A 130,834-nucleotide genomic window follows, 5' to 3' on the forward strand; every position below is an offset into this window, starting at 1 on the left:
CACACACACAATCACGCACGTACACCTGAACACACACATGATTAAATATGAATATTAAGGCCACTTTCTACAAGGCTACCACAATAGCAGTTCTTCATTTGATGCCTCTCTAAGGCATAGGCCACTGACCCCTGGATCTTTTGGGGAGCACTCACAGAGGATCTGTACCGGCTCTCTCCTGATTCCTCCAGAAACAATGCTACACTCTTGCTTACAGACCCACATCAGCACCACGGACAGCACTAGGGGGAGGTTTGACTACCTGGAGGGCTTAGGACCTGAGCGGACAGTCTTGGTGTCTGCAAACTTGAAAGGTCTCTTTCTGAGCTGCACCGTGTCCCTAGCCCCCAAGAGAATCCAAGTTGTGTTGAGTGTAGAACTGAGATGGTTAGAGCGGTCTATAGTAGACATCCGTTAGGACATCTGATTCGGAGTACGGCAAATAACAGGTACGGACGGCCACCCCCCACCCCCCAGGATCTGCGGGCATCCCCACCCTACCCACATCTGTGCATGCCCATCCTCCTGTGTACACAGGCAGACTGCCATTCCTAGCATACTGTGGCCAGCCTACCATCAGGGGGCTCCCAGCCCCAGGCTTCCTTCCCATGGTGCCCTTTGCTTCCTCCTCCAGTCAGCGAGGAGCTAAGAATTCCTGATTCCCACACGAGAGTAATGCAGGCTGGTATCATTTCTGGGGTCTTTCCATCCTGGCTCCCCATGAATATGTATAGCTAGAAATGTGCTAGCTGGGGGCTGGAGAGATGGCTCAGTGGTTAAGAGCACTCACTATTACTCCAGAGGTCCTGAGTTCAATTCCCAGCAACCCCATGATGACTCACAACATCTGCAATGAGATCTGGTGCCCTCTTCTGGCCTGTGGGCATACATGCACACAGAACACAGAATACATGTATATGTAGTATGTATACATAATAAATAAATAAATCTTTTTTAAAAAGTGCTAGCTTGGTAGTTGTTTTTCACATCTTTGATGCCAGCAATTGGGAGGTAGAGGCAGGAGGGGTCTCAGTGAGTTCAAGGCCAGCATGGTCTACAAAGCAGATTCCAGGACAGCCAGGATTGTCTTGACCACCCCACCACCACCAAAAAAAAAAAAAAAAAAAAAAAGTGCTAGTTAGATAGGGTAGAAGGGTAAGCCCTGGAAAGGAGTAAGAACCAAACTGACTGGCTTAGTAATGTGAGATCATAGGAGATCAGAACTTTCATGGAAAAAGATGTGGACCCCAAGTGTGGATCTGGTGACCTTTCCTTTGTTCCTGGGGATCCAAGAGTGGACAGGTGTTTCTATACGGAAGATGCCCCCACTCTGATGAGCGGCTGTGAACAATGCGTAGTGTTAACAGCAAGGACAGTAAGAGATTTACTTACCTTCTCATTGTGGGCCTGTGGAGATGGCTCGGTGGCTAGTTACTTTTGTCACAGGGGTGAGGATTGGAGTTTGATCTCCAGAATTCATTAAAAAAGGAGGAGGAGGCAGCCAGGCTCCATGATGCTTGTAGCCTAGTGCTGGGAAAGTAGAGGCTGTTAAATCCCTGGGGCTGGTTGACAAGCCAATCCAACCTAATCAGAAAGTTTAGGTCAATGAGAGACCCTGTCTCAAAAAGCAATCTTGAAGCTGGGCCCGTGGTAGCACACCCCTTTTATCCCAGCACTTGGAGGGACAGAGAGGCAGGCGGATCTCTGTGAGTTCAAGGCCACCCTGGTCTACGGAGCAAGTTCCGGGACACTCAGGGCTACACAGAGAAACCCTGTCTCAAAACAACAACAACACTAGAAAACAAAACCCATCTCCATCTGTCAATGGCAGTCTCCCAAGTCTCATGGCAGCACTTACCTGTTCCCAGGGCTTACTATTTGGGATGGATGGAAAGTCCTCCCATTTCTCCTTCTGTGGTGGTCTGAATAGGAATCACCCCATAGACTCATGTGTTTGAATGCTTGGTTCATAGGAGGTGTGGTCTTGTTGGAGGAAGTTTGTCACTGCGGGGGTGGGCTTGGATATCTCCCGTGCTCAACCTAGGCCTAGTGTGAGGTTCTCTTCTGCTGGCTGAGGATGCAGATGTAGAACTCTCGGCTCCTTCTCCAGCACCATGCCTGCCTGCACGTCACCATACTTCCTGCCATGAGGATAACGGACTGAACCTCTGAAACTGTAAGCCAGCCCCCAATTAAATGTTTTCCTTTATAAGAATTGCTGTGGCCATGGTGTCTCTTCATAGCAATAAAACCCTAACTAAGGCAGGTTCCCGCCACCAAAATCCTCAATGTATAGGTTGTGAAAGCCAAAATGCCGTGTCTACTATCTATGAGACCCCCCATTTCACTGATGTGAGCAGGATCTAAGTGTGGAGTAATCCTTTACTGTGTGAGTATGTGTCACTGTGATTGGCTTGATAAAGAAGCTGTCTGGCCAATAGCTGGACGAGTAGAGGTTAGGCCTGTCTTGCAGACAAAAAGAACATTGAAGAGAAGAAAGGAAGAGTCTCAGAATCTCCAGGAGAGGAGAAGATGAACTTTGCCATACTGCAAAAAGGTACGAAGCCACCTGCCAGAGCATAGATAAGAAAATAAGACGTATGGGATCATTGGAAATGTAACAGTTGGCTAGTAACAAGCCTGAGTTATTGGCTGAGCATTTATAATTAATAATGAGTCTCAGTGTGGTTGTTAGGGAACCTGGAACAGGAAAGTCTGCTTACACCTAAGGGCAAGAAACACATGGGGCTTCTGTCCTACTCGAGGGATAGCCTTAGCTACATTCTCCCTTTGTTTACCTGTTTGGTTAGAATGAGAAATGCTCTCACAGGATTCTGCCTTTGAACTCTTGATCCCAGAACTTAGTACAGCTTGGGGACCTTTGGGAGCAGGTCCTAGCTGGCTGAAGTGGGTTGCTAGAAGGCCAGTCTTGAGGGTTAAAGCTTGGTCCAACTTTCTCGTCTAATTTATGTGAACAAGTCAGGCTGTAATATCCCACTACCGTGCCTCCCTGGTGATGGTCTGTACCTTCTCCAACCATGAGGCCAAAGGGCCATAAGTTGCTTCTGTTAGGTGTTTTAGTCACAATGTAGAAAAGATTAATAATACATTGGACCCTCCTGCCCCCATCCAGTCTTAGCCAGACCTAGAAGCACGGTGACCTTTTAAATTAAATTATTTATTTTTTATAAAGATTTATTGATTATATATACAGCGTTCTGCTTGCCTGTGTCCCTGCAGGCCAGAAGAGGGCACTAGATCTCATGTGATTGCTGGGAATTGAACTCAGGACCTCCGGAGGAGCAGCCAGTGCTCTTAACCCCTGAGCCATCTCTCCAGCCCCTACATCAAATTATTTTTTTATTTTATGTGTATGGATGTTTCTTCTGCATGTATATGTATGTAGCACAAGCATGCGGTGTGCACAGAGTTCAGAAAGAGGGAGTCAGATGCCCTGGAACTGGAGTTACAGATGGCTGTGAGCCTCCATGTGGGTGCTGTCTTTACAGCCCCCTACAAGTGACCTTTTGTGTCCCCTATGGGCTAATAGTGCATCAGAGCTAGGGTCTAATAACTGTAATTCCTCTTTCCTGAGTCTCCTAGGACATTGAGAGTTGGCCTCTAGGAGAAGCGAGGTGGATGTTGACTGCTTAGGCTTTGACTGGCATCAGTAAGTCCTCCCTGTCCCCCACCCCAGAAGAGCATGTGCCATTGAAAGCATCTGTGTCTGAACCTTGCTGGGAGCTGGAAACTGGTGCTGGGAGCCTGTGTGTGTGTGTGGGGGGGGTTGTGTGGGTACCCACATTGATCTTTTTTTTCCCCAGGTACAGAACGTCACTCCATTTGGTTGCTCACAGATGACCTATCACCGTGAGAGTGTAGTGTGTGTTTGTATGTATGAATGTGTTATTTGAAATGGCCTCACACTGTAGCGCAGGCTGCCCTTCATCTCACAGTGTTCCTTCTGCCTTAGCCTCCCATTGTGGGATGGCAAACCTGAATCACCAGGCCTGATGAGAACTGCTTTGCCTCAACACTGTGCCTGCTTCCACACTTCCCGCTGGGACGGTCAGGGACTCGCCCTCTGACACTGTGAGCCCCAAATAAACTCTATACGTGTAAGCCCCAAACAGATTCTTCTATAGGTGGCCTTAGTCATGGCGTCTCTTCACAGCAGTGGAGAAGTAAACCTTGCAGTCCCTTCAGGGACAGGGTGTGGGTGGAGGTGTGTTCCGTTCTGAAGAGTCAAGGAAGAAAAGGAAGACCCTATATGTCTTACTTGAGATGCGTTTGGCCCCGCGTGGGCACATGTTCCTCCGCTAGCCACCCAGAAGCCAGGCGGATGTGCACAGCAACAGAGAAGGTATGTGGCAGAGCAGTGGTGGCGCACGCCTTTAACCCCAGCACTCGGGAGGAGGAGGGGGAGGAGGCAGGTGGGTCTCTGTGAGTTCGAGGCCAGCCTGGTCTACAGAGAGAGTTCCAGGACAGGCTTCTCCAAAGCAATACAGAGAAACCCTGTCTCTGAAAAACCAAAACCAAAACCAAACCAAACCAAACAGAAGTGGAGAGCAATAGAGGAAGACATCCAGTGTTGACCTGACCTTTGCCCTCTGTCTTGAGCTCTTTGTTACACACTTAGTATTAAACACATGCTGCATCCCTAGGTAGTGGAAAAGGAAAGTGTTTTGAGACGAGGTTCAGGCTGTGCTTAAACTCCGGTCCTGCAGCTTCAGTCTGTCAAGAGGTGAGATGCCAGCTGTAGGCTAAGATGTATTGAAGGAACTAATACTCCTTCTTTAGTTTGTGATACAGGTCCTCGCCATGTAGCCCTGGCTGGCCTGATGAGGCTGGCTATGCACACCAGGCTGGTCCCATGTGCCTCTGCCTCTGTCTGGACTGCTAGGATTAAGGGCTGATTCCACTATATCAGGGCATACCCCCCCCCACGGGACAGATCCCTCTAAGCAGTCCAGGTGGGCCTCAAACTCATACTGTGTCGACCAGGCTGACCTCATACAGGGTTTCTGCCTCTCAAGGGTTGGGATTACAGGTATGCACCACCACAGCCAATTCGTAGTGAACGTTTTCAACCAGTCTGTCCCTCCCCCAAAGTAAGAAAACTAAAAGTTTCTATGGTTCTAATGGTGGTACATTCAGGGACGCATTAAGATAACTATATCCTCACAGCTTAGGAGATGTGGAAGAGAAGGTAGCTGGGCTGGGATGGGGGAAGTGGGAGGGGTGCTGGGATGGATAGGGGTGAGGTGGGAGGGGAGTTGGGATGGGTAGGGGTGAGGTGGGAGGGGAGTTGGGATGGGTAGGGGTAAGGTGGGAGGGGAGTTGGGATGGGTAGGGGTGAGGTGGGAGGGGAGTTGGGATGGGTAGGGGTGAGGTGGGAGGGGAGTTGGGATGGGTAGGGGTGAGGTGGGAGGGGAGTTGGGATGGGTAGGGGTGAGGTGGGAGGGGAGTTGGGATGGGTAGGGGTGAGGTGGGAGGGGAGTTGGGATGGGTAGGGGTGAGGTGGGAGGGGACTTGGGATGGGTAGGGGTGAGGTGGGAGGGGAGTTGGGATGGGTAGGAGTGAGGTGGAAGGGGAGTTGGGATGGGTAGGGGTGAGGTGGGAGGGGAGTTGGGATGGGTAGGGGTGAGGTGGGAGGGGAGTTGGGAACCCTGTTCTGGAGTTCAAAGTGCAGCGCTTGCATTATGACCCCTTGAGCCTTTCTTCCTCCTCTGACTCAGGAGCACTGTCAAAGTCCCAGATGTTCCCAGGATGGAGCAATGAACTCGAGTTCTCTCCCCACCCTTCCCCTTTGTGACTCTGCCCCATAAGTGAGAGGTGGTGGGAAAATGAAAAGGTCAAACATTTACTGTGCCCCAATATGTCAGAGCAGACGACATCTGCCCTATGGCCCTGTGGCCTTCGACCCCTGCTTTTCATATTCATCAAGCCTTGTCTCCCGGTGCTGGGGAGGGGGGGAGAGAGCCTTAGTAGACAGGTGTGAGCCTCCCAGGCAGGGTGAGCCAAGATGTGCACACTCCTGTTCACAGCGGCGTTTGGAGGAACTAACTCAACGAGGTGCACAAGACCTTCAGCAGCATAGTGAGTTCAAATCTGTCCCAAGAATAAAGCAGCCAGGGGCGGTGTGGCACTCTGGGGAAACAAAACAAAACAAAACAAAACACTGAGGTCGAGGCGAGTGTAGAACTCTGAGTTCAAGGCCAGCCTGATCTACACAGCAACTTCCTGACCAGACGGAGCTATGTGGTTGGCGAGACTCTGGAATTCAGCTGGTGGTCTGCGTGGTGGTGTGCACGAGGCCCTGGGTTCCATCTCGCGCACCACATAAGCCAGAAGTCCTGGTGGGTGATTGGACCCCAGCTCTCTGGAGGTGGAGGTGGTGACAGCAGTTAAGGTCATGGAGAGTCTGAGGGTTTGAGGCCAGCCTGGGGCATATAAGGCAGGGTCCTGTGTAGCCCAGGCTGGTCTCTCTCTGACCCTTGATCTTCCTCAGTGCCGGGACGACAGGTGTGATTACACACCTTGCTTTGATCTGGAACATACCACCCTCCAGCCTCAGCTTCTTGGGCACAGTGATAACAAGTGTGCAAAACCACACCCTCTGTGGTGAGATTTTCCAGGCAGGCAACCCTCTCTCTAATTCCCCATGGCTTGTTTACAATTGGCTGTGACCATTTTTCATAGAGGAGAAATCTGAGTCACCATGGGTTGAAGTCACCCTGTTAAGGTCACGGAAAGGCCCCGTGACAAGGCGCGTATGCAAATGTGAATAGTCTGCCAGGATGGGTTACAACCCAGGACTTCCTGGTGTGGACTGCTCCTGAGCTGAAGCGAAGTGGGGGACAGGGGTGAGGCTGCTGGAGGACAGCGGGAGGGTGTGCCTGTGCTGGGGACAGAAGACAGGGTAGACACACAAAGGGTAGGGTAGGGTGTGAGGGCACGGCTCACCTGAGACCGTTGCAAAGGTCTGTGGGAGGCGGGAAGAAGAGCTTTGTGTCAGGCTTAGCTCACCATGGGACACGAGATACAGCTTCCGGTTAGTCGAGGGTGTGAGTGTGTGCGTGTAAGTATGCATGTACGTGCATATGTGTTTATGTGTGTGAAATATGTGTGCATAATGTGGGTATGCATGTACACACGTATGTGTTTATGTGTACACGTGTGCATACATGTGGGTGTGCATGTACATGCCTATGTGTTTATGTGTATACGTGTGTGAAACGTGTGTGCATACATATGGGCATATATACATATATATGCATATATATGCTTATGCGTGTATACGTGTGTGGTTATATATATGTGTGTGTGTATATGAATCTAAATGTACATGTGTGTATGTGTGTATGTATGGATGTCTGTGTCTATGCATATGTCTATGTGTATATATGTGTTTGGAATATGTATACATACATGTGGGTATATATACATGCATATATGTAAGCATATGTATGCATATGCACACATGGATGGATGTGTATACTTATGTATATGTCTACGTATACATCTGTGTGTAAATGTATGTGATTGTATGTGTGTGTATGTGTTTAAGGGAGTTTCTGATTCTGTAGTCCTGACTTGCTTGTAATGTGCAGTAATCCTGCCTAAGTTTCCCCTCTCAAGTCACCTGGTTTTGGGCTAGCTGTGATGTGTCCCATTCACCAAGAGAGGACAGTCAGATGGACAGCATTGGCTCTGTCTAGTTTGGGCCTTTTTAACTCTGTGTGGCGCATTCACACACAGCGGGAGCCGACCTCTGTTTGCCTCGGGCATTAAAGGCAACTGAGTGGAGAGGAGGCTTCTGTGGTACAAAATGGGGTGAGCTGGGCACTGAGGACTCCAGCCAGGACCACAGAGAAGATGCTTAGGATGTCTGTGCTGGGGAGATTGAGAAGATAAGGGAGGAGGGTGAGGGGCAGGGCAGGGCCAGCTGGGCTCTCAAGCTCAGTGCTCTACTTCCTCCTCCGCCCATTTCAGCGTGAGCCTCTGGCCTCACCAATGGGCTGGCAAAGGGAAACTGAAGTTTAAAGTCCAACAGGTAGAGGTTCCAGACCGAGGACTCCTGTGTTCCCTGTGCAGGATGGGACACATGGCCAGAGCTGGTGGGAACCTTGGGGTCTGGGGGAGCTTGGTGCTACTGGTAAGTTCTCTCCTGCTCAGGGCTGAGCTGGGGTCCGAGGGAGGGAGGGAGGGATAGAAAGGGCATCTACATTTCAGAGATGGGAAGGGAGGTCCCGTGGCCAGGGCCTTGAAGAGGTAGGGGATGGTCACTAACTGGAGAGGGAGGGGAGCTCCGAGTTTGGAGGAATGTGGATGAGGCTTACCATACGGGAGTTGGGATGCTGTAGTGTATGCCATGACAGTGAACATGGGATCAGGCTGCTCACACACACAGCCCAGCCCTCCTCCCTCAGACCCAGAAGCTCAGTGCCTGCCCGCCCTCCTCCACACCCAGAGACCTAAGCTGTTTCCCAACTCCCTTTGCCCACAGTCTGTCTCCAGAGTTCATATTTGTTTTCTTCTTGTCTCTCTTGGTCCATGGCTATGTATGTATGTATGTATGTATGTATGTATGTATGTATGTATGTATGTATTTTCCCCCCAAAATTGAAAGTCCTTGTGTTATCTCTTGCCCTTATCCGGGAACCAACCTTGGTTGCCGCTTTCCGGGAGCTCCAACTCTGCCATGGATGACCGTCTCTCTAAGCAAGAGCACACCCATGTTGGGTTGACCTTTAACCCTGTCCCCACATTCCTCTCCTTGTCCAAGGTTGAAGGAGAGCTGGGAGACGGAGATCAAGAGATTCTCAGCCAGTAGCACCAGCCCCACCTCCCGATTTCACCTAGCTCAGCTAATTTTTTTCCTACCTGCACCCCTCTAGGTTCTGTACGGCTGCACTGTGGCCAGGGTGGCTGGTGAGTACAACCCTACGTGCAATCATTGTCCTTGCCGAGAGGTGACACCTCTGAGTCTGATGGCCCCTGGGGGGCTGAGGACAAGTCTAGTTTCTCAACTGGCGGCATTTGTATGTGGTAGCCAGAGCCTCCTGTCAGGTGTCTTCCTCTGTAAAAAGTACCTTCTGTCTTCTTACTGTATCTTAATTTATTTATTGCTCCTATATGTATGTTTTTGTGTACTCGCTCAATGTTGATACGGCTTCATATCCCAAGTCTGGAGTTCACTATGAGGCCCAGGCTGTCTTTGAACTTATGAATTCCTCCTGCCTCAGCCTCCCAAGGTATGAGACAGTAGGCACAAAATACATAGGTTTCACACATTAAGGGCATTTGGGAACAAATAACCATCCATTCTGCTCTATTTTCAGTTCTAAGCACAGTGAGCAACCTAAGGGTGGAATCTCAGACCACCAGCTCCATCAGCTTGAGGTGGGATGTCCCTGAGGACCACCCCTCCCAGGACCTCACCTACTGGGTCCAGTGCAGTAGAGAAGGTGGTAAAATTAACACCCGGAATACAACAGTCACCAATGTCACCGTGGATGGACTGGATCCTGGCTCTTCATATGAATGTTCTGTGTGGGTGGAAAGAGATGGAGTCAACAGCTCCACAGAGACTCTAAATGCCTCCACAGGTGAGAGCAGACACTATTTCCTTTCACACCCTTCCTATCCGTTTTCTGGCCTGGACCTCATGACCCTCCACAAGAACTTCCTACATGCCTGTGATGTAGATGTGCACCATGCCACCTCCTTGACTCTTTAAAAGGATTTTATCTACTTTTATTTTATGTATCTGAGTGCATTGTCTGCCCATGTCCATCGGGACCAGATGCATGCATGGTCCTTGGAGCCAGCAGAGGGGGGAGGGTCCATTAGAAGTCAGCAGACAGTTGTGAGCTTCCCCGGGATGCTGGGAGCAGAACCTGGGTCCTCAGCAACAGCAGGGAATGCTGTTGAGCGCTGAGCCATGTCTGCAGCCTCACATCTGGTCTCTGATCCCTGTGATGGAAATGGTATGTGCTTAGAGGGTGTTTGGGAGCCGACAGAGGAAGGTCCTGAAGAAGAAAGGAAGCCACATACTCACTCTCCAGTCTGTATCAGCCAACTTAGAACAAAGGAAAAGACAGGAGAAAGATGCCATTGATCTTCATGAGAGTTTTTTGTTTTTTTCTTCATTTTGATCCTTTGAAACATGGTGTCTCTATGGAGCCCTCACTGTCCTTCAACTCTGTTTAGACTAGACTGGCTTCCAACTCACAGAGATTCACCTGCACCTCCCTCCAAGTGCTGGGATATAAGGCCAGCGCCACAAATGCCAGATTTTATGAGATTTTTGATTCTCTCATTTGTACATTTTACCCCTAATTTATAAACACAATGGTCTGAGCTTGGAGGGACTTTTTTTTTCCCATTTTCCTCCTTTCTTCTTTCCTTGAACAGTATCTTACTATGTAGACCAGTTCTGGTCCCAAATGTGTAGCAATCCTCCTGCCTCACTTCCCAAGTACTAGATTTACAGACATGAGCCACCATGCCTTGCTAGGTCTGACATTCTTAATCCGGTGTTAAAATTTTCCCACCTCTGTGCACTGACTCTCACTGGCTTCCTAGTGTCAACTGTCACATTCTAAGAGCTCAAACAGGAAAAGGAAAGTGTGCTGCCATATTGGACATTCTAGGCTTCCATTAACCCAACTTTGCTACTGGGTTCTGAAGGGATAGAAAGTTGAGGACCAGGGTCAAGACCTCATGTCCCCTTCTGAATCCATTGCAGCTCCAAACCCAGTGAGAGACCTCAAGGTGAAATCTCAGACCACCAGCTCCATCAGCCTGAGGTGGGATGTCCCTGAGGACCACCCCTCCCAGGACCTCACCTACTGGGCCCACTGCAGAAAAGAAGGTGGTAAAATTAACACCCGGAATACAACAATCACCAATGTCACCGTGGATGGACTGGATCCTGGCTCTTCATATGAATGTTCTGTGTGGGTGGAAAGAGATGGAGTCAACAGCTCTACAGAGACTCTAAATGCCTCCACAGGTGAGAGCAGACACTATTTCCTTTCACACCCCTCCTATCCGTTTTCTGGCCTGGACCTCACCACCCTCCACAAGCACTTGCTACATGCCTGTGATGTAGATGTGCACCATGCCACCTCCTTGACTCTTTAAAAGGATTTCATCTACTTTTATTTTATGTATCTGAGTGCATTGTCTGCCCATGTCCATCGGGACCAGATGCATGCATGGTCCTTGGGGCCAGCAGAGGGGGGAGGGTCCATTAGAAGTCAGCAGACAGTTGTGAGCTTCCCCGGGATGCTGGGATCAGAACCTGGGCCCTCAGCAACAGCAGGGAATGCTATTGAGCGCTGAGCCATGTCTGCAGCCTCACATCTGGTCTCTGATCCCTGTGATGGAAATGGTATGTGCTTAGAGGGTGTTTGGGAGCCGACAGAGGAAGGTCTTGAAGAAGAAAGGAAGCCACATACTCACTCTCCAGTCCGTATCAGCCAACTTAGAACAAAGGAAAAGACAGGAGAAAGATGCCATTGATCTTCATGAGAGATTCTGTCTTCTTTTTGAATTTTTGAAGGTGTCTCTGGGTAGCCATGGGTGTCCTCCAACTCTCTTTAGACTAAGCTGGCCTCCAATGACCAGGTGTCACCTGCTTCTACCTCCCGGTACTGGGATTAAGGGCCAGCACTGCCACTGTCCAGCTTCATGAGATTTTTGAAAGATCTAGAACATCTCATTTGTACATGCAACCCACATTTCTAAAAGCAAGGAGGTTGGGGTTGGTAGGACAATTTTATTATATTTTTCCTCCTTTCTTCCTTCTTTGAACATGATCTTACTATATGGTTGATGGTAGTCTCCAATGTGTAGCAATCCTCCTGCCTCTGCTTCCCCTGAACTGAATTTACAGACATGATCCACCATGCCTTGCTAGGTCTGACATTCTTAATCCGGTGATAAAAATTTCCCACCTTTGTGCACTGACTCTCACTGGCTTCCTAGTGTCAACTGTCACATTCTAAGAGCTCAAACAGCAAAAGGAAAGTGTGCTGCCATATTGGACATTCTAGGCTTCCATTAACCCAACTTTGCTACTGGGTTCTGAAGGGATAGAAAGTTGAGGACCGGAGTCAAGACCTCATGTCCCCTTCTGTCTCCATTGCAGCTCCAAAACCAGTGAGAGACCTCAGGGTGGAATCTCAGACCACCAGCTCCATCAGCCTGAGGTGGGATGTCCCTGAGGACCACCCCTCCCAGGACCTCACCTACTGGGCCCAGTGCAGTAGAGAAGGTGGTAAAATTAACACCCGGAATACAACAGTCACCAATGTCGCTGTGGATGGACTGGATCCTGGCTCTTCATATGAATGTTCTGTGTGGGTGGAAAGAGATGGAGTCAACAGCTCCACAGAGACTCTAAATGCCTCCACAGGTGAGAGCAGACACTATTTCCTTTCACACCCCTCCTATCCATTTTCTGGCCTGGACCTCACCACCCTCCACAAGCACTTGCTACATGCCTGTGATGTAGATGTGCACCATGCCACCTCCTTGACTCTTTAAAAGGATTTCATCTACTTTATTTTATGTATCTGAGTGCATTGTCTGCCCATGTGCAAGGGTACCAGATGCATGCATGGTCCTTGGGGCCAGCAGAGGGGGAGGGTCCATTAGAAGTCAGCAGACAGTTGTGAGCTACCCCGGGATGCTGGGATCAGAACCTGGGCCCTCAGCAACAGGAGGGAATGCTGTTGAGCGCTGAGCCATGTCTGCAGCCTCACATCTGGTCTCTGATCCCTGTGATGGAAATGGTATGTGCTTAGAGGGTGTTTGGGAGCCGACAGAGGAAGGTCCTGAAGAAGAAAGGAAGCCACATACTCATTCTCCAGTCTGTATCAGCCAACTTAGAACAAAGGAAAAGACAGGAGAAAGATGCCATTGATCTTCATGAGAGTTTTTGGTTTTTTTCTTCATTTTGATCCTTTGAAACATGGTGTCTCTATGGAGCCCTCACTGTCCTTCAACTCTGTTTAGACTAGACTGGCTTCCAACTCACAGAGATTCACCTGCACCTCCCTCCAAGTGCTGGGATATAAGGCCAGCGCCACAAATGCCAGATTTTATGAGATTTTTGAATCTCTCATTTGTACATTTTACCCCTAATTTATAAACACAATGGTCTGAGCTTGGAGGGACATTTTTTTCCCATTTTCCTCCTTTCTTCTTTCCTTGAACAGTATCTTACTATGTAGACCAGTTCTGGTCCCAAATGTGTAGCAATCCTCCTGCCTCACTTCCCAAGTACTAGATTTAGAGACATGAGCCACCATGCCTTGCTAGGTCTGACATTCTTAATCCGGTGATAAAATTTTCCCACCTCTGTGCACTGACTCTCACTGGCTTCCTAGTGTCAACCGTCACATTCTAAGAGCTTAAACAGCAAAAGGAAAGTGTGCTGCCATATTGGACATTCTAGGTTTCCATTAACCCAACTTTGCTACTGGGTTCTGAAGGGATAGAAAGTTGAGGACCAGGGTCAAGACCTCATGTCCCCTTCTGTCTCCATTGCAGCTCCAAACCCAGTGAGAGACCTCAGGGTGGAATCTCAGACCACCAGCTCCATCAGCCTGAGCTGGGATGTCCCTGATGACCACCCCTCGCAGGACCTCACCTACTGGGCCCAGTGCAGTAAAGAAGGTGTGGAAAGTAGGAATCCAAGCACAAGAGACACCAATGTCACCGTGGATGGACTGGATCCTGGCTCTTCATATGAATGTTCTGTGTGGGTGGAAAGAGATGGAGTCAACAGCTCCACAGAGACTCTAAATGCCTCCACAGGTGAGAGCAGACACTATTTCCTTTCACACCCTTCCTATCCGTTTTCTGGCCTGGACCTCATGACCCTCCACAAGAACTTCCTACATGCCTGTGATGTAGATGTGCACCATGCCACCTCCTTGACTCTTTAAAAGGATTTCATCTACTTTATTTTATGTATCTGAGTGCATTGTCTGCCCATGTGCAAGGGTACCAGATGCATGCATGGTCCTTGGGGCCAGCAGAGGGGGGAGGGTCCATTAGAAGTCAGCAGACAGTTGTGAGCTACCCCGGGATGCTGGGATCAGAACCTGGGCCCTCAGCAACAGGAGGGAATGCTGTTGAGCGCTGAGCCATGTCTGCAGCCTCACATCTGGTCTCTGATCCCTGTGATGGAAATGGTATGTGCTTAGAGGGTGTTTGGGAGCCGACAGAGGAAGGTCCTGAAGAAGAAAGGAAGCCACATACTCATTCTCCAGTCTGTATCAGCCAACTTAGAACAAAGGAAAAGACAGGAGAAAGATGCCATTGATCTTCATGAGAGTTTTTGGTTTTTTCTTCATTTTGATCCTTTGAAACATGGTGTCTCTATGGAGCCCTCACTGTCCTTCAACTCTGTTTAGACTAGACTGGCTTCCAACTCACAGAGATTCACCTGCACCTCCCTCCAAGTGCTGGGATATAAGGCCAGCGCCACAAATGCCAGATTTTATGAGATTTTTGAATCTCTCATTTGTACATTTTACCCCTAATTTATAAACACAATGGTCTGAGCTTGGAGGGACATTTTTTTCCCATTTTCCTCCTTTCTTCTTTCCTTGAACAGTATCTTACTATGTAGACCAGTTCTGGTCCCAAATGTGTAGCAATCCTCCTGCCTCACTTCCCAAGTACTAGATTTAGAGACATGAGCCACCATGCCTTGCTAGGTCTGACATTCTTAATCCGGTGATAAAATTTTCCCACCTCTGTGCACTGACTCTCACTGGCTTCCTAGTGTCAACCGTCACATTCTAAGAGCTTAAACAGCAAAAGGAAAGTGTGCTGCCATATTGGACATTCTAGGTTTCCATTAACCCAACTTTGCTACTGGGTTCTGAAGGGATAGAAAGTTGAGGACCAGGGTCAAGACCTCATGTCCCCTTCTGTCTCCATTGCAGCTCCAAACCCAGTGAGAGACCTCAGGGTGGAATCTCAGACCACCAGCTCCATCAGTCTGAGCTGGGATGTCCCTGATGACCACCCCTCGCAGGACCTCACCTACTGGGCCCAGTGCAGTAAAGAAGGTGTGGAAAGTAGGAATCCAAGCACAAGAGACAACAATGTCACCGTGGATGGACTGGATCCTGGCTCTTCATATGAATGTTCTGTGTGGGTGGAAAGAGATGGAGTCAACAGCTCCACAGAGACTCTAAATGCCTCCACAGGTGAGAGCAGACACTATTTCCTTTCACACCCTTCCTATCCATTTTCTGGCCTGGACCTCATGACCCTCCACAAGCACTTCCTACATGCCTGTGTTATAGCTGTGTACCATGCCACCTCCTTGACTCTTTAAAAGGATTTCATCTACTTTTATTTTATGTATCTGAGTGCATTGTCTGCCATGTCCATCAGGACCAGATGCATGCATGGTCCTTGGGGCCAGCAGAGGGGGGAGGGTCCATTAGAAGTTAGCAGACAGTTGTGAGCTACCCCGGGATGCTGGGATCAGAACCTGGGTCCTCAGCAACAGCAAGGAATGCTGTTGAGCGCTTAGCCATGTCTGCAGCCTCACATCTGGTCTCTGATCCCTGTGATGGAAATGGTATGTGCTTAGAGGGTGTTTGGGAGCCGACAGAGGAAGGTCCTGAAGAAGAAAGGGAGCCACATACTCACTCTCTAGTGTGTATCAGCCAACTTAGAACAAAGGAAAAGACAGGAGAAAGATGCTATTGATCTTCATGAGAGATTCTGTCTTCTTTTTGAATTTTTGAAGGTGTCTCTGGGTAGCCATGGGTGTCCTCCATCTCTCTTTAGACTAAGCTGGCCTCCAACGACCAGGTGTCACCTGCTTCTACCTCCTGGTACTGGGATTAAAGGCCAGGACTGCCACTGTCCAGCTTCATGTGATTTTTGTAAGATCTAGAACATCTCATTTGTACATGCAACACACATTTCTAAAAGCAAGGAGGTTGGGGTTGGTAGGACAATTTTATTATGTTTTTCCTCCTTTCTTCCTTCTTTGAACATGATCTTACTATATGGTTGATGGTAGTCTCCAATGTGTAGCAATCCCCCTGCCTCTGCTTCCCCTGAACTGAATTTACAGACATGAGCCACCATGCCTTGCTAGGTCTGACATTCTTAATCCAGTGTTAAAATTTTCCCACCTCTGTGCACTGACTCTCACTGGCTTCCTAGTGTCAACTGTCACATTCTAAGAGCTCAAACAGCAAAAGGAAAGTGTGCTGCCATATTGGACATTCTAGGTTTCCATTAACCCAACTTTGCTACTGGGTTCTGAAGGGATAGAAAGTTGAGGACCAGGGTCAAGACCTCATGTCCCCTTGTGTCTCCATTGCAGCTCCAAACCCAGTGAGAGACCTCAAGGTGAAATCTCAGACCACCAGCTCCATCAGCCTGAGGTGGGATGTCCCTGAGGGCCACCCCTCCCAGGACCTAACCTACTGGGCCCAGTGCAGTAGAGAAGGTGCGGAAAGTAGGAATCCAAGCACAAGAGACACCAATGTCACCGTGGATGGACTGGATCCTGGCTCTTTATATGAATGTTCTGTGTGGGTGGAAAGAGATGGAGTCAACAGCTCCACAGAGACTCTAAATGCCTCCACAGGTGAGAGAAGACACTATTTCCTTTCACACCCCTCCTATCCGTTTTCTGGCCTGGATCTCACCACCCTCCACCAGCACTTCCTACATGCCTGTGTTATAGCTGTGTACCATGACACCTCCTTGACCCTTTAAAAGGATTTCATCTACTTTTATTTTATGTATCTGAGTGCATTGTCTGCCCATGTCCATCAGGACCAGATGCATGCATGGTCCTTGGGGCCAGCAGAGGGGGGAGGGTCCATTAGAAGTTAGCAGATAGTTGTGAGCTACCCCGGGATGCTGGGATCAGAACCTGGGTCCTCAGCAACAGCAGGGAATGCTGTTGAGCGCTGAGCCATATCTGCAGCCTCACATCTGGTCTCTGATCCCTGTGATGGAAATGGTATGTGCTTAGAGGGTGTTTGGGAGCCGACAGAGGAAGGTCCTGAAGAAGAAAGGGAGCCACATACTCACTCTCTAGTGTGTATCAGCCAACTTAGAACAAAGGAAAAGACAGGAGAAAGATGCTATTGATCTTCATGAGAGATTCTGTCTTCTTTTTGAATTTTTGAAGGTGTCTCTGGGTAGCCATGGGTGTCCTCCATCTCTCTTTAGACTAAGCTGGCCTCCAACGACCAGGTGTCACCTGCTTCTACCTCCTGGTACTGGGATTAAAGGCCAGGACTGCCACTGTCCAGCTTCATGTGATTTTTGTAAGATCTAGAACATCTCATTTGTACATGCAACACACATTTCTAAAAGCAAGGAGGTTGGGGTTGGTAGGACAATTTTATTATGTTTTTCCTCCTTTCTTCCTTCTTTGAACATGATCTTACTATATGGTTGATGGTAGTCTCCAATGTGTAGCAATCCCCCTGCCTCTGCTTCCCCTGAACTGAATTTACAGACATGAGCCACCATGCCTTGCTAGGTCTGACATTCTTAATCCAGTGTTAAAATTTTCCCACCTCTGTGCACTGACTCTCACTGGCTTCCTAGTGTCAACTGTCACATTCTAAGAGCTCAAACAGCAAAAGGAAAGTGTGCTGCCATATTGGACATTCTAGGTTTCCATTAACCCAACTTTGCTACTGGGTTCTGAAGGGATAGAAAGTTGAGGACCAGGGTCAAGACCTCATGTCCCCTTGTGTCTCCATTGCAGCTCCAAACCCAGTGAGAGACCTCAAGGTGAAATCTCAGACCACCAGCTCCATCAGCCTGAGGTGGGATGTCCCTGAGGGCCACCCCTCCCAGGACCTAACCTACTGGGCCCACTGCAGTAGAGAAGGTTCGGAAAGTAGGAATCCAAGCACAAGAGACACCAATGTCACCGTGGATGGACTGGATCCTGGCTCTTTATATGAATGTTCTGTGTGGGTGGAAAGAGATGGAGTCAACAGCTCCACAGAGACTCTAAATGCCTCCACAGGTGAGAGAAGACACTATTTCCTTTCACACCCCTCCTATCCGTTTTCTGGCCTGGATCTCACCACCCTCCTACCAGCACTTCCTACATGCCTGTGTTATAGCTGTGTACCATGACACCTCCTTGACCCTTTAAAAGGATTTCATCTACTTTTATTTTATGTATCTGAGTGCATTGTCTGCCATGTCCATCAGGACCAGATGCATGCATGGTCCTTGGGGTCAGCAGAGGGGGGAGGGTCCATTAGAAGTTAGCAGACAGTTGTGAGCTACCCCGGGATGCTGGGATCAGAACCTGGGTCCTCAGCAACAGCAGGGAATGCTGTTGAGCGCTGAGCCATGTCTGCAGCCTCACATCTGGTCTCTGATCCCTGTGATGGAAATGGTATGTGCTTAGAGGGTGTTTGGGAGCCGACAGAGGAAGGTCCTGAAGAAGAAAGGAAGCCACATACTCACTCTCCAGTCTGTATCAGCCAACTTAGAACAAAGGAAAAGACAGGAGAAAGATGCCATTGATCTTCATGAGAGTTTTTGGTTTTTTTCTTCATTTTGATCCTTTGAAACATGGTGTCTCTATGGAGCCCTCACTGTCCTTCAACTCTGTTTAGACTAGACTGGCTTCCAACTCACAGAGATTCACCTGCACCTCTCTCCAAGTGCTGGGATATAAGGCCAGCGCCACAAATGCCAGATTTTATGAGATTTTTGATTCTCTCATTTGTACATTTTACCCCTAATTTATAAACACAATGGTCTGAGCTTGGAGGGACATTTTTTTTCCCATTTTCCTCCTTTCTTCTTTCCTTGAACAGTATCTTACTATGTAGACCAGTTCTGGTCCCAAATGTGTAGCAATCCTCCTGCCTCACTTCCCAAGTACTAGATTTACAGACATGAGCCACCATGCCTTGCTAGGTCTGACATTCTTAATCCGGTGATAAAAATTTCCCACCTTTGTGCACTGACTCTCACTGGCTTCCTAGTGTCAACTGTCACATTCTAAGAGCTCAAACAGCAAAAGGAAAGTGTGCTGCCATATTGGACATTCTAGGCTTCCATTAACCCAACTTTGCTACTGGGTTCTGAAGGGATAGAAAGTTGAGGACCGGAGTCAAGACCTCATGTCCCCTTCTGTCTCCATTGCAGCTCCAAAACCAGTGAGAGACCTCAGGGTGGAATCTCAGACCACCAGCTCCATCAGCCTGAGGTGGGATGTCCCTGAGGACCACCCCTCCCAGGACCTCACCTACTGGGCCCAGTGCAGTAGAGAAGGTGGTAAAATTAACACCCGGAATACAACAGTCACCAATGTCGCTGTGGATGGACTGGATCCTGGCTCTTCATATGAATGTTCTGTGTGGGTGGAAAGAGATGGAGTCAACAGCTCCACAGAGACTCTAAATGCCTCCACAGGTGAGAGCAGACACTATTTCCTTTCACACCCCTCCTATCCATTTTCTGGCCTGGACCTCACCACCCTCCACAAGCACTTGCTACATGCCTGTGATGTAGATGTGCACCATGCCACCTCCTTGACTCTTTAAAAGGATTTCATCTACTTTATTTTATGTATCTGAGTGCATTGTCTGCCCATGTGCAAGGGTACCAGATGCATGCATGGTCCTTGGGGCCAGCAGAGGGGGGAGGGTCCATTAGAAGTCAGCAGACAGTTGTGAGCTACCCCGGGATGCTGGGATCAGAACCTGGGCCCTCAGCAACAGGAGGGAATGCTGTTGAGCGCTGAGCCATGTCTGCAGCCTCACATCTGGTCTCTGATCCCTGTGATGGAAATGGTATGTGCTTAGAGGGTGTTTGGGAGCCGACAGAGGAAGGTCCTGAAGAAGAAAGGAAGCCACATACTCATTCTCCAGTCTGTATCAGCCAACTTAGAACAAAGGAAAAGACAGGAGAAAGATGCCATTGATCTTCATGAGAGTTTTTGGTTTTTTTCTTCATTTTGATCCTTTGAAACATGGTGTCTCTATGGAGCCCTCACTGTCCTTCAACTCTGTTTAGACTAGACTGGCTTCCAACTCACCAGAGATTCACCTGCACCTCCCTCCAAGTGCTGGGATATAAGGCCAGCACGCCACAAATGCCAGATTTTATGAGATTTTTGAAAGATCAGCTCTCATTTGTACATTTTACCCCTAATTTATAAACACAAGTGGTCTGAGCTTGGTAGGACAATTTTTTTCCCATTTTCCTCCTTTCTTCTTTCCTTGAACAGTATCTTACTATGTAGACCAGTTCTGGTCCCAAATGTGTAGCAATCCTCCTGCCTCTACTTCCCAAGTACTGGATTTAGAGACATGAGCCACCATGCCTTGCTAGGTCTGACATTCTTAATCCGGTGATAAAATTTTCCCACCTCTGTGCACTGACTCTCACTGGCTTCCTAGTGTCAACTGTCACATTCTAAGAGCTTAAACAGCAAAAGGAAAGTGTGCTGCCATATTGGACATTCTAGGTTTCCATTAACCCAACTTTGCTACTGGGTTCTGAAGGGATAGAAAGTTGAGGACCAGGGTCAAGACCTCATGTCCCCTTCTGTCTCCATTGCAGCTCCAAACCCAGTGAGAGACCTCAGGGTGGAATCTCAGACCACCAGCTCCATCAGTCTGAGCTGGGATGTCCCTGATGACCACCCCTCCCAGGACCTCACCTACTGGGCCCAGTGCAGTAAAGAAGGTGTGGAAAGTACCCGGAATCCAAGCACAAGAGACAACAATGTCACCGTGGATGGACTGGATCCTGGCTCTTCATATGAATGTTCTGTGTGGGTGGAAAGAGATGGAGTCAACAGCTCCACAGAGACTCTAAATGCCTCCACAGGTGAGAGCAGACACTATTTCCTTTCACACCCTTCCTATCCGTTTTCTGGCCTGGACCTCATGACCCTCCACAAGAACTTCCTACATGCCTGTGATGTAGATGTGCACCATGCCACCTCCTTGACTCTTTAAAAGGATTTCATCTACTCTTATTTTATGTATCTGAGTGCATTGTCTGCCCATGTCCATTGGGACCAGATGCATGCATGGTCCTTGGGGCCAGCAGATGGGGGAGGGTCCATTAGAAGTTAGCAGACAGTTTAGCTTCCCCGGGATGCTGGGAGCAGAACCTGGGTCCTCAGCAACAGCAGGGAATGCTGTTGAGCGCTGAGCCATGTCTGCAGCCTCACATCTGGTCTCTGATCCCTGTGATGGAAATGGTATGTGCTTAGAGGGTGTTTGGGAGCCGACAGAGGAAGGTCCTGAAGAAGAAAGGGAGCCACATACTCACTCTCCAGTCTGTATCAGCCAACTTAGAACAAAGGAAAAGACAGGAGAAAGATGCCATTGATCTTCATGAGAGATTCTGTCTTCTTTTTGAATTTTTGAAGGTGTCTCTGGGTAGCCATGGGTGTCCTCCATCTCTCTTTAGACTAAGCTGGCCTCCAATGACCAGGTGTCACCTGCTTCTACCTCCCGGTACTGGGATTAAGGGCCAGCACTGCCACTGTCCAGCTTCATGAGATTTTTGAAAGATCTAGAACATCTCATTTGTACATGCAACCCACATTTCTAAAAGCAAGGAGGTTGGGGTTGGTAGGACAATTTTATTATATTCTTCCTCCTTTCTTCCTTCTTTGAAAGTGATCTTACTATATGGTTGGCTGCAGTCTCCAATGTGTAGCAATCCTCCTGCCTCTGCTTCCCCTGAACTGAATTTACAGACATGAGCCACCATGCCTTGCTAGGTCTGACAATCTTAATCCATTGATAAAATTTTCCCACCTCTGTGCACTGACTCTCACTGGCTTCCTAGTGTCAACTGTCACATTCTAAGAGCTTAAACAGCAAAAGGACAGTGCGCTGCCATATTGGACATTCTAGGTTTCCATTAACCCAACTTTGCTACTGGGTTCTGAAGGGATAGAAAGTTGAGGACCAGGGTCAAGACCTCATGTCCCCTTCTGTCTCCATTGCAGCTCCAAGACCAGTGAGAGACCTCAGGCTGGAATCTCAGACCACCAGCTCCATCAGCCTGAGGTGGGATGTCCCTGAGGGCCACCTCTCCCAGGACCTCACCTACTGGGCCCAGTGCAGTAGAGAAGGTGCGGAAAGTAGGAATCCAAGCACAACAGTCACCAACGTCACCGTGGATGGACTGGATCCTGGCTCTTCATATGAATGTTCTGTGTGGGTGGAAAGAGATGGAGTCAACAGCTCCACAGAGACTCTAAATGCCTCCACAGGTGAGAGCAGACACTATTTCCGTTCACACCCTTCCTATCCATTTTCTGGCCTGGACCTCACCACCCTCCACAAGAACTTCCTACATGCCTGTGATGTAGATATGCACCATGCCACCTCCTTGACCCTTTAAAAGGATTTCATCTACTTTTATTTTATGTATCTGAGTGCATTGTCTGCCATGTCCATCAGGACCAGATGCATGCATGGTCCTTGGGGCCAGCCGAGGGGGGAGGGTCCATTAGAAGTTAGCAGACAGTTGTGAGCTACCCCGGGATGCTGGGATCAGAACCTGGGTCCTCAGCAACAGCAAGGAATGCTGTTGAGCGCTTAGCCATGTCTGCAGCCTCACATCTGGTCTCTGATCCCTGTGATGGAAATGGTATGTGCTTAGAGGGTGTTTGGGAGCCGACAGAGGAAGGTCCTGAAGAAGAAAGGGAGCCACATACTCACTCTCAAGTCTGTATCAGCCAACTTAGAACAAAGGAAAAGACAGGAGAAAGATGCCATTGATCTTCATGAGAGATTGTGTCTTCCTTTTGAAATTTTGAAGCAAGGTGTCTCCGTGTAGCTTTGGCAGTCCTCCATCTCTCTTTAGACTAAGCTGGCCTCCAATGACCAGGTGTCACCTGCTTCTACCTCCCTGTACTGGGATTAAGGGCCAGCACTGCCACTGTCCAGCTTCATGAGATTTTTGAAAGATCTAGAACATCTCATTTGTACATGCAACCCATATTTGTAAAAGCAAGGAAGTTGGGGTTGGTAGGACAATTTTATTATATTCTTCCTCCTTTCTTCCTTCTTTGAAAGTGATCTTACTATATGGTTGGCTGCAGTCTCCAATGTGTAGCAATCCTCCTGCCTCTGCTTCCCCTGAACTGAATTTACAGATATGAGCCACCATGCCTTGCTAGGTCTGACATTCTTAATCCAGTGATAAAATTTTCCCACCTCTGTGCACTGACTCTCACTGGCTTCCTAGTGTCAACTGTCACATTCTAAGAGCTCAAACAGCAAAAGGAAAGTGTGCTGCCATATTGGACATTCTAGGTTTCCATTAACCCAACTTTGCTACTCGGTTCTGAAGGGATAGAAAGTTGAGGACCAGGGTCAAGACCTCATGTCCCCTTGTGTCTCCATTGCAGCTCCAAACCCAGTGAGAGACCTCAGGGTGGAATCTCAGACCACCAGCTCCATCAGCCTGAGGTGGGATGTCCCTGAGGACCACCCCTCCCAGGACCTCACCTACTGGGCCCAGTGCAGTAAAGAAGGTGGTAAAATTAACACCCGGAATACAACAGTCACCAATGTCACCGTGGATGGACTTGATCCTGGCTCTTCATATGAATGTTCTGTGTGGGTGGAAAGAGATGGAGTCAACAGCTCCACAGAGACTCTAAATGCCTCCACAGGTGAGAGCAGACACTATTTCCTTTCACACCCCTCCTATCTGTTTTCTGGCCTGGACCTCACCACCCTCCACCAGCACTTGCTACATGCCTGTGATGTAGATGTGCACCATGCCACCTCCTTGACTCTTTAAAAGGATTTCATCTACTTTTATTTTATGTATCTGAGTGCATTGTCTGCCCATGTCCATCGGGACCAGATGCATGCATGGTCCTTGCGGCCAGCAGAGGGGGGAGGGTGCATTAGAAGTCAGCAGATAGTTGTGAGCTTCCCCGGGATGCTGGGAACAGAACCTGGGTCCTCAGCAACAGCAGGGAATGCTGTTGAGCACTGAGCCATGTCTGCAGCCTCACATCTGGTCTCTGATCCCTGTGATGGAAATGGTATGTGCTTAGAGGGTGTTTGGGAGCCGACAGAGGAAGGTCCTGAAGAAGAAAGGGAGCCACATACTCACTCTCTAGTGTGTATCAGCCAACTTAGAACAAAGGAAAAGACAGGAGAAAGATGCTATTGATCTTCATGAGAGATTCTGTCTTCTTTTTGAATTTTTGAAGGTGTCTCTGGGTAGCCATGGGTGTCCTCCATCTCTCTTTAGACTAAGCTGGCCTCCAACGACCAGGTGTCACCTGCTTCTACCTCCTGGTACTGGGATTAAAGGCCAGGACTGCCACTGTCCAGCTTCATGTGATTTTTGTAAGATCTAGAACATCTCATTTGTACATGCAACACACATTTCTAAAAGCAAGGAGGTTGGGGTTGGTAGGACAATTTTATTATGTTTTTCCTCCTTTCTTCCTTCTTTGAACATGATCTTACTATATGGTTGATGGTAGTCTCCAATGTGTAGCAATCCCCCCTGCCTCTGCTTCCCCTGAACTGAATTTACAGACATGAGCCACCATGCCTTGCTAGGTCTGACATTCTTAATCCAGTGTTAAAATTTTCCCACCTCTGTGCACTGACTCTCACTGGCTTCCTAGTGTCAACTGTCACATTCTAAGAGCTCAAACAGCAAAAGGAAAGTGTGCTGCCATATTGGACATTCTAGGTTTCCATTAACCCAACTTTGCTACTGGGTTCTGAAGGGATAGAAAGTTGAGGACCAGGGTCAAGACCTCATGTCCCCTTGTGTCTTATTGCAGCTCCAAACCCAGTGAGAGAACTCAAGGTGAAATCTCAGACCACCAGCTCCATCAGCCTGAGGTGGGATGTCCCTGAGGGCCACCCCTCCCAGGACCTAACCTACTGGGCCCACTGCAGTAGAGAAGGTTCGGAAAGTAGGAATCCAAGCACAAGAGACACCAATGTCACCGTGGATGGACTGGATCCTGGCTCTTTATATGAATGTTCTGTGTGGGTGGAAAGAGATGGAGTCAACAGCTCCACAGAGACTCTAAATGCCTCCACAGGTGAGAGCAGACACTATTTCCTTTCACACCCTTCCTATCCGTTTTCTGGCCTGGATCTCATGACCCTCCACAAGCACTTCCTACATGCCTGTGATGTAGATGTGCACCATGACACCTCCTTGACCCTTTAAAAGGATTTCATCTACTTTTATTTTATGTATCTGAGTGCATTGTCTGCCCATGTCCATCAGGACCAGATGCATGCATGGTCCTTGGGGCCAGCAGAGGGGGGAGGGTCCATTAGAAGTCAGCAGACAGTTGTGAGCTACCCCGGGATGCTGGGATCAGAACCTGGGTCCTCAGCAACAGCAGGGAATGCTGTTGAGCGCTGAGCCATGTCTGCAGCCTCACATCTGGTCTCTGATCCCTGTGATGGAAATGGTATGTGCTTAGAGGGTGTTTGGGAGCCGACAGAGGAAGGTCCTGAAGAAGAAAGGGAGCCACATACTCACTCTCCAGTCCGTATCAGCCAACTTAGAACAAAGGAAAAGACAGGAGAAAGATGCCATTGATCTTCATGAGAGTTTTTGGTTTTTTTCTTCATTTTGATCCTTTGAAACATGGTGTCTCTATGGAGCCCTGACTGTCCTTCAACTCTGTTTAGACTAGACTGGCTTCCAACTCACAGAGATTCACCTGCACCTCCCTCCAAGTGCTGGGATATAATGCCAGCGCCACAAATGCCAGATTTTATGAGATTTTTGAATCTCTCATTTGTACATTTTACCCCTAATTTATAAACACAATGGTCTGAGCTTGGAGGGACATTTTTTTCCCATTTTCCTCCTTTCTTCTTTCCTTGAACAGTATCTTACTATGTAGACCAGTTCTGGTCCCAAATGTGTAGCAATCCTCCTGCCTCACTTCCCAAGTACTAGATTTACAGACATGAGCCACCATGCCTTGCTAGGTCTGACAATCTTAATCCAGTGATCAAATTTTCCCACCTCTGTGCACTGACTCTCCCTGGCTTCCTAGTATCAACCGTCACATTCTAAAAGCTTAAACAGCAAAAGGAAAGTGTGCTGCCATATTGGACATTCTAGGTTTCCATTAACCCATCTTTGCTACTGGGTTCTGAAGGAATAGAAAGTTGAGGACCAGGGTCAAGACCTCATGTCCCTTTCTGTCTCCATTGCAGCTCCAAACCCAGTGAGAGACCTCAGGGTGAAATCTCAGACCACCAGCTCCATCAGCCTGAGGTGGGATGTCCCTGAGGACCACCCCTCTCAGGACCTCACCTACTGGGCCCACTGCAGTAGTGAAGGTGCGGAAAGTAGGAATTCAAGCACAACAGACACCAATGTCACCGTGGATGGACTGGATCCTGGCTCTTTATATGAATGTTCTGTGTGGGTGGAAAAAAATGGAGTCAACAGCTCTAGAGTGAACATCACTAACTCCACAGGTGAGAGAGGATACTCTTTTATTCTTTTTTTTCTTAAAGGGGTGTGGTGAAAGGTTAGAGGATACTGGGGCATGATCTAAGATTCAGTAGAAGTAATGGAAATCACACATCTGGATGGATAGATATATAATCATAGATACATTGATGATGAATGATATATACATATAGACATAGACAGATGTGTGATAGAAGATAGATAGGTAGGTAGATTGATAGATAGACAGGTAGACAGACAGACAGACAGATAAATAGTTAAATGTATGGGGTAATACTTGGAATTCAACGCAAGTCCTCATGCTTTCAAGGCAAGAGTGATGTTAAGTTGGCCTTGGTCTTCAAAGTGCTGGAGTACAGCCTCTCACATTCATTTTAATATAATTTTATTTTTTATTTATTTGGGTTTTTGAGACAGGGTTTCTCTGTATTGCTTTGGAACCTGTCCTGTAACTAGCTCTATAGACCAGGTTGGTCTCAAACTCACAGAGATCCACCTGCCTCTGCCTCCCGAGTGCTGGAATTAAAGGCGTGTGCCACCACCGCCCAGCTCATTTTGATTTTAAAGACAGTTGTTGGTGATGCCTGAGCATGGCTAGGAGAATTTGGGCAACGATCTAGCATACAATCCCTTTGGGACTTTAATGGAGAAGACAGGATCTGTCTTGGAGCAGTCTTGGCTCTGAGAATGAAGATTTGTTCACAGCAATTGCAACTTCTGACCTGGGCTAGTTAGGATGTAAGACGTGTGTGTGTGTGTGTGTGTGTGTGTGTGTATGAGATATCACATTTTGTTTAACAATTTGTCTATGGATGGACCTCCGGAGGGCCCTATATTTTGACTATTGTGACCAATGTAGCAGTAACCACAGATGTGACCGTATTTCTGTGGAATGCTGGCTTCAAGCCTGGGTCAGGTGTGGAGGCACAGACCTGGCATCCCAGCTCTTGGGGAGTGGAGGCAGGAGGATCATGAGTTCAGGGTCCCCTTGGCTGTGCACCAAGTTGCCAGCCAGCCTAGCCAACGTGATACCTTATAACTTGACAAAACAAAAAAGCTCTTTCAGACCTATGCCCAGGCAGGGGTGATACGTCTGAGTGGTATGGAACGTTCTAGTTTTAGTTTTCTGAGTGGTATGGAACGTTTTAGTTTTAGTTTTCTAAAGAACTTCTGTACTGGTTTCTTCAGTGGCTGAACCACTTGACACATTCTTTAACCCATCAGTTCTCCTTTCCCACTGAGCTGGGATCCTCCCCACCTCCTGATTGGGCCATGGAAACACTGTTGCAAAGGCAGGTTCCCATCATGAGGAGAGCCAAAATCGCTCCAGAGACTTGTTTCACTGATGATGTGTTTTGCCCAGACTCTGGACCCCTAACACCACAATGTTCCTCCCTCTCTCCTTCCCTTCCTTTTTTTTTTTTTTTTTTTTTTTTTTGGTGTTTTGAGACAGGGTTTCTCCGTGTAGCCCTGGCGGCCCCGGAACTCACTTTGTACCAGGCTTGCCTCAAACTCACAGAGATCCTCCTGTCTCTGCCACCACCACCCAACATTAAAATATTTCTAAAGGGAGAAAAAAAATATGAGTGGACTACAAATTACATAATGCCATCAAGTTGGGACGTCGTACATTCAGAGATACAGAATCCAAGGCATTGTGGGGGTTGTAGTCTGGGAGGACGTCAGTCTTTTGGGGACAAGAGAAGATGAAGTGTTTGAGTTTGGAGAGGAAGTGGTGGGCTGGCACCTTGTGTAGGTGGCTCAGACTGATTCCTCTTGTTCTTCTTTACTCAGTCCCCGCTGCTGTCAACAGCATCTCCTGTGTCAGCACCTCTGGAGGCTACGGGGCCTTCCTGAACTGGTCCTGCCCATCTGGAGCTTATGAGACCTTTGAGGTGGAAGTGCACAGACAGAGAAGCTCCCAGAATGGAGATTTGTGCGAGAAGGGCATGTCTGTGTCAGACCTTGGGCCAGCTCAGTCCTACACGGCCACTGTCACCACTGTCTCGAATGGACTAAAGGCCCCATCCGTCTCTGTGACCTGCTACACAGAGAGCGCAGGTGAGTAGCGTCCCACGGGCAAGTGTTCAGGTCTTGCCACGTAGGGAGGGCATGCAGTTTTGTTTTTGTTGTTACTGTGTTTTGCTTTGGTTTGATCTGTCTGCCTTTTGTTTTCGGATTTCTCTCTCTAAGGGTGTACACGTGTGTACAGGTCTTGGCTGTTGTCCATGTAGCAACCCCATTAACATTTTTAAATAACGTTTTCTTATTTATTTATTTTTCTTGGTGTGTGTGTGTGCCACATTGCACTTGTGGAGGTCAGAAAACAGATTGCAAGAGTCAATTATTTCCTTCTACCATGTGGGTCCCAGGTTTCTGACTCAGTTCCTTAGGGCTGGTGGCAAGTACCCTCACCTGGATCCATCTCACAACTCACAACTCCACATTTATGTTTTCTTTTTGAGACCTGGTCTCTCGTTGACGTGTGCTGGTTGGGCAGCTAGCTCCAGGGGTCTGTATGTCTCTACCAACCAAGACACATCATAGGGTGAAGGCTGTGGTCACCAAGCCCGATGACTTGGATTCAACCCCAGGTCCCACATTGTTGTAGGAGAAAACCAACTCCTGAAATTTACCCTCTGACCTCCACTTATGCACCCTGATGTGCGTGCATACACACAGAGAGAAAGTAGATAAATAGATATAATTCCTGGTCTGTGCCCAGGAATGAGGGTGCTGTCCAAAAGCATGGTTTTGGCCCATCTTCACTGTGGGCCTCTCAGCAAAGAGCTGGCTGAGGGCAGAGATAGCAAATCAGTAGATAAGTCCCGGGCCTTGGGTCGGCAGGATGGCTCATCAGGTAAAGGTGCATAACGCACAAGACCTGAGTTTGATCCCTGGGATCCTTGTGGTGAAAAGACTGGCTGTATAAAAAAAATTGTTCTGTGACGTCTACACACGTATGCCACGTCACATGGAACCACAAACCCGTGTCGTCACCGTCGTTATAATAATCTCTGCTCCGTTTCTCACTGCAGGGGTCATTGCGGGAGCCATCGTGGGCGTCCTCCTGTTTTTCATCCTGGTGGGTCTCCTGATTTTCTTCCTGAAGAGGAGGTGAGACTTGGAACAGGACTGGTAGGCACTTGATAGTGGGAGCCCAGCAGGGAAGATGTCTAGGACCAGATGTCTCTGGCCCTGGGCTCAGGCTGGGGATTTACATTCCCATGTCTTTCTTCCAAAAGAAAGAAGAGCCAGGAGGAGGGAGCGCATAAGCATCTGGTGTTCAGGTGAGTGAGGCCGGGAGAGCATCTGAGGTAAGGCGAGGGGCGTTTGCTGCTCACTGGATAGGTCAGAGGGCAGAACCGTGGGGGCCTCGGGATTGTGACCTCTGCAATGGGCCACAGCTCATGTATGCAGACCCTGCCTAGGGTCCATTCTCCTTTTTCTTTTTTTCCTTTAAAATTTTCATTTATTGTTCTTCAAGAATTTCATACATATATGCAATGTGATTTGATAATATTCAGCTTAATTTTAAATTTTATTTATGTATGTTGGTGGAAGTTTCTGTCCCGTAACCTGATCTCAGGTAACAACACAGAGCCTTCATATTAATTATAAATGCTCGGCCAATAGCTCAGGCTTGTTACTGGCTAACTCTTACATTTAAAATTAACCCACATCTCTTATCTGTGCTTTGCCGTGTGGCTTGATACCTTTTCTCAGTATGGCCTGCTCATCTTGCTTCTCCCTGAATCTGCTGGCTGCTCCTCTGACTCTGCCCTCTCCTTCCCAGCATCCTTAGTTTGGTTGTCCTGCCAATGCTCCCTCCCTGGCTACCCAACATCCTTAGTTTGGTTGTCCTGCCAATGCTCCCTCCCTGGCTACCTGCCAGTCCTTTATTAACCGATGAGAGTAATGCATATTTAGTGTATAGAAGGATTATCCCACAGCGCGTGTGTACCAGGGTTTTGCCTGCATGTGTGTCTGTGTGCTACTCACAGTCTTGGCCCCTGCGGAGGTCAGAAGAGAGCATCGGATCCCATTGGAACTAGAGTTACATACAGATGCTTGTGAGCAGTCGTGTGTGTGTGTGTGTGTGTGTGTGTGTGTGTGTGTGTGTGTGTACTGGGGATTGAACCTGAGTCCTCTGGAAGACCAGCCAGTATCACGTTTATTTGTGTCCACATACTATGCAGTGCAAGCAAGGAAGTCAGGGGACCTCTTGTGGGAGTTGGCTGTCTCTTTCTACATGCCGGTCTCGGGGATCAAATTCAACGTGTGTGTGTGTGTGTGTGTGTGTGTGTGTGTGTGTGTGTGTGCGTGCGTGCGTGTTCTAGCACCAGGAAGGGCTGAAAAGCAAGATAATGTAGACTGTGCTCTATGTGTGGAGCCAAAGCAAGAAGAGAGGGAGATCAAGGAATACACTAGGCAGGGCATTAAAACTAGAGGAGGGGGCTGGATGTGGTGGCGCACGCCTTTAATCCCAGCACTTGGGAGGCAGAGGCTGGTGGATCTCTGTGAGCTCCAGGCCAGCCTGGTCTACAGAGAGAGACAGACAGACAGAGAGAGAGAGAGAGAGAGAGAGAGAGAGAGAGAGAGAGAGAGAGAGAGAGAGAGAGATTGAGAATTCTGGGGCAGGCTCCAAAGATACACAGAGGAACCTTGTCTTGAAAATCCAAAAAGGGGAGGAGGAGGAGAAGCAGGAGGAGAAGGGGAAGAAGAAGTGTGTGGGGAGGAGGAGGGGGAGGAGAACAAAGATCTAAGGGGAGACAGAAGGGTTTGGGACAGTTTTAGGGTGTTCCATGATGTACCAGGAAGGTGGAAAAGAAATGCCTGCTTCCAAACAGGGCTGGCACTGGAAGCTCAAAGGTCTCGAACAAGCATAGTTTGATGAGTAAATGAGTCTATTAGAGGTTACTTATATATCACTGGATGCCTGTATTCCCGGAAAAATCACCATCACACCTGCATAGACCACCAAGCTCCTAGTTTGCAGCAGGGCTAGAGCCGGAAGGATGCAAACCTAAGCCTTGAGCGCCTCCGTGTGGGCAAATAGCAGAAGTGACTACAAGCTGCTTAAAGAAAGGCACACACAAAGCCAGACTCTGGGAGAGTTGTGCTTCCAGGTTCCCGGCAGCCTCATAAAACTCTGTCATTTTGCTTTGTGGAAGTCTCAGATAAAGAACAGATATATGACTGCAAGGTGGAGTTACTCTGGCTAGGACCGAGACCAGTCTCTGTACACGGGGCAAGGGCTCTCCCGCGGCAGACACTGGCAAGTGCCAAGACGCTGAGGTAGCCGCGCCCTGGGTGCTTAGGGAACATTGTGCATCTTTGAGATTTATGGTGTGGGCGCAGGGAAAGGTGTTAGGGAATAATGCCAGAGAGGTGGCAGGCAGAGTCTTACAGGAGAAGAAAGCAAGGATGTACTTCTGAGTGGAAAGTTTGGAGAGGGTTTTCTGTTTAAAAGAATTTTTTAAATGTGTAAGCATGTTTTGCTTGCATGTGTATATGTGCACCATGTGTGTGCAGTACCTGCAGAGGACAGAAGAGGGCATTGGGCCCAAGAACTGGAGTCCCAGATGGTTGAGTCTTTATGTGGGTGCTGGGAGTCATAGCCAGGATCTCAGCAGGAGCGGCCAGTGCTCTTAACCACTGAGCAGTTTTGACAGCCCCATCTTCTCCCTTTCAAAGGCAGAATAATATTCCCTGCATGGGTAGTCCACATTTGGTTCATCCACCCATTGACTAGTGGACACTTTGTAATCCATTAAATGTTTTAAATTACATTTATGGTGTGCGTGCATGTGGTGTGTGTGTGTGTGTGTGTAGGAGTTGGTTCTCTCTTTCCTCCACGTGAGTCCTAGATACCAAACCCAGGGAGTCAAGCTTATCTGTTAGTGACTTTGCCTGCCGAGCCATCTTGCTGGCCCTTCTCCTATTATTTTAGAGGCAAGGTTTCGTTATGTACCCCAGGCTGGCCTTGAACTCTCGGAGCCCCTCGTACCTCTGTGTCACAAACACTGGGTTTCTATCGCGTGTGACCATGCGTGGCCGCTCACGGACGCTTGTATAGCTTGCCCCTTTGTGCTGTTGTGAATGATGGTGACCCAGGGACCTTCGAGTGTCTCCTTTCTCTGGCAGATTTACTCCGACGTGGCGTTGCTGGATCAACATCATTGTAACTCTCTCTGTAGGGCCACGCTGGCCTCGAACTCGCAGAGATCTGCCTGCCTCTGCCTCCCAAACGCACGAGGCTTCTTTTGCTTTCTTATTTCATGGAGTGTGGGTGATGCCTGGATGTGAGGAGACAACCCAAGGGAGTCAGGTCTTTCTCCAGTATGTGGTTACCAAGCACCCCACTTCCTGTTAGGACCCGCTACCTGCTGAGATGGCTCCTCAGGCTCAAGGTGTTAGGAACTAGCAGCCAGCTGACCCCCATGGGCGGGACGCTCATGGCCATGTCATCCCTACCTCAGCTTTACCTGGCGCTTACCTGGCGGCCAGAGGACTCAGGTACACATGCGCAAGTCCCCTTTAAAAGCAAGTGCCCCACACCTCTCTCTCTCTTTCTCTCTCTCTCTCTCTCCTGCTTTCGGTTGGCCACCGGCTACCCCCTCTTTCTCTCCCCTCTCTCAATAAACTCCACGTGGGCGCTGAGTCTCGTGTTTGTGTTTCTTAGGCATTAGCTGCAGCAAAAGAACAACACAAGGTGCTTAAAGTTTTCATTCATTTTTTTTTTTTACCCTTCTTCCCACCACAGCTTCCCAGGGGACATCCTAGCCAAAGACTTTGCTGACCACGTCATGAAGAACGGGAAGGATAGCAACTATGGATTTGCCAGGGAGTATCAGGTGGGTGAGAGCAGAGGCCTCCAAGCTGGTGCCCACAAACCCCGGCTTTTCACTCCTTTCTGGGTTGAGCTTAAACACAGAGCCATCTCTCTAGTCCTTAACTTTACTGGTTTAGTTATTTCTATTTTATGGGTATGGGTGTTTTGTCTGCTTTATCTATGTGTACTGTGTATGTGCAATGCGTACAGAAGCCACAAGAGGGCATTGGGTCCTCTGCAACTGAGTTACAGATGGTTGTGAGAAGCCCCGTGGGTGCGGGGAATTGAACCAGAGCCCTTTTTAGGAGTAGCCAGTTCTTTTAACCTTTGAGCCATCTCTCCAGTTTCTTTCTTTCATTTATTTATTTATTTGTGGCTTTTCGAGACAGGATTTCTCTGTATAGCTTTGGAGCCTGTCCAGGAACTCACTCTGTAGACCAGGCTGGCTTTGAACTCACAGAGATCCGCCTGCCTCTGCCTCCCGAGTGCTGGGATTAAAGGTGTGCGCCACCACCACCCGACGATAGCTTGGTTTAAGCACAAGGACACCCTGACACTTTACTCAGATCTGTCTGAGGAAGCCTAAGTCCTCACAAGTGTGGGTGCTCATATACCCCAAATGTTTGTGAGTGCCACAGAGTCCCAAGATTCAATGGGTAAACAGAGTAGGGCACGTGGAGTCATGAGGGCGTAGGAGGAATCCAACACCTTGGACCTCTTCTCTGTCTCTCCCTGCCCCTAGCAATTGTCTCTGGAGGGCCAAGGCCAGCCGCAGACGACAGCATCGGCTCTGGAGAACGCATCCAAGAACCGCTACAGGAATGTGCTGCCCTGTGAGTGTCCTCTGTTAGTTACTCCCTCTGCCTCCCCATGAGGTGAGGTTGCCAGAGCTGCATTCCTATGTGCATGCTCTCTCTCTCCCTCCCTGGCATGTGCGCGTGTGTTCACGCATGCGCGTGCAGGTTTACATGGGTCTGCATATGGAGGCCAGACGTCTTCTTCAGTCAGTAGCCCCTTTTAAATATTTATTTATTTATTTGTGTGTGTGTGTGTGTGTGTGTGTGTGTGTTTTGTATACGGACGCCCACAGAGACCAGTAGTTTTGGACCAACTGGAGTTGAGTTCCAGGTGGGTGTGTGGTCCTAGCATGGGCACTGGGAACTGAACCTGGGTCCTCTGCAAGAGCAGCAGGTGCTCTTGTCCGCTAAGCCGTCTCCCCAGCACCACGGATCATTCATTTTTCACGCTATTATTTATTTATTTATGGTGGGGTTACGACAGGCATGGCGCAGCAAATTGTGGAGGTCAGAGGACAGCCAGTTCTCCCCCTCTACCGTGTGAGGACTTGAATCAAACTCAGTACGTCAGGTTTGGTGTAAAGACCTGGTGGTCTTTCCAGACAAGATTTCTCTCTGTAGCCCTGGCCATCCTGGAACTCGCTCTGTAGACCAGGCTGGCCTCGAACTCACAGAAATCTGCCTGCCTCTGCCTCCCGAGTGCTGGGACTAAAGACTCGCGACCCCACCGCCCAGCACTCACGGCTCTCCTTTCATTGCGGATGCTTCTGTGTTCTTCTAGATGACTGGTCCCGGGTGCCCCTAAAGCCCCTCCAGGATGAACCAGGCTCTACCTATATCAACGCTAGCTTCATACCTGTAAGGTGGCGGTGGTGGTGGTGGTGGGCACTCAGTGAGCCTGGACAGACAAAGAGCTGAAGGGGGCGGTGGTCGTCTGATGCCCTCCCCTTGACATGACTGTTTTCCTCAACTAGGGTCTCTGGAGCCCCAGGGAATTTATTGCAACCCAGGGTCCCCTGCCTCACACTGTGGGGGATTTCTGGCGTATGGTGTGGGAACAGCAGAGCCACACCCTGGTCATGCTAACCAACTGCATGGAGTCTGGACGGGTAAGAGGAGGTGTCTGTCCCGGTGCTAACCTTTGAGCACCGACCCTTGACCCTGCCACACCTGGACACTGACTCAGTACAGTTCCTTCTACACACCTCTGCATTTCTCCAATATAACTCCAACCGTCTTTCAACATGGCCCCATCCTCTCCACCTTCACAATGTCTGTCCATAGGTGTGTGTGGGTGGTTGAGGGGGGGGGAGGGGTCTTGGTCCGTGTTCTGCTGCTTGAGTGACGGCCACAGATGGATATTTTATAGAGAACAGAGGTCCACATGTCTTGAGCTTCTGGAGCGTGGGACGTTCAAGAGCATGATGCTGGCATCTGGAAGAGGGTCTTCCTCCTGCATGCCAGTTCCGTTCCGTTGCTCATCCTATGCCGTCATGAATATCTTCTTGAGGGCCCTACCCCGATGACTTCATCTAACCCTAGTTTAGATGATGTCATCGGATCCTACTGTCTTCCCGTAGACTTCATCTCCAGATGCGGTTCACCTAGGAATTTGGGAACGAGGCCCTCAGTGCACAAGTTTCTAGGGCAGGCACACTCAAACTATATCAAGGCTCCACAGACATTGAGACTAAGGAGTCCTCTTGGTTGGTGTGAATCTATTAGATCTGGCACCCCTGGGTCCCACTTTGTTACCAGAGCAGCAAACATGCCCTCGCCTTGACTAGGAAAAACATATGAAGAGACTGGCACTTGCTTAATATGCATGAGGCCCTAGGTGCAGTTTCCAGCACCGTATAAACCTATGAGATGGCACAAACCTACAATCCCAGTGTTGTGCCCAAATTCTGAACCCCAAAATCACCAAGAGACCCATGCTGATGCAAAAGCAAAGCGTCTTTTATTGTTTAATGAGTTAACTGCCTTAACTTGGTTCCCTTGTCTGTCTAACACAGTGCTTGGTGTGAGAAGGACCCAGAGAAGCTGAGAGGCAGGGAATTTATTGGGGAGAGCAAGGGGCGTGTCTAGGGGGTCCACAACAGTCTCAGGGCTTGGGTAACCTGTCCTGTGTTGAGTGGTCAACTGGTTGTCATGGCCAGGGCAGTTGGTATGCTGTGCAAGTCACCGTTATGCCACTTTTACCATAAAGCACATCCAGAGCCCACTGGCTAACTTCGGATTGGTTTCTTGCCACAGGAGGGTATCTGACCTGGTGACTAGGAGGTTGGCCAAGGCCAGGCAAGCACATGTTGCTGAGTCAGAGGCCTACATCTTGCTGGGTCTTTTCTGCAGCCTGTCATGGCTGCCAAAGCAGGGCACTGGGGGAGGCTCTGGCCCCTTCACCAGCACTCTGGAAGATGTAGGCAGGAGGACCAGAAGTCAAGGTCATCCTTGACTTCAAATCACTGCGGGGGAGGGGAGGGGAAGCAACAGACAAAAGGTGTTTTGTTCTCAGGGCTGGGGCGAAGGTTCAGAAGATAAAGGGTGTAACATGTAAGCACAGGGGCCAGAGCTCAGGTCCTGAGAACCTCCATAAACGCCAGGTGAGCATACTGACTCGCTTGTAATTCTAGCCCTCGGAAGGCAGAGAGATTGAGCGTTTGGACCAAGCTGGCCAGACAGTCAGTCATATCGGGCAAGCTCTGTGTTCAGAGCGAGATACTGCCTCAGCAAGTGCAATGCAGAGTGGCCAAGGGTGACTGTCCACAACAGCCTCACCATCTACATCCATATGCATGCACAGGCATATTCACTCCCACAGTGTGCCCACACAGACAGACAGACAGACACAGACACACAAGTACACACACACGCGTGTGTGCGCGCACACACACAGACACATGCATGCACACACAGACACACACGCACACGTGCGTGCACACACACACACATAGACACATGCATGCACACACAGACACACACACAGACACACACATGCACACAACGCATGCACACACATGAGCACGTGCGCGCACACACGCACACATGCATGCACACACACAGACACACACGCCCTGCTCTCTATTTTCTGACTCCCTGCCCAGGTGAAGTGTGAGCATTACTGGCCTCTGGATTCTCAGCCCTGCACTCACGGGCAGTTGCAGGTGACACTGATGAATGAAGAGGTGAAGGAGAACTGGGCAGTGAGGGACCTCCAGCTCTTCCATGTGAGTCCCTTCAACCCCACCCAGACTCCCCAAGAAGCCTCCCTGCAGTGTGCATCCCAGGGGCTCCCCCCACCCCGCCCCGCCCTGCTAGACTGTACAAACTCCTGGAGTCTCCACACTCCCCTCCCCAGCCCTCATTTCCTTCCAGGTAAAAGAGCATCAGTCTCTCTCTGTGCGCCAATTCCACTACCTGGCCTGGCCAGATCACGGAGTCCCTTACTCCCCGGACCCCTTGCTAGCTTTCCAGAAGATGCTTCGGCAGTGGTTGGACCAGAACATGGATGGAGGCCCTCCCATTGTGCACTGCAGGTGGGTACCACCCTGAAAGTCTCTCCACTGGGGAGTTCTGTCCCCTATCCCCAGGGACTCAGAATCCATCACAGACATGCATGCAGACACAAAATTAAAAGTAAAATAAAACCTTTAAAAAGCAATTAGGGGCTGGGCATGGCGGCATGCATACACCTGTAATCCAGCACTCTGGAGGCAGAGGCAGGGGGATCTCTTAAATTCTAAGCCAGCCAGGAGACAGCCAGGGCTACACAGAGAAACCCTGTTCTGAAAACCCAAAACCAAACCAACCAAACAACAGCCAACACAAAACCAATTACGTTAGGAGTTACTCCTGTGGATTTCAGCTCCAGACCTGTTTATTAGCTGCACGCCCCGGCGCTCATGACTTCCCTCCCCTTGCTCAGTTTTCGTGTGAAAAGATCCAGCAGAGTTCACAGAACATGGCCGACGGACGTAGAAAAACTCTAGTGACCGTCCTCACAGCCCTCACTTAAACTGCGGATTGTTGAGTGTCACACTTCTTGGGTGGTCCAAAACCGTAGGATCTCAGCTACGAACTCCAGAATTCCCTCTCCCCTGGTGGCCTAACCCCTGTCTTGTCCCTTGCCTAGTGCTGGTGTGGGCCGGACAGGCACCCTAATTGCCCTGGACGTCCTGCTCCGGCAGCTGCAGTGTGAGGGGCTGGTAGGTCCCTTCAGCTTCGTGAAGAAGATGAGAGAGAGCCGACCACTGATGGTGCAGACAGAGGTGAGGGGCTGTTAAGGGGATGTGGGCATGGTGCGGGGGATGAGGGACCCTTTGGGCATCATCGCTCATTTTTGTGAACCTCTCCAGGCCCAGTATGTATTTTTCCACCAGTGCATCCTGAAATCCCTCCAGAATTCAGCCTCCACCCTCAACCAAAAGGATGTAGTCTATGAGAATGTAGCTGCCATCAGAGCTCATGAGTCTGAGGTCTCAGCTACTGGGTGCTGAGCCTTATGCACAGTAATACTCAGGCTGGATATGGAGCCCAGATACCTGGACCTCCAAGAGAACTGAGGATTGGAGTCCCAGCCTCCCCAGCACACTGGAACGCCATCTCCTGTTGTCCACAGACAGGATGGGACTAATGTACTTCAACTATGAGCCCTGCGGGAGCTGGAAGCCCAAGGACAGGGTTGACAGGCAATTTCCTGTGTTTTTGAGTGGGGGTGGCTGTGCCTGGGTATGCAGGTTCTCAAAGAAATAGGCTGGAACCTGGATTCGGAAGAAAGAATTGGGGTCTGGAATTCTGCTACCTGAGGAACAAGGGCAGACAGGTACTCGCCAGTCCCCCCCCACACACACACCTTATTTCTGAAACCAAACCAGTCTCCTTGAATTGGAGGCTGAAGGAGTCCCTTTGCTTGTGGGCTCCGTGCAGCCCATGCTTGCACATTCTTTCCGTCTACGTAATTTATTTTACTATTCTCCCTAAGGTGGATATTTGTGTCTGGAGACAATACTTGGGGTAGAAGAGGGGGTTCCAGACCTTAACATGTGAACAAACATGTATGGAGAGGCTCTTGAAGAGTCCATTATATTCTACCACCTCGTTTAAAAAACAAAACAAAACAGGATTGAGGCTGGAAGGATAGCTCAGTTGGTTGGGAAAATGCTTGCTTTGCAGACTTGGGGACCTGACTTTGAGGCCCCAGAGACCCATGTGGGAAAAGCTGGGTGTGGGCGGACTTGCTTGTAGTGCCTAATTGAGGAGGCAGAGATGGACAGCCAGCCTAACCTACTTGGTGTGTTCCGTGCCAATGACAAAATGGACAGGGACACTGAGGCGGCTCATCCAGAAAAGGCACTTCCTGTAAGCTCTGGTGACTTGAGTTCAATCCCCGGGAAGCCACATGGCTGTAGGAGAGAGCCAGCACCTTCCAACTGTCTTTTGGCCTCCACATATCCACTCCCCCCACACAGATAAATAAATAAACGTTATTTAAGTTTTTAAAAAGTGGATGGCACCTGGACGAAAAAATGCAAAGTTGTCTTCCGACCTTCACACACATACACACACGAACGTGCACCACTATACACACAAACACACATATGTGTGTGAGCACACGTACAGGTTCGGATGGTGAGTCTTTCAGAGAGGGCTCAGGTACCAGACCTCTGTGTTGGCTGAAGCCAGGGATGTAAGGGCTTGCCTCCTAGGGTTGGTTAAGGGGAAGCGATGTCTGAGAGCAGAAATGCTGGAGGCTTCTATTCGCTGCCTCGAGAATCTGGGTAGCTGAGTACTTGGGTCTCCAGAGGGGTTTCTCATGGATCCTAAAACAGAGTGTTCTGGAATCCGGTTATTTTGCATTGTAAAAAGTCTGCGCTCTCTCTCTCTCTCTCTCTCTCTCTGTGTGTGTGTGTGTGTGTGTGTGTGTGTGTCTGTCTGTCTGTCTGTCTGTCTGTCTGCCTACCTGTCTTGCGGGGGCTGATGCTCAGTGTAGATGTCCGATGACTTAGTCAGACATCAGAACATTCTAGGGTACTAAGATCAACGTACGTGGGCGCCATGGTGGTTCTCGGGTGTGGCGGGCCGAGGGGCGGAGCAGGGCGTTCTCCTTTCGCCGGGGCAGAACACGCACGCACACACATGCACACATCCATACACGCGCGCGCGCGTTCACACTCAGGGGCGCAGGCACCAGCCTGGCAGGACTCAGCCGCGCCCCCACCCCGCCGAGCTAGATCAGCACCCGGGACAGCGCCATCCGCCCACGTGCTGGGGGCGGGGTCCCGGCAGCCCACGACTCGGCGCCTCCGGGAGGGTCCTGTCCAGCCAGCCACCTAGCAGGTAGGAGCTGTCGGGACCCCCTGTCCCAGCCACATCCTCAGTCGTGTGTGGGAGGGGTGGGTAGGGCTGAGCACTGGGTGGAGGGACGCTGACACCGGCCAACTCTGAGGGCCAGGTGGAAGCCCCAACCGAGGAGATTGCTGCGTGGAGAGGAGGCACAGGTGTGGAGACAAAGAGCAGGTTGGGCAGGTTGGCAGGCAGAAACCGAGAGAGACCGAGGCCAGACAACAGAGGGCAGCAGAGGCGCGGACCAGAGAGGGATGCATGCAGGGGTGCGGGACAGGGAAGATGTCCATCTGGGGTTTAGAGAGAAGTGGAGGCCGACTAGGTCACGAGGACAGGTGTGCGCCGGGGTGCGCGCGCGAGACTCGTGAGCAAGAGGCTGTGGGGGCCCAGCAGAGGTGCCGGGGCCGGGCTCCCCGCTTCGCCAGCGAGAGTGGTGGCGCAAGGGGTCCGACGCGGAGGGAGGAGCCGCTGTGGATGCACAGACCACAGGCCGCCCTCAACCGCCCTCGCTGGGCCGCGGGATCCCGGTCCCGGGTCCCCTGCACCGGCACCGCCCGGTCTTCGTTTCCGTGCGTCAGTCCCTCCCGTTGTCTTGGCAACAGGCTCGTTGCTCAGCAACCAGCCTTGCTATCACCCTGCCTGGAGCCTGGCGGTCTCTCTGGGCAACAGTGGTCTGTCTGCTGGTTCCCACGCCTGCCTTCGCCCATTTCCGGTTCAACCCCCTGGGAAGGGCAAGGAAGAGGCCCAAGAGGGTGGTTGGGGGAGATGCCTGAAGAGAGGGGTCGTCCTTTTGTGATGGAATTGGGTCCCCCCAAAGCCTGCCCTCGGCCTGGAAAGGCTGAGATTAACTCCCAGTGTGCACCGAAAGTCTTTGATGCGCGGAAAACTCAATGGGTGTTTGGGGTAGGAGTGGGGGGGATAGGGTGCTTGGGTACCTCTGTAGGAAGCACCGCGGGAACCCGACGCCATGTTCCCGGAACCCCCGACCCCGGGATCTCCAGCACCGGAGACACCTCCAGACTCCAGCCGCATCAGGCAGGCCGCCGGTGAGAAAATGCTGGGCCAGCCCAAGTGGAAAGCCCCGCTGGGTCCCTAGGGGCGGGGACTCAGATGCAAAGACTGGGATTGGTGGGCTGGAAAATGCGGCAGGGATCGTGGGCCAGTGTCTCAGACTAGAATCTGAAATGCAGGTCTTCGAGGAAAACCAGAAGAGGATCAAGGGTGGGTCACGGAATGGGATCATAAATGGGTGGATGGAAACTGAGACCCGGGAGTGAGCAAAGCTTCTTCCAAAAGCAATAGGAGTTGAGCAGAAATAAAAATGGGTATAGAGACATTAGGACTGTAAGACAGATCTTGTCAGCCTGGGTTAGAGCATCTACAGAGCTTTACAGGTGAGGCTGGTTGGAAGGAAAACATGGCGTTAAAATGAATGTCATTGGCTGGAGGGAAAACCAGGCTGAGTCAAGCAGCCATATGGAGTCGAACCTGAGGCAGCCAGCCAATTTCCCAGGGCTTTGATGTATGTTGTGTCTACCCTTCTCCAGTGCCTGCCTGGGTCCTGGCCACCATCGTGCTGGGCTCAGGCCTCCTGATCTTCAGCACCTGTTTCTGTCTCTACCGGAAACGCTGCCGGAGACGGATGGGCAAGAAGAGCCAGGCCCAAGCCCAAGTCCATCTTCAGGAAGTGAAGGAGCTGGGCCGGAGTTACATAGACAAGGTGTGGCATGGACAGGCTTCCTACCCTTTCCTCCGCACACGCCAGCTCCCCCCATATCCCCGGCTATCCTGCCTTTGGTCCCTTCTCTTCTTAATCCCACTCTGTCCACTGGATTCCTGGGATTAGAGCTAGTAACAACTCCTGTGTCTGAGCTGCATGTGATGGTGCATGTGTGTAATCCCAGCACTTGGGGGAGGCTGAGACAGTAGGGATGCTGTGTGTTCAAAATCAGCCAGAGCTATATAGTAGCTGCAATGCCAGCCTGGGCTACAAAGTGAGACCTTCTCTCAGGAAACAAAGCACACAAAGCAAATCAGGGCCGAGAAGCTGGCTTGCTGGTTAAGAGCACTTGCTACTCTTGCAGAGGACACAGGTTCAGGGGCTCACAGCCATCTGTAACTACAGTTCTAGGAGATTCAACACCCTCTTCTGGCTTCTGTGGGTGCCAGAATGAATGTGTGGTGCGCATACATACATACTCGTAGGCAAAATACTCACATACACAAAGTAGATACATCTGTAAAACAAAATGAAACAAACAAACAAAAACCATGCAGTATGCAAAGTGGGTTGCTAAAGAAGCATGAGGGTCATGGTTCTGATCCCTTACCCAGCTGGAGTGGCCATGCATGCCTGTAGCTCCAGTGGTGGGGATGGGGAGCAGGTATCGACAGGCAAATCCCTGGAACTCCATGGCCAGCCAGTCTAGGAGAAATGGTAAACTCTAGGTTGAGCGAGAGACTCAATAAGGTGGAGAGTAAAAGAGGAAGGCACCCAAAGTTGACCTCTGACCTTCATACACATGCAGGGGAATAGATGAGTGTACCAAGATACACGGATGCACATCACACACACACACACACACACACACTCCTATCTACACCCACACTACCTTAAATATTCTGGAGAAATAATTTACTCAGGACGTTGTCATATGCAGGGCACAACAGACATTGTGGCATTGACAACCCAGAGGGTCAAAGGAAGTTTCCTGGGTGGAGGTGTCTTCTGTGGCTAGACCAGAACAACAGAGCTAGCTGAGAGCCAGGACAAGAATATTCTAGTCAAAAGAAGAGTAGGCACTGAGGACTAGTTACTGCATTTTGAGGCGAGTCAACAGAGAGCGGCTCGCAGTGCTCCACGGTGAGGCCTCTGGAAGGCTGAGCCCTCCATGTAATGAAGGCAAATGAGGCTACTAGAGTTTTGCCCAAGAAAGGGACAGGGGTCTAGGAATGTAGCTCAGCCGGTAGAGTGATTTCTTGGCATGCATGAAGCCCAAGGTTCAATCCCCTGCACCACGCAAACCAGGCATGCTAGTACTCACCCATAACCCCAGGTCTTGGGAGGTGGAGGCAGGAGGATCCAGAAATTCAAAGTTATCCATGGTTACATAGCAAGTTGGAGGCTAACCTGGGCTATATGGCAGCCTGTTGGGGGGGGGGGATCCAGCATAATGTCATATATGTGCACAATGGACACACACACACACACACAAAGAGTCATGGAGGACTTAGACTTATATGGATCCTTCAAGAATATAAGCTTAGGGGCTATGGAGAGATGTCTCAGTGGTTAAGGGAACCCGTTTCTCTTGTAGAGGACCAAGTTCTGTCCCCAGCACCCATGTAAGATGGCTCACAGCACCTATGACTCCAACCCCAGGGTTTCCAATGCATCTGGCCCCCACCCCCTACATGCACATATCCTCAAGAAGGCACACACCTTCACATAATTTAAGGAATTAAAAATTAAGTATTAAACAATCAAAAGGCTATGGTAGAGTCTCAATATTGAGCCTCTGAGTACAGAGTGGAATGCAGGCTATGCAGTCCTGGATTTCCAGCCCCCAAGACCATTTGTCATCTGTGTGAGCCTCAAGTTCAAGGCAATTAATTCATATCTCTCCTTCTTTCTCAACAAGTAGCTGTTATTATAATTACTACCTATAAGGATTCCTTTGGGGTCCAGGAACCCAGCCTCCCTTCCTGTTCCTCAAGCCAGTGACTTCAAAGGCCATCTGTGTCAGAATCACCTCCAACTTTGTTGCAATGTAAATTTTGGATGCAATGTCACTAGACCACCTAGTGATTCAGAACACCTAATAAGGCCACCTCGGTATTTTGCCACTCATCTCTGATGGATACTAGACTTTGAGAATCTATGGCCTGGGAGGGGGGAGGACTTATATGCTAAATGCTAAGCACATGGTAAATATACCATTTCTTTTTCTGTTGCAAGATCAAAGGTGGCAATTTGTACTGTTATCCCAATAATTTCATTAGGACCTGTAGGGATGAAACAGTCCCAGACTTCATCTCCTAGGTCCATTCCCATACCAGACATCACTAATCAAATGCTGACAGATAAGTTGCCTTTATGTGACCATATCTTGTTCCAGACATTACTAATCAAACACTGTTTAGATAAGAGGGAGGGCTCTGTGAGGTTTCTGAGCCTGGAAGGTACTAGTTTCAGGGGAAGATTCTATCTTCTTGCCTCTGGCTTTCCAGGTTCAGCCTGAAATAGAGGAGCTGGACCCCTCACCATCCATGCCAGGGCAGCAGGCGTCAGACAAGCATCAGCTAGGACGACTGCAATATTCACTGGACTATGACTTCCAGACTGGCCAGGTGGGTGTGAGGGATAGAAAACTCTTTGGAAGAGGGAGGGTCTCAGGGGCTCCGGCCCTGGGAGCGAGGCTGAAACTGGAGTCCCTCATCCGTGTCTGGGCACCCGCAGCTCCTGGTAGGCATCTTGCAAGCTGAAGGACTGGCAGCGTTGGACCTGGGAGGTTCCTCGGACCCCTATGTTAGCGTCTATCTGCTGCCAGACAAGCGGAGGCGGCATGAGACCAAGGTGCACCGGCAGACCCTGAATCCACACTTTGGGGAGACCTTCGCCTTCAAGGTGAGTTCCTGGCGTCATGACCGCCACGGTCCTCAGCCTACCTGTCGTCCCTGGAACGCCGAGGGCTGACCGACCCCTTTGGCTTGCTCTGGAAGAAGACACAGCTCAGGTGGCAGCAGCTAGCTTGTGTGTGTGTACAGGAGGTAGGGAGCTGTTCCTTGGGACCTGGAATTATCCCTGGCAACACTGTCAGCGCCTGTTCGGTCGGTTGCTTTGGTCCGTGTACGCTCCTATTTGTGTTTTGTTAACACGTGGGTCTCCTTCTGTGGATCCCTGTGCTTTATCGAGGTTCCCGGAACCTCACTGCCCCTTGCCGAGGCATATTTTTACACTCTGTGAGGGGATGTGTCACCATGGTTGGTTTAATACAGAGCTGGATGGCCAGTAGCTAGGCAGGAAGAGAGGTTAGGGGGTACTTCTGGGGACAGGGAGGACTCGGGAGGGGGGGGGGACAGAAGGAGATGCCAGCCTGTCAGGAAGAGGAAACAGGAGGTGCAAGATGGAAAGGAGGTAATGTCACGCGGCTGAACGTAGATTAATATAAATGAGGTCAATTTAGGTTATATTAGCTAGCTGACACAAGCCTGAGCTGAAGGCCGAGCTTTCATACTTAATAAGAAGTCTCTGCGTCGTTAGTTGGAAGCTGGCAACCCAAAGAAAGACCTGTCTACTGTACTTCCACCTGAATATCCTGTCCCCCACATCCTCCTTCTCTCTGACTTCCGGCCCTCCCTTCTGTACTTCCTTCCACCAGGTCCCGTACGTGGAACTCGGGGGCAGAGTGCTGGTCATGGCGGTGTATGACTTCGACCGCTTCTCCCGCAACGATGCCATCGGGGAGGTGCGGGTGCCCATGAGCTCGGTGAACCTGGGGCGGCCGGTGCAGGCTTGGAGGGAGCTGCAGGTGGCTCCGAGAGAGGAGGTGAGCATGTGCGGCCCTGCCCATTCCTCCTCTGGACCAACCAGATCACAGGCTTTCTAGTCCTTCAAGTCTGCCGGGCTCCCCCCCCCACCACCGTTTTTTTGTTGTTTGTTTGGGCTTTTTTGTTTTGTGTTGTTGTTGTTTTTTTTTGTTTTGTTTTGTTTTTTGTTTTGTTCAGGAGCCAGAGGGCGAGCTAGCTATTAGATTTGACAGCCCTGGTGCTTAACTCTGGACCATTCTACTCCAAAGCGAGCCAGCGAGAGGCAGCTGCCCGATTTGATTGATAGGTTCTTTTCCTCCTTTTAGCAGGAGAAACTGGGGGACATCTGCTTTTCTCTCCGCTATGTGCCCACGGCTGGAAAGCTCACGGTCATTGTCCTGGAAGCTAAAAACCTGAAGAAGATGGATGTAGGAGGACTCTCAGGTGTGTGCGAAGCAAATAATGCTGCAGGGTGTGTGTGTGTGTGTGTGTGTGTGTGTGTGTGTGTGTGTGTGTGTATGTGTGTGTGTGTGTGTGTGTGTGTGTTAGGGTTTCTACTGCTGTGATAAAGACTATGAAAAAAAAAGTTTGTTTAATCTTACAACTCTTACGTCACATTCCATCACTGATGGAAGTCAGGGCAGGAACTCAAAACAGAGCAGGAACCTGGAGGCGGAAGCTGATGCAGAGGGGCGGAGAGGAAGCGCAGCTTCCCGGCTTGCTCCCCACGGCTTTCTCAGCCTGCTTCTTGCCTATCCAGGACCATCTGCCCAGGGCTGACACTATCCACAGGGGACCAGGTCCCCCACGTCAAACCCCTAATTAAGGGAACGCCCCTTTGTCTTGCCTATAGACCAATATCATGGAGGTGGAGGCGTTTTCTCATTTTTGGTTCATTCTTCTTAGATAGCTTGTATCGAGTTGGCAGAACCCGATACTACTCTGGGATAACGCAGAACTGGTCTTATCCAGAAAGGGCGGGGGGGGGGGAGGTTCATGGGGGGCGATTCTATCTCCAAAAGCGATTTTTTTGCTGCTTCTATACAGCCTGCTCCCCATGAACCCAACCGTGGGGAGTTAAAGGGTGGCCCTTCTTTGCTGCAGATCCCTATGTTAAGGTGCACCTGCTTCAGGGAGGCAAGAAGGTTCGGAAGAAGAAAACCACCATCAAGAAGAACACGCTGAACCCCTATTACAATGAGGCCTTCAGCTTCGAGGTACCCTGTGACCAAGTGCAGGTAAGTTCAGCCATGCCCCTGCTCCCACCACAGGAGTCCCGCAGCGATGGGAGTGGCAAGGGGGAGGGGCGTGGGCATCACCAAGGAAACCAGATCCCATTCATCTCCATTTCATTCTCTGGAGACCAGAATGAAGCAAGCCCCAGCAAGCCCCGCCCCCAACAAGCTCAGACCTTCCAGTTCCTATAGAGAAAAGCGTTTATGGGCCACGGAAACTCTGTCAAGGACTTGCCTGCTTGCCCTCTCTTCTGAGCTCTGAGCTCTAAGGTGGCGCCTACCAAGCCCTGGACAATGGGTCCTGCGTGGGTTTATCTCCATAGAAGTTTATTTTCAGCAGGGTGTTATGGCGCACGCCTTTGATCCCATCACTCTATAGGCAGAGGCAGGCGGATCTCTGTGAGTTCGAGGCCAGCCTGGTCTACAGAGCGAGTTCCAGGCCAGGCAGGGCTATGTAGTGAGACACCCCTCCCCTCCCTACCCCGCTAAAGCAGAGAAAGAAAGAAAGGAAGGATTTCCTTTTCAAAGGAACAGAAGTTCCTGGACACCTTTTTGTCTTTTCCAACTGCCAGCCCTCCCTGTCCCAAACCCCCAGGGCGGTGTCCCTACATAGCCTGGTCGCAGGAAGAGAATGTCCTTGGCAGTGACCCCTGCGCCTCTCTTCATGTCTGCACCTGTCTCCTTTCCCCCCACCCACTCCAGAAAGTTCAGGTGGAGCTGACTGTACTGGATTACGACAAGCTGGGCAAGAATGAGGCCATCGGGAGAGTGGCGGTGGGCGCGGCAGTCGGCGGGGCTGGCCTACGGCACTGGGCTGACATGTTGGCCAACCCCAGGCGGCCCATTGCCCAGTGGCACTCGCTGCGCCCCCCTGACAGAGCCAGGCCAATGCCTGCACCCTGATCCCCATCGGGCAAGCGCCTGAGCCCAGATTCCTGGCTCCCAGCCCCTAGCTCTCCCCACACGCCTCTCCCTACTCGCCAGACAGTGCATCCATTCCTACCTCCACACGGGGAATGTTTCTGACTTCCAGCACCACTCCCATACCCAGAAACCACAGTGATCCTGAGGGGAGGTGGTTAAGTCTGGCGTCCCCTGCCCCAGGGTCTTACCCTCTGCTTTGACAATCAGCTGAGAAGCCTATTATCTTCTTTCTCCCAGTCTCTTAGCTCTTCCCACACAGCTTGACCCCTGTCCTGCTCCTGGGGCCAAATAAATACTCAGCAGCTTGGAGGCTTGAGCTCCGCGCTCCTTGATGTGTGTGTGTGTGTGTGTGTGTGTGTGTGTGTGTGTGTAGGGGAGGGCATGGGGGGGGGCCACAGGACACAGTGGTTGGGACCAAGAATGACACTCACCTCCAGGCCCAAAGGCATGCCAGGTTAGAGGGACACTGAACACCCCGGACACCCATCCAAGGAAACCCACCTACCTGCCACTAACCCATTCACACATGCATCCATTCTTCCTCTGAACCTTGGTTTCCTCATAAGAAGAAAAAACGTGTGACGGTGATACTACCTATTGTGTAACTGCTGTGAGGAATCAGGGAGAATCCACTTAGCCATGAATCAGTCCATGTGGTCAACAGCCAGGTAAAGGTTGGACCACTGAGCCACACCCCCAGACCCTCACTGGGGGATTCTAGGCAGGGGCTCTACCAATGAGCCACGCCCTTAGCCATCTTTTTTACCTAAGTTACCCATCCTCTCCTTAAACCCACTCCGTAGCCTAGGCAGGCATTAAACTTGTCCCCCCTGCCTCATCCTCCCTAGTGTCTGAGATCACAGGCTCGCAACCCCAGGCCCCTGTGCACACAGAGAGATGTCCATGCTCTCCTGTGCATCCTTTCTCCTCCTCCTCCCCCCCCCTTACTTACACCTCATCCTCCCTGAGCTCTTCTGTGTACAGCCACTGTTGAAGCGTGGACCAAGAGGAGACACAAGCCCGGACTTATGTAAGACTCCTAGTGACTTACTCTTCTTATCAAGAGAACAAAGTAGGTGAGTTTCCAGCTGGAATCTCCAGGAAGTCCACGTCTACACCACCCTGGAGTCTCAAGAGCCCATGACCGTTCTACACTGAAATCCCTGGAGAATCTATGGCTGCACCATCCTCAGGGCTCTGCCTTACCTTCGATAGGGCAGTTACTTGAGGAAAAGCAATGGAGCCCTTTCCCTCCCTCTTTCTATACATGTTGCTTCCCGTCTTATTTCTGGGGGACAATTACGTGACCAATTTTATCTCTCCACAGGCAGGATTTGGCATGATGGCCAGGTCTTTGCTGTTTGCAAATTGAGCCCTCTGAGCCCTCCGTGGGGACACGGAGTATCCCCAGATACTAGGAAAAGAGTATACATTTGTCCCCTGAACTTCCTGGCAACCAAATTTAGAAAATTTCCTCAAAATCGCTGGGCGGTGGTGGCGCTGGCCTTTAATCCCAGCATTCGGAAGACAGAGGCAGGTGGATCTCTGTGAGTTTGAGGCCAGCCTGGTCTACAAAGTGAGTTCCAGGACAGCCAGGGCTGCAGAGAGAAACCCTTTCTCTAAAAACAAAACACACAAAAAGGAAAGAAAGAAAAAAGTGGAAATTTCCACAAAATCATAGCAGTCATGTCTCTCGTGAGACTATGTGTACTGCTCTTAAGAAGACCGTGTTTATTGTTGAGACTGGATAGATAGCTCAGCGGTTAAGAGCACTGACTGCTCTTCCAGAGGTCTTGGGTTCAATTCCCAGCACCCACATTGTAACTCACAAACCACCCGTAAGTAAGTTCTGGTGCCTTCTCCTGGTGTGCAGGGCACTCCTATGTAAAAATATAAAGTTAAGAAAATGAGACAGTATTATCTACAATTAACTACTACTGCCACTACTGCCCTCACAGCAAATTCATGATAAATACAATGTTTATTCTTATTGACAAATGAAAATAATATATGCAGTTGGCCATGAGTCCTATAACCAAGAGTTTTGACTTTAAGTCATAGTACTTGGACCTGTTATGATTTTTTTTTTAAAGATTTATTTACTTTATTATTTTGTGTGTGCCTGGGACCTGCCGAGGTCAGAAGAGGGCATTGGATCCCCTGATACTAGAGTTAGTAGACTGCTATGTGCCACCATGTGGGTGCTGGGAATTGAACTCAGGACCCCTGGAAGAGCAGCCAGTGCTCTTAACCGCTGATCCATCTTTGCAGCCCAAACTCTCTAGTTTCTAAACCCTTTTATGATTTAGGTTAAGATCCTGGGGTCTCTGGTTTTTCCATCCCAGAAAGAAAACTTTTTCAAATAGCTACCGTTATTAAGAAGTAAATCCAGGGTCTGGAGAGATGGTTCAGTGGTTAAGAGCACTTGATGCTCTTGCAGAGGTCCTGGGTTTAGTACTGAATATCCACACATTGAATCATGCCATTTATAATTTGAGTTCCAGGAGATCTGGTACCTTCTTCTGACCTCCACAGGCACTGGACACACATGTAGTACACATACATGTAGGTAAAACATACATGCAGGCTGGGCATGGTGCACATAGTCACAGCACTCAGGAGGCAGAGGCGGGTGGATCTCTGTGAGTTTGAGGGCAGTCTGGTCTACATAGCAAGTTTCAGGACAGACAGGGCTACATAATAGAGAGGTCCTGCCCCATTAATAAAAAAAATAATCTAAAAATTAAAAACAAAAAAAAACTAAGTCCAGTGAGTGTTGAGAAATTTAGGGAGTTCAGGGAGCTCTTTTCCTGAGGTGAAGTTTGAATAACATGGTAAGAATGGATGATGTGTAAATAATAATAAGGGAGAATTAAAACAGAATATTATTCCACCACAAAAAGAGATGAAGTGTGCTGTAAGCACATAACAAACACACACATCTACTGATGGGAGATGTCATTCTGTAAATATGCTTCTCATATTATTTATGAATAAAGCACTGTTGGCCAATAGGAAAGCAAAATAGGTGGGACCAGGAGACCAGGAGGATTTGAGGAGAGGTAAGAGGAGACTCAACATGTAGGACCAAGAGAGCAGAACTCCAGACCCCCTCTCCGGTAAGATAAGACCACGTGGAAATACTTAGATTGATAGAAATGGGTTAATATTTGAGACAGAGCTAGCCAATAAGAAATGCTAGTAATAGGCCAACAGCTTTATCATTAATACAGCATCTCTGTGTGAGTCTGTATAGCTTCCTCTGCCCACTGCAGCGAGGGGGAGCTACACAGACTCAGGAGCAGCCTGACAAACATGGTGAACTTCCAGTCTAGTGAGAGACTTCTCAAGGAAATCAGAGGAAGGCCCCAGACACATCCCTCTGGCCTCTGCATTTTTGTGGGCACAAGCACCCACATACATGTGTGCATGCATGCATACTGCACAAAACGCATGAAAGAATGAGGCACTAATTTATACTTCATCATGAACATGGAATTATATATTGTGTTATATAATTTATTGTTTCTATTTTATGTGCGTTGGTGTAAAGGGGTCAGATCCTGAGTTACAGACAGCTGTGAGCTGCCATGAGGATGTTGGGAATTGAACCCGTGTCCTCTGGAAGAGCAGTCTGTGCTCTTAACCCCTGAACCTTCTCTCCAGCCCCCAAGTTATATAATTTGATGGTAGTGTAACGTATACTTCTCTTTAAAGATGCATTTCTTTTTATTTTACATCTATGAGTGTTTTTCCCATACGTGTATGTGTACCACCTGCGTGTAGGCCATCATAGGCCAGAAGAGGACATCAGATTCCTTGGAACTGAAGTTACATACAGATGGTTGTAAACCGGCTGACATGTGGGTGTTGGAATGTGCAAGAGCAGCCAGTGTTTTTGACTGCTGAGCCATCTCCAGCACACACACACACACACACACACACACACAATCAAGCTTGAACTTTTAACCCTGCTTCCATCCTGTGACACCCCCCCCCCACCCTTGCCATTGATTGGGTTATAGTCATGTACCATCCTGCCTGGTTTTGTGTGGTGCTGGGAATGGAACACAGTGCTTCAAGCATGCTTGTCAAGAGCTCTACCAAACTGATGTCAGCCCTGAAGCTATTGTTTCTGTAGCATCTTTTCCTTTAATTTTTTTCTTCATTCTAGTAAATTCTGTTTCTGAGTTGCTAGCGTCTGAGAGACCAGTGTTAAGTATCTCACCAGGAAGGAGTTTTAATTTATAGTTTAAATTGTTATTATTTATTTATTTGTGTGTGTGTGTGTGTGTGTGTGTGTGTGTGAGAGAGAGAGAGAGAGAGAGAGAGAGAGAGAGAGAGAGAGAGAGAGAGATGTTTGTGGTTTCCCAAAGAGGCCAGAAGAAGGCGTCAGATCCCCGGGCTGAAAAGTACAGACAGTTATGATCCCCTGATGTGGGTGCTGAGAAATGAACTCTCAAATCTTCTGTGAGAGCAGCAAGTGCTCTTAACTACTGAGCCATCTCTCTAGCTCCAGCTCCAGGGGGATACACACACACGCACACACACACACACACACACACACACACACACACACGCATACTCTTACTATGTGACCCTTGCTGGCTTGGAATAAGATATGTAGACCAGGCTGGCCTTGAACCACTGACCCTTCTGCCTCTGCCTTCAGAGTGCCGGCTTTACAAGTCTTTGCTACAGCGCACTTTAGGGATTTAATAGTGAGTGATGACTGAGTAGCAGTCTGATCACATAATGCTTGAACATTTACTGAGCAGGGTCCCACTTTCCACCTGGTGAGACCTGTATTCGGTCATAGCCCAGGTGTAAAAAAAAAAAAAAAAAAAAAAAAAAAAGAGAGAGAGAGAGAGAAAGAAAACAGAGATCTGAAGGCACCAGTCTGGGCTCCGCACTATAATTCGAATTCATAAAGATTCCATTCAAAGCTCACGCCTTTAAACCCAAAACGCAGGAGACTGAGGAGTTTGGAGTAAGTAGAATACAGAGGGACCCTGTCTCAAGAAAAAGAAAAAAGAAGAAAGAAAAGAAAGAAAAAAAAAGAAAGTACAGAAGATAAAAGGAAAAGATTTCGTTCAGTTCTGATTTAATTTGAAGCAGCAAGCTAGGCCCTTTCCTTCCTAGAAATTTGGACTGATACAGAGCCTACCCTCCTCTGCCCCGGCTGTCGTCATGACAACTGCGTCCGGCGTCTTGTTCCGGACCACTCCGCAGCTGTCCCTCCGCGCTTCTATTGGTCAAAAGTTAATAGTGAGCGGTACCTTTTCACGTTCATTGGTCAGTTGATAACAACGATGCAACACCACCCTCTACCATTGGCTGACTGCTTGCAGGAGGCGGAGCCTCTGGGAGACAGTTTGTGCTGGCTTTCTGGAGCTCTGCGGGAGAAGAGCCACCTCGGGATATTTGGAAGGATAAAGGTGAGGGGACCAGCCTGGAGGCGAAGGAGCAAGAGGCGAGGGGCAGTGAGAGAGGAATGGTGAGGACAAACGTGGAGTTCCCAGGGTCCTTGTCCCGCAGGGCGATGACCACACCGGCGGGCTCCGGTGCCGGCTACGGCTCTGTGTCCTGGTGGGGAATGTCGCCAGCGCTGGACCTGCAGGCTGAGAGTGAGTCTCTACGTTATGACCGCTCACGGTCTTAGACAAAGGCGCCTTTCCAACTCCCATGTGCGTACACCTTACAGCTCACAACACGTGTCCATGGCAGGGGATGCAGGGGTGTGTGTGTGTGTGTGTGTGTGTGTGTGTGTGTGTGTGTGTGTGTGTGTGTGTGTGACATGGCTTGGGGAGAGGGTCACCCCCAGAATCTCCCTTAATGATACTGAATACCACGACACCAGCTGACTTTGGAATCCAGGCTTGGGGTAGCAGGTCTGCTGGATCCATAGCTTCTTAAGGCAGCTGCAGTAAATGAAGATTAGGTAGTTGGCCCCTGCCCGCTATCGTCTTGCCAGGTCCTCCCGTGGACCCAGAGTCGCAGGCAGAGACAGAGCACAAGATCCCGGAGTTGGATGCCCTGCTGTTAGGCTCCGTGGATGGGCGACACGTGCTGCGGACGCTGTCCAGGGCAGCGCTCTGGCCTCTCCGGAGGTTCAATGTGAGCTGGGGTTCTGGGGTCGTGGATGGGGTGGGAGGAACTGAGAGCCCAGATTCCTGAGCCCTTGAGAGAAGAGACGATCGGAGTTAAAATTTCCAGATGCTAGAGAAAAGGGGGCTTGAGACTAGGCTGTGGGGTCTGAGGAGGTGGACGCTGGAAGTCTCAGACCCATGTCCTGGGGAAGTGAGAGGGTCCTGGGCTTCAGACAGCGGAGAGCCCAAGACCAGGTATCCAGCAATGGTGTGAAGGATCTGGAATCTGGACTTATGGCTGAAGGAAGGGACTGTCAAGCTGGAGCTGGTATTTCAAGCCTGTAATCAGAGATGCCCAGGAGGGCTGAGGCAGGAGAAGCATCTAAAGTTTAAGGCCATTCTGGGCTGCAGAGAGTTAAAGGCCAGGGTTCAAGGATGACCTAGTGAGACCTTGCCTCGTAATAAAAACTGGAAAAAGAGCGATGGGCAATATAGCTCAGTGGTGGAGGGCTGCCCTAGCCTTAGCTTGAGCAAGGACCCTGGTTGTGTTCGAATACTGGGGGTGGAGGGCAGGGCGCCAGGCACTGGAGGCTAGTGTTCTGGAGCCTAGTGTTCTGGGCTCCTAGATCTGCAAAACTGTCTTGTTTGTCTTTCTCTCCAGTTTTATGTGCTGGAGAATAATCTGGAAGCTGTGGCGCGACACATGTTGATCTTCAGCCTAGCCCTAGAGGAACCCGAGAAGATGGGGCTCCAAGGTTAGGCACTGTGCCTGTAGTATCCAAACTCAAGGCCCTTCCCTCTCGCTTCAAGGACAATGACCTTCCAATAATGTGATTTAAAATTTTGGAGATGGGATGGGTGTGGCGCGCGTGCAGGAGCAGAATGAGTTTCAGGACAGCCAGGGCTACACAGAGGAATCCCGTCCCAAAACAAAACCAAAACAAAGGCTTGAGGATATAGGTCCGCTTGCCTTGCCTTTCTCAAGTCCCAGCTTCAGTCCGCAGCAGTTCCTGAGTCAGCGATGTTTCCCCTCCTGCTTCGTCCTTCCCACCTCCCTCCAGAGCGCTGTGAGACCTTCCTGGAGCTGTGGGGGAATGCGCTGCTGCGACCCTCGGTAGCTGCCTTCGTGCGCGCCCAGGCTAGCAGCCTGGCTCATCTGGTCCCTGAACCTGATCGCCTGGAGGAGCAACTACCCTGGCTCAGCCTCCGGCCGCTCAAGGTGCCACAGCTGCCCACCCCTGTGATGGAGGGAGCATGGCCTGGAATCGGGTGGTTGCAGGAAGAATTGGAAAGGAGTAGTTCAGAGGAACTGAGGGGCTGGAGCAAGCTGGGGTGTGGAGGTCCCAATCCCACCTCTGTGACTCCTACTATTGGGCCATGGAATTAGGGGAGCCTTTGCTCTCTGGGTCTCTTTTTTCCTTCCCTTTCCCATAATCATTCCCATTTAATGGGTCGGAGGGAAGCCTCCCTGTATCTCTGGCTCTCTCCCCACGCATCCCTGGCTTGCAGTTCCGCGAGCGGGATGCCCTGGAAGCCGTGTTCCGCTTCTGGTCTGGTGGGGAGAAAGGCCCCGAGGTCTTCCCCATGAGTCGCCTTTGGGACTCGAGGCTGCGCCACTACCTGGGTTCCCGCTACGATGCCCGGCGGGGTGTTGCTGACTGGGACCTGTGCATGAAGCTGCACGATCGAGCGGTGAGGAAGCCCAGGAGCAGGTGGCTGGTGTCTGAGTAAAGCAAGAGGGCTGGGACTTTGTCCCCGGGTTTGAGGTCGGAAGGCTGGGGTCTGGACCCCTGGGTCTGAGGGAGAAGGGATTCCTATAGGTGTAGAGATGGGGTTTCTATACCAGATCCAGCAGGACCTTCTTTCCCATCCTCTATTCCAGGCCCAAGTCATCCACATCCAAGAATTCCGACGCTGGCGGGACACAGGTGTTGCCTTTGAACTCAGAGACTCAAGCGCTTACCACGTGCCCAACAGGACCCTGGCGTCCGGTCGCCTCCTGAGCCACGTGCGTGCCAACCCCAAGTCTTGCTTACTCTGCGTCTTTTAGGTCAACCTATGAGTAAAGGTCTCCAATTTGGACTTCACCTGCGATCTCATCCCCCCCTCGTTTTTTTGTTTTTTGTTTTTTTCCAGCGTGGGGAACGCGTGGCGGCGCGCGGATACTGGGGGGACATCGCCACGGGCCCCTTTGTGGCTTTTGGCATCGAGGCGGACGACCAGAGCCTCTTGCGGACGAGTAACGGACAACCGGTCAAGGTGTGCGGCGGGTGCGGCTGGAGTTAAGCCCAGTAGGCAAATTCCAGGCCTCTCCTTCCCAAGCCCTGCCTTCCGCCGAACCCCGCCCATGCCTTTTGAGCTCCACCCCTCGTTTCGGTCCGGTGTCCACCCCTTCCCCTCCCCCCCCCCCCAAGTAACAGGCTCTGTCCCCAGCCTCTTGGACCCCACTTCGATCCAGTCCTCTTACGATCTCCTAAATCCAGTCCGGGGAAAGCGACAAGGAATTCTAGTACGGGGCCAGCTGTCACCTGTGCAAAGTAAGCCCCGCCCCAGGCAATCTAGCCCACCCGTAAGGGCCCCGCCCCTTTTCTTCTGGGCAGACTGCAAGCGAGATCACGCAGCACAACGTTACCGAGCTGTTCCGGGAAGTGGCCGCCTGGAGGGGCCCGAGAGCCATCCGGGGGTCCCTGGAGGAGAAGACATCGCCCTTGTCTGATGGTAGGTAGCTTAACAGCTGCAAACTTTAGATAGGCGCTGTTTTAGAACCCACAAGTTCGGATGTAGCTAATTTGGGATACCTGGGCAGTTGGCCTCTCATTCTGCCTCTCCTAAATGCTAACACCACCGGTAGGAGAATTCTTGGTCCTGTATAGAGCTCTAACTGGGGACTGTCTAGATTTCCCCCCCCCCAGAGGCCCTCCCCGCACGGATTCTGGCTGTTCGTCTTTCTATTCCTTAACTCACCCCTCCTTAGGCACGCCTGTTCCTCTATTCAAAATGGGGCTCTGCCTCGCGGGCCCACCTCCCCAGATTTGCAGGAACCCGGCTCAGAGATGTGGTGGTGGTGGTGGGGTGCTTCTAGAAGGACCAGGAAGGTAGACAAGATAGCTCAGCAGGGAGCAGCGCCTGCCGGCAGAGTTTTGTAACTCAAGTTTGACAGGACTGATGTAAAGGTGGAAAGAGAGATTTGACTCCATAGTTGTCACACGCACACACTGCGGAACGCACCATCACAAAATAATAATAATGATGATGATGATGATGATGTTAAAGAAAAATCCAAGAAAGCCGGGCGTGGCCGCACATAACTGTCATCCCAGCATTCAGGAGGCCGAGGCAGAAGGAAGTGTCTGCTCTCGGTAACAGTTCCAGACATCTTCAGCTACAAGATGAGAACCTGCCTCAAAACAGAAACAAAAGTAGAGAGGAAGGGGCATTAACTCCAATATTTAGTTGTCTGCCCACTTGCGTGTGTGTCATTTTTGACTATCTCCCTTAAGATTTAGATTTCTTGGTGGCTGGGGAGATGGCTCCCCAGTTAAGAGCACTGGCTACTCTTCCAGAGGACCCGGGTTCAACGCCCAGCACTCACACGACAGCTCACAACTGTCTGTAACTCCAGTTCCAGGGCATCCGACCTCACACAGACGTACACGCAGGCAAAAACAACAATGCACATGAAAATAAAAATAGTTTTTTTAAAAAAGGTTTATGTGTAAGCACACATGTGTAGGTTCTTCCAGGGAACACAAGAGGGCGCCATATGCCAATAAAGGAGTTAGAGGTGGTTACAAGTGGTCGGAAGTGAGTTTTGGTGCTGGGCACCAAAGCTTGCTCTCTTAGCAGGTAAGTCATCTCTTCAGCCCCAGAACTGACCTTTTTCTTCCTCTTTCTTGCAGTGCCTACTCTAGAACCCTTTACTATGCATTTTCTGCCTCTCGATTCTTCGCAGACTCTCCACCATAAGACCTGCTACAAGGGCCGGTTCCAGCTGCTCTATGTGTCCTGTGGGTAAGTGGGACACACATGTGCTCATTGAGACCTAGGATTGGGTCCAGCTTCATTCTTAGAATCTGGGGACTTCAGCTTCGCAGTCTCCACCCAACCCCAGGATTTCATCCCTACCATGTGATCTCTGTCCGCAGGATGGTACATCTACTCAGTCCTGAGCTTGGGGCTTGCGTGGCCCCTGGAGGGAACCTGGTTGTGGAGTTAGCTCGGTGAGCCAGAGGAGCGGGGTGGGAAGGTCCCAGCTGGACCAGAAGCCCGGTCTCTTCACGTGCAGTTTCCTGAACCAGGTACTTGGTGGACCTGCGGCCCAAGGAGTTGAAGGCATTCTCTGACCGCGTTGGAGAGATAGCGCGGGCGGCTGGGTTCGCCCCTCATCCTGGAGCCATACCCTCGGAGACGTTTGCGCGCTTCTACAAGTTAGGGGACTCTACTAGGGGTGGTGGAGACTCGGTTGTGGAATCTGGACCCTCAACCTGCAAAGTCCTGGCCCTTCCTCTAGAAGCGATGAGACCACCCCAGGCTGACCCGACCCCTACTCTAGAAGCGATGAGCCCACCCCAGGCTGACCAGGCCCCTCCTCTAGAAGCGATGAGCCCACCCCAGGCTGACCAGGCCCTGCCTCTAGAAGCTATGAGCCCACCCCAGGCTGACCAGGCCCTGCCTCTAGAAGCTATGAGCCCACCCCAGGCTGACCAGGCCCCTCCTCTAGAAGCGATGAGCCCACCCCAGGCTGACCCGGCCCCTCCTCTAGAAGCGATGAGCCCACCCAAGCCCCTCCTCCTGAAGTGATAAACACCTGGCAATGTCTACGGTGAATGGTGAATGTACCTGCAAAACCCAGGGACCAAGAAGGCCAGCTTTAACTGCTGAAGTAGGCCCCAGGATTGACACCACCTCATATAACCAACCCTCAGTCCACCTCTGGCCCAGATGCCGTTTTACCCTGCATTTACCCTTTCTCAACCCCTTCCTGGAACTCTCAGCTCTGCGATTGTGGGTGGTGGTGGTGGGAGGCCCTAGATTGTTCTCTGAGTTACCCTCAGTCTAATTGCAGGCTGAACACACAGCCCTCGGTTCCAGGTCCTCTCCTTTGCCTTGGGCCCTTTCTCTCCTGACATTGCTACTGTTGGGAGACACAGGGACATCGCCTCCCCTCCATGTGGTTCAAATAAAGAGCACAGGGTCACCTCTGTGTGTCTGTCCTCAGTCTGTGCACAGCGCCAGGAGAAGTGGGGGAGGGGCCCAGTAGAAGCCTTTTTTTTTTTTTTTTTTTTTTTTTTGGTGGGTTAACTCGGTTTTATTTCACAACCCCGGGGTCCAACACGTGAGCATTCAAACTAAACACACTAGGGCCACTGAAACTGACCTGGGACGGGGGGGTAGACAGGAAAATTCTAGTCTTCTAAAGGACCGAAGTTTAGCGAGGGGCCGGGGCCTGGACCCCTAGGTGTGAGGGAAGAAGGCTGGGCCTGGATTTCAGGTTGTGAACAAGGGGAGCTGAAGCCTGGGCGAAGAGGGGAAGCTGGTTCCCAGATTTTCCCGAGTCCGAGGGAGGAGGAAGTCGGGACGCCAGGGTCAGGAGGAGGGGTGTGCATCTCGGGCACCTTGGTCCTCCAACTGGGGCTTTGCACACCCCTCCCTCCCACCGTTATCTCTCGTCCTGGGCGGGGGAGGGGACAGCGGTATATTTAGTCTTTGTCCTCGCCCCTTATCTCAGTATCCTCAGTGAGGCTCGAGCAGCCCAGAGGGGACCCAATCCCTAGAGACCTCCAAGGTCAGCGGGGACACCCCTCCAGGACCCTCCAGGACCTTTCTCTGACTCCGGGTCAGCATGGCAGACGAGTAAGTGAATCTTGGTAACCTCGGAGTGGATCCGCAAGGAACCCGGAGAGGAGCAGTCAGGCTTCAGGGGCCATGCTAGGGCGCAACTTGGTTAGATACTTGGCCCGAGATGGTAGAATGCAACGGGGAAGGGGGGTTGGATTTCTGGGTGGAAATGAGGGAAGCATTTAGGGATCGGACTCCTGGAGTCCGAGGGAATGGGAGCTAGGAGCCCCAACCTCTTGGCCAGGGGGACCCCCGTCATTGATTGCCTCTTCACGGTTTCTCTCCCTTCAGGAGCGGCGATGCGGTGAGCACTGTGCGCTAAGAAGCGGAGTAGGGAACCCTAGGCCCAGAGTGGGCGCTGCAGGGAGGTTACCGGGAAGGACAGGGTGGGAGGAGGGTTTGGGTACTGATCGTAGTCCGCTCCACCTCCAGGCTGGGGAGCCTCAACCGGCACCAGCCCCTGTGCGACGCCGCTCTTCTGCCAACTACCGAGCTTATGCCACGGAGCCGCACGCCAAGGTGGTTCTGGGACCCTAGAGGGAGGGACCACCGCTGGGCGGGGCTTCTGGGTTCAGAATCCTCAGGGACCCAGGGAGGGGCGGTACCAAGGCCTTGGTAGGGGTGATGCGATGGGTGGAGCTCGATTGGTGGGGCAGAATTCCCGAAAGGTGTAGGCTGGGCTTGGTGACCGCTGCCTGTGGGCGGAGCTCCGCTGCCCACCGCAAGGCGATGGCGATGGCGTGGGGAGCGGAGGGTAGATAAGCAATGGGTAGCTTCGGTCAGAGCCCAAGCTTCCGGTGGACTCAGCGTTCTGGTTGACGAATGGGTGGCCCAAACGTACAAGTACTCGAGCCTTGCACCCCCGCCCAATGTCCACTCCGGGACCGCTCGCTGACATTTCTCCATGTCACCTGGCAGAAAAAGTCCAAGATCTCCGCCTCGAGGAAACTTCAATTGAAGGTGATGACGTGTTCGGAGGGGCAGGACCTTGGTGGGCGGAGCTTTTCCGGGCATGGCTTCATTTAGGATTGTCACACCCCCGTACACACACACATCCACACATATCACATGCACACGCAGGCACGCACCTGCACGCAGAAACGAGACAGAGGTTTTGAGTAAAAGATATCGACTTGGACGTTCTGTCTCTCTGGAAGATGGGGGCAATTTTGTATTCCTGTGCTTTGGGGGACGCTGTTGTCTTTTCCAACGGTTCCGGTTCCGCAGACTCTGATGCTGCAGATAGCGAAGCAGGAGATCGAACGAGAAGCGGAGGAGCGACGCGGAGAAAAAGGGCGCGTTCTGAGCACTCGCTGCCAGCCTTTGGAGTTGGATGGGCTGGGCTTTGAAGAGCTTCAGGTACTAGGTCACAAAGCGGGGCCTGGGGCCCCCTTCCGAGCCTGGGGACCAGGGCTCCACGTCTCCGGCCTGGAACAGACAGCCCCACAACATCAAAAAACCCAGTGTATTTATTTCTCCAGCCGCTACCTGCCAAGTCTCAGGATTCTTTGTTCCTAGCCACATAACTTTAAGTTCCCAGGAGTCCAGATTCCAATGTTGCTTCCTTCCAGCCCCTCCTTCCTCAGGCCCAGGAGTCTCGACCTCAGCACTTTTCTGGACCCAGGGATCCAGGGCCCAGGCCTCCTCCCTCAGACCATGCAGCCGGGTCTCCAGCCTCTCTCTTGACACACATGTATCTTCATCAGGACTTATGCCGGCAGCTCCATGCTCGGGTAGATAAAGTTGACGAAGAGAGATACGACGTGGAAGCAAAAGTCACCAAGAACATCACCGAGGTGGGAACCTTTTGGGGGAAGTCTGGGCACCTTCACAGTGGACTGTGATCCCCAGGTCTGTAGCTTCAGGCTGAGGGATGCTTGCTTGTGCGTGAGAGAACTCTGAGCAGAAAGCGGACAGTGGTGTGCCTACACGGTGGCAAAGGAGGTTGTTTTAGCAGAGGGACAATGCATGCAACGCAGAGCCCGGGTGACATAAAAAGGTCTGTGGAGAAGTGTGACTGGAGTACTGAGTTGTAGTGAAGGAGTTGAGCCCAGGGTCAGGGAGCCAGGGCTTGCTGAGCCCTTGCTGAGCTGAGCGGTGTTGACGGCTGGGTCTGGGGAACACCCCGACGTTGGAGGCTTTAACCTGGAGCCAGAGCTGGAAGAGAGGCCGGAGCTTAGATACTGATGACAAGACATAGATAAGTGGGAATGGCAGGTTAGAAGAGCTGTGCAGGAAGGAAGCAGAGGTTCGGGGGTCTCCACGCCCCACGTGGTCACCCCCAGATCGCAGATCTGACCCAGAAGATCTATGACCTGCGTGGAAAGTTTAAGCGGCCCACCCTTCGAAGAGTGAGGATCTCTGCAGATGCCATGATGCAGGCGCTGCTGGGGACCCGGGCCAAGGAGTCCTTGGACCTGAGGGCGCACCTCAAGCAGGTGAAGAAGGAGGACATTGAGAAGGTGAGTGTGGGCGAGGGTGAGGAAGGCAGGCGCTTGAGAGGGTCTGAGCCGCCATAAAGTCCCGACAGAGACTGGAGGTGCCGGGCGAGGGGTTGGGGCGACGCTGGAGGTGCATGGGGAGATTGGAGTCGTGGTGGGGACAGGGAATGCACGGGGGAGACAGGGAGTCATAGTGGGGACAGGGAATGCACGGAGGAGACAGGAAGTCATAGTGAGGAGAGGGAATGCACGGGGGAGACAGGAAGTACGTGGGGGTGATTAGAGGTGCACAGAGGAGATCCAGGTGCGTTGAAGTCGGCCAGATTGTCTGAGGGGCCTGGAAGTACTTTAGAACCAGATTCTTAGACAGGTGCTCAGGATAGGGCGGTCTAGCAAGCTAGAGGTCGGATAGCGGATATTTAGGGAATGGATACCGGAAAGAGTTCTTAACCTCTGACCTTTCACCTCCAGGAAAACCGGGAGGTGGGAGACTGGCGCAAGAACATCGATGCACTGAGTGGGATGGAGGGCCGCAAGAAGAAGTTTGAGGGCTGAACCCACGGCTCCCACCCTTTGCACGGAGCATGTTCCTGAGGAATAAACCTCTCTGAGCTGGAAGGGTCTGTGTGTGCATGCTTCCCTGGAGCGTCGGCAGGAGGAAAGATGGGGGTGATGCGGGTTGGTGTCCCCCAAAGCCATGTGCGGGTGTGGTCACAGTCAGATTTCTCACATGGGGTAGGACCACTGGCTTTTCCCCCCAGAGGACACAGTTTGATTCCCAGCACCCACACAGCAGCTCAAAATTATCTGCAATTCTAATTGCAAGGAACCCTAAGGCCTCAGAGAAGCAAACTAGCCATACATATTAAAATTTTCAAGTTACAAATAGAATTTTTTTTTAAGTTCCAAGAAAAGAAAGCTAGAACCCTAGATATATTCCCAGTGAGGCAGAAAGATGATGGAGGCCCAGTAAGAGACAGAAATAGAAACCAAAGCCAGAAATGGTGACACACACCTTTAATCCCAGTACTTGGAAGGCAGAGGCTGGCCTAGTCTCCATACTGGATTCTGGGACCCAACTCACCCCAAGCAACCAAACTAACGAACCCACGAAAAGCCCACAGAAATGGAAAACTAGAGAGGCAGAGACAGACACAGAGACACTCAGAAGGGTGGAGAAAGGCACATGGCGCACACTACACAGAAAGACAGAGCCACGTGACACATGAGCAGAGCTATAGGTGACCACACAAAGACATCCCCGGGACACACAAGGACAAAAAAAAAAAAAAAAAAAAAAAAAAAAAAGGAGAAACTGTTAGTCCCAGCACCGGAGAGGTGGAGGGCTGAAGGGCTCCTTAGTTACAGTATAGATGAGTTTGTTTGAAGCTAGCCTGTGCTACATGAGACCTCGAATCTTTCATCACCCCCCCCCCAGAACAAAACAAAACAAAGCAAAACTGCACAAGTTCACAGCAGTCCAGACAGGAGGAGGGGGACAGGCAGAGAGCCCAAACCCAAGCAGGGAAGACAGTGACCTGAACACCCACAGAAACAAACCCGCATCCGCAGAGCGTGAGGTACAGATGGGCGTGGAAGCCTGGTTTCCGAGTGGGCACCGAATTCCCTAGAGTTCAAGGTCATGGCTTGGCTGAGGGGGGGGGTCGGAGGATACTAAAAAAGATCTGTGTCAGATGGAGCGAGGAGGGGCTGGGAGGGTGCCGGCTGTTGAGCTTGACACCCCACCCTGTCCCTCCTCCCCACACCTGCTTTCCAGCTTTAGCAGCCTGCTGTCACTGTGGTGGAATCCTGGACAGACAAAGGAGTTCGGGCGGGGACGGATGGGGAGACAGTTGGACAGAGATGGTGGGGGGAGGGGTCGGGAGATGGAGGAACAGAAAAAAGACACATACACACAACGTGCGGATGCAAGCCACAGACGGGGGGCTATAGCAGAAGTTTCAGAAAAGCCACGCGGAGGTAAAAGCAGGAAGTGTCGCTTAAACCCGCCCCTTTTTGTCACTAAGCCCCCTTTTCCTGTACTCTCTCCAGTCTTGGGGACTCCAAAGCCCTGAAAGAGCTTGGACTGTAGGGCGTTGCTGATGGAATCCAACAGGGTTCTTAAAGCAGATGACAGGTGTTGGACCCCCAAACTGGAGTCAGAGGGGGCAAGGCAGGCTCTGAGCATGGGGGATGGTGTTTGAGCAGAGGAGTCCTCACCCCCCCTCCTCCAACCTGGGGCGGGGCTGAGCATCCAGCTATAAACCCAGGGGGTGCGTCATTGCCCTCAGAATCGACCGATTGCCTTTACAGCATCAGTGGATCCAGACTTCGGTAACCGGGCTCTTTGGGGTGTGGGCAGGACAGAAGTAGGAACCAGGTGTGAAAAGGAAGGCAGAATCTTCTTGTCCTCTTCCTCCTCCTCCCCTCCTCCTCCTTTGAGACACTCATTCTGCAGCCTTGAGTTTGCAGCAATCCTTCCGCTTCCTGGCTGAGTGAGCTTTGAGACTATAGGCAGGCGGCAGCAACCCAGCTAAGCCTGAGCCTTTGGGAGGGCAGTGGGATTTGTGGGTTACAGAATCTGGGGATGCTCTCCTTAACTTGGTGGAGGAAGTGTTTGGAAGGCAGAGGCATGTGGATCTCTGTGAGCTGAGTCCAGGCTGGTTTGCAACTAGAGTTCAGGGTTACATAGTAATACCATTTCAAACAAACAAAAAACTGTGGAGATCTCAGAGGCTGGAGGAACCACATAGTCTGTGCTTGAAGGGCAAATGGTTTGGGAAGTCTCGAGCATGAGGAACTGGGGAAGGTCTAGGGCCTGAGGTCTCAGCGGTACAGGCCAGAAGTCCCAACACTCAAGAGACTGAGGCAGGATGATTTTTAGTTCGGAGCCAGCCTGAGAAACGGAGTGAGGTCCCGTCTTGGAAAACACTGAGAGAGAGAAACAGTTATTAGGAATGGTGGCATTGCATCGTAATCCGGGGTGCTGCAATTGGACCTCTGAGTTTGGGTGTCAGGTTTTATTATTGGACAATCTTATACCCTGAGTTCTTATACCTGAGGATCACACAGGTGCAGGCTGTAATCTGGCACTCTGGGAGGCAGAAGAATCAGGAATTCAAGGCCATCCTTGGCTACATAGTGAGTTCAAGGCTAGCTTGTGTTATATGAGACCCGGTCTCAGCCAACCCCCCTCCCCTCCCCCTACAAAATCTTGCAGGTCTTAGGGAATGTAAGTGCCGGTCTAGCATGGATCGGCACCTGATCTTTTAGAGACACTAAGATTTTTTTGGTCTCATGTGACAAGGGATTTGGATCTCAGAACCTGTGGGCACTTTCAGGCCTGGAGGAGCAGAGTTTGGGGGAGGGAGCTAAGGTCTTTAGGGGATCGGGATGAAGCTTCTTCCCACGCACCCATCCGTGCGCAGGATGTAGGTGAAAGGGAAAAGAGACACTGGATGGGAGGAAACGCTAGGCACACAAGGGGGCTGTGGCGGGAGGGGCGGGGGGGGCCCACTTCTGCAATTCCTTATTGGGAAATGTCCTCTGTCTGTCTGTGACATTCCCCTGAAATAGCACTACGGGGTGGGGCAACTATTGTCTTCAAACCCTGTCCCTTTTCCAATACCCGCTAATCCCTACTGGGATCAGGTTCTCACGAACCTGTCACAGGACAAAAGGAGACAGCTGGGGTGAGGGGGGCAGGGTAGACAGGCTTGGTGTAGGACTGGGGCCTGGCCTTCCCCTGCTCTGACCCAGGTCCAGCCCTCTTCCTTGGGGGCCTGTCCCTTCCATCCTCCCTTCTCTGGTCTGCAGGCCAACTCCAGAATGTCAGACACAGAAGAGCAAGAATACGAGTGAGCGGTGACGTCGGGCAGGGTTGGGGACGTGCGATGTGGACAGATCAGATCGTTCCACCCCAGATGTCTAACTGTCCGTTCTCTCCCCTCTCTCCTTGTCCATGCCTCTAGGGAGCAGGCAGAAGGTAAGCGGGGAGAGGGCGGCCGAGGGCCTGGAGGAAGCAGGAAGAAGCGGGCTCCTTGAGGGGGAACTGTGCAGTCAGTCCTGCACCACTTTGGGGTAGGGGACGGGGTGGGATGTTCTGAAGCTGTTCCCAGGAAACGTCTGGCGACGGGTGGGAATGCCCCCTGAACGCTTGCAGCTGGGGCACGGATGGATGTCATCTTGTTAATTCGGTTTCCTATCGGGGACTTGGACTTAGACCCCAGGTCTGAGGGAGGAGGGCTGGGACCTGATCTCCAGGGTCTGAGGAGGGAGGGCAGGGTCCCTGCACACTCGATGCTCCTCACCCCGGATCTAACCTCTTCTTTATGCGCCCCCCACTCCTTCCAGATGAGGAGGCGGTGGAGGAGGAGGAAGGTGAGCCTGAATCCCACGGGTTCTAGGAGGCCTTGGGGCAGGGGTGGGGATTGGGTGGAGGCAGGAACCATGTGTCGGGCTGAAGGATCCTGGGTCCATTCTTTAACAGCATCTGTTTCTCTCCCCACCCACCTCTCCATGCTACTGTGTGGCCGCCCCCCCCCTGCACCTTCCAATGCTCGCTTCTGCTCCTGCCCCTCCCAGCCCCTGAGGAGCCGGAGCCGGTGGCAGAGCGAGGTAACCATCGCTTCTTCGCTTCCTGGGATTGATTCGGGGTGTCTGGGGACCCCGATATCATAAGATCCGCCGTCCACCATCACCCCCATCGGCTCCTGGATGACCAGCCCCGCCCAGCCTCATCCTTTAAGCCCCTAGGGCCTTGCGCCCTCTGGTGGCCGTGAAGGGAAATTGCCTTGCGTGTCTTTAAACATTTTCCCTTCCTTAAAGGGACTGTTGTACAAGCCTTCGTTCCAATCTTGGAAGAATGCTTACTAGAAAAGTTGCGTGTCGTCGGAGAGGTGCCCCATCGCCTCTCCTTTTGGCCCCCGACTCTGTATGTTATATTTCTCCCCTATATACATTCGAAGGTTGGGGCCTGAACTTTTTAAATCTTACATTATTTTTTTGTTTTTTTGGGGACAGGGTCTTAGGTAGTCCAGGCTGGCCTCGAACTTGCAGCAACCTTCCTGCGTCAGCCTCTGGAGTTCTGGGGTTACAGGTGTTCACCACCATGCTCAGTTTTTTTTGTTTGTTTTTTGAGAGGGTCTCAACCTGTTAGCTCAAGTTGACCTGAAACTGCATATATAGATAGCCTAGGCTGGCCTTGAACTCATAGCAATCCTCCTGCTTCAGCATTCCAAGTGCTAAGATTACAGGCATGATCTAAGAGGAAGTTGAGTTTTAGAATTAGGAGTGGGGGGGGAGGTCTGTGTCCCAAAGGAACAGGACACTGGGGACAGAGGTCTGGGGTCCCTGAATGAAGAAGAGAAGAGATGCAATCACCTCCACTGCTGGGCAGGATGGGGAAGGCAGCACACAGGGGACATATAATTATAGACAGTCAGGAGTTTGGTCCTTTGGGTTTCCAGAATTAGGGGACGGGGTGTGCCCACACCTATGCAGAATGTATATGTGATGTGAGTGACCCCCTCCTTTCCTCTGGCCACCTTGACTCCCTTTCCCTCTCTTAATGGCCTTTCCCCAGAACTGGACTCTCAGATCGCCCTTGCGTTTCCTCTTAGGGGTGCCAAGCTCTGCATTCAATTCTTGCTAATTATCTTTTTGTATTCCTCCCCCATTGCCACCAGAAGAAGAGCGCCCTAAACCCAGGTGAGATGCTACAGGGTGGATGTGAGTCACAAACAGGTCTTTCCATGCTCCCTCGCCTGCAGAGACAGGGAGGCCAGTGCAGGCAGTGGAAGCTCACTGAACTGAGAGGAAGCCTGGGGTGGTGATGATAGGGCCACGGTTTAGAGACCCTGGGCTCTATCATTAACCTTCAAATGCGGTTTTAGGGGCTGGAGAGATGGCTCAGTGGTTAAGAGCACTGGCTGCTCTTCCAGAGGACCTGAGTTCAGGTCCCAGCTCCCACGTGGTGGCTCACAAGCATCTGTAACTCCAGTTCCAGGGGTCTGATGCCCTCTTCAGGCCTCTTTGGGCACTTGACCACACACATGCTGTCTGGACAGCAGCGCATGAAATTAAAGAAAAACATTTAAAAATAGAGAATGAAGTGTCTGGGAGCATGTACAAAAATTATATGAAAGCAGTGCATTTCAAGCTTTAAAACGTTGCATTATGTATTTGTGAGGGTGTGAGCACAAAGGCATTTGGGCATGGCACAGGTGCGGAGTTCACAGGATGACTTTCAGGGGTCGGTCCTCTCATTCCACCTTGTGGGTCCCAGGGAATGGACCTCAAATCACCAGGCTTGGCTTTTGATTACTGAGTCTTCCCTGACCCATCCCCATCTCTGTAGCTTTGGAGTCTGTCCTTGAACTTGCTCTGTAAACAAGGCTGGCTTTGAATTTACAGGGATCCACATGCCTCTGCCTCCCAAGTGCTGGTAACAAAGGTGTGCACCACCAATGCCTGGCTTCTATGGCCTTATATGTTTGACACAAGTGCTCCATCTTGAGCCACGCCCCCAGCCCCTCACTGGGGGATTCTAGGCAGGGGCTCTACCACTGAGCCACGCTCCCAGCCCCTCACTGGGGGATTCTAGGCAGGGCTCTACCACTGAGCCACAGTCCCAGTCCTGTTTTTACATTCTAGTGTGAAGTCAGGTCTCACAAGTTTCCAGGGACGGCCTTAGCTTCCCTGTACACCAGGCAGGCCCTGAACTTGCCTCTGACTCCCAAGTAGATCGGATGATGGGTTTGTGCCATTAGGCCCTGCCCATTTTTTTTTTTTTTTTTGTACAAGTATATCAAAACAGGCAAAACACAGAGTCTTACATGTTTTATTAAACTCGACATACTCAAACAGCGTATGTTCTGACTGTGGTCTCCACACAGACTCAGGGGCAGCTGTCACTTTGGTGAGATGGTGGGTGAGGGAGGTCAGCCTGCTGATGATCTCTTCCCACTTCTGTTCCCACAGCCGTCCTGTGGTGCCTCCTTTGATCCCCCCCAAGATCCCAGAAGGGGAGCGTGTGGACTTTGATGTAAGTGACAGATGACCCACCCCAGACGTACTTGCTGGTTCCTCGGCGCCTTGAGCCCGTTCTGATAGGTGCCCCTCTTTGCTCCCTTCTTGAAAATGCCTGGATTTACCTCGGTGCCCTGCTGTCAGCAAGGAATGCGTTGCTGACATCTGCTGGAAGCCATCCCCTGGGGCTGGGAGGGGCGGCTCTAGGGCCTGGTTCCGCGGCCTCACGGGCTCCCTCTGCAGGACATCCACCGGAAGCGCATGGAAAAAGACTTATTGGAGCTGCAGACTCTCATTGATGTGCACTTCGAGCAGCGGAAAAAGGAAGAAGAGGAGCTCATAGCGCTGAAAGATCGCATCGTGAGCCTGGGAGGCCGGGTCCTTCTGTCCCTCCTCTTCCTTTTCTCCGTGAAGTTTCTCTGGGAGAAACAATGGGGAGGGACACAGGGTGGTTGCTCTCTAGTGTATATTTCTGCCAGGTGTGCACTTAGGAGGCCAAGCAAGGCAGATTGCCACGGTTTGAGACCAGCAGGGGCTATCTGAGACTATCTCCAAAAAGGAAATAAAACAAAAGAAACCACACTTACCTCTCTTGCTGCCTACTGGTGGAGGGAGGAATAAGTTGGGGGGAGAGGCTAGCCTCCAATCCCCCTCCCCCATCTCCCCCATACCCCAGGAGAGGCGTCGAGCAGAGAGAGCTGAGCAGCAGCGGTTCAGAACCGAAAAGGAGCGAGAGCGGCAGGCCAAGCTGGCGGTAGGTGCCTGTCCTTTTCTTAGAGACCAATACTTCCTTTCCCGCTTTTGATGTTCCCTGTGGTTCCCAGACAGTCCGTGTAATGTGTAGCGTAAGGATTTTCTTTTCTTTCTTTTTTTTTTCTAGTGCAAGGATGAACTGCATATAAATTAGAAAGTCTACTGCTGGTCCAGTTTCAGACATGGCTGGGTCAAGAGACTCAAACCATAGCACAGTGACTGAGCACCGAGGCAGGAGGATTTCTGTAAATCTGAGGGCTCAGTGAACTATATATCAGGTTTAGGGTTGGATCCCTCGGCAGCCCCATCTTCACGCATTGTGGAGCCCAGCCATCCACTACCCAGGCTAGCGCCTTCCTCCCTCATGGAGGGAACCCTCTGTTTTCACAGGAAGAGAAGATGCGGAAGGAGGAGGAGGAAGCCAAGAAGCGAGCAGAGGATGATGCCAAGAAGAAGAAGGTTCTCTCCAACATGGGGGCTCATTTTGGGGGCTACCTGGTCAAGGTGAGTCTAGCCCCCCGGGGGGGAGCCTGGGGTCTGTGTTTACAAGGAGGAAGGAAAGGGAGCTTCTGAGTGCTGGTCCTGAGAAGGTCTGAGCCTAGACCCCGTCCAGGCGGGGCGGGTGGGGGGCACTGTCACTTTAGATGAGGTGTGGCCACCTGCTGGATGTCTCTGTCCCCTTCCATCCACAAAGACTTCTGGTGGTGCCTACATGTGAGAGAAGAGTGTGGCCTGTGTCTGATGGAGGAGGCATGGAGCTGGAACTCCTGGGTCTGAGGGAGGAGGGCTGCAGCTTGTTAGGATAAAGCTGGAGGAAGCTTAGGTGGGGGGGGGGGGTGGCATGGCAGATTCCATGGCAGGCCAGGGTGACCGAGGAGGGGAAAAACACGCCAGACAGAGCTTAATGAGAAGCTTTATTGGAAAGAGGAGGGAGAGGGAAGGGAAGAGAAAAGGTAAAGAGACAGAGAGAGGACAGAAGAGGGAGACAGGGAAAGCCCTGTCTGCCCCAGAGGAACAGAGGGGGAGAGCTGGAAAAGAGCCAGAAAGAGAGCATAAGTGGGTGGGGGTCTGTCTTTTAAAGAGGTCCTTTGCACCTGCATGCAGGCTAGTACTCGTGGACCCCTGGTCTGACCAGGGCACTGCCTGAGTGCATTCTGCCAGGTGACAGGGGCTGGCCAGCATAATGCCTGAGTCCTTACACAGCCTGTACTCCCATGTCCGGGGGAGGGGAGCTGCAGTCTGTGTCCCTTGCATGTGGTGGGGGCACTGGTTACGACTGTAGGACCCTGAGTGGATTTGGCCTCCAGGTTCCATCCCTGGCTTGGGATTCTTCCCCCACCAGGCCGAGCAGAAACGTGGGAAGCGGCAGACCGGCCGGGAGATGAAGCTCAGGATCCTGTCTGAGAGGAAAAAGCCCTTGAACATCGACTACATGGGGGAGGACCAGCTCCGGTAGGTGCCCGTGGCCCTAAGGTTTCCACGGGTGATGGTCCGGGTGTGAAGCTTGGTGCAAGTGGCATTCCTGTTCTGGGCCACTGTTGCTTTCGCTGTTTGAATTGTCACTCAAGATGCAATATGGCCCGTGGCTGGCATGGCCTGTGGAGTCTGGCATTCGTAGTATTCCTCCCTCATTTAGGTAGAATCCTAGCATTCAGGAGGTAGAAGATGAGAAGAAGTTCAGGGTCATCACCTCCTATATATTCAGTTTGAGACCAGACTTGGGTTACACACGACCTTGTCTCAGAAATCAAAACCACACACACACACAATAAATAAATACATACATACATAAGCAATACATAAAACCCAAGCATCTTTCTGGTTCTGGGTCTCCCAGCCATCACTTCCTTCTCTCCCTTGGGAGACCTCCATTTCAGAAAGTGGCCATACTTTAAAATTTCAGCCTCCAATCTTAACCAGAATGTACCAAGGTAGCTGGCTTCCTTTTGGGCCACCAACCGGTTCCCAAATCAAGACTTGAAGACTTAATATTGGTTATGAAAGCTTGGCCTTAGCTTATGCTTGTCGGACTAGCTCTTGTAACTTAAATTAACCGTGTTCCTTTCCTCTATGCTTTGCCTACCCCGTGGTTGGTTGGCTGGTTCCAGGCATCTGCCTTTCTTTCTCCCTTGCTCTCCCTCCCTTCACCCCTAGATTCCTCCTCCTACTTATTCTGTTTGCCCGCCAGCCCCTCTCCTGCCTAGCTATTGGCTGGTCAATTTTTTTTATTAGACCAATCAGGTGCCTTAGGCAGGCAAGGTGAAACAGCAACGCATCTTTACACAATGAAACAAATACAGCATAAACAAACGCAACACACCTTTCAGTAGTTAAAGTAACATTCCACAGTAAACAAATGTAACACATCTTTACACAGTTAGAGTGATAACCCACCACTACCAACTACACCAAACTCAAAGAGGCTTGCTGCCTGGCTTGGGGGTAGGGGTCTCAACCTTTCTGGGCCCAGAACACCATCTCGCTGCATCCCAGTCATTCTCGTCCTGCCAGGGAGAAGGCCCAGGAGCTGTCTGAATGGATCCACCAACTAGAGTCAGAGAAATTTGACCTGATGGAGAAACAGAAGCAACAGAAATACGAGGTGGGGCCTGACTCTGTTGGGGTTCAGGCTGGGTGACAGGCAGGGCTTTGGCTGGGCAACCCACCTAGCCTGGCTTCTTGTTCTACAGATCAATGTGCTGTACAACCGCATCAGCCACGCCCAGAAATTGTAAGTGCTGCCCCCAGCCTCCACATGAGGCCTGCTGTCCTCCCTCCCCCTCCATCCCTCCCCCTCCCCCTCCCTCCTCCTGTGGCTTCTGTGTACCACCGCCCTTTTGGCATCTTAAGTGTCTTTGCTCCTTGTTCCCCAAGCCATCCTTTCTGTATCTGTTCTTGTGGGTTTGTTTATTTATTTTTTTGTTTAATTTGTTTATTATTTCAAGACAAAATCTTACTTTGTAGTGGGCTGGTCTGGAACTCACTATGTAGCCCAGTCTCACTAGGTAGCCGAGGCTGGCCTTGATCTCCTGAACCTCTGCCTTCAGCTTCCTGAGTGCTGCACTCCAATCTTTTGCACCTCCTTATCAGCACTTTGGGTTCAGTCCCCCTCCCTCTCTGCTTCCTTCCATCTCTTTCTTTCTGAGTATATATATTTTTACACTTTTTTTTGTATGTCATTCACTCTGTGTGTGTGTGTGTGTGTGTGTGTGTGTGTGTGAGAGAGAGAGAGAGAGAGAGAGAGAGAGAGAGAGAGAGAGAGCGAGAGAGAGAGCGCTGCCATGGTGCAGTGTGGTCAAAGGATGACTCCAACAAGTTGGTTTTCTCCTTCTATCATGTGCATCCCAGAGTTGAAACTCAGGTCCTAGGCTTGGCTGCAAGCACCTTTACCTGCTGAGCCATCTCAGTGGCCCCTCTTTTTTTCCCCTTCCTTCCTGTATTTCTTCCTTTCTCTCTCTCTCTCTCTCTCTCTCTCTCTCTCTCTCTCATCCTGCTCTCCCTCCCTCTTCCTCCTTCTCCTTCTTCTGTCTCTCCACTTTCTGCCCCCCCCTTTCCTTCTCTCTATTTCTTGTTATTAAGACAAGGAAGGTCTCCTGTAAGCAAGAAAGACCTTGATCTCCACTTGTAGTTGAGGTTGTCTTTGAACTCCTGACACTTTCCTGCCTCAGCTTCCCAAGTACGGGGATTACAGAACCATCATACCTGGCTTTTTTGTTGTTGTGTTTTAAGTCAGATTTTTGCTTTGTAGCCCAGGTTGTCCTCAAACTCTTGGAGCCTTCCTGCTTCATCCTCTTCAGTGCAGAGATTGCTGATGTGTTCCACCGTGTCAGGGCGCTCCCTGCTCAGTCTCTGTCTTTTTCTAGCCTTTTCTGTGCAGTTCCAGCCTCACTGACTGCTGTTGCAAGCATGCATGCCACCAGCTTCAGCTCACCCTTCCTTCATGCTCAAGCCCCTTACTCATAAAGTTGTGTGTGCTCTCTGAACTAACCCAACAAAGTCATCTCCTTTATGGCCACCAACCACCTACTGGGCATTATCTGAAACAGATGCCCTCAATAGGGGCGTGGTTCATTGGTAGAGCCCCTGCCTAGAATCCCCAGTGAGAGGCTGGGGTGTGGCTCAGTGGTAGAGCCCCTGGCTAGAACCCCCCAGTGAGGGGCTGGGGGCGTGGCTCAATGATAGAGCCCCTGCCTAGAATCCCCAGTGAGGGGCTGGGGGCATGGCTCAGTGATAGAGCCCCTGCCTAGAATCCCCAGTGAGAGGCTGGGGTGTGGCTCAGTGGTAGAGCCCCTGGCTAGAACCCCCCAGTGAGGGGCTGGGGGCGTGGCTCAATGATAGAGCCCCTGCCTAGAATCCCCAGTGAGAGGCTGGGGTGTGGCTCAGCAGTAGAGCCCCTGGCTAGAACCCCCTAGTGAGAGGCTGGAGTGTGGCTCAGTGTAGTGTGCATACTTAACATATGTGAGGCCCTGACTCCATACCCACTACTGAAGAGAGAGAGAGAGAAAGGGAGAGAGAGAGAGAGAGAGAGAGAGCGCGTACCTCTGCTCCCTTTCCTCTGGGTGGGGATAGGTATTTGGTGGACTTCCGTAATTTTAAAGGGCCCATGTTAAGCTTATCTCAGAGGCCCAGGGCCTCTTCCTGACACTACCTTCTTCTGTCACAGCCGAAAGGGGGCTGGGAAGGGTCGAGTTGGAGGCCGCTGGAAGTGAGACTGCCAGGGCATGCCCCGCTGCACGGAGCCCAGGAGCCACCTGAAACTCAAAATGAAGACTCTGCAGACATCTGCTGAGTTCCTCAGCTTGTCATTGTGTGTGGCTGGCGGTGTGGGGCTGGCTGACATCTCCATGTTGACTGGGGAGAGAGTCCCCAGCTCTCATTAAAAAGATTTCAAATTCATGGCTGGCAGTGTAGCTTGTCTAGCACTCATGAGACCCTGAGTTAAATCTCCAGTGCTGCTTAGACTGGATGTGATGGTGAACGCCTGTAATCCCAGCACCTGGGAGGCAGAGACAGGAGGGTCAGGATATCAAGGTCATCCTTGGCTACACAGTGAGTTCAAGACCATCCTGGGTTCCATGAGACCCTGTCTCAAAAATAATGACAATAAGTAAGGATGCTAGGAGAAGGGGGGGGTAGGGGGTGAGAAGCAAGCGACAGGAAGAGGCTGCTGCGTGCATAGATCCGTAAGATGTGATTCTAGGGCCCAGGCCATAGCTCAGAAGGTAAAGCTGTGTCCTGTCAAGCCCTGCGACCTGGGGTAGACTGGTTTTCTAGGACTCACATGGTAGAAGGACACGCACAACGCCTGCAAGTTGCCCTCTGACCTCCAAGTGTTTTGGCATACACGAGCATACATGTACAAAGGAATACAATTAAAAAAAAAAGAGGTGCGATTCTGTAATGATGTACAGATGAAGATACACGGGACGAGGATAAAATATGGGTTATATATTTTATTCTGGGAGAAGTCACTTACATGAGAAATCAATGACCCTCAAGTTCCCGCCCCAAGGATCCACATAAGAGCTGCTCTCGGGAACCAAGAGAGAGCAAGCCTGTCCAGGACCCCAGGCCACACCCACGCACCTGTGACCACACCCAAATGGGCGTGGTCAGCGCCACAGGTGCACCTGGGTGGATGTCTCACTACAATTCTGGAACTGCAGAGATGGCTCAATGGTTAAAGAGTTCTTGCTGCTCTTTCAGAAGACCCACGTTCAGTTCCCAGCACCCAGGTCAGATGGCCCACGATACCCTTGGAACTCCGTCTACAGGACGCCCACTAGTGCACTTGTGTACTTTCACCAATGTGTAGACAAATGATGGATCTTTTAAAAAATGATCGTGATGTTAGGGGTTGGGACCAAATCATCTCCCGTCATTGCAGTGTCTGCACTCCATATGGAGAGTGAATTTCTTCCCGTTCCTTAGTTGGAGGTGCCATTTGAGAGAATACACCCTTTCAGGACACTGACAATCTCCTGTCCACCCAGTGTCGGTGCAATGGCAGCAACAGACAAACAGCCACAGGTGTCCCTGGAAATTTAGTTTATAAATTAACTTCCCCTTCATTTTGATCAAGGTAATTAGCTCTTCTAATGATAGTCTAAAATAACACACCCGGAGGCCAGGTGTGTGTAGGGACATGCATATAATCCCAGAATTTAAGAGATGGGACAGGAGAAAGTCCTGTCTCCAAAACCAAAACTCAACAGAAACAACAACCAGACCAAAAATGGCTAATAGTAGTCTTACCTTTATCTGTGCATTGGTATAGCCTAATTTTGTGGATAATTTTATACACATCTATTTAGTGTGTGCCTTGGTAGGGTGTACATGTGTGCCATGGTCAGGGGGTGGAAATCAGAAGACAGTTTTTGGAGTCAGTGATCTTCCGTATGGACCCCAGGGGTTGAAATATCTGATTTTATGCCTTGGGGAAGAATGGTGTGTGTGTGTGTGTGTGTGTGTGTGTGTGTGTGTGTGTGTGTGCGCGCGCTTGTGCGCGGTGCAGGCACCTCATATCTCAAAAACTACAGGATTATCCTTTTGGATTTTATGGTTATTATTTCCCAGGCCTTGCAAGCGTTTGCAATTTATTTCTCATTCACAATTCCAAGGGCCACAGAGTGAATAGGGCTGCCCTAATGCCCTTTAGGGAAACATTTGTTTTCCCTATATAAAATTGACAGCTTTCTGTTCTACTTTGGTAGGGCTGTGTTCCTGTCTCTAAGAGTCTCTATCCTTCTCAAACTTGATTTTTTTTGGGGGGGGGGAAGTACTTGAAAGACCAAGGTGTTCTTATAGGTTGGGTCTATTATAAAATTTCCAAGCCTATTGGAGCATCAAATTTTGTACTACAAATCCTAGTATGCCGGGAAAGCATTGATACAATCCTAGTGTCCTCTGCAGCCCCGGGTGAGCTAAGGAAAATTGTGTGGTCATTTTGGGCTCTGCTCTTGAGGAGTCTTCTTCCCGGTGTGCTCAAGGGGTTACCACTAGAGAGCATAGGCTTTTCTTGATCTGGAAACAGACGTTCCTGGGTACCTTGGGTTTTGAGACACATTTAGAAATGTGGGGCTGAACCTTTTAGGAGGCGTGACCCTGAGACTACATTTCCCAGCTTGCCCTGTGTTATCTGAGTCTCTTGAAATTTGCTCGGGAACTTTATCTGGGAGTGTTAGTTAGTTACCCAGAGGAGTTTGGCGGCGATTGTCTTTAATATGGTTTGAGAACTCAATTTCCCGTGGGCCCTTAGTCTTTCCGACGCCTCAGGGAGCCCATTCATTCATTCATTCATTCATTCATTCATTCATTCATTCTAAAATATGTTTCAATGTCAACTCTCAAGCTCAGTTCTAGTCATCATGACTAAAGGATGCTCAAAAGAGACAAATCCTTGTTCTCATCGGTTGATTGGGGGGGGGGTAGATTCAAAATCAAAACAAGCCGGACCTGGTGACACCCTTTTAATGCCAGACAGAAGGGGGCGAATTTCTGTGAGGTCGAGGCCAGCTTGGTCTACCTAGCGAGTTTCAGGCCAGGCAGAGTTACATAGCAAGACCCTGTCTCAAAAACAAACAAACAAACAAAAAAAAATGAACCCCCACCAAACCCCAAACAAACATCTCCAACTGCGGCAATTAGGAGATGGAGGCAGGAAGATCAGGAGTTTAAAGGCATTCTTAGTTACACAGTGAGCTCGAGGGCAAACCCATCTCACAACAAAACACGGGAGTTTTATTTCTGTATCTCCAGGTTCCGCTATACGCCATCATTTTCCATGCGCCATCGATTAACCACTTTACAAAAAAACTACACTTCCCAGTATCCCCCTGGGCATCCCGTGCAGCCTCTATACCCAGATTCCCAGCATTCCCTGGGGACATGTCCTCTTTCGGGCAATTTTTGTCATTTGGTTTTTTCCAGACAGGGTTTTTTTTTTTTTTTCCCTCTGTGTAGCTCTAGCTGTCCTGGGACTCCCTCCGTAGACCAGGCTGGCCTGGAACTCAGGGATTCGTTTGCCTCTGCCTCTGCAGTGCCGGGGTTGAAGGCGGGCGTGCCGCACTCTTGGCGGTCTCCATTCCACCCCTTCCAGCTCCAGGTGGCCAAACGTCCCCCGGGATTTAGCGAGTGTGGGGGAACCTTCCGTTCAGTTTGTAGAACCCGCTGCCCAGCAGCACTCCCGGCGGCCAGCCTGCTCCCCGGCTCTCTCAACCCGACCGCGCTAGTGGCGCAATCAGGACTCCATTTCCCAGGGGGCCGCGGGGCAGCGTCGTGACGTCAACGTCCCGTCCGGGGGCCGGTCGAGCCTCTGGGCGGTGCTTGCGGCGCGGCGGTTCCCGGCGGTTCCCGGCGGCCCCCGGGGCGGGCGGGTGGCGGCTGGTCGTCGCCGGGCGCTCGCTCGCTCGCTGGCTCGCTCGGTAGGCGGGCGGGCGGCCGGCCGGCGCGATGTCGGGCGAGGACTGCCCGGCGGCGGGCCCCGGGGCGGCGGCGGCGGCGGCTGCAGCCCGCGAGCGGCGGCAGGAGCAGCTGCGGCAGTGGGGGGCGCGGGCAGGGGCTGACCCGGGCCCCGGGGAGCGTCGTGCCCGTACCGTCCGCTTCGAGCGCGCCGCCGAGTTCCTAGCGGCCTGTGCGGGCGGCGATCTGGATGAGGCTCTCCTGATGCTTCGCGCAGCCGACTCCGGCCCCGGCCCCGGCCCGGGCCCCGGCGGTGAATCGGACCCCGCCGCCCCGCCGCCTGCCCGAGCGGTGCTCGACTCCACCAACGCCGACGGCATCAGCGCCCTGCACCAGGTCGGTCGGTCAGCGCCCCCGTCTCGTGTCTGCGCCACCCGGGCGTCCTCCCTTCCCGGCCCCGAGCTGCCTCCCCCACCCCACCCCACCCCACACCCCCCGACTCTGCCGTCTCAGTGGCCGCCTCTTCTCTGTCATCTGTGCTGGCAGCGGTCTCCTGTGCATCCTTTGCGCGCCGCTTACTGCCGTGCCTGTGTGCTGGCCCGGTTTCTCCTCCTTTCCAGGCTGGTGGCTTGTTTGGCGGTGCTGCAGTCTTCCAGGGCCGAGGTTTCGACCTCCCGCAGCCCGACTTGACCCCTCCTCTGATGCTGTCTGTCTGTCTGTCTGTCTATCTATCTAGGCCCAGGCTCTTTGAGGGTCCACCCACCTTGTGCCATGGTCTACTTCCTGTGACCAGTGCCGCCCGTTGTGGCCTCAGGATGGTCCTTTCCCTTTCAAGGCAGTTGTACCCCTTTGCCCCCTTGAAGAGGTGCTTCCTCTGTTGGGTCATCCCGTACTGTGTCTTTTCTCGATTCATCATCCCCTTTTGGCGATCTTGCCACCTGCCAGAGAGGTTTCTCCTCAACTCTCTTCTTTCTCCATCCACATTTATTTACCTTTCTGGAAACTTCTAAGCATTGGATCTTCCAAGCTCTGGACCGTTTCTCTTGTTTTTGTTGTTTTATTTTATTTTTTCCCTGAGAGAAGGTCTTCTGTGTAGCCCAGGGCAGCCTCAAGCACAGGTCCTTCTTTGTGCCTCTGACCCCTCATTTGTGGGGTTACGGGCATGGTCGTCTATGTATCACCTCACGGGACTTTTAAAACTGTGCCCTCTCTCCTAGATTTCCACCCTATCACCTTCCAGAACCGACCCCACCAAAACCCTAGGCATCTCAGGCGCTGTGATTGTTTTTTTTCCAGTGATCTGTGCCCGACAGTGAGGACCATCTTGTGCTGCCCGGATCCTTCTTGATTCGGGATGCTTTTACCTGCCCATCATCCAAAGTTGGGATCACCAGGGACAAGATTGGTCCCATCTCCTCTTCCTCCTGGCCACAGTGCTGGTTCAGTGTCAGGTCTTTCATGGCAGCCTTCATCTCCTGGGTTGGTCCTCTTCTTGCCAGGATGCCGGTAGTTCAGTTCTGGTGGAAGTGGGATCCGGGGAGGGAAGCCTGGCTGCTCGAGGGAGGATGCTTGACAGGTTCAGTTCTTCACACACACAGGTAGAAGAAAAACAGAATCCGTCTGTCCTGGGCTGGGCTGTGGCTGAGGTGGTAGGCGTGCTTGCCTAGAATGCAGGAAGCCTCAGGTTCCAACCCCAGTATCACAGAAACCAGGTGCCTGGGAAGTAGAGGCTGGAGGGTTGGAAATTCAGTGTCAGCTCCAGCCACACAATGAGTTTGATCTTGGGTCGCATAAGACCCAGTCACAAAAACCAACAAAACCAAAAAAGTCACTCAGTACTGACCTGATGTCAGTTTGGGTGTCTGCTTCTTGTTTCTCGTATCTTGAGTGTCTTCTTCTCTGTATCCCTTAGTTTTCTTACCTGTGGAATGGGACCAGTGATCACTTCTGTCCCCAGAGGGACTCTATGGGGAGAGGTGTCATTTGGAAAACTTCCTTTTTGGGGCCCGCAATGTCTGGGACATTGTCCTCTACATACAGTGGGGAACTATTTCCCTAAGGCCCCTCTCAGGGTGTCAGAGTCTTCGATTAGTCCAGGGGATCAGCTCAGGCTGCTCACCACAGTCCCTGGCCCTCCTGAGTGATCCCTCCCGACTGCACCCCTTTCCTCTGGGTCTGTGGAGATCCCTAGAGCACCCTCTCTGACAGGAACCTGTAACCTCAGGCAGCCTTCCAGGTGGAACTCTCCTCCCACCACGGAGAGACCTTGGCGAACTGACTCTTCAGGGACTTGCAGGAGGCTTGGGAGACTGGGAGATCAGAGTCAGTGAGGGCATTGGCTTACAGGGCCAGAGCACAGAGGGACCACTGCTCTGGCTCCAGCTGTGAAAGCTCCCAGAGCTAGTTTCAGTCCCAGCGAGAAGGGACTTTCATCCGCTCAGTCTGGTGATTTCTACACCTGGGGCTTTTTAGTGTTTCCGGTTCTACACCCACCTTGGGGCATCAGCCTCCTGCTGTGGCGTTTCCTAAGCCCCGGCCTCTCTGCCTTAGCAAGGCAGGGACATCCCTTTCTCCTCCCCTTGTCCAATAATGGCTGTGAGTTGGGTCTGGAGTAGGTAAGGCTGGGAGTTAAGAGTCCTAGGTTTGGGCAGGGGAGAGACGGGGAGCCCAGACACCTGGGTCTAAGGGAGGAGGGCCAAGTCTGGATCCCTACGTCTAAAGAAGGAGGATTGGCTAGAGTTCTGCATCTGAGGGAGGAGGAGGTGGGTCTGGATTCTTGGGTCCCTAGTGCCCAGCCTCAGGCATCTTTCACATGGATGCCTGTACCCGGCCAGGTCCTTGAAAGGGAAAGGCCCATCTGCCTCCTTGCCCCCCCTCCCATCACCATGACAACAGGGTGGAAATAAACTGAGCCCAGAGTTCATCCCGTTCCCAGGGCACGTGTGCCCCCCCCCCTGCAGCCTAAATTTCCATGACTTCATGCACTTGGCCCTCGTAGCTTCTTCTCCTCTTTCTCCAGATGGTTGAGCTTGAAGAAGGGGGTTAATTTTCATGAGGACCCCTGAGTCTGGACCCAACCCCCTCCCTAGATAGACTGAGTGGTTCCAGTGTCCAACCAGTGTCATCCAGGCTTGAGAGCAGCTCTCACAGGGCCCTGGGTGCTGTGCTCGCTAGGGTGAGGCCTTCCTCTCCCCAAGCTGTCTGGTAGAAGGGTGAGGAGGTGGAGGTGTAGTGTGGGGTGGGTGTGTAGAAAAGATGTTCCAAGGAACCCTGTGCACGGTAGGCCCTCAGTGACCCAGAGCTTGGTCTGCTTGGCCCTGGACAGCGGCACCATAGCCTTCTTATCCCTTTGGGAACTGTGCCCCAGGCCCTCAACTCTGGGATGTGCATGCGTCTCTGTGGTGATAACTCCTTTTCCTGTGTTGTGGATGGAACGCAGGGCTAGGTGAGCATCTTGCCACTACCTCGCCTGGATATGGGCTTCATTGTAAAGCTTCTGTGGTTCTGTGTTCTCCCGGGAGATGATCCCTGCGGTGTGCCTGCCCCTGGGAGAGCGCGGCTGGGCTCCGGGACCCCCGTGCCTCGCAGAGTGTGTTCAGCAGCCACACGCAGGGGTGACAGCTCCGCTTCTTCCATGGCCTGCCTTTGTGGCAGTGACTCCCTGTCGGGCCTCTGCTGAGATGGGAGCTGATGGGCCTGTCCCCACCCCAGGCCTGCATAGACGAGAACCTGGAGGTGGTGCGCTTCCTGGTGGAGCAGGGCGCTACTGTGAACCAGGCGGATAACGAGGGCTGGACGCCGCTGCACGTGGCAGCCTCCTGTGGGTACTTGGACATTGCCAGGTGAGGCTAGGGTTGGAGGGCAGGGCTTGGGTTAGGTGTTAGGCCCAGGCCCGGCAGCTCTGACTTTCCCCTGCTCCTAGGTACCTCCTGAGCCATGGGGCCAACATCGCCGCCGTCAACAGTGATGGAGACCTGCCTTTGGACCTGGCTGAGTCAGATGCCATGGAGGGGCTGCTGAAAGCAGAGATCGCCCGCCGAGGTGGGCCTGTGGCATCTGGGAGTCTGGGCTCAAAGGCCCAGCCCATTTCCTTGTACTCTGGCTCTCTTTGTGCCTCAGTTTCCTTCCCTGGGAAGTGGGAGTGATACCTGTCCTCAGGGTTGCCACTGCCAGACACAGAGTAATTGCCCTAACTGCTCTGAGTGTCTGTCTCTTCAGCTCTGAGGAACTGAAGGATGGAGGTACAGTGAGCAAGGGCCTGTCCAGGAGTAAGCAGCAAGATGGCTAGACCCCAGCACGTGTTAGGAGGGACTGGAGCATGTAGTGGATTCTCTCCTGAGCTCCCATCGTACCCCTTGAATCTCCATTGGGGTCCTATTCATTTTCCCGGGTGGGGTGTGTGTGTTCACAGTACCAAGTTCTTAACAGGGCTTGAGAGCCCTCTCTGCCTGCCTGAAAAGCTAGTATCCAGGCCAGGTGTGGTGGCACAGGCCTGTTACCCCAGCCTTGGGAGATGGGGCAGGAGGATCGGGAAGGAGTTCAGGGTCATGCTCCTCCACATAGTAAGTTCATGACCCGCCTGGGCTGCGTGAGACCTTGCCAGTGTACAAACAAAACTATTGTGTTATTGCTGGGTGGCTCACAGCTCTGTAGTGCAGGGCCTGGAAGGAAAGGGATCAGGAAGCAGGCTAGGCTGGGGATGCCATGCAGCTTAGCAGGCTCTCCAGGAGCATAAAACACCAGTGTACCCGACTTCAGTTCCAAGCTGGGGAGTGTCCAGTTAGGAGATGAGAGGGGACAGAGGACAAACAGGTCATGGGAGGCATCGTCTCGTCTCCCCTGTCCTTTCGTGTTACCACGCAGGGCGAGAGATTATGGGTTCACCGGGTTGGCATGTTGAATCTCAGGTGCCCGTGAGTCATGTAGGGATGCTTGTTAGAGTTGAAGGTCAGCGGTCAGGAGCCACGAGGAGGAACGATGGTTGAACCGAGCTCCCCTTCCTGTCCCCTGATTTTGTTTTGCTAAAACTTCAAACTCAGAAGAGTTGCCTCAGTGCTGTGAAAACCACCACAGGTCCTTTCCTGGGCTGTGTCACACAATTTGTTAAATTGTATCCGGTATTTTGTTCCCTGTGTGTCTGTGGAGGCTGGAGGATGGCACTGGATCCCTGGAACTGTAGTTATACATGGTTGTGAGCTGCCCTGGGTGCGGGGAATTGAACCTGGGTCTTCTGCAAGAGCATCAAGTGCTGTTAACAAGTGAGGCAGCGCTTTAGCCATTTATGTCTTTGAGACAGGGTCCTGCTATGTAGTCCTGGCTGGCTTGGTACTTGCTACATAGATCAGACTGGCCTTGAATTTGGAGCAACCCTGCCCGAGCCTCCCGAGTACTTGGATTGCGTGTGTGCGTCAGTGTTCCAGCTGCTGCTTTTGAAGTCTTTTTATTTTTTAGATTTATTTAGTTTATCATGACTGTCAGTGCTCATGCACTGTGGGGGTCAGAGGACAGATTATGGAAGGCCTCTCTTTCCACCATGTGGGTCGTAGGGATGGAACTCAGGTGGTCAGGCTTGCTGGCAAGCACCTTTACCTGCTGAGCTAGGCTGCCAGCCCGCTGGCCCACCCATGGCTTTAATAATAAAGCGGCTATAATTAACGTGCCCAGCAGTTTGCCCATTCAGAGTGCAGTTCCTGGTTGTGCTGTGGTCCACAGAGTTGTGGTGTCAATGCCACATCGATTTCAGAGCATTTTAAAGTCACCCTCAAAAGAATAGTCCCCTGTCCCATCCCTCGGCAGCCTCTAAGGCCTTCTGTCCTTAGGGATCTGTCTGCTGTGGACATTTCATAAAGATGGAATTGCAAAGTTTAAACAGATGCCGTCTACTGTTTTGTCCTCTCTCCCCCTTTCCCTACACACAGGCATCAATACCCTTCTTGTTTTCCTTTCTAGTCCACCCTCCTCCCTTCCATTCCTCAGCCACTCGGAGACTATGTTGCCGATGCTGTAAGCTCTGCCCAGATAATGGGGAAGCACCTCCCTCAGCCTTACCCTCTCTGACAATGAGATGGGCAGCCTGGGGCTCTTACCTCGGTGGCACAAGGTCACCTCTCTCAGCCTCAAGGCCTGGGCCTCTCCCTTCCTGTGCTGATACAGCATTTCTCAGTTTTCAAATGGGGTGTTTTCTTGACTAAAAGATTCCGCTCTTCCAGACCTGACGAACTGTGAGTTCAAGGCCTGCCCGAACGACAGAGGGAGTTCAAAGCCAGCTTGGGTAGTTTAGTGAGAATCTGTTGAAAAGTAAAAACAAAACAAAACAAAAAACCCAACAAAAGCAGGCTCTGGAGAGAGTGCTTTGTACTCTGCCCAAGGATTAAGTCCAGTTCAGAGCACCAGTGTCTGGCTCACTATAACTCCAGCCCCGGGGGACCCCACACCTCTGCCCTGCACAGATACACATGCGCACACACTTAAAAGTCATAAAACAGCCGGGCGGTGGTGGCGCACGCCTTTAATACCAGCACTCGGGAGGCAGAGGCAGGCCAGCCTGGTCTACAGACTGAGTTCCAGGACAGGCTCCAAAGCTACAGAGAGAAACCCGGTCTCGGAAAACCAATAATAATAACAATAATAGTAATAATAACAATAAGACCTTAAAAATATATGTGTGTGTATGGGAGAGGGTGCTCTGCACTGGCGGAGCACTTGCTGAGCATAGGCAGGTTCAGTCCCCACACCACAGCACAACAAGCATCGCAAGGTGCAGACCCACAACACGTATTATTTTATTAATTAATTTCGTTGGCCTAGGCTGCTGTGAAACTTACTGCGTAGTCCAGTATGGCCTTGAGTTTGGGATCCTCCTGCTTTAGCCTCTTGAGTTCCTGGGTTGCGGTAGTGTGCCTCCATGTCTGGTTCCCTTCTTATGTTTTGTGGCGTTGGTCAATGAGAAAGCTACCTGCAGATGTTTTCACAGTAGCCTAGGGCGTGGGTGTGGTTTAGTAGTCCAGCCTGTGGCACTTGGTCTAGTATGAGAATTCCAGCCTCAGTACCAGGGAGGGAAGGAAGTCCATCACTGGCTGGATAAGCAAAATGTGGTCTATACAGATAAAAGAATGCTATTCATCCTTAACAAGGGAGGAAACTGTCACAGCCAACGATGTGGATGAAACTTAAGGACCTGCATGGAGTAAGCCAGGTGCTCAGACAAGTGCACAGTTTTCATTTGTGTCAGATAGCAAGCGTAATCAAAATAATCGAGCTCCTAAAGTCATAGAGACAGCATCAAATGTGGTCTCCAGTTGCTAACTACCCGGGGATAGAGCTGGTTGTGGAGGGTTTAATCCTATCACATGCCTTATTCTCAGCCTGGGAGGTGAATCTCTGAGTTTGAGGCCAGCCTGGTCCTCAGAGTGGGTTCCAGGACAGCCATGATTACACCGAGAGATTCTGTCCCAACAAACTAAACAAACAAGAAGGGGAGTTGGCTAAATGGCTCAGTGGGTAAAGGTGCTTGCTGCCAGGCCTGGCTACTGAGTCTGATCTCTGTGCCCCACTTGGTGGACCACTGACCCCCAGAGCACTGACCCCCAAACTGTCCTGTGATCCTCCCCCACACACCGGTAAATGATGATGGGGGAGAAAAGAGTTGCTGTTTAACATGTGCAGAATCTCAGCTCTTCATATGCTTCACGTGTGCTCGGAGACCGTCGGACAATCTGGAACGTTCATTGGGAGCCGCCTGCCTTGAGTTTTGAGTTAGGGCCTCTCAGTAGCTTCCATGGTAGGGCTAGTTTGGCTGGCCAGTGAACACAGGGGTCCTTCTGCGTCTACCTCCCCAGTGCCGGGATTACAGGTGCACCACCATGCCTGGCGTTTTACATGGGTGGTTCTCAGTGTGTGTGGTGAACACTTTGCCAGCTGAGCCATCTGTCTGCCCATGCCCTAGAGCCCCAGCTTTGGAGGTGGGTCCCTCACGACGCCCCCAGCCACGTCGGCCTGCTCTCTCACTGGCTGCTAGCTAGGCCTGTAGCATTGCAGGCTGATGCCGAGCTGGAGCATGGCAGCCTCACCCTCCTCAGTGGCGGAGCCACACTTCTCTGTGTGACACTGGCACATGAGCCCATCAGTGTGCAGGACGACTTGTCATCATCCTGTGACTAGGCCTTGAGCAGCATCGCACTGAGACCATGTGGGTTGGAAAGTCAGGGTGTGCTTACGGAAGGAGGAAGAGTGGGTACCGCCTGGTCCTAGCAGTGATGCTGTGGCCCAGACTGCAGGGTCAGGCCCCTCCCAGACAAAGACTGAAAGCACAGGGTCTGTGGAGGAGGAGCCCTGGGGACAGGGTGGGCAGGAGACTGAGGACGAGCTTTAGGGAAAGGAGAAGCTGTCTCCCGTGGGACCCCACACCCAGGAAGGACAGATGAGGACCGCAGAGCGCAGAGACTGCACGGTGGGCTGTGATAGTTACAGAGTTACAGATGCGAGCTAGAGACGGCAAGGTGGGCTGTGATAGTTACAGATGCGAGCTTGAGCAGCAGGAGGGCTGTGCCCGGAAGGAGTTGGACAGGGGTGATACTGCAGACCTGACTCCTGCCCTGGCACTTGTACTGTGCACAGGAATGCAGCACAGTGTGTATTGTTGGTGACACTAAAAGGTTGTCACTTTTACCAGAGGATAGATGACACTGATTTATAGCCCAGTGGCCCCAGCAGGAGTCAGCTGACTGTGCCTGTGAAGGGCTGAACAGTATGTATTTCAGGCCTTACAGGGTGTGCGGTCTCTGTTATAATGACTCTACCAGCTGCTGTTGAGGGAAATGAGCCAGCGATGGGCGGGATGAGAAAAAGCAGATGTGGCTGGATGCCATTAAAGCTTTATTTTCAGGCTGGTGAGGTGGTTCAGTGGGCGAGGGCATTCACCGCCGAGCCTGACCCCTGCGATCAGTCCCCGGGATCCCCTTGGTGCAAGGAGAGGACTGACTTCTGCAGGCCGTCCCCTAGCTTCCACATGTGTACTTAAGTGCACACATTCACACAATAAAGAAAATGCAATAAAAGTTCTCTTACAGCAAAGTCAGTACTCCTCCCCCAACCCCTTCGTTTTCAGTCTGTGGAGGGGCGTGCTGCACACACTGAGGTCTTTCTTCAGTCCCCAGCCACCACACAGCAAGGCCACCACCATCGGGAGTCTTCGAAGGTGTGCAGCAGGCAGTATAGAGGCTCCCCAGGGTTTGTAGGACAGTCTGGCTGAATCAGTGAGTGTCCCACTCTCAAGACATAAGTGGAGGGACCAGAGGTACGGCTCAGTGGTTAAGAGCACTCACTGGTCCTCCAGAGGACTCGGGTTCGACTCTAGCACCCACATGGCACCTGTAACTCAAGTTTCGGAGGAGTCTGACACCCTCTTCTGGCCTTTTCAGGCACCAGCACACATGTACACAGACATGCTCACAGGCAACACATCCATACAGATAAAATAAAAACCCAATTAATCAGCCAACCCAAAACATCTTGCGTAAGAACAACTGAATAACAAAGCAAGCAGGTCTGGGCTGTGCAGAAAACCCAGGCTACCCTTGAGCATGCACAGGAATACAGGCTGGTGGTTGAAGAAAAGCCAGGGAACTCCGCCCTTCCCCTTCCCTCCACAGTAGAACCGTGGGTGACTCCCTTTAAGGAAGCAGGAGTCTGGAGGAAGAGGGTGGTCCTGCCCTGTTCTCTGTGACTGTGCTGCAGATAGACGTTCTTGAACTCTGCCTCCACAAGGGAAGCCCTAGTTGGCCAGGAGACGCTAGGAGCTAGGACCAGGCTGCCACCAGGTAGCAGAGCTGCAGCTGATGTCCGGATGGAGTTGGCCTCGGCTTGGGATGAGAAGGGACATCCCGAACCAATTTTGAGGACTCTTTGTTGGCTCTCATGTAAAATGTGCGGTGGAAGTGTACAGTGTGTGTGTTGAGGGGAGCGGTTGCTCGCCCTGGGTAAGAGGGAGGGTAGTAAGGCTAGGGAGCCCTCTGTGTGTAGGGGGTTGAACTTGAGACCATAAGTTTCCAGGCAGGCATCCTGCCGCCGGGCTACACCCTGATCCCTGCTTTATGAGACAGGGCCTTGCTTTGTTAATCCCAGTTGGCCTTGACCTGGTCAGTGTCTGCATTCTACCCCCCTTGTGTGCCTTCCTGTCTCTTGTGCAGGTTGTGAGCCTACCTTTAACGGCTCTAATGGCTGAGCCAGCTCGGTGGTACCTGAAGGCCTTTGCCAGTAATGCCCAGCGGAAATCCTGGATGAGCCGCAAATGTATTTTGAAGCTTCCAAGTCATAGACTGGGGAAGTGGCTTAGTTGGTAGCGTGCTTATCCATTAGCATGAACCTCTGCCCCATGTGAACTAGTAGGCGTGCTGGCGCAAGTCCGCAGTCCAAGCTTTTCCTTTGTTCCAGTCGCCGGGCCCCAAATAAATACACATGAGCTTGTATTAATTACAGAATACTCAGCTTATAACTCAGGCTTATTACTAACTAGCTCATACAACTTAAATTAACCCGTTTCTGTTAACCTGTATTTTGCTACGTGGCTCATGCTTTACCTGTCATATCACTTCTTGCTTCCCTGGTGGCTGCTTGCGTCTCCCTCAACTCTGCCCTTCTTTTCCCTGTATCTCTGTTTGGCTTTCCCACCTAGCCTTACTCTGACCGGCTATGGGCCAATAAAGTTTTATTATTAACCAATGATAGGAATGCATATTCACAGCATACAGAAGGATTATCCCATAGCACTTGGGAGGCAGGAAGACTAGACTTCATCTCCCACTGCATAGAGAGTTTGAGGCCATCTGGGACATGTCAGACTCTGTCTCTGTCTCTCTCTGTCTCTCTCTCTCTCACACACATACACACACAAACAACAAACAAACCCAGTATTCAAATTGGGTGCGATCAAAACAGTGAGGGGACTGGGGAGATGGCTCAGACACCTCCAGGACCTTTGTAAAAGGCTGGTGGCATTGGTGCACATCCATACTCCCAGGTCGTAGAGCGAGGTAGGAGAATTGCTGGGAAGCTCGCAGGCCAGGTAGTCTAGAGCACACAGCACAGCAGCAGAATCAGGAGACCCTGCCTCAGCCAGCAAGGTGGGAATTGCCATGCATGCATGCTCAAAATAGAGTTTGAGAACAGCTGTTCACCAGCGCCCTCACCACTTTGCTGTGAAATCCCAAGTGCACCTGACAGTCACAGCACATCTCAGTGACGAGTGTTTGGTAGTTGCACATAGCTGCCGGCCGGCTGCTGTGTACATCAGCTCAGCTCTGAGGAACTTTGGTAAGTGGAGAGTTTCACAACTGTGCAAACACTGGCGGTAATAGCCATCCCAGGAGGAAACAGCAGTCTTCAGCAGAGACCGTTTTGCTGTGACCTCAGTGAGTTCATAGTACTTAAAGGAATGAGGGTCACAGAGGGCTGGAGTACGTAGGGTGGTGCTCTCCGTTTTCCCCCGTGGGGGTGTTTGAGACAGGCTCTCATGCCGCAGCCCAGGCTGAGCTTGCACTTGGAGCAATCCTACTGCCTCAGCCTCTTGAGTGCTGAGAGTACAGGTGTGGTGTGTAACTCTTAATCTCAGCTTTCAAGAGGCTGAGGTAGGAGGGTTGCTGTGAGTTTGAGGCCACACTGGGCGCACAAAGGGAAACCCTATCTGAGGAAAGGAAACAAAAACAACTTAGAATTTAGTTTCAGGTCAGAACATAAATGCATTGTAGTGGCATTTTATGCTCTTTTCATTGCATTTGTTGATGTGTGCACACATGTGCAGCAGTCAGGGCAGCTTGTGGGACTGATTTCCCCCCTTTTACCTTGTGAGTCCCCAGGGTTGAACTTGCATCATCCGGCTTGGCACGTCGTTCTCTGAACCATCTCTCCAGCCACTCCCCTCTCCAGCTTTTGACTCAGGGTCTCCTAGGAGCTCTGCTGGGCTCCTGCCTCTGCCTCCCAGGTGTTGGGGTCACAGGCATGCTGCATACCAGTGTAAGCACAATGTGCTGGAGCAGGAAGGAGTCAGATGGCTAGACATCTGGGCAAGAATGGAATTAATGATGCAGATAGTTTGGAAAACAGCTTTTTTGTTGTTGTTGTTGCTTTTCTTTTTTGAGGCAGGGTCTCTCTGTGTGGTTCTGGGTGTCCTAGGACTCACTCTGTAGACCAGGCTGGCCTTGAACTCAGAGATCCACCTGCTTCTGGGTGCTGGGTTTAAAGGTGTGTACCGCCACCGCCGGAAAGCTTTTGTGTTTTAGTTGTTACTGTTTCCTCAGACAGAGTCTGACTCTCTAGTCCAGGTTGGCTTGACTCACTATGTATGTAGCGCAGGCTGTTCTCACATTCATGGCGGCGGTCATCCTGTCTAGACTGAGTGCTGGAAGAGAGGCATGAACCGTACATGCAACACCGTAGTGAAGTTTTGTTTGGCTTGTCATACTTAGAAGGGGGAAGAAAGAAACCCCCAGTGACAGCGTGTGAAGGCGCTGGGGCATTATAGCGGGAGGGATAGGAAAACCTGCATGGAATCTGGTGTGGGTTTTGCTCAGGAAACTTAAGGTTTTCTATTAAAAAAAAAAACATAAACAGGATACCGACCCACATGGGTCACGACCTGGGGTTTCCATCCCTGGCCTTTGTTGAAGCCTCTTGGTGGTACCCAGGTCTGCAGAGAGCACAGTTGGGAAATGCTGGGTTAGTCCAGGTCTCCAAGTCCAAAGACTTGGTGAGTCGAGGGACCAGGCTGTGACCACTGGAGGCGACAGGCGGGGTTTCCTAGGCCGTCCTGTGGGAGTCCACCTATCATCTCTCTTTTTCCCAGGTGTGGATGTCGAGGCAGCCAAGCGGGCTGAAGAAGAGTTGCTGCTTCATGACACACGGTGCTGGCTGAACGGGGGCGCCATGCCAGAGGCCCGGCACCCCCGGACCGGGGCCTCTGCCCTACATGTGGCTGCTGCCAAGGGCTACATCGAAGTGATGAGGTGAGCCAGGCCAGAGTGACTGCCTCGTGTTGGAGCTTCTTGGGGCTCTTGTCCTTTTCTTCTCCTAGTATACACACCTAAAGCCAAGTATATTCCTCTCCCTAGCCATGCTCAAGAGGTTGAAAAATTACATTTATTTTATTGATCTCTGTGTCTGTGTGTATTTGTACACATACATGCATGTAGGCAAAACATCCCATACACATAAAAATAAAATCAGTCTTTTAAAAAATGGCATTAAGCCAGGCATGGTGGTTGGTATATGCCTTTGATTTCCACACTTGGGAGGTGGAGGCAGGATTGCTGTGTGTTGTAGGCTAGCCCAGTCTAACTAGTAAGGGTGTGTGTGTGTGTGTTTGTGTGTGCATGCATTTGATAAGGTATTGTACATCTATAATTACAACACTTGAGAATCAGAGGCAGGAGGATTACTGGAATTTCAGGCTAGGTTTGTCTACATACTGAGTGCGAAGCTAGTGCTTTATAGAGGGATACTGTTGTGAAAATCAGAACCCCCAAATGGAATTGAGATGAACCTGTCTGCCTTTCTGCTTTTCATGCTTGTAAGGTTGCAGGCAGGTGTTCTCAGGCAGGGTTTAAGACCTCGTGCCACCCCCAGACTTACAGCCTGCCTGCATAGCTCTGCTCCTGAAGGAGGGGCTTCAGCCTGTGTAGCTACAGTCTGAGGCTGCGCTCTGAGCCCACCGCTTTTGGGGGAGAGGATGCCCTGAGCATCCCTATGCCCTGCTCTAGCTGCTCCTCCCACTTGAGGATGTGACCTCACTTGCCATTGCATCTGCATCCCAAGTCAGTGGGGAGCAGAGGCGAAGGGAGCAAATGTCTATTTCTTTTCAGGAGAACATTCCAGAAGTGTGTGTATCACTTAATGCCTGTGTTCCATTAACCCAATTCTCGTCATTGGCCGTTCCTAGTTGCAAGGAAAACTGGATTTGTTTTCACAGAAGCACGTGTGTGGTTAATGATTGTATGGTGTGTGTGCATGCATGTGTATGGGTATTGTATGTATGGGTGCACATTCATGTGTATGTGTAGAGGCCCAAGGCTGACGTGTAGTGTTTTCTCTAGTTGCTCTTCAACCTTACATATTGAGGCAGGCAGGGTCTGTGTCTGATCGTCAGCTTGCCTTTTTTGGCAAGTTTAGCTAGCCATCTCCCTTTGAGGTGGCCTATCTCTGTCTCTGCAGGTGGGCTGCCATGTCCACTCAGTATTTTTAGTTATTTTTCCCCCCATATTACATCCATCCCTCCCTTCTTCCCCAGATCCAGCCCTCTATTTCCCTTCAGAAAAGATCAGGCATCTCAGGGATGACAACCAAGCATAGCACAAGTTATAGAGGTCAGCCACACCTCCAGCCCCACTGTCATGAGTCCCAAGCTTAACGGCTGTAGCTATACAGAGGACCTAGCGCAGACCGTAAGGATCCCTGACTGCTGCTTCAGTCTCTGAGAGTCCTGGAGCCCCGCTTAGTTGATTCTGTGGGTGGTGTTCTAGTGTCCTCCCTCCCCTGGCTCTGATAATCCTTCCTTCCTCTCTTCTGTGGGGTTCTCTGAGCTGGGGGTCTCTGCATCTGCTCCCGTCAGCTGCTGGGAAAAGCCTCTCTGATGACGTTTGGACTAGGCACAGATCTATGAGAATAGCAGAATATCACCAGGAATCATTTTATTGCCTTTTTTCCTTCCCAGCTGTATTTGCTTCTACCCCAGGTCTCTGGGCCATCCAGCCCTGATTCCTGGCCATCCTGGCAGGGTCAGGTGTGGACTCCCTCTTATAGTGTGGGTCCCAAGTGGGCCAGTCATCGGTTGGCCACTCCACAAGTCCTGTGTTACCATTACCAAAGCACATCGTGCAGGTTGCACAGTTTGTAGGTCAAAGCTTTGTGGCTGGGCTGATGTCCCATTCCCACTACTGGAAGCCCTGCCTGGCTATAGGAAACGGCCAGTTCAGGCTCTGTGTCCTGCATGGCTTTGCTAGGTTCACCCTCGTAGATTCCAGAGTTTCCACTGTACTAGGTTTCCATATCACCCCCAAAATGCGCCCCCATTGTAGTCATTCCTGCCAGTACTCCCTCCCCCCCCCCTTCCCCTCTCCCCATCTGTCTTCTTTCCATCCCTACCTGCCTCATTCCATCTGCAAAATCTATTCGCTTTCCCGTCCCGGAAAGATCCATGCATCCCCCAGAGCCCTCCTTGTTACTTAGCCTCTCTGGGCCTGTGGATTATAGCATGATTGTCCTTCACCTAACAGCTAATGTCCACTTATAAATGAGCACATACCATGTTTGTCTCTCTGTGTCTGGGTTACCTCACTCAGGATTTTTTTTTTTTTCTAGTTCCATTAGCTTGCAAATTTCATGATGTCAGTTTTTTTTTTTTTTTTTTTTTTTTTTTTTTTAAACTGTGTATTAGTGCTTTTCCTGTATGTATATGTCTGTGTGAGGGTGTTGGAACCCCTGGAGCTGGCGTTACAGACAGTCTTGAACTGCCATGTGGGTCCTGGGAATTGAACCTGGGCCCTCTGGAAGAGCAGAACCACCTGTATCTCTGCAGCCTTGATGTCATTTTTTTTTTTTTTTTTTATAACAGCTGGCTACTGAGTTTTTTAAAAAGTGGATGCTGGTGATCGATACTCCTGGCTTTGTGCTTAAATGCTTTCCCCTGAGCTACCTGCGCAGGTCTTGGGGGCTAGTCAGTAGAGACGGTGTGCCGACACTTGTGGACAGCCTCCTTCTCTTGTCTTAGAACTGTAGCACTGGGCTATGGGCACAGGTCACAGGCAGAAAGATGCTTCCCTGGAGTCTACCCGTGAGGGGCTGGCGGTGACTCCAGGATGGAGCACTCGCCTAGTGTATGTCCGGGTTCTGGTCCCAGCCCTGGAAAAAGGTGCACTGGCCGGGCGTTGGTGGCGCACGCCTTTAGTCCCAGCACTCGGGAGGCAGAGGCAGGTGGATCTCTGTGAGTCTGAGGCCAGCCTGGTCTACAGAGCGAGTTCCAGGACAGGCTCCAAAGCTACACAGAGAAACCCCGTCTCAAAGAGAAAAAGATGCACTGATGGCCACTTTTGTGTTTGCTTATTTGGCCTTTTCCATCAATGCCTCGTGTCAGTCATGATTGCTTCTAATTCGTTAGTCTTGAATTCCTAGTCTTTGTTCCTTTACCTCCCTCTGGGATTAGAGGTGAGAGCCCGTGCTTGTCTCCGTGCTTGCCTCCGGCCCCTGCAGTTTTTTCTTTCTTTTTTTAATTGAGACAAGGTCTTGCCATGCAGTCCTAGCTTGGCTGTCCTCCAGCCTCAGCCTCTGTGTTCTGGGATTGCAGGTGTGAGCCATCATGCTGAATTTTATGATGGCCCCCTTTATGTGAGTTCGTGTTTACCGAATTTACAGTTCTTTATTATTTCTCATTATATTAAAAGTCTTGCTGTTGTTGTGCTCACTGAAATGGAGGTAACTATTTACTTGATGTCTGTTAGGGGCTAGCCTCCTGGGCTGGCTCAGACCTCCCCTCCTCATAGCCCCATAGTCTTGGCGTTTAGGATGTGTGCCCACTGTAGCCAACAAGAGAGACATGATGGCCTGGGTCATTCTGTCCTGACGGCTATCCCGTCCATTGCCACGCCTCTGACCCAGGGCCTCTGGGGAAGAGCAGGGTCCAGGTGCAAACCTGGGCTTCCAGACCAGTGAGGTAGCTCAGAGGTAAAAGTGTTGGCCACACCAGAGCCGGGTGACTTGTGTTAGGGGCTGGGACAGGTGGGTGGAAGAAGAAAGCCCATCCCTGTATGTGTCCTCTGATCTTCATACATGGTCTTCCTGCTGTGGCACGTGTGCTCACTTTTGTGCACGTCACACACACGCACACAGGCACAATAGTAGATGAGGCTAAGTCTGCACAAAGAAACCCTTGGCCTTGGGGGGGCATAAACAGTGGGCAGTAGATTGGCCCCCTGGCCGAGATGCCGGTGAAGACCGCTGGGTGAGGAAGTGCTGACGGGCCGGGGTTGTGGCTGAGCCACGTGCTTCAGGCTCCCAGGATACTGACCAGAAGGACAGTGCAGCTAGCACCTCGCCAGAGACCCTGGCGTGGGGATGTAACAAGAAGCCCAGTGTGCCTTGCTGCAGGGGACAGGGAATCTTGAGGAGTGTGAGGGAGGAGGGTCTCAGGGCCAGACAGGGCCTGGTGCCTTGCAGTCTGTCCAGCATCCCTGCCTCCCTGACACACAACTTCTCCACACTTCTTCCAAAAGAGGCTTCGGCCCGTGCTGAGTTCAGAGAGCTCCAGGTATTACTTTGTGGAAGGCCATTGGCTGAGCCAGGCTCGCTCTACTCCAGCATTGTGATGTTCGGGGTCTTACCACTCTGTCCTGTGTGTTGGAGGACGTTGAGCAGCTCTCCAGCCCCCACGCTCTGATGCTAACTGCTTCCACTGTAAGCTAGGACTCCAGTGGTGATGTTTCCAGTCGTAGAGAGGGTGTGTGTGTGGTGTTTGACACCGTTGAGTACCAGTATCCTAAAACAGCATGGTTCCAGAATTACAGTCCCTTCAGGGCTTGCGTTCGTGGGGGAGTCTTGCACCCACCTCATCGCCTCTCACCACTGCCCTAAGTCCTTCAACCTGGGGGACTTGAAGAGTGGGGTCCCTGTGATATGAGGAAGCTTTTGCAGGTTTCATTCATGTTGGTCCGAGGGAGGGCTCAGTCGTGCAAAGGAGCTTGGGGCAGGGCTGGTTGCCAGTAAATCCAGTAACATTTGGGTACCGATCAGTAGTAGTACTGTGGCCACAGAACAGAATTTGAGTTCCGCTATTGGCCTAACTTGACACTTGACCCAAGCCTCCCTGGCCCTTAGGCTGCTACTCCAAGCTGGCTACGACACAGAGCTCCGGGATGGAGACGGCTGGACACCCTTGCATGCAGCAGCCCACTGGGGTGTGGAGGACGCCTGCCGACTCTTGGCTGAGCACGGTGGGGGCATGGACTCGCTGACCCATGCGGTGAGGGCCGTGTCAGATGGTGGGGCTGGGTAGGGGGAGAAGCCCCTACATCGTCGTCATCATCTCCCTCCTTCCCCTACTCAGGGGCAGCGTCCCTGTGACCTGGCTGATGAGGAAGTGATGAGCCTTTTGGAGGAACTGGCCCAGAAACAGGAGGACGTGAGTCTCGGCTCTAGTTTGCCTCTTTACTTGGCAGCTCTGAGGAGGTAACAGACTGGGAAGGCTGACAGACTTTCCCTGACACCCTCAGTGCCCAGATGAGCTATTCCCACCTGTTAGCCCAGCTCTGGCGGACGGCTATCAACAGGGGCACCTCCGTATCTGGAGGAGCTGAGGCCGTGCCCAGAGTTTCCTGCCTGCTCGTTGGGGAGTCAGCTGTGTGTGGCACAGGTTGAACCTGTACCCTCACCTCTGCACCCCAACACTGTCTCTAGTTAGCACTTTTGCTAGGGAAATGGAGAGTGAAGGGATCATGGGTGTGGGCCCCAAGCAGATGGCATGGCTGGAATTCCATTATGTAGTGAGGTGGCCCAGGCCTTGAGGGAGCCAGCCAGGACGAACCGTCGGGAACATTCTCCAGAAATGAGTCCCGTGCCACACTGAGATGTTTTGACTAGCATCCTAGATGTGCTGAAGGGTAGGGAGGAGGGCTATGCAAGTTGCTCGCCCCTGGGAAGTGGGAGAATCCCTCTGGGAATAAGGCTGGAGGCCAGTGACAGTTGGATCCGGCCAAGCCTGGGAGAGCTTGACTGAGCCCCAGTGTGCTGCCAGGGTACTGAGTCCCCATGTTTGCAGGACCCTGCATAAAGTGTGGCTAGCGCAGTTATACTTGATGGTCCTCGAGGCACAGAGGGGGTGGCCAGGAGACCCAGGAGGGATTGTGCCCTCTGCCCCTCCCTAGTTGCCCCCTTCCATCCTTGTAGCTTCGGAACCAAAAGGAAGCCTCTCAGAGCCGAGGCCAAGAGCCGCAGGTGCCCTCAAACAGCAAACACAGAAGGTAAGAAATGCCCAGGCTTGGGGTGGGTTGCACTAGCCACCACACTTGGACACAGACGCCCTGTCCTCCTAGGAGCTCTGTGTGTCGATTGAGCAGCCGTGAGAAGATCTCCCTGCAGGATCTGTCCAAGGAGCGCCGACCTGGTGGGGCAGGAGGCTCCTCCGTTCGGGATGAGGATGAGGGAGAAGAAGCCCCAGCTGGTAGGGATGCTAGACCCCTGGGTCTGAGGAAGGAGCATGGGTTTGTGGGACCCCGATATGAGAGGTGGCTGGCATCTCCTGTGGCATCCCCTTTCCTGTTCCTGCACACAGGTCACCCACCTGTGGAACCAAGAGCCCTCAATGGCGTGTCTTCCCCTGTGCCCTCCAGCCCCAAGAGCCCTGTGGTGAGTCTGAGCACCCTGAGCTGACGTTAGGTTTGGGGCAGCGGGGTAGGATGCGGTAATACTTCCACCTCCGCTGAGGAAGGTGGCCTTTTGACTTGGTTCCTAGGTCCTTGTGGACAAAGAGCTATGTTTTTGGTGGCACCTGCCCCAGCTGTGGGTTACTGTGATGCTCCTGGAGTTACACCCTTAGGCTCTAAAGAGAGGGGTCAGTAATGAAGAACTTCTTCCCCTCCCAGCTGCCGGAAGAGGCTCCTTTCTCCAGGCGCTTTGGTCTCCAGAAGACAGGAAGCTCTGGTACCTTGGGCCCCTCAGAAAGGAGGGGTGCAGAGGGGGTTCTTGGTGTGCAGCGCTCAGCCTCCTCCTCCCTCCTGGAACAGGGCTCCTCTCAGGTAGGTGCTGTGAAGTGTGGGTGCAGGCCCCTGCCTTGGGCAGACAGTTCCTCCTCCTTTGTTTTTCTCCTGTCTGCACAGGCCAGGGAGCCCCGTCTTGCCAGAATAACCCCTACCCCTGCCCAGAAAGTGCCAGAGCCCTCTACCCTGTAAGTACCAGGGGCTGGGGCAGGGGGACAGATCTGGTGCTATCGTGGCATTTGGGGTCCCGGGAAAGCCCTTAGGGTGCATCAAATAAAGCTTCCTGTAAAACTCCCAGGCCACTGTGGTCTGACTCCCTCAGGGCCCTAGCTCTTCCTGTTGAGTCCATAGGGCTGTCTTGGGCTCCTCCTCACTCCTGCATGTCTGCTTGTATGCCATCGTTTCTCCGGGGCCCAGCAGGACCGCCTTGCTAACAACCACACGGTGCAAGTCCCTGGCTTATCCTCTCTATTTTCTCCAAGTATCTTTTCTCCCCATGCTCCACACTTGTCTCTTTGGCCGCTGTTTGTATTATGTGTTTCTCCCAGAAATGACTCATCAGCAGCCATGACTGGCTTATTCTCTTTGGTCTCTCCCTTGCCTGGCACGGAATGCAGGCTTGAGGAATATTTGCTGATGAATGACTCCATGCAGGTGTGAGGCTGCCATGCCTCCTTCTTTGGATCACTCCACTCCATCCTCCAGGAGGGAGCCTGGATCCCCAGCAAAGCCAAATGCCCTCACAGCCTCTGCAGCACCCCTGCCCGACTCCAGGGACCGCCGGAGGTAAAGAGGCTAGGGGGAGGCAGCTCCTGGGGTCCTGTCTGTCCAGTTGACGCGTTCTCTGCCAGAATGTTCCCCCCCTCTGCGGTGTCATTCACAGCACCCAAGGGGGCATTCTCTTGAGTTCAGGGTTCTTCACTCAGGTCCTACCAGATGCCTGTGCGTGATGAAGAGTCCGAGTCTCAGCGGAAGGCTCGCTCCCGCCTTATGCGCCAGTCTCGAAGGTCCACACAGGTATGGGATGGGGCTGGGGGTCTGTGTTCCTGGGTCTGAGGGATGGGGCTTGGGTCTGTGCTCCTGGGTCTGAGGGAGGAGGCTGGGGTCTGTGCTCTTGAGTCTGAGGGGAGACTGGGGACCCGAACTTGAGTCCTGTGGAAGTCTAGGCCTTTTTCCTTGATGGAGCTCTCTCTGCTAGGGCGTGACTTTGACAGACTTGAAGGAAGCAGAGAAGGTGTCAGGGAAGGCCTCTGAGCCAGAGCAGCCTGTCCCACCCAGCCTGGTGAGCAGGGTCACGTGAAGTGGGGTGGGCAGAACCCATCCATCTCCCTGTTTCTGACTGTACTCCTCCCTGGCAGGACCCTTCTCGGAGACCTCGGGTTCCTGGTGTGGAGAATGCTGAGGGCCCTGCCCAGAGAGGTGAGGTCGGCTTTCTGGGAAGTCGTTCCCCCAGGGAACCATCCTGTCTCCCACCAAGTCTTTGTTAACTGGGGCCTAAGCCAGGGTCCCTACACAGTAGACAAGGGCTGCTATAGGGGTGTCTGAGCTGATTCCCACTGGTTCCCCAGCAGAGGCGCCCGACGGGCAGGGCCAGGGACCACAGGCGGCCAGGGAGCATCGAAAAGTCGGCCATGAGCGAAGGGGGCCAGCAGAGGTGAGGATGCTTTCTGGAGGCTGGGGCTGGAGGGAGGGCAGGCCTGGGTGTGGGATGGAGACTGAACTCTCAGGGTTCTTCTGCAGGGGGAGGAGGCGGGGCCGGCAGACCGGAGCCTGGAGTGCAGGTAGGCTGGGTCATGCATGGGGGCTGGGGCACCCCTCTCGGCACAGCACGGCCTGGTCTCTAAGGCCTGTAGCTTTTGTCCAGCACTGTGGATGGCGGCTCCACTGCCCGTAGGCAGCGTTTTCAGAGAGACCTCAATCCAGAATCCAAGCAGGAACAGGAAGAGCCTGACGGAAGCTTCCGGAAGGTGCAGCATCCTACCTCGTGCCCTACCCTACCCTGTTCTTCTCCTATTGGTACCCTTCTGAGCCTGCCTGCTTCCTCTGTGTTTCCAGCTGTACATGGAGCTTCGAAGGGAGAATGAGCGGCTTCGTGAGGCCCTGACAGAGACCACCCTGCGGCTGGCGCAGCTCAAGGTGGAGCTGGAGCGGGCCACGCAGGTGCAGATGCTGGGACCTAAGGACCAACTGTGTTGGGGACAGTGAGAGTCAGAGCTCCCGGGGCAAGGGGCCTGGCCATGGCTGGGGGTGTTGGAGGGTTGTTCCCCCTCGGGGGTGGGGGGCAGGGCTCTTTTGGACTAGGGGTAAGAGGTAGCTCCTGATGTTCCAGTCCTCTCTGTCTTCACCAGCGGCAGGAACGCTTTGCCGAGAGGCCCGCCCTCCTGGAGCTGGAGAGATTTGTGAGTTTGGCCTGCTGGGGTGGTGCCCGGGCCGTGCCCTGCCCCCTGCCCTTACCCTGCTTCTGAACCTGCTCCTTTCCTTGCAGGAGCGCAGGGCCCTGGAGCGCAAGGCCGCAGAGCTGGAGGAGGAGCTGAAGGTAACTGGAGTTTGTGGTGGGCAGTGGCCAGAGCCCAACCCACCTAGCACTGCCCGGCTGACTCCACCCTGCACCCTAGGCCCTGTCCGACCTCCGGGCTGACAACCAGCGGCTCAAGGATGAGAACGCAGCACTGATCCGCGTCATTAGCAAATTATCCAAGTGACTGTGGAGGAGGCCTGCACCATATTTATACAGCTGCTTTTGACACGCGCACCCCTTCCCCCCCAGTGAACTTGAGTGACAGGGCTCCGGGGGAAGTTGCTGAGAAGCCATAACCTCCTCTCGGGGCCTCAGAACCCGGAGGAAAGCACAGAGTCCCCAGGAACCAAGGGGGGCCCTCTGAGCCCAGGATGGAGGTGGGAGGCTGAGCCAGGTAGGGAGATGTTACTGAGAGTGGGCAGGCACCAGAGATGGGACCAAGAAGGAAGCAAGGACCAGGAAACGCAGATCAGTGTCCAGGAGCAGAGTGGCTGCCCCCGGTCCCACCTCACGTGTGTCGCTACCCAGTATCCCTTCCCCTCCCCAGCAGGGATCCAGGAATGTGCCAAGAGCCCCCTGGCCTCGCCAGGTGGGCCTGTATATAGGGTCCATGTGCAATAGGGAGGGATGTCTTCTATTTTTGCTGCCTCCTTCCCACCCATTGTCTGGGGAGGGGGAGAAGGTATTTTTGAGACAAAGCACAGGCACCACAAATAAAGTCGTGACATTGCCACTCAGTGACCTGTCTCCCACTGGCGTGGGCACTGGTTCTTGCTTGTGTGCTCAGGCTGTGGGTCTGAGTTAACCCCTCATCCAGTGGGTGGCTGGGAGCATGCAGACAGGTGTGGGGAGGGCAGCTTGCTAGAGTGAGCCGCTGGAGCAGAGGATCCCGGGTGAGGTAAGAAGGGTCAGAAGGAAGCCTGTGACCAGTACGGGCGCTCACATTTCCTCTTAGTTCCTTGGGAATGAGTGGAGTCAGTGGCTTGTATTGAAAATGTGGGATGGTCAACATAGGAAACTGCAAGTTTAGCCTTTCTGGGAAGGGAGTAGGTGATGTTACGTAGTCTTTCATGGCCACAAGGAGAGCCGGGAGCCAGCGAGATGGATCCTATCTCCATCCTTACAGTCAGGAATGGACTGCTACTGGCTGGTGTTCTGCCTGCTGGTGTCACAGAAGGGAACAGCTTGGTCCAGAGAAAGGTTGTCACTGGATTTCAGCTATAGTGCTGTGGAGAAAGAGCGAAGGAGGGGAGAGTAGAGAGAGAGAGTGTGTGTGTGAGTGTGGTGTGCGGTATGGCTGATGTGGGTTATATGGTGTGTGTGGTGTGGGCATTTGTGTGGTTGTGTATCTGGTGTGTATGTGTGTTTTTTATGATGCTGCACAGACAGATGCTAGAAGGTGGCAGAGAGCCTGTGTCTGAAGGAAGGAACTCTGCACGATGAGAACCCTTGTGCGGCGCGGGGGCTAAAGCAGGCCGGGCATGCTGTGGTGCCAAAAGGAGGTAGCAGGCATAGTGTTGGGTCGATGGCTTTGCACACAGTCATGGCTGTTAAGAACTTGAACTCTGAGGCGGGAGGCCCGACCACCAGGTTATCATCCGGCTTGAGCTCTGACAGGTTCCCCTGGCTGGATGTAGACTGAAGGAGTGATGTACAAAGTGATCAACAAAGGTCAAGTCAGGATGAAAAGGTCAGACTCCAGACCACAGAGAGCCAGCCACCACGGGCGCCCGATGTTCCAGCAAGGCAGCCTGGGAGCTCACTGCTGGAATCAAAACAGCGGGGGCAACTGCTTGCATGTTTGCTTTCTTTCCCTATTAGAAAAGAGCGTGGCACCCGCCGAAGTCCCAGCATCCAGGAAACCGAAATGGGAGGATGGAGAGCTTGGGGCTATACCCAGACTGCTTCCAACAAGGCCAACAACTCACCAACCAATCAACCCTGACATAAACACCAGGCAGTGATCAGTCTCCCTAGGGCTAAGACGTCCCTGGCGGAGCCAATAGCATGAGTCCCGAACAGAGAGGAAGGGTGACCTGAGCTCACAGGGGTCACGGGCCATCAGCTGCTATGCTGGAGTTAGCTTTTATCTCATGTACCAGGAGAAGTCAAGGGCACAGACAGCGAAGGCTTATTGGAGATCTGCGGGTGGCTTAATGAAGTAAGCCCAAGGCTGGCGCTACTGGGTCAGGTTCGAGGTGCGCCATCTGGTGGCCCAGGTAAGGATTGAACTGCGCCGGGAGCAGAGGCTGACTGCAATGGCAGTGCTCAAGGATGCAGGGAAAAGAAAGGCCTCAAACATACCTAGTGTGGATGAGGAAGCCGGCTCCTATTACCCACCTGCATAACCTGGACAAGTTGCAGGGCTTGGCAGGGAGAAAGCTCTTGAGGGACCAGGAAGACCTAAGAGCCTGTGGCATGCCCTGGGAGCACCCAGATCTGCTGGGCCCTTAGGGGGCTGGGCACAGGTGTCCACAGTGTGGCTAGGTGAGCTGAGCCAGGGTGATGGGATGGGGGCTGCTCCACCTCTCAGCAGCAGTAAGTGCAAACCGCTTGCATCAAAAGCGGCTGGGCCAAAATGCAGGGTGGGCGGAGACATAAGGCCTTTGAAAGAAAAACCCAGGCCTTGGATACCAGGAGACAGGACTGAGGACAGCGAGGAGCCAGGGAAGGGGTTTATAAGAGGGGCTAGTGCGAGGATAGACGTGATTGGGAGGAAGCCTGGACTGGCGTCTCCAGGTTTATGGAGAGAAAACATGGGGTGTCTCTCAGATTCCTTGGTAGCCGGCAAGAGAGGGGGGCAGCAGGTGACATGGTCTAAAAAGGAGGCTGTTTATAGCACATCACAACGCACAGGGCCCTCAGTGCGCCTCTTGGGCGTGCCTCTCTGGTAGGTAGTGTCTCTATGCTCCGTCCCCTTCCCATTCCCGTCAGTCAGAGGTCCCTCTGCAAGGGTTCCAGGCAGCACTGTCAGAGCAGTCGGCCCGCCAGGGTGGCGGGAAGATCAGGGAGGGCGATCCTTCAGGACATCTACTGTCACTGGTGATGGGGAGGAGTCTGGCGACTGTGGTCCTAGGGGGCGCCGGGAGCCCCGCAGTCTCATCACGTGTTTGTGAACGAGCCAGGAAGGATCAAATAACTTCCGTTTTGGTCTCGCCTTCCACTTTTTTCTTTTGCTTCTCCATCACGGCCTCCAGCTCCGACACTTTTTCTCTGTCCTGGAGGGCGCGGTAGAAATCAAGATGTGAGTGTGTGAGTCCCGGGCGGAACCTCCTCTCCCTTCCGTCGCCTCCTCCTGCCCGAAGTATTCGCTTACCTCCAGCAGCGCGCGCTGCACGGTGACTTGGCTGTACACTCGCGCCCCTTCCTCGGGGCACACGGCCCTCAACTCTTCCTTTTGCAGCGAGAAGAGCTGTGCGCCGGTCAGCACGCCGAGTGCGTCCACAGTCCTGAGCAAAGCAGCAGGGGCCCTCACAGCTCAAGCTCCCTCAACCCCCACCAATCGTCTCACTCCTACCTAGCTCAGGAGATTTGGGACTTCAGAAGCGGGAAGGGGCTTACTCCCTGTGGTCTCCGTTTGGAGCCTGTCATTGGGCATTGGGCGTGGCAACTTGGGCCTGGCCCTGCCCCATAGTTTCCATTCCCCCAACCCCTGGACCAATCGGAACCTTGACTTTCAGTTCAGGTACAGGTCTCTTCAGACTAGCCCAGGGGAGCCCCACTCACCCCGAGCTAAAGCCCTTGGTCTGCAGCCAGGCACGGACCACCGAGGCCTCAGAGCGCGGGCTGAGCTGAGGCTCCGGGGCGCGGGGTCCCGGGGCTACCCGGCTGGGACCCGAACGGCCCTGCGCCAGGCGCGCCTGCAGCTCCTCATTGACACTGAGCATCTGGGAGAATTTCTCTGCAGGAGGGAAACCGTGAAGGGGGGGGAGTGCGCACTCAGGGTTCTGGGGTCAGGGGGCTGGGAGCCTCTAGGGTGCCCAGGGTAGAGCCTGAAAAGCAAAGACAAGGATCGCGTCGCCACTCACCCTTCTCACTCGGGTCCAAATTGTTGAGACTGTCACAACTGTCCCGGTGCGGCCGCACCTGAGCAGGGGCTGGAGCTGGTGCGGGTGGGGGAGGAGGAGGACTAGTCTCCTGAAAGGGAAGGAAGAGAGAGAAAGCGATAAGGCTTCCAGCTCCTTTCCCAATAGACACCTCCCCTTTCCAAACAGTACCCTTCACACCGGATTTTCTCTGCCCTCATCCCCAGGATCTAGGGTCCTGCCCCCACTTCACCCTCCCCCGAAGAAGCAAGAATATACCGACTTACTAGGTTCCCTGCAGGGCTGTGGCTGCGGTGCACCTGAGGTCCAGGGTGGGGTGTCAGGATGTTATAGGGTACATAGCCCTCCTGTCCCTGATGGTCCCGAACCTTCCACCACTTGCGCCTGTCATCCAGGACCTAAGTGGAGTATAGAGAAAATTCAAGCTCTTGTTCTGTACCTAGGGGCTGAATTGACCAAATTTTGGGTCTCAGGGGCCCTGTACCGCTAACCTCCAACACATCTCGGTGCTTGACAGACAGCTCGCTGCTATTTCGGGCCTGGAAGTCATAATTACTCAGAACCCACTTTTTGGCTCTCGCTTCTAGCTGGGATTCAGCTTCCAGTTCCGGGTCTTGATGACTGGGGAGAGTGAAACCCATAGGAGATAAGGAGGTAGCCAGCCTGCTGGTCTGGATTCTAAGGCGCCAGTGTGAGGTGGGGTTAGAGGCAAGCAGGGGTCAGAGCAGAGGCCCGGGTTAATATGTTAATACAGACTTGACATTGGAGTCAGAGCTTGAATGCGGTTAGGGTTAGCTCGTTTCCTTGCCTGGCACCATGCAGTAAACACTAGGTATTATGATGACTATTTAATTCACTATGGGGTGCTGGGGATTGAACCCAGGGCCTTGTGCATGCTAGGGAAGTGCTTTACTTCCAAGCTTCATCCCTAGTCCTTTTATTCGTGAGCCAGAGATGAGGAGAGTGTGTCCTGGCACTGGTTTCCTAGAGCTGGAGTTATAGATGGTTTCGGGGAATGGAAAGTACTTAGGTCCTGTGCAAGGGTGGACAGTGTCTCAACACAAGTCATCTCTCCAGCCCCTCACTTGAGTGAGAATCCCGAGGAATCATCTAGAAACAGCAGATCTATACTGATCATCCACCAGGACAATGGACAGAGTACAAACAGTAGCTAACCTTTATGCTTATGCAGCAACACAGGCCAGTCACTACAGATTCCATTCTCCTGGAGCTCCCTTGTAGTTCCATGAATTTGCAACCTTCGTCTCCCGAAATCTCACTATTATCCTCTCTCAGTCTCTTTTGTGGTACAGGGTGCTGAACCCAGGGACTTGTGCATGCCAGGCCGGCACTGTCCACTGACCCACATCCCAACCCTCAGTGGTAGATGCTAGCCATCTGAGCTACCTGAGCCACACCCCAGCCCTTCAGCCCTTCGTGGTAGATACCAGGAGAGGGTTCTACAGCTGAGCAGATCACTGGTTGGATTCTAGGCAAGAATTCTACCATTAAGCATGCACCCAATCCCTCACTGCTGGATTCACTGAGCTGTGCCCCCAACCTTTACTGGTGGATTCTAGGCAACGCCTGCCACTGAGCTACAGCCCAGCCCTTCCTGTTATTTTATGTCTATAGATTTTTTTTTTCCTGCACGTAAGGCTGCGCACAACTTGTGTGCCTAGTGCCTGCAGAGACCAGAAGAGAGTACTGGATCCCCATGTGAGCTGCTGTGTGGGTGCTGGGAATTGAACCTTGGCCCTCTGGGATAGCAGCTAGTGCTCCTAACCACTAAGCCATTTTTCCAGCTTCTTTAATTTTCGGTTTTGAGGCAAGGCTTTGTTGCTTTGCCCAGGATGCCCTTTGAAGCTCACTCTGTAGTCCAAGTAGGATTTGATTCTTCTGCTTCATGCCCCCAAATAGCCGGGATCACAGGCCTACATCACCAGAATATGGCCATTATCTACCCCCCCCCCCCGCCTCCGCAAGACAGGGTTTCACTGTTTAGTTCTGGCTGTCCTGGAACTCACTCTATAGACCAGTCTCTCTTTGAAATCACAGAGATCCACCTGCCTCTGCCTCCCCAGTGCTGGGACTAAATGCGCCCACCACCATGCCCACCGGTCTCGCTGTTTCACTTCCTACAGGAAGGAACCGAGGCGCAGTGTAGTAACGGCCAGTGCACAAGAGTGACTGAGCTGGCCCTAGGCTGCCCTTTTTGCCAGGGTCACTATGACCTGTTCTGCATGCAGCTGGATTTGAACCCACGGCGCTGAGCTCTTTGCAAGCTCCTTAAGGCACCAGAGTCCTCACTGTTCCAGGCAAAGAAACTACAGCCAGAGAAGGCGAGTGAACAGCTGGAGGTGCCAGCCCAAGATTCAAAAGCAGGCAGAAGAGGAGAGGGCCCTGCAGCACCCGGCAGCCTGGGGGACGGTTGGCTCTGCCTCCCCCCCCAGCAAGAGAGACCTCATCCCGGATCAGGCCTACCTGTGCAAGAGAGAAGGGGACTCTTCAGGGCCTCGGCGCCCCATGTGTGGGACTGACAGCTCCCAGTATGCCGTCCCTGCTGAGACCCTCTGCGGGGGCTCTCACCTAGACCGCTACTCCTCTCCTCATTTTGTTCTCAACCTACAGCCACCTCCCTCCACTCCTGGCCCCGATTTCCTCAAGGGTCCTAGAGTTGTGACTCCTTCCCACCACTCCCTCGCCTGGACCTACAGCCCTCAGCCCCCACAGTCTGGTAGAGCTATCAATCTCGTCTCTAGTTCTTTCCTTCCCAGGGGCCTAGGCCAGAGTCCGTATCTTGACAGCCAATTTCCTCCATCCTTTTAGCCCTGTGAGAATTCCAGTTTGCGCCCAGTGAACGCTATTCCTTAGCGCATTTAGGAAACCGGAAGTCCCACCTCATTTAGTGGTCCAGAGATGCCAGCACTTTCTCATGTTTCCTCAAACGTGTCCCTAAAGTCTCCGAAGTCCCAATCCTACTTTTAGATCTCCATTCTCTCTCTCTCTCTCTCTCTCTCTCTCTCTCTCTCTCTCTCTCTCTCTCTCTCTCTCTCTCTCTCTCTCTCTAACAGCCAGTGCTCTGTGCTCTGGGGACTCAAGCATGGTGCTTTCCCAGGTTCTAGAACAACTAACTGCATCTTCTCAATCTTTTAAGGATGCCGGGGGTCCAAGCCTTTGGACGCACCTGCTTTCAGCACCTTACTCTCCTAGATAGCTTTAGGAATCTAAGCCTCCATTCCCACTTCCCTTCCACCCAGAGTTCTGGGCTCCTCCCCCTCCCTCCTGGCTCCTCCCCCACCCCACCCCAGCCCCGCCTCCTCACCACCTCACCCACCTGCAAAAAGCCGGGAAGGCAGAGCAGGGAAAAGAAAAGAGAAGAAAAGAGAGGGAGGGTCGGAGTCAGCGCCAGGGTGGCCCCCGGGACTCAGTCCTCCCAACCCCATCCCTGGCCACCCTGCAGCGGTCACTCACCCATTGACAGCGATCTGGGGGGCGCTTTGCTGCGGGAAGTAAGAGAGCTTGGGGTCAGGCAGGCTAGACCTCAGATGGCCCGCGCTCACCCCTGTTGTGTGAAAACGGAGAGCCTGGTGCTTCCCCGGGCAGCCCTGCCCTCACCTGCCTGCGCCGCTTCTCATGCTGTAGCTGCTTCTCTACTGGATCCTCCCAGGCGCGGCCCTGCGGGTCAGTGGCCGGAGGCTCCCAGCCGCTGTAGAATTCGGGACTGTATGGAGACCCTTCTTCCTGGGGCAGCTCCACCCTGTGGTCAGAGACCCAGCCAAGCGTTAGGCCAGGCTAAGCCCCGGGGTCATTCGTTCACAAATTTCTCTTCCTATAAACCTGGCAGTGTTCTTAAAATTCTTTCTTTCTTTCTTTCTTTTTTTTTTTGGGGGGGGGTGGGGGGAGTTCGAGACAGTGTTTCTCCGTGTAGCTTTGGAGAAGCCTGTCCCGGAACTCGCTCTGTAGACCAGGCTGGCCTCGAACTCACAGAGATCCACCTGCGTCAGCCTCCTGAGTGCTGGGATTGAAGGCGTGCGCCACCACTGCCTGGTTTCTTAAAAATCTTAACTCCATCTTTCTTCACCTGCTTCCACCCTCTAAGGCCCACTTAAGTTATTTATATTTCTTTACTTAAAAAAAATCTGGAGGTAGAGAGTTGTGAGCCACCATGTGGGTGCTGGGAACAGACCTGGATTCTGTGGGAGAGCCGTTTGTTCTCTTATCCACCCATATTTCTAAGCACTCCGACTCTACTCTCACGCCTTTTCCAGCCTCGGATGCCAAATCACTTCCTACTTGGAGTGGGGGAGGGGGTGGAGGGCTGGCACAGTCTTGATAGACTGGCTAGCCTGGAGTTAGCTAGTTAGATTTGTCTGCCCTTGACCTGCAGACATCGCCCAGGTTCTTATTTCCTAAGTGCTTGATTACACAAAACATTTATTTACTTATTACTGTGAGTGTTGAGGGTGTGGGTGAGTGTATGTGAAAATCGGAGGACAATTTTGTGGAGGCAATTCTCTCCGACCACATTTACATAATAAGTTCCGGGATAAAACTCGCAGAAATTCACCCCCCTCACTTCCCCCAACCGCCGTTTTTTGTGACAGGGCCTCAAGCTCGATTTCTTGTGGGGGGCCAATCTTAAACTTCTGATCCTCGGGTTGCCACTTCTCAAGTGCTGGGATTATGGTTGCCTGACACCAAGCCCAAGTGTCTAACTACTTTCTTTTTAATTTTTTTAATTTATTTTTATTGTATGTACATTGGTGCTTTGCCTGCATGTATGTCTGTGCGGGGGTGCCAGATCTTGGAGTTACAGACAGCTGCTATGTGGGTGCTGGGAATTGAACCATGTCCTTTGGAGGAACCATCAGTGCTCTTAACCTCTAAACAACCTCTCCAGCCCCTCGCTACTGTCTAAATACTTATATCAATCCACCTTGCCTTTTGACCCACTCCCGGTCTCTGGACTGTTTCTGCCCTTAAGTCTTTATTCCCTCCCATCTCCAACCTATAGGCCACGCCTCCTTCCCTGTAGCTGGGTCCCATTCACCTAAGCATCCCTCCTCGCTCTGTAGTCTGCTTCTAACCTCTCTAAGACCCCCGCCTTTTGCTTCAATCAGACTGTCTGATTAGATCCGAAACCTTCAAGACTTTTCTCCAATTCGTCCCCGCCCTCCTCGATTAATTTAGTGGTATCCTGAACGCCAAGTCCAGTCTCTACACTCCGATTTCCCCTCTCACCCTGGGCGGGTCCAGGAGTCCCCCAACGAGGTCCATAGCGCGTTTTCACGAGGAGTGACATTGTCGCGGAGCAGCGCCACAGCCTCCAAGGTCAGATGCGGTCGTCGTACACTGCTCGCGAACTCAGGACCCCCTGAAGTATTCACAATCTACCGGGCCAACAGGAGTGAGTATGCCAATAAGACCTTCTTGAAGTCTAATCCCGGTGCTTCCAAAACAGGCGCGGGGGCGGGGGTGGGGATAGAAATGGGGGTGGGGTGGGGACTGGGAGCGAGTCTCACCATTTGTAGAGGTCCAAACAGAAAGTGCAACAGCTCGGGAGAGGAGGGGTTGGCGATGTTGCCCCGCAGGCGGGCCTGGGTGGAAGGAGGTCATTTAACATTAGTGCACACATTATGCATAGGCCAGAGTCAGAGTGCCCTCACCCCATCGATGCCCAGCAATTGCATGCGCCCTCACCAGCAGACTGAAGGCATATTTGATTTTCTGAAGCACGTCGGTGTATTCAGCCTCGGTTGGTGGCTTGGCTCGTAGCGTCAGCAGGCCCTCTGTGGGTGGGGAGCAGGTGAGGTGGTGGGGACAGCCGAACAGCATTAGGTAGATTATAGTTCCAATGGAGTGACCACCCAGACCCATGGCCTGAGGAAGTCAGGCCTGGCTGGTGGTGGGAGGCCCCAGGGTGGGCATCATCCAGGAAGGTATAGTCTCCCTCCGTTAGACACGGACGCCCCTTACCTCCCGCAGCTCGGCGTCGAGTCCTGCGGCCGCGCTCGCGGTGCTCCAAAACCCGGGCAGCCTCTGCTGACTTTTGCAATCTGGATACAAAGCTCTCCACGTCGTCGAACACGTGGTTCAGGATATCCTGCGGTACGCGAAGATGCCACTGAGTCTCAAACTCTGCTCTAGGTCCAGGTCTCCTGACCCACCCCTCCTACGGCAGGCCACGCCCATAACTGGAGCAGTGGGTGGCCTAGACCCAAAGACTCTAGCCACAATTCTAGAACTGGGCCCCACCCTCGAGCTCAGCACCTGGACAGTCAGTCACACTTAGAGGTGCCACGAGCCCGAATCTCGCCCCCCCCCGACCCACCCGCAGTCGGACTTGATTGTCCGCCCCAAGCTGGTGCCTGCCACGCATGCTCACCACGTCCCGCTCCGCCTGCAGACCCGCCAGCTCAGGACCCCGCGGGCCCAGGTCCGGGGAGGTCGGGTTAGCGTCGCTCGTGGCGGTGCGAGCTGGGCCGGATCTGCCGGTTCCTTCCGTCTCTGGGATTGGCTCCACCTCGGGTCTCCCGCGTCCCGAGGGGGGTTCCGCGGTGCTGATCACCGCACGGACTGAGGGGCGACGCTGTAAGGGCGGGGTCTCCGCAGCTGGAGAGGCACCACGTTGCAGCTCCTCCTGCGTTGCCCTACATCATGAGAGGGGGGAAACTGAGGCTGGAGCAACCAATGGGAGCAGGGAGAGAGACAGGGGCTCAAACGCAGGCTGGGCGTTTCGTAGTGAGGAATTGGATACGGAGAAACCAAAGACCAAGACAGGTTCAAGTCTGCAGAGCGGGGTCACCTTGTCTGGGAGGTACCTGACCAAGGCTAACTTGTGACCACATCCAGCACTCTGGGTTGTTCGTGCCAAGCCCATTTCTTAGTTGAGGAGAATGAGGCCCATAGACGGGAGAGTGTTTTCCAGAGAGTTCTGCACATGCCTCCTCCTCCTCACCTGAGCGCTGCCGCCCTGCGTTCCCCGCGTCCTGAGCGGTAGTTCTGCAGAGCCCCTTGGATGTCCTCACGGATCAGCTCCGCCTGCCAATCAAACTCTTAGGCCGCTCTTCTGGGACCCCACCGGTTGTCCGCCCAGACCTCCCTTCGTGTTCTCAGCGCCCCGCCTCCCGCTGTCTTGGACGAACGCCAGGGACCCTCATCTTGGTTCTACTGGCTCCCCAGAGCATCCTTCCCAGGTTTGTCTCAGGGCCTCAGACTATCTCAGCCATTCGCCTGCATCTTCTTCCCATCGGCCTTGGTCCAGTGTTCCACCTGTCCTCAAATCCCGCTCTCTCCTAGACTGGCTTTCCTAGGCCATGCCCCTCTGTCTGCCAAGCCCCGCCTCTGCCTCCGCCCTCCAAGAAAGCCACGTGGAGCTAGGCCCACTCACCCCGAGGAGCAGGCCTTGGAAAAAATGGACATCTGGTTGTGCACGCTCTGGCTCTTGGCACACCAGGAGCAGCAGTGAGCGGCTCCGGCCGCGGGGCATCACCGCGTCGCAGCGTACGATGGCATCAAGAGGGTATTTCTCTAGCTCCTCCTGCAGGATGAGGCCGAAAGGTAAATAAATGGCCGACTCCTGGCATAGACTCCTGACACCTCTACAGCAACGCCCAGGAGCTGGGACAAGGAAACTGTAAGCGTTTAGGGGCCTAGAAATAACAGCCCGTTTAATAGTCAAGGTTCCAAAAGACAGCTTGCCAAAGTTTCCAGGTGGAAGGCCGCTTACGAGCCAAGATTCACACTCAGATCCCAGCCCCCGTGGTTCTTCTACCCACGCGCCCCCTGGCACCTTGGAGACTGGGTCAAGCAGAGTGACATGGCCAGGCGACACTCTCAACAGCATCTCCTGTGCCCAGACGCGCCCCTGGCTGTCCATGACGGCCAGCTTTCTGGAAGCATCTTCCACCGTGTGCACGCCATCCTCTTCCCCCAAGCAGAAGGTGACCAGGTGCTGGCAGGAGAGAGACAAAGAAAGCAGTGAGTCCCAGGCAATGGCAGGCTGGTGCTGGGTGGGCTAAGGGCCTCTAGGGATAGACTTCCGCAGTCTAGACTGCAGCCTTCTTCCTTCGGACCCAGAACATCAAACGAAACAAAGCTACAACCCAGCCTCCACGCCACCAGAGCTCCTTCAATGGCCAGCGCTGGGTAGATTTCTTTCTAATTCGGTCATCTTCTCACCAAGACTGAAGGCCCATCTTGGGCAGGGGATAACAAGGGTCGAACTCCCCTACGCGCTTCTTCTGCTCGACCTTTTACTATTCCTCGCCCTCTTGTGGGCTCTCTCGAAACTGCCATACAGAACTGTGGCTGATTTGTCCCTGCACCCAGCGCCCGGGATGGCTCAGGGGAAAGTTTGATGGCACTGATCATATCTCAGGCAATAAGAAGGGGCGTGCATGGGCAGAGAGAGGGCTGAGTTTTCCTAGAGTCTCTCTCTCTCTTGGTTTTTAGTTTTTTTTTTTCAAGACACGGTTCCTGTGTAGCCCAGTCTGTCCTGGAACTCACTTGGTAGACCAGGCTAGGCTAGTCTTGAACCCTGAGATCTGCTGTCTCCTGAGTGCTGGGATTAGAGGAGAATGCCACAGCCACCACTGGGCCCTAGAGTCCTTTCTGCTTGAGGGACCATCTGTTTTCAAAGCCCTGCCCATGCTGGGCCCACTTCTCCCCAAGAGATACCTTGGGAAAACATAGACTTACATTGACATGATACTGGGACACGTCGGCCATAACCACAGTGGAGTAACGTTTCCTTTGTTCTAAAGGTAAGGAAGGGAAGAGCATCCAGGGGTCAGACATCAGTTCTTAGGTCCAGACCCCAGCCTCCTCCCTCAGCCTCCTTCCTCAGACCCAGGAGTCAGACCCCAGCCTCCTCCCTCAGACCCAGGAGTCAGACCCCAGCCTCCTCCCTCAGACCCAGAAGTCAGCCCCAGCCTCCTCCCTCAGACTCAGGAGTCAGACCCCAGCCTCCTCCCTCAGACCCAGGAGTCAGACCCCAGCCTCCTCCCTCAGACCCAGGAGTCAACCCCAGCCTCCTCCCTCAGACCCAGGAGTCAGCCCCAGCCTCCTCCCTCAGACCCAAGAGTCAACCCCAGCCTCCTCCCTCAGACCCAGGAGTCAGCCCCAGCCTCCTCCCTCAGACCCAGGAGTCAACCCCAGCCTCCTCCCTCAGACCCAGGAGTCAGACCCCAGCCTCCTCCCTCAGACCCAGAAGTCAGCCCCAGTCTCCTCCCTCAGACCCAAGAGTCATCCGCAGCCTCCTCCCTCAGACTCAGGAGTCACCTCGCGCCCCCCCCCGGCCCCCCCCCCCCCCCGGGGGCCCCCCCCCCCCCCCGCCGAGCCGCGCCTCCTCCCTCAGACCCAGGAGTCAGCCCCAGCTTTCCTTCCTCCTTCAGACGCAAGACCATAAACTGTGTCCTCTCCTCTCCCCAGACCTTTATTCTTGGCTTCCTTTCCCCTCAAGCTCACCATAGATAGACTTTGCACTTGGTTTGGGTGCAGCTTCAGGCCTGGTGAAGGAAAAAAAAAAAGGGCCTAAAGCAGCGGTTCTCACCTTCCTGATGCTGTGGACCTTTAATGCAGCTCCTCATGTTGTGGTGACCCCCCCCAACCGTAAACTGTTTTTCGTTGCTACTTCATAACTGTAATTTTGCTACTGTTGTGAGTTGGAATGTAAATATCTGACACACAAGATATCTGTGAAAGGGTCATTTGACCCCCAAAGGAGTTGTGACCCACAGGTTGAGGACCACTGGTTTGGAGGGACCATGGTGCTGGTGACAGAGGCTGCAGGAATGCCAGGCAACGCCGAGGAGGGTAATGCAGACCACGGAAAGTGTGAGCAGGTGAGAGCCAGGCAACACAGTTTAAAAAGATGGTGCGGTGTGATAATGTGTCGGGGAAGAGACCTCTACATTACACAGACCTGGGTTCAAACATTCTGTCTGTCTGTCTGCCTGCCTCTCCCTCTCACCCTAGGACAGGGTCTCCCTATGTAGCCCTGACTAGAACTCACTATGGAGAGTAGGCCTCAAACTCATAGAGATCCTCCTGCCTCTGCCTCCCTAGTGCTGGAATTAAGGGCGTACACCACTATGTTCAGCTTCTCATTTTTATTAAAAATGCTTTTGCGTTTTTGAGACAGGGTCTTGAAATCACTATGTAGCTGAGGATGGTCTTGAACTTCTGTTCTTACTACCTGAGCTGTCAATGTGTTGGGAATACAGGCATACACTACAATATCCAGCTCTGTGTTCAAATTCAAATTCACGGGGCAGATGGGGCTGGAGAGTTGGCTAGGTGGTTAAGAGAACTTGTTGCCTTTCTAGAAGACCCTAGGCAACCAGGGCAGGATGCTCACAACCACCTGTAATTCCAGCTTTAGGGGAATCAATGCCCTCTTTTAACCTCTGGGGGTACCACACACACACACAGACAGACAGAGAGACAGAGGGAGAAAGACACATACATACACAGAGACAAAGATACAGAAAGAGACAGAGATACACAGAGAGACAGATGACACACACACACACAGAGATACACATAGAGACAGAAAGAGACAGAAAGACAGTCACAGAAAGAGACAGACAGAAAGACAGAGAGACATATACAACTAAAAAAGACTGATGGCTAATGTTGGTTGTCAACTTGACCACATCTGAAATCAGCTCAAATCTGATTTTCTCAGTGGGATCATTTGAGGTGGGGAGATGCATCCTAACCCTGGATCCCAAACAGGAGGACACAGAAGTGGGAAACTCCTGCTTTTTGCCTGCTTGCCCTTACTCTCTGGCAGGCTCATCTATCCTGTTACTGAGGCATTCCTTCACTGACATTAGAACACATTTCTTTGGGATTCTAAAATAGAGCAAAGACCAACAGCTCTCTAGGAATTCCTGGGGCTCACACATCCAGCCCGGGAAACTGAACACCCAATGGATTCTTGACCCTTCTGTTGTGAGACAGCTATTGTTGGGCTACCCAGACCACAGCATGTAAGACACACCAGTAAGTGTGTGTGTGTGTGTGTGTGTGTGTGTGTTCATTCTACCAGTCTTGTTCCTATAGACAACACTGACTATAACACACAGATGAAGAGCAGAGTCTGGTGTGATTGATGCCCACTCGTCATCCCAGTGCATACTCACGAGACAGAGAGAGGAAGATTTCTATGTTTGAGGCTAGCCTGGGCTACACAGTGAGACTCTGTCTCGAAATAAAAACAAACAAGAGCAAACCCCTGTAAACAAAACAAACAACAGAAAACAAAACAAAAAGCCAAAATAACACAAGCAAATAAGACCTCAGGGCTGGAGAGTTGGCAGAGCAGTTAAGAACAAGCTCTTCCAGAAGACCCAAGTTCAATTCCCAAAACACATGTCAGACAGATCACAACGGTCTGTAACTCCAGCTCTAGGAGATGCGACACTCTCTTCTGACCTCTGCAGGCACCACACTCAAGTGCACAAACACACAGACAGACAAGTATACACACACACACACACACACACACACACACACACACAGACACTACGGATAAAAATAAACCTACAAAAAAAACCCCACCACTAACAACAACAAAACAACAAAACCCTGACAAGACCCTGGTAAGGGGACTTACTCTTTCTAACCTAAGTTTCCCTTCCTGTAACACGTAACAGAATCTAGCTGGTGTGGTTGTTGTACAAATTCAGCCCAGTAGGGGAAGTATTTTTCAGTCTCAGTAATAATTAATAATCTGATTGTGGTCAGGGTTTAGCACACAATGGTTGCTCAATAAATGGGAATCGAGGGCTGGAGAGACGGCTCAGCCGTGAAAGGCTAGGCTCACAACCACAAACAAGCGGGGATTGATACAACGACCTTCAGTAGCCCGAGTAGGCTTGGGATTTTCTCCTTCCTCTCCTGCCATGGTTCAGGACTTCCCAGGCAAGTCATTCCCTGTCTCTGTGTGTCCCCAGTCTCCTCTTAAAATTACCACTTGCAATAATGCTCTCTTTTGTCAAGATGCAGGCACATGTAGCCCAGGCTGGCCACACCCAAAGCTGAGGGTGACCTTGAACTCCTGGTACTCTTTCCTTTACATCCTCAGTACGGGGAATATAAGCTTAATCCTTCAGGCTGGTTAATTTATGTAGATGTGTTTAGAAACAGGATCTCACTACATATCCTTAGCTGGCCTGGAACTTGCTACACAGACCAGGCTGGCTTTGAACTCGCAGAGATCTGCCTGCCTCTGCTTCTGCCTCTTGAGTGCTGGGATTCGTGTTGTGCCTGTGCAGTGGATTAGACCCCCGTGTTTCATACATGCTAGGCAACCACTCTCCTTGCTCAGCGACATCCCCACTCCCTGTAATTTCTTAAATCCCCCTTTCTATCAGAATTACAGCGGGTAGGAGCTAGGCAGTCAGGTCTAGTTAGATTCCTGCCGTTCACCGTGATCTTGCTTGTGGTATGTCCCTGGTCTAATTTCTACCCTTCTTTGTCTTCCTGCCCACTTTCTCCAGGAGATTCGAGTCTCCACGGTCTGGTCCTTATGCTTGTCTAAGATAAGGACCAGAACAGCGACAGTTCCTAAAGGGAACAAGCAGCCGGCTGAGTCCTGTCAACTCTCAAAATACGTCCCCCTCCCCTATGGTTCCAGAAGGTGTCTGTCATGCCTCTGCCAGAGCCACAGTGGCACAGTACGCATATTTCCAACCGAAACCCGTATGTCTGTGCCTGACCACAGGCTGGGCAGGGAGGGGAGCATTCCTCCAGAATGTCTAGCGCCTGCATTGCAGAAACAGGATCTGCAGGTGTGGGGGAGGGTGGAGGGGGAGAGGGCTGGCAGGGCAGGGGGCACTTACCCCGTGGTGGTGCTCATAGTGGTGGGACGAGGTGCTCTGTCCACCTGGAGGTGCCTTGAGAGCCGGCAAAGAGGCCAGTTACTGACTTGACTCAGTGACGTGACCCAGGCTCAACCCTCCTCCCTCACACCAAGTTGTCCAGGCCCCAGCCTGGCTCCTTTAGACCCAAGGATCCCTGCCTGTGGCCCAGGAGTTCAGACTTGTTCGTTTTCCCCCCCTCACCCAGGGGGCCAGACGCCTGTTCTTTCCTTAGTCTCAGGAGTCTAAGCTCCACCCCCCTCCTTCAGACCCTGAAGTTCAGACTTCAGCTCTCCCCTCTTACACCCAGATTTCCAAGCCCCAGCTATTTCCCCTCAGACGCAGGGGACCAGAGAGAACAAGAGTCCAGACCCCAGGCCTCATTGTTCAGACTCAGGTGTCCAGGGAGGACCTCATGTCTCATACCCGAGCATCTAGCCTCCAACCCCCCTTGCTGAGGCCTGGGGGAGCAGGAGGTACCTTATCCCTCACATCTAAGCGTCTAGACCTCAGCTCTGCTCCCTCAGACCCAGGGTCCGGCTCCCAGCGCTCTCCTCCTTCACGGGGGGGGGGGGGGGGAGGGATCTGGCCGCCTCACCTGCCTGCTGGTTCTGCCTGGCTCTCAGCCTTGAGCTCCTGCTCCCTTGTATTTTAGACTCCTCCTTCTGCCTCCTCCCAGGCCTTGTGTCCCCGGCATACCTGAGCGCTCACCTGGCACTGCGGGCCTGAGGTGGCTCAGGGGCGGGTCTGGCACACAGTCTCAAGTGCGGGGGCTGGGTTGGCCGCAGGGGATCCCGGAAATTATGTGTGTCCGTTGTAACGACAGAACAACAACAACAATTTGCTGTCACGCTCGTTCACACACCTGAGAGGAAAGCCTCCTCCTTAAATGAGTCCTCCTCCTCCTCGGCCGCTGGGGGTGGGGTGGGGTGGGGTGGGGGTCGGATTTCCTATTGACTAGTGAGGAAGTGAAGGTGTGGGGTGACAGCTCTGTCACCAAGTGTGTGTGTGTGTGTGTGTGTGTGTGAGACAGGAGATCAAACACTGACTGTGTCTTCGGGGCCAGCATGTGCTGCCGGCTCCCAGGACACTTAGCCACAGTTGCCTTTTCTCTGGCTCCAGACTCTCCGTCATCCTGCCTGTGGAGCTGAGGGAAGCCTTTAATACAGTTCCTCAGTTGTGGTGACCCGCCCCCCCCCCAGCCATAAGATTACTTTGTTGCCACTTCATCACTTAATTTTGCAGCTGCTATGAATCACAATGTAAATATCTGATATGTTGCTGGGTAGTGGCTCACTCCCGTGACACCAGCTTGGAGGCTGAGGCAGGGGGACTGGGTTGAGTTAGTTCAAGGCCAGCCTGGGCTACACTGTGAGACTCTGTCTGGGGTTGGAGCCCAGTCAGTACCGTGCTTGCTTAGAGCCCATGAAGTTCCCACTTAGTCCCCAGCATAAACCGGTCATGGGTACACACGCATGTGTGGCCCCCAGCACTTAGAAGGTGAAGGTGCGAGGACTATGGTTCAAGGCCCAAAACTCAAGCCCAACCACATGAGCACACACCCCTTCCTGAGGTGTTTTGTGGAAATTCTTCCCCTGTGCTGTGGCCTTCAGTGACTAAGCTGTACACAGCATTTCTGCCCCAAGCCTGTGATGAGTGTGTGTGTCTTTACCCAGACGAGGAACCCAAGGCCAAGGATATTCAGATATTGGGCCAACACCGTTTATAACAGCCAAGTTGTGGAGTCAGCTTAGGTGCCTAGAACGGTTGAATGGGTAAGGGAAATGTGGTACACACACACGATGGAGTACTATTCAGACACGAAGAAGAAATGGCGTCGTATGTCGTTTGTGGAACTAGAGACGGCCGTGTTACATAATAACAATGTTTTCCCCTTTTCTGGCTTGTGCACACAAGTGTGTGTGTATGTGTGTGTGTGTGTGTACCTGTGAGAACAACTTGTGTAGGCAATTCTCCCCTTCCTCCGTGTGGGTAGCTTCTGGGGCTTGATATCAAGGTGTCAGGCAAGCTTTATTTGTCAGATCACAAAGAAAATATCACCACATTCCCCGTCTTTTTTTTTTTTTTTGTTAATACGAAAAAGGCTATGAGAAAAACTATGTGTATTAAGTGCAATATAACTACATACAGCATATACAGGCAATAAGTATGCCGACAACGTCTAGTCCGTTTGCATTTGGCAAATTCAGGGGAAAATACTCCATTGTGTGTCCTATCTTAGCAAGTGCCTTTACTCACTGAGCCGTCTCGCCGGTCCATAGTAATTAAGGAGACGCTTGTCTATGCTGGCTGCCAGTTAGTGGATGGAGAACAGACAAGGGGCCAACTCCTTCCCGTCTTCGTTCTGCGATTCCCAAATGGTCTCACCCACCCACTATCATTTCTTACCTGGATCATGCAGGAGCCTGGCCAGACTCTCCCTGCTGTGTACCTGTTCCTTCCCCTCCCCCCCCCAGTGTCACCTGAATTCAGGGGCCCTGAAGGACCCTAGATCCAGCTGTTATTTGCCAGTCAAAATCCACATTGGGGTTTCTGGATTCTTCTTCGATAAAAGCTGGCGTCTTTTAGATCTGACCTTACTTCTCCCTCCTCTGCTGTCATTATGGTTTGAGCACACAGTTTCTCTCTGTTCCGTGAACTTAAATCCCAACCTACTACAGGGTTTTTTCTGGGGCTGGACTCCTCGGTCTGAGGGAGGAGGCTGGGGCTGACTCCTGGGTCTGAGGGAGGAGGCTGGGGCTGACTCCTGGGTCTGAGGGAGGAGGCTGGGGTTGGTTGACTCCTGGGTCTGAGGGCGGAGGCTGGGGTCTGTGCTCCTGCGTCTGAGGGAGGAGGCTGGGGCTGACTCCTGGGTCTGAGGGAAGAGGCTGGGGTCTGACTCCTGGGTCTGAGGGAGGAGGCTGGGGCTGACTCCTGGGTCTGAGGGAGGAGGCTGGGGCTGACTCCTGGGTCTGAGGGAGGAGGCTGGGGCTGACTCCTGGGTCTGAGGGAGGAGGCTGGGGTCTGACTCCTGGGTCTGAGGGAGGAGGCTGGGGTTGGTTGACTCCTGGGTCTGAGGGAGGAGGGCTGAGCCTTGCTTCTCTTTGAGGAGTGGAGGAGGTATCTACCCGCTGCCCACCCCACCCTCTCCGACCTGCCCTCCACTTCTCCTGGTTGTGTGCAGTCCAGGCAACACCGAAACTGCCCTCTCCACCCTCATTCCAGAGCAGAGAGTTTTCCCTCCTTTCTCAGCACCAGAGGGAACCCCTCCCTCTCTCTAAACTCTAGCTTTGGCTCCCAAATTCAAGCCAGGCTCCCACCCCTAGCCAGCCTGCCTCGGACAGCCCAGGGTGGAGGCTGCAAATGTCTCCCAGGGAAACTCTCCCTGAAGAACCCCCCCTCCACCCCCGTGCCTGCTCACCGGGCCTCGGAGGGCATCCAGTGAAGCCGACAAATCTCCGAGTCTTGCTTCCGTGACCACCCTGGTTCACCGTGGTTCCAGAGGTGGAATCTCCCTCTTTTGCGTTGGGATTCTAGGGTCTTGGTGTGCTGACCCTTGATGCTTTCCTCACCCCAACCTCTCCACTCCCACCTCAGACCCCTCCCGTGAGATCCTGCCACAGGCAGGTAAGTGCAGGTAAGGTAGGTAAGGGCAGCTAGGGCTGGCTATCAGGAAGGCGGAGTCATGAAACAGGAACTGGTTATCTACTGGCACACAAAGTAACTTGTTCATTTGGTCCACAGCAATCAGCTGTCCACAGGCCTGTGATTCTGAGGCTGAGGCAGGAGGATTGAAAATGCACGGTCTGCCAAGGGCCCGGACAACTTATACTTGTCTTAAGATAAAAAGTAAAGGGGCAGAGGGCAGATGTGAAGGGAAGGGGAATGAATGGGGTCAGATAAGGCATGATGTGAAAAACACATAAAAAATAAATTTTATTAATAAATAAAAAAGATAAAAAATAAATGGGTTATTAAGAGCACAGCATAGCAGAACACCTGCCTAGAATCTCCTGTTGAGGGACTGGGGGCGTGGCTCAGTGGTAGAGCCCTGCCTAGAATCCCCCAGTGAGGGGTTGGGGGCGTGGCTCAGTGGTAGAGCCCCTGCCTAGAATCCCCCAGTGAGGGGCTGGGGGCGTGGCTCAGTGGTAGAGCCCTGCCTAGAATCCCCCAGTGAGGGGCTGGGGGCGTGGCTCAGTGGTAGAGTCTGCTGGGTGACCTGGGCTATATTTTCTCTCTTTTTAACTATTTCTTTTTTATTACTTTTAATAATGAGTGTGTATATGTGTCTCTATGCGAGTATGTGCAGGCACCCAAGGAGGCAGAGGCATCAGATTTCCCAGGCTCTGCAGTTACTGGTGATTGTGAGGTACCCAAAGTGGATGTAGGAATTGAACTCTGGTCTTGGGAAGAGATTTTACATGCTCTTAACGCCTGAGCCATCTTTCCCGCTTCTGGATTCTGTTCTCAGTATCACCTATACATAAGGCCCTGACTTCTAATGTTTGCCTTGCCCTTTCCCTCAACAGGAAACTTTTATTGAGGAAGTACACGGTCTATGTACATAGTCTTAGTTCGTGGTGTGTTCATGGATGCATTGCATCCTGTCCCCAGAGAAAGTCCTTAATGTGTTTGTGAGGGGCTGTGAGTATGAGAGGGTCAGAAGTCTTCTCTCGTTAACCGAATGGCTTTCCGTTCTGGTTTCCTTCTGTTGCTATGACAACCCCCTAAAGCGGCTTAGGGGAGGAAGGATTTATTTTAGCTTACAGGTTACCACAGTCTGTCCCTCCTTCTGTGAGGGAAGCAATGACAGAAACTTGAAGTTAGGTCTGTTGTGGGCTCTGCCTTCTCATGCACAAACACACGTACAGACACACAGACAGACATGATTTTTAAAAAGCCGTGTGTGTGTGTGTGTGTGTGTGTGTGTGTGTGTGTGTGTGTGTGTCCGTCCTTGCATGAATACCATGGCATGTGTGCACATGGAGGTCTGATGGCAACTTGTGGGAGTGAGTCCTGTCCCTCCGTCTCTCCATCATGTGGGTGGCTGGGATTGAGCTCTGGTCATCAGGCTTGGTGGAGAGTCCTTCATATGCCAGGATGTCTCACAGGCCTCAGAGGATCTGATAGGAATAGAACTTCACACTGAGGCCGTGCTTGGCGGCCCGTGCCTGTTATCCCAGCACCAGGGAGGTTGAGGAAGGAGGATTGCTACACATTACAGGGCAGTCTGAGCTACTTAGAGAGCCCCTGACTCAAAACAGACGACGGTAACAACACAGGAACCAGGATGTAGCATTTGGTAGATTGCCTGTCTAGCATTCATGAAGACCCAGGTTCAAACCCCGGCACCGTATATACAAGGCATGGCGGGCACACCTGTCATCTCAGAACTCAGGAGGTGGAGGCAAGGGGATCAAAAATAGAAGGTCACCCTTAGCTTCATATCCAAATTCTAAGCTAGCCTGGGCTACATTGCCGAGCCTGATGGTGTGAGTCTGGTGGCCAGGACCCTGGAAAGTGGAAGGGGACATCCGATCCCTGAAAACTGTCCTTTGGCCTCCACACAGATGTAGTGGCACACATCACTAATTCATCGCTTGCCACAAGCCCAACAGCCTGAATTAGATCCCCGGAACCCATGGCGGGAGGACAGAACTGATTTCTCCAAGAGTGGTGCCCTGACTTTCATATGTGCAGCATGTCACACCTGTGTGCACACGCAGTGCTCGCTCTGTCTGCCTCTCTCTCTCACACACACACATTAAAACAACAACCTGGAGAGAAATAACCATCATGATAGTCAACCAAAAAAACAAAAAACAAAAAACAAAAAAAACCAAAAAACAAAAAAACAAAAAAACAAAAAACCAAAACAAAACCCCAAAACCCAAGCCATACATGCGACGTACACCCCTTCCCACAGAGGGAGGACGCTCTCGAGACAGAGGTGAGGCAATGGTGTGAGGAGAGGCAGGCAGGGCCAGTTGTGTGTCTGGGGTGGGTAGGGAAGGCTTCCCAGGGTGTCGCCTGAGTGTTGACCTGGATTTTTAGGAATGTGCAGAGGATTTTGAGCTGGAGAAGGAGGTCCCTAAGGAGGTGAAGTCTTCAGAGGCAGGGCCGTGGTTGTGAGAGATAAGTTGGGAGCTGCCACTGTGACGGTGGTCAACCTGGTGACAGCTGTGACCGAGGGGCTCAAGTGGGCTTGGTCCCTGTGTGTGGGGATGCAGCTCAGTGGTAGAGAGCCATCGCTTGGAATCCACCAGCTGGGGGCTGGAGGCGTGGTTCAATGACAGGGTCATCGTTCCACCAAACACTTGCTTGGAATCTAACAGTGAGGGGCTTGGGGGATGTGTCACAGGGGTTGAACATCTGCTCAGAACCTGCCAATGAGGGGCCGATGCATGGCTCAGCTGCAGAGAGCCTGCCTAGAACGCGGAAGGCCGTTGAGTTCTGTTGCTAGTACTAAAAAAGGAATGACTTTTGTCTGTGGTCCACGTTACCACTAAAGGGCACGTGGATGTGCACGGTCCCTGCTGCCATGTTGATGTCTGTGGCCTGTGCTGCCCCTGGAGACCGTGTGGAGGTCTGTGGTCCCTTCTTTCGCAGGAGACCGTGTGAAAGTCCGTGGTCCGTGACTGTAAAGGACAAGGAAGCTTGTTTTGCTTGGTGTTGATGACTGCAGTCTCACAGTTGAGAAGGAGAGACACTGAAGGCTTCGGGGACAGCCTTTCTCAAGCCGCCCTGAAAGAGTCTAGACAGGAAAGAACCACTGAAGAGAACTCTGACAAACGGTGAGGGCTGAAGTCCGGAGCGTCACAGTTTGTGGTGGGGGTGGGGTACCGATCTGGCCACTGGGAGTTTGGCCATGACCCACTGAGTATATGGGCAACACAAGTTGGACTTGTGCGGGTTTTGCTTGTTTGTTTTGGGGGGATGTTAGAGGGGGGTTGGACCTGGGAGGACTGGGAAGTGAGTATGATGGGGGGGGGCGTTGTGTGACATTCCCAAATAATCAATAACACTATTATGCTGGTAGAAAAAAAGTTGAGAAAAAAAAAAAACCCAAAGAATTTCATGTATTACACAGCATATTTTTATTTTATTTTATTTTATTTATTTATTTATTTTTTTTAGAAAAATTCTTACCGTGTTGCTATGGCTGCCCCGGAACTCACACATGGCTCACACCATGCTTGGCTGTATTTTGATCTTATCCATCCCCACTCCCTCCTCCAACCCCGCCCAGGGTACACCTTCCTGAGTTCAGGTCCTTCTTCTTTTGTTGTCATTAGTGGCCCCTTGAGTTCAGTTAGCGCTGACCACGTGCAAATGTTTGCGGCCTCTTATTTAAGCCAGGCAGGCCTGGTGGTAGCATAAGGAGGCTGAGGCCGGTGTTTCAGTGCAAGCTCAAGGCCAGGCTAGCCTGAGCAACACAATGAATTCTAGGCCAGTCTGGGCCACTGGACTGAGCCGGGTGGGCGTGGTGGCTGGGTCCCTCACTGAGCTTTGGAGACAAGCAGGATTCCCCCAGAGTTAGCAGCCCTAGAGGGGACAGGGAGGGACACCCTGGATGCTTGAATGGCACTTGGTGGCCTCCAGAACCGGCCCGGCTGGCAGAAGGAGGTGGAGGAGCAGGTTGGTGGCAGGGACTGTTTGCTATCTGGGAGGGACAGAAGGTGAGGCTGTCCAGCCCCGTACTGAAACTGGAAGAGTTGTCCTTCCGAGAAACCGGTGGCAGTGGGGGTGGACCGACCCCGGTGTGGGTTGGAGCAAGTGTGGAATAAGTTTCTTCCTCTCTAGAATGAGTGTGATTTCTACTACCTGCCTCCACAGAGGCTAGGAGGGCCTCCCGGTGTGATTGATAGGACAGGTCAACAGCTTGTGTCACGGTTAAGTAAGCGCTGGGCCAGTCAATGACTAAAAGCCAGGCAGAGGAATGCACGAATGGTTCGGTAACCAAGATGACGCAAAGTGGCATGCAGGAATGAGAAGGCTCTGTGGACAGCCAGTTCTGTATTCCAGAAGCTGCTTTAATGGCTCCAGCCTCAGTTCCCCTCCCTCCCTCCCTCTCGTTTTGGGGAGACAGTCTCTCTAGCACAGATTTGACCTCGAATTCGCAGTGTAGCTGAGAACGATGTTGAACTTCCAGTCCTCCTAGTATGGGAATCACACCTAAGACCTCTCATAATGCTAGATGGATTCTTTACGGCCTGACTGAGCCCCTTGATCTGAACTTCTCCTGAGAACTTTAAAAATGAACCCCTTAATAATAGCATACATGTTAATATTATACACGTTTGACCATATTTACCTCCCAGCTCCTCCTAGATCCACCCACCCTTCCTTGCCTGCCCAACTGTGCGCCCCCCCTCCCCCACCTATCAGATCAAGTTGATGCCAACAATTACCCTTGGATGTGTGGTCTTCCACTGGAACGTGGTTCCCGAGTCTCCCTCTCACCGTCTACCAGTTGACAATAGTTTCTCATCTGGGCATGGGACACTACACCCACCTCCCCTCTCCATGTTGGGATTTGTTCTGGCTTGAACTAGCTAGGGTTTTGTGCATTCTGTCATAACCACTATGAGTTCACACGGGCGGTGTCCTGAAGATCCTGTTTCCGTGTGGTCATCCGTAGATACTGGGTCTTATACTCTTTCCACAGCCTTCCACAATGATGTCTGAGTCTTAGGAGGAGGCAGTGTGGCATAGATGTCCAGGCCAGGGCTGAGCATCTGTGTAGTCTCTTACACTTTACCTCGACCAGTTGTGAGTGTGCATCAACCAACCACATCTACTGCAAACAGGGACTTCTCTGATGGGAGCTGAGGGATGTGTTCTGTACCCACATCCGCTCTGTTGCTCCGAGACGTTCCCTCGCCAAATGTTTACGAAGCATCTATTCTATGCCCGGCACTGTGGTGTGTCCCACAGATAACGCTAAGAACAAAACAGCCCAGAGCTGCTCTCCTGGAGTTCAGTGCTGGTAGGAGGCACAGCGCCCGCACATTTAGAAGGCTCCAGATTTTATCACGCTACTCACAATGACACAGTTCAAAACCTAGAAGTTGTATTCATTTTTCGAGCTTTACATTCAGTATTTTGAGCCACGGTTGCCCTTGTGTGTCTGAAACTGTGGGAAGCGAGTTCATGGGTAAGGGATAGACTACTGCAGAGTTTCCAACTTGGGACTGCTGTCATCCCAACTGTCTTCCAGAAGTCGGTGGGGACTGCTCCAGTGCCACCTCTAGCTAGCACCATGAGCAGGGAGGGAAAGGTGGGTACCAGAGTACACCTAGGCACCTGGGGGAAGTTCCTGATGCTGGAGCTGTCCTGCTGTCCCTCCTCAGTGCATAGTACACATGTGAGCCAGAAACAGCAGACACACACACTCACACACACACACACACACTCTCACAAACACACACACACACTCACACACACTCACACACTCTCACACACACACGCGCACACACACACACACACACACTCACACCAGACACACACACTCACACACACCACACACACACCAGACACACCAGACACACTCACACACACACTCACTCACACACTCACACACACACTCACACATACACAGTCACATACACACACACACCAGACACAGCAAGCAAGCCCCATTTCCCCTTTCACGCAAATGGCCACCTTACTCACAACCCTTCACTGCTATAAACCTCCTCCGTGGCTCCCCGGTTCCCCCTGAGCTGAGACAAGCTTTGCAGCCTGGCCTTTATGCCAGCGCAATCTAGGTTCTTTTTCTAGGACCGCAGCAGCCTCTCTTCCATCTCCTTTGCAACCTCACCTCAAAATCAGGCGTCTCCCACCTCCCAATCCCAGAGGCACTGCTGCCTCCTACTTTATTTTGCCTAGCTTGTCTCACAGGTGGGAGCTCCCTTCCTGGCCAGTGGTGCCCTGCCTTCCCGCAGAAGCTTCCTCTGCCCTCTCCAGGATGCCCCCCCCCCAGCCTGTTTTGCTCAGGGTCCCTGAAGACGACATCACCAACTCTCCTTTTGTGTCTTTCTTCCTCCACTTCTTCAGTTACTTCTCACCCACCCCCTGTCCCTCCATCGCGTTCCCCCTTATTTTCCCTGGGCCGCTGGACCATCGGTGTGAGGTACAGTAGATTTCTGAGGCAGCTTACAGAGGTAGGAGGCAGAAAAGAGACCGGACAGTGAGTGGCCCCAATAGACTGAATGTTTATTTCAAACATCGAGGGGCTGACGTAGCAGGAAAGGGGTGTCAACCAAAGGAAGAGGATACTTAAGAGTTTTCATAGGAGGTTTGGAAAACGGAGCTACGTGCCAGCCCGCAGTTTCTCCGTCCTGGGATTGTTTGTTCCGACAAGGCTGTTTTATCTTTGGAAGCTACCTTGTCCCAGCTATCAGGATGTGGGTCATAGTGATAGGTTGCATTTGGCAATGGCGATGAGAGGGAAAGGGCTGGAGTTTCAGCACAGGACCCTGGTCAGGATTGGACAGTGTTTGTTCAAGGTTTATTCTAACAAGGCGTACTGATAAACAGAATGCTTGCTTTATTCACTGTGGTCATGGAACAAATGACTCCGCTATCCCGTAACTTCAAGCAAGGCTCACTCTGAGGGCAGAGGATGTAGCTCTGTTGGTAGAGAGCTTGTCTAGGGTCTGATTCCCAGTACTGTGTAAAATATGTAAGTTTTCTTATTTCTTACAATGCCCAATCCGGAAGCCAGGTGGTGGTGGCCCATGCTTTTAATCCCAGCACTTGGAAGCAGAGGCAGATAGGTGGATCTCTATGAGTTCAAGGCCAGTCTGGTCTACAGAGTGAGTTCCAGGACTGCACAGAAAAACCCTGTCTCGGAAAAGGGGGTGGGGGGGGGAAGGATGCTCAGTCAGGAGCCCTAGCATTGTGCAAACCAAGCCTGATGGTGTGAGCCAGTGGTTCCAGACCTTGGATGGGGTAGAATCAGGAGGATCAGGAGTTCAAGGTCATCTCTCAGCTACACAGGGCGTCTGAGCCAGGCTGGGCTACAGGAGACCCTGCTTCAAAAACCAAGTGTTGGAGGTGGAGGGAGGGAGAAAGTGATGGAGAGAGAGGCAGAGAGGAAGCAAGGGAGATCAGGAGGGATTGAGAGAGACCTTTGGTGGATCTTCCCTGGGGAGATCAGATGCCCCTGTGGGCGAGTACTGTCAGCACTTGGGACAGCACCCAGTGCGCACTCATTTCTTCTCGACAAAATCAACCTTGGCAAAGGGTGCACAGGCAGTCTGGAGTTCACAAAGACATTCCATCCACCGTGGGTGTGTCTGGGAATCGGGTAGGAGGCCTGCAAAAGCAGGAGTCTGTTTGCATCTTTTTCTTCGTAACAACCACTTTCCTAGCCAGCCATGCATGTTCTGGGACTCACCGTGGACCAGGTTCATGTGTGCATGCTAGGGGCTGGTAAACTGGCCCATTGCTTGTTTTCTAAATAAAGCTTTATTGCAACACAGCCATGCTGGTTTGTTTGTGTATCATCTGGTTGTTTCCTGCTACGTGGTGGAGTGGCTGTACTCTTAGGACAGTTGAGAATTTGACCAACAGTAGAGATGATGTTTGTCTGCTTGTACACTCAAGGTTATCTTTAACATGGTGAGTTAGAGAGCTGTGTGAGCTACAAGAGGACTGTTTCAAAACAAACAAACAACCCCCCCAAATCAGGCTTTTTTTGGGGGGCACCAAAATCATGACATGGAGACATTGTCAGTTTTTGATGCTTGACCCCAGCTTGTGCTTGTTTCTGGCTAGCTTTTAAAACTTAAATTAGCCTGTTTTTCTTTATCTACCTTTTGCCTCAGCACGGTTTGCCATAGAAGGAAGTCAGGACAGGAAGTCAAACAGGGCAGGAACCTGGAGGCAGGAGCTGATGCAGAGGCCACGGAGGGGTGCTGCTTACTGTCTCGCCTTCAACATTCTTATCTTCCAAGCTTCTACAGAACAGCTTGCTATGGCCTCAGCGCTCAAAGATTTTCTAACCCAGAGTTCTAAGGTATTTTCAAAGTCCTCCCTCAAACACACGGTCAGGTCCGTCACAGCAATGTCCCTACTCCAGGTGCCAATTTTCTTTTCTTTTTCTTTTTCTCATTCTTTTTTTTTAAATTAATTTGTTTTTTTACATTCCAATCCCAGTTCCCCCTCCCTCCTCTCCCCTCCTCCTCCCATCTGCTCCACAGATAGGGTAAGGGAACTGTGAGGGTAGGGACGTAATTCAGGTATAACTGCACTGGGAACACAAGAGGCGCTAAATAATTGTTGCAGGAAGTTATGAGGGAGTGCTCATAGGTTTGCATTAAGGCTGGTTGTTCTTTTTTCTGTTTTTGGAATGACCAATCGTCCCCTGAGCTTGATTTCTTACAATGTCTGGGTCAAGTGTATGCATTGGCAATCCTGTGACTAGGCTTTCAGGAACACCAGATAATTGACATTCCCTCCAGCAGGGAGTTTCCCTCATTCTTGCCAACACTGAATATTTATCATAATTTTCAATGTTGCCAATCTGATAATTGAAAAATATTATCTCATTGTCACCTTCAGGAGGACAAGTGAGATGTCGTTGTGTGCTGGGAAAATTACTACCACAGGATGCATTCCTCCACAGTCTGTACCTCCCCCCCTCAGCTTCCTTTCCTTCCTTCTGTCTTTCTTCTCTCTATCCCGTTCCACCCTGCTCCTAGACACCAAAGCTTCAGTATGTTTTAAACATTTATTTGGTTATTATTATTATTATTATTATTATATTTTTTGGTGTGTATGTGTGTAGGCATGCACATGCCTTGGTGGGAGGTCAGAGGGCAACTTTTGGGAGTTGGTTTCATTTTTCCACCATGTGAGTTCTAGGGATGAAACACAAGTTGCAAAGCTTGTATAACAAGTTCCTTTACTCAGTGAGCCATCCCACTGGGCTCCGTA

At 52.0% G+C, this 130,834-nt stretch overlaps 7 protein-coding genes across 14 annotated transcripts; 6 read left to right on the forward strand and 1 right to left on the reverse strand.

Annotated features, from left to right (window-relative positions):
* The first annotated feature begins 8,088 nt into the window (after positions 1-8,088).
* Ptprh (protein tyrosine phosphatase receptor type H) lies at positions 8,089-39,592 on the forward strand. The gene is made up of 26 exons (XM_051207121.1): positions 8,089-8,158; positions 8,901-8,934; positions 9,501-9,611; positions 10,754-11,020; positions 12,161-12,427; positions 13,567-13,833; positions 14,973-15,239; positions 16,349-16,645; positions 17,786-18,052; positions 19,195-19,461; positions 20,614-20,883; positions 22,022-22,288; positions 23,432-23,698; positions 24,839-25,105; positions 26,217-26,513; positions 28,303-28,569; positions 29,547-29,625; positions 29,754-29,798; positions 33,275-33,365; positions 34,086-34,176; positions 34,922-34,998; positions 35,115-35,249; positions 37,245-37,367; positions 37,516-37,676; positions 38,273-38,408; positions 38,496-39,592. Exons 1-26 carry the CDS (start codon positions 8,099-8,101, stop codon positions 38,634-38,636), a joined length of 4,818 nt encoding a protein of 1,605 aa, XP_051063078.1. The 5' UTR covers positions 8,089-8,098; the 3' UTR covers positions 38,637-39,592.
* A 1,082-nt stretch (positions 39,593-40,674) lies between these two features.
* On the forward strand, positions 40,675-48,479 carry Syt5 (synaptotagmin 5). The gene is made up of 9 exons (XM_051207425.1): positions 40,675-40,817; positions 41,426-41,528; positions 42,030-42,202; positions 44,713-44,832; positions 44,942-45,109; positions 45,864-46,031; positions 46,338-46,455; positions 47,116-47,249; positions 47,949-48,479. Exons 1-9 carry the CDS (start codon positions 40,737-40,739, stop codon positions 48,147-48,149), a joined length of 1,266 nt encoding a protein of 421 aa, XP_051063382.1. The 5' UTR covers positions 40,675-40,736; the 3' UTR covers positions 48,150-48,479.
* A 5,084-nt stretch (positions 48,480-53,563) lies between these two features.
* Dnaaf3 (dynein axonemal assembly factor 3) lies at positions 53,564-59,457 on the forward strand. 2 transcript variants are annotated; one of them, XM_051207536.1, is made up of 12 exons: positions 53,564-53,608; positions 53,709-53,797; positions 54,145-54,287; positions 54,921-55,014; positions 55,321-55,478; positions 55,769-55,951; positions 56,142-56,267; positions 56,396-56,518; positions 56,860-56,977; positions 58,159-58,270; positions 58,405-58,479; positions 58,558-59,457. In XM_051207536.1, exons 2-12 carry the CDS (start codon positions 53,713-53,715, stop codon positions 59,057-59,059), a joined length of 1,719 nt encoding a protein of 572 aa, XP_051063493.1. In that variant the 5' UTR covers positions 53,564-53,608; positions 53,709-53,712; the 3' UTR covers positions 59,060-59,457. The 2 variants fall into 2 exon arrangements, with proteins under 2 accessions (XP_051063493.1, XP_051063492.1); XM_051207535.1 differs by having other exon boundaries at positions 53,570-53,608; positions 53,693-53,797.
* Positions 59,458-59,927: 470 nt separating this feature from the next.
* Tnni3 (troponin I3, cardiac type) lies at positions 59,928-63,152 on the forward strand. Its single transcript, XM_051207531.1, has 8 exons — positions 59,928-60,112; positions 60,389-60,401; positions 60,530-60,616; positions 61,016-61,057; positions 61,325-61,456; positions 61,804-61,893; positions 62,383-62,559; positions 63,010-63,152. Exons 1-8 carry the CDS (start codon positions 60,102-60,104, stop codon positions 63,091-63,093), a joined length of 636 nt encoding a protein of 211 aa, XP_051063488.1. The 5' UTR covers positions 59,928-60,101; the 3' UTR covers positions 63,094-63,152.
* Positions 63,153-66,838: 3,686 nt separating this feature from the next.
* On the forward strand, positions 66,839-75,101 carry Tnnt1 (troponin T1, slow skeletal type). 4 transcript variants are annotated; one of them, XM_051207345.1, is made up of 11 exons: positions 66,839-66,918; positions 67,123-67,155; positions 68,226-68,247; positions 69,520-69,583; positions 69,811-69,927; positions 70,244-70,321; positions 70,711-70,824; positions 71,663-71,772; positions 72,832-72,922; positions 73,011-73,051; positions 74,984-75,101. In XM_051207345.1, the coding sequence occupies exons 1-11, from the start codon at positions 66,870-66,872 to the stop codon at positions 75,027-75,029; spliced, it is 765 nt and encodes a 254-aa protein (XP_051063302.1). In that variant the 5' UTR covers positions 66,839-66,869; the 3' UTR covers positions 75,030-75,101. The 4 variants fall into 4 exon arrangements, with proteins under 4 accessions (XP_051063302.1, XP_051063303.1, XP_051063304.1 ...); XM_051207346.1 differs by having other exon boundaries at positions 68,229-68,247; XM_051207347.1 differs by lacking the exon at positions 67,123-67,155.
* A 3,596-nt stretch (positions 75,102-78,697) lies between these two features.
* Ppp1r12c (protein phosphatase 1 regulatory subunit 12C) lies at positions 78,698-101,708 on the forward strand. Of its 4 annotated transcripts, none has more exons than XM_051207616.1 (22): positions 78,698-79,116; positions 82,432-82,562; positions 82,643-82,761; positions 91,559-91,718; positions 96,577-96,721; positions 96,806-96,880; positions 97,645-97,718; positions 97,791-97,918; positions 98,030-98,103; positions 98,340-98,492; positions 98,574-98,641; positions 99,159-99,239; positions 99,380-99,470; positions 99,652-99,735; positions 99,812-99,872; positions 100,022-100,107; positions 100,194-100,234; positions 100,318-100,420; positions 100,509-100,613; positions 100,802-100,852; positions 100,939-100,989; positions 101,069-101,708. In XM_051207616.1, exons 1-22 carry the CDS (start codon positions 78,772-78,774, stop codon positions 101,153-101,155), a joined length of 2,313 nt encoding a protein of 770 aa, XP_051063573.1. In that variant the 5' UTR covers positions 78,698-78,771; the 3' UTR covers positions 101,156-101,708. The 4 variants fall into 4 exon arrangements, with proteins under 4 accessions (XP_051063573.1, XP_051063570.1, XP_051063571.1 ...); XM_051207613.1 differs by having other exon boundaries at positions 78,699-79,116; positions 99,108-99,239; XM_051207614.1 differs by having other exon boundaries at positions 78,699-79,116; positions 99,108-99,239; positions 100,025-100,107.
* Positions 101,709-103,782: 2,074 nt separating this feature from the next.
* Positions 103,783-114,789, reverse strand: Eps8l1 (EPS8 like 1). The gene is made up of 19 exons (XM_051207122.1): positions 114,759-114,789; positions 114,489-114,554; positions 113,721-113,779; positions 112,813-112,974; positions 112,411-112,560; positions 111,979-112,061; positions 111,406-111,670; positions 110,997-111,123; positions 110,721-110,809; positions 110,543-110,617; positions 110,262-110,410; positions 108,636-108,777; positions 108,492-108,520; positions 105,509-105,638; positions 105,284-105,415; positions 105,000-105,108; positions 104,698-104,872; positions 104,288-104,420; positions 103,783-104,189 (listed from the first exon to the last, which is right to left on the reverse strand). Exons 1-19 carry the CDS (start codon positions 114,787-114,789, stop codon positions 104,103-104,105), a joined length of 2,193 nt encoding a protein of 730 aa, XP_051063079.1. The 3' UTR covers positions 103,783-104,102.
* Between the last annotated feature and the right edge of the window lie 16,045 nt (positions 114,790-130,834).

Source organism: Phodopus roborovskii, unplaced genomic scaffold, assembly GCF_943737965.1.
Source record: "Phodopus roborovskii unplaced genomic scaffold, PHOROB, whole genome shotgun sequence".
NCBI classification, from domain to species: Eukaryota; Metazoa; Chordata; class Mammalia; order Rodentia; family Cricetidae; genus Phodopus; species Phodopus roborovskii.

What these genes read in the sequence shown, in the direction of transcription:
- Eps8l1 (XM_051207122.1), bottom strand. Translation starts at nt 114,789, where the DNA reads ATGGTCCCTCCAAACCAGTGGTCCTCAACCT. An exon ending in TTTGGACCCGAGTGAGAAGG is followed by an intron (nt 104,873 to 104,999) that starts GTGAGTGGCGAC and finishes TCCCTCCTGCAG; the next exon opens with AGAAATTCTCCCAGATGCTC. An exon ending in TGCAGCGCGCGCTGCTGGAG is followed by an intron (nt 104,190 to 104,287) that starts GTAAGCGAATAC and finishes CGCGCCCTCCAG; the next exon opens with GACAGAGAAAAAGTGTCGGA.
- Ppp1r12c (XM_051207613.1), top strand. Translation starts at nt 78,772, where the DNA reads ATGTCGGGCGAGGACTGCCCGGCGGCGGGCCCCGGGGCGGCGGCGGCG. An exon ending in TGGACTCGCTGACCCATGCG is followed by an intron (nt 96,722 to 96,805) that starts GTGAGGGCCGTG and finishes TCCCCTACTCAG; the next exon opens with GGGCAGCGTCCCTGTGACCT. An exon ending in TGGCCCAGAAACAGGAGGAC is followed by an intron (nt 96,881 to 97,644) that starts GTGAGTCTCGGC and finishes CCATCCTTGTAG; the next exon opens with CTTCGGAACCAAAAGGAAGC.
- Ptprh (XM_051207121.1), top strand. Translation starts at nt 8,099, where the DNA reads ATGGGACACATGGCCAGAGCTGGTGGGAACCTTGGGGTCTGGGGGAGC. An exon ending in GACTCTAAATGCCTCCACAG is followed by an intron (nt 23,699 to 24,838) that starts GTGAGAGCAGAC and finishes GTCTTATTGCAG; the next exon opens with CTCCAAACCCAGTGAGAGAA. An exon ending in CACTGATGGTGCAGACAGAG is followed by an intron (nt 38,409 to 38,495) that starts GTGAGGGGCTGT and finishes GAACCTCTCCAG; the next exon opens with GCCCAGTATGTATTTTTCCA.
- Tnni3 (XM_051207531.1), top strand. An exon ending in TCACCAAGAACATCACCGAG is followed by an intron (nt 61,894 to 62,382) that starts GTGGGAACCTTT and finishes GGTCACCCCCAG; the next exon opens with ATCGCAGATCTGACCCAGAA. An exon ending in AGAAGGAGGACATTGAGAAG is followed by an intron (nt 62,560 to 63,009) that starts GTGAGTGTGGGC and finishes TTTCACCTCCAG; the next exon opens with GAAAACCGGGAGGTGGGAGA.
- Tnnt1 (XM_051207345.1), top strand. Translation starts at nt 66,870, where the DNA reads ATGCGCCCCCCACTCCTTCCAGATGAGGAGGCGGTGGAGGAGGAGGAA. An exon ending in GAAGAGCGCCCTAAACCCAG is followed by an intron (nt 68,248 to 69,519) that starts GTGAGATGCTAC and finishes CTGTTCCCACAG; the next exon opens with CCGTCCTGTGGTGCCTCCTT. An exon ending in ATGGGGGAGGACCAGCTCCG is followed by an intron (nt 71,773 to 72,831) that starts GTAGGTGCCCGT and finishes TCGTCCTGCCAG; the next exon opens with GGAGAAGGCCCAGGAGCTGT.
- Dnaaf3 (XM_051207536.1), top strand. Translation starts at nt 53,713, where the DNA reads ATGACCACACCGGCGGGCTCCGGTGCCGGCTACGGCTCTGTGTCCTGG. An exon ending in CCGGTCGCCTCCTGAGCCAC is followed by an intron (nt 56,268 to 56,395) that starts GTGCGTGCCAAC and finishes GTTTTTTTCCAG; the next exon opens with CGTGGGGAACGCGTGGCGGC. An exon ending in CTGCTCTATGTGTCCTGTGG is followed by an intron (nt 58,271 to 58,404) that starts GTAAGTGGGACA and finishes CTCTGTCCGCAG; the next exon opens with GATGGTACATCTACTCAGTC.
- Syt5 (XM_051207425.1), top strand. Translation starts at nt 40,737, where the DNA reads ATGCATGCAGGGGTGCGGGACAGGGAAGATGTCCATCTGGGGTTTAGA. An exon ending in CCGCATCAGGCAGGCCGCCG is followed by an intron (nt 41,529 to 42,029) that starts GTGAGAAAATGC and finishes ACCCTTCTCCAG; the next exon opens with TGCCTGCCTGGGTCCTGGCC. An exon ending in AGGTGGCTCCGAGAGAGGAG is followed by an intron (nt 46,032 to 46,337) that starts GTGAGCATGTGC and finishes TCCTCCTTTTAG; the next exon opens with CAGGAGAAACTGGGGGACAT.